General features: G+C 43.1%; 2 long non-coding RNA genes across 2 annotated transcripts in view; both read right to left on the bottom strand.

Moving 5' to 3' along the window:
- The window catches only part of LOC138150803 (uncharacterized), a 28,579-nt gene extending 27,226 nt beyond the window's left edge, over positions 1 to 1,353 (bottom strand). Inside the window, exon 1 of the long non-coding RNA XR_011165656.1 lies at positions 1,105 to 1,353. This is a non-coding gene — a long non-coding RNA (uncharacterized lncRNA). The remainder of the gene's footprint in view (positions 1 to 1,104) is intronic.
- Positions 1,354 to 33,545: 32,192 nt separating this feature from the next.
- Positions 33,546 to 105,341, bottom strand: LOC138150798 (uncharacterized). The gene is made up of 4 exons (XR_011165653.1): positions 105,200 to 105,341; positions 101,954 to 102,048; positions 93,387 to 93,476; positions 33,546 to 34,096 (listed from the first exon to the last, which is right to left on the bottom strand). It is a non-coding gene; the product is annotated as an uncharacterized lncRNA (long non-coding RNA).
- Positions 105,342 to 115,743: the final 10,402 nt, after the last annotated feature.

Here is a 115,743-nt window from a genome sequence, read left to right as displayed (position 1 = left end):
CATACAGAGGGTACCGTAATGTAGCATGTAGCGCAGGGGATCACCTTCACTACAGTAGCAATCTCAATAGGGCTTATTTTCAGGGGAGGGCTTATTTTAGAGGAATCTTACACAGTAAGGGGAGGGCTTATTTTTGGAATAGGTCTTATTATCGGGGAAACACGGTAGTTGTGTGACCTTGGGCAAGTCACTTAACTCCAATTGCCTTGCCTTTTCCCCTCCAAAAAAATTTTTTTAAGCACTTATCACGGTGTGTGATATGTAGTAGGTGCTATATAAATGATTTTTCCTGGCTTCATTCTCAGTTTCAGGTGTTCTCTGTTTCTATATTAGAAAAACATCTGATCTCAGGATCAGGAGACGTGGGTTCCAATCCCATCTCTGTCACTGACTCCCTGGATGATGACAGGTTGGTCCCCCTTTAGCAGAAGCAAAGTCATACAGTGGATAGAATGCTGGGCCTGGAGTCAAGAAAATTTGAGTTCAGATTTAATCTCCAGACACCAGCTGTCTGACCCTGGGCAAGTCATTAACTGCCCTATATGCCTCAGGTCCCTCACCTGTGAAATGGGGATAATAATATCATCTGCCTTCCAGGATAGCTGGGAGGACCAAATGAGAACTATCTGTAAGGCATTGAGTGGGCATTTCATAAATGCTTGTTTCCTTCCTTCTTTCCTTTCCTTCTCTGGACTTCAATTTTCTCTTTTGTAAAATGGAGCAGTTGTACTAGATGACCTCTTCAGGCCCCCCCACTTCAAATCCATACTTTGGGGTGACAGGGCAGTGTACATAGTTATCCCTTCCACATCATGGGGGTAGGGGCTCAGCACCCCTATGATCCAGACAACTACTTTGACAACAACCCTCAATTGATGTTTTCATTGGCTCTCAGTAGGTGGGTGACCTCAGGTTTAAGAGGGGTCCTCACAATATAACACTGTGGGCTGCAAGGGGATCTGCCAGAATAAGCCAACCTTCAAGGAAAGGATTTGTTGGTTTCATAGAATTGGGGCTTGGAAGAGACTATTTCAAAACCATACAGCCCAACCTCCTTATGAAACAGATGAGGAAGTTAAGATTCATAAAAGAGAAGTGACTCACCTAGGGTCTTGCAGCTAGAAGGGACATTATAGAGCAGGGATTCCAACGACTCCTAGTGCAGGGTCCTTCCTCTGAACGTTGGACTTGGAATGCACCACATCCCTTCTCCAAGACTCAACTCCTCAACATAAAATGAAGCAAATAATCCTGGCACCACCTACCTGGTAGGTGGTTTTTTTTAAGAGCACCCTACAGTAGTGTAAGAGACAAAGAGCCCCAAGTTTTGAGTCCAAAGAACTGGAATTGAATCCCAGCTCTGACTAATTCACTCTGTCACATTGTTCAATCACTTCCCTTCTGTATATCTATGAAACTGAGATTGTATCTACATACTATTTGCTCAGAGGATGCTGTGAAGAAAGGGTTTAGTAAAAACTTCATGTCCTATACAAACATGAGCTGAAGATTGGAGCAGGACAAATTCCCAATTAAAAAAAAAAAAGGTGGGGCAGGGGGAGAGATTAGTAATTAGTAAGAGTAAATAATTATAGGCCAGTGGGTTTGACTTCAATTCCTATGGAAAATAAAGAAAGGATAATTAAATACATGGTTAATGAACATCTAAAAATTGAAGTAGGGGTTACAAAGAGCCAGTATGGTTCCATCAGGAACAGGCGAGGCCAGAAAAATTCTGTTTCCTTTTTTGTCAGGCTTTCTAAATGAATAGACCAGAAGAAGGCTGTGGTTATAGTTTAGGTAGACTTTATAAAAAAAAAAACTGATAAAGAACCTCATGCTAGTCTTGCAGAGAAGATAAAAAGATAGGGATTAGAAGATAATAAAATTTCCAAAAATGAATTTGAAATCACTCGAATGGCTGGATTCTAAGAACAGTTATTAATGATTGATTATCAAATTGGTCTCCAGTGGAATGCCTCGGGATCTGGGCTGCTTACCATTTTAAACAATGACCTGGTTAATGACAGTGATGGTATATTCATCAAATTTCCACATAACACAAAGTCAGGAAGGTAAACTAACAGCCTGGATGCCAGAGTGAGGGTCCCAAAGGATCATGACGGTCCAGAGTTTGGGGATGAATTTTAAAAGATGAAATTCAATAAAGATAAATGTAAAGTCTTATATTTGGTTTAAAAAAAACTTTACAAATAGGATGAGGGAGGCATGGTTAGACAATAGTTTTACAAAGATAGGGGAGCAAGCTCACTCTGTGTCAGCAATATGTTATGGTGACCAAAAAAGCTGGTGAAATCCTGGAGTTCATTAAAAGAGGTATAACTTTCAGGACCAAGGAGGTGATAGACAGTTCCTTTATACTCTGCACTCATCACATGTTATTGGGAATATTGTGTACAGTTCTGGAAGCCACAGTCTAAGAAGAACATCGACAAGTTGGAGATAATGTGGAAGAAGGCTACAAAGGTTATTGAAGTGCCTTGGGTCAATAAATCATAAAGATTGGTTGGAGGAACTGGGAATGTTTAGGTTAGAGAAGAGAAGGTTCAGTAGGGCCATGATCATCATCTTCAAGAATCTGAAATCTATCATGTGGAAGAGGGATTGAACTGGTCATCTTTGGTCCCAAAGAGCAAGTCCAGGGGCCATATGTGGAAATTGAAAAGAATGAATTTAGGCTTGATGTCAGAAAAACCAAGCAACCAAATTCCTAATAATTAGAGTTATCCAAACATAGAATAGGCTGCCTCAGAAGGTAACGGCTTCTTCCTTGCTGGAAGTTTTTAAGTAGAAATCACCAGTTGTCAAGACCAGATTGCTGCCAAGGATCATTCCAAGTGTCAAAATCTGTGATTCTGTGGAAAATGAGGACCAGTGATGAATAATAGTGGATTTTTGGCTTGGTATCACCAGTCCTAGAACAATGCCATACATATATTAGGTACTTAAAAAGCATTTATTAAACTGAATTTAATAAATGACAATATAAATGTGAATAATTAATAATAGTGATGATGATAAGCTCTAAAGTACTATGTAAATGTGAGTTACCATTATGAAGTTCTATATAAATGTGAGCTAAGAAATGATAAGATGCAATATAATTGTGATCATATCTGGGGGGCAGGGATTGTGCCTGAACCTGTGATTTAATCCTCACAGTGAGCTCCCAGGTGAGGACATTCTCTTCATTGTTGCAGAGGGGTAACCACTCAACAACTTAGTATTTCCTTTTAGGTACTAAGAACTTCAGACTTGCTCAGGATCACAAAACCAGAATAAATGGGGTCAGATCTGTGGCTCAAAGCTAGGTCTTCTCACAATGAGGCCAGGTCTTAATTTATTTAATTATGAATTATCACTAATTAATGCTAATTATATTATTATTAATTATAATTATTAGTTATGAACATTAATGTTGATATAATTAATACTGATTATTACTAATTAATTGTGGCTTATTACTAATTACTATTATGAATTACTACTAATAATTACTATTATTCATTGCTAATGCTAATTATTACTACTAATAGAATATAAAGTGACATGAACATGTCAACTATTATTAACAAGTTATAAAGTATTAGAAAAGGGCAAATCATTTCATAGAGATTAGGACAGGAGCTGTGATTTCACGAATGCAGGGAATTTCTCAGGTGAGAAAACGCCCTGTACCAATGCAGGCTGGCACTATCTCTGCCACCTAGAGTCTTAGAAAGTTGCCTAGAGTAGTGAGAGGTTGAATGGGTCTCGTGGTCAGCATGTATCAGATGCAGGACCTAAAACCAGGTCTCCTTCATTCTAAGGTCAGCTCCCTAGTCACTATACCATGGCTTCTTATTATTATCATTATAATTGTTGTTGCTTTGTATTATTATTAATAATACTATATAATGTTATGTGTTATATGGGGCAGCTAGTTATATGGTGCAGTGCATAAAGCACTGGGCCTGCAGTCAGGTCAGGAAGACCCAAGTTCAAATCTGGCCTCGGACACTTACTAGCTGTGTGATCCTAGGCAAGTCACTTAACCCTGCTTGCCTCAGTTTCCTCATCTGTAAAATGAGGTGGAGAAGAAAATGGCAAACCACTTCAGTATTTTTGCCAAGAAAACTCCAAATGGGGTCAGGAAGAGTTGGACACAATGAACGACAACAAATAACAACAATATGTGTTATCTAACATTAATAATCTAATTTGTTAATAATCAACTGTAAAACTTGACTATTGTGAAAATGTTTAATGTGAAGGTTATAGGCTGTCTTGGGGGGAGTGAGGGGAGAGAAGGGGGGAATAAAATTTGGAACTCAAATTGTGGAACTGAATGTTGTAAACTAAAAATAAATTTAAAAGGAAAAATGATCAACTGTAAAGTGCCACATAAATGCGAATTATTATTACTCATCAGCTTTAAAGCAGTGGGCAAAAATGAACTATCAATACTTCTCCAGCCGTTTTGCATCTTCTCTGAGTACTTCCACCTCCTCCCTGTTGGTAACCCAGACTCCATCCCAGGGTCCCTATGTTCCAATAGGTCCCCTTTTGCATTATCCTGCAAGGCTCACACCTCCAAGTTTTGCCAGCCTGTCATTGTATCCGAGGCTCCTAGCACTGGTGGCCTGCACACAGCGAGAGACAGTAAATGCTTTATCTATCTTAATTAATTAATAATAAGTGGGAAAGGCTTTGTTCAGGCTATCATTAATAAACTATAAGGCATCATATGAATTGAGTGGTTGATACTATTAATAATCACGTAGGCGATCATTAACATTGATTCCGATAAAGGCAAGCCCAGAAGATTCCCCCAACTCTGCCCTAGGAAATCGGCTCACCCAAGGATTTGATTTACCGAGCTTATCCCAGTGTCCGGCCGTGATCTCTGCGATCGCTCCTACCTGCAGTCACTCACGTTTGGAGGGAAAGTTTTCCATCGCATATTACACACTAGAGCAGGCACTAGATTGCCGTAGATTACCCCGACATCCTGGGCCAGTCTGAGAGCAGTAATATCGTCATGTTGGCTGTCAGGAGCCGTCAACCCCACTGACCAACAGGGAAGGCCAGGCAGCCTGCATTACTCAATCAACTCTAAGTGTTATAAATACTGAGGCCATAAAAAAGTACAATGTAATGATCGCTTAAACAAACCCAATTCATCATCCGCACTGCTCACACATCATTTCCCGCAGGCTGACCGACCAGCCGACCAGCCAACCAGCCAGCAGCTGGGGAACCCGAGACACTTTCCCCCTACATTTTTCTTCATCAATCTGAATTTCGGCCACTGTCCTCCCTCCCCTTCAGAGAGAGGGGTTCTGCCAGCAGGAGAGGGTCAGGGGAATTGCCCTTTCATGTGAATAACCTAATTACAGATGTAGCTGGTCTCTGCAGGCAAAAGAAATTTCTGATTATTCTAGAGGATCATAGATTGTCTGGAAGGGACCTTGGAAGAGAGATCGCAAAGTGAGGGGTAAGAAGGAACCCTAGAACATAGCGAGTCCGGCCTGGGAGGAAGTAGAGAATAGAGGATGTGATCATCTAAAAGGACATTAGAACATAGCTCTAGAGCCAAGTGGGACCTTACAACATAGAACATGGAAGGCCAAAGCTTAGAACGCAGAATGTCAGAGCAGGAAGGGATCTTAGGAAACAGAACACAGACAGACAGACTTTTAAGGGGGCTTGGGAAACAGGAAAGAGCACTAGAAACAGAAGAGACCTGAGAACATGGAACACAGAATCTAGGACCTGGGAGGAATCTCACAACAGCAAGTGTGCTAGGGTTTGAGTCAGAGGACTATGGTGTAAATGTCAATGGTGCCAATGACTCTATGAAATGGGAGGGGAAGAGATAGTGAACGAATACTTAACTCCAACTATGATTTTATGATCCTGGACATTGAATTCTGGCCTATTGCATTCTCAATTGGAGAAGGAGGAGGGGAAGGAGGAGGAAGAGGAAGAGGAGAACCTTGGGTTTCTTTTCCTGGAAAATTGGTTTAGGTTGGGGAGTTGAAGGTGGTGGGCTTGGTGAAAAATAATTAATTTTTACAGATGAGAGATGGAAAGCCAAAGGTCACATAGCAAATGTGTCCCCCCCCGCCACTCAGCTCCTTCAACAAGGAGGACAAACACCCACTGGAAGGGTCCCATCTGCTTCCCCCCAGCTCTGGAGCCAAGAGATTATCTCACTACTGTCCTTCACTAGCTGTTAGATGTGTGGCCTTAGATGACACAGCCTGGCTGGCTGGTTTGCCTGATCTTTTAAAAAGATATGAAAAGATAAAATTCCTCTCACTGAGGGCTTGCTTCAATGACTTCCCCCAAATACAGTCAACACAAATCCAGTTGTTAGGCTGAGATGGGACAGTCACCAACATCAGTAGAGATTAGTGAATTTTTACCAAGTCCACGAGCCTCAACTGCCCAACCTAAGCCAAATCTCCAGAAAAAAAAGGTTCTTTTTTATTATTATTATTTGACAAATGAGAATGCAACAGGCAGGAATTCAATGCTGAGTATCCTAAAATCATAGATTCGAAGCTGGAAGCGACAAGTTTAGAGGTCATTTGTTCACCATCTCCTCGCCTCCCATTTATAGACAAAGGATTGATTATAGAGGAAACCAATCATATTGAAATACATTTAACATTTTTTAAAAATTTATGGGCCCCAGGTTAAGACCCCCTGGAAAAGATGAAGTCTGAAACCCCTTCCAGTTCCAAAATGGTGGGAGTCTATGAACTGCGAGGAACAGCCCCCAGGATCTAGCATAGAGCCTTTCACATAGTAGGGCAGCTAGGTGGTACCTGGAGTCCCAAAGACCCAAGTTCAAATTCGGCCTCACACTTACCAGAAACGTGACTCTGGGCAGTCACTTGAACCCTTTGTCTCTGCTTCCTCATCTATAAAAGGGGGTGGGACAGGTAGGTGGCACAGTGTGATAGAGTGCCAGGCCTGGAGTCAGGAAGATCTAAGTTCAACCTGACCTTAGACACTTACTTGCTGTGTGACCCTGGGCAAATCACTTATTCCTGTGTGCCTCAGTTTCCTCATCTGTAAAATGAGCTGGAGAAGAAAATTGCAAACTACTCCAGGATCTTTTGCCAAGAAAACCCCAAATGGGGTCACAGAGAGTCAGACACGACTGAAAGAAATGAACAACAGAAATGGGGATAACAACACCTACCTCACAGTTTTTTGGGGGAGAATCAAATGAGATGATGTTAGGCTCTATATAAAAGTTAGCTATTATTGTTGTCATTATATTAGTTCTTTAATAAAGTTTTATCAAACTAAAACAGAAACTTCTCTGAATCTCAGTTTCTCCATCTGCAAGTTGGGGACAATACTTTCACTACTTGCTTTTTTGTGCGACAAGCAAAGGTTATGAAATCACAGGACTATAGGAATATAGATCCAGGATGGGAAGGGACCTCAGAGGCCATCTAGTCCGACTCTCTGTATTTACAGAGGAAGAAACTGAGTTCCAAAGAGGTTAAATAATCTGCCTGAGGTCACACTGGTAGGAAGCATCACGGGTGGGTGGACTGTTATTGCTACTGCTGCTTCTGTTGAGAGGGCAGGTAGAGATATCTATCTTAAGAAATGGAAGGAGACAGACACATGGAACTAGGTCTTAGGAGAGAGACTGGGGAGAGCCCCTGGCTATAGAACAGAAGAACCAAACACAGAAAATGACATCAAAGAAGGTCTATAGGAAACCAGAGACAAAGGAAAGAGAGAGCTGTAGTCAGGGAAAGATTAATAATAATGGATGGTTTTTAGATAGTGCCTACTATGTGCCAAGCCCTGTGTTAAGTGCTTAGACTATACAGACAAAAGACAGTCTTCAGTCTGGAGAAGTTCACAGTAATGGCAGACACCATATGCAAACAATTAGGTACTAACAAGCTATCGATGGGATGGACTGGAGTTCCTCTCAGAGAGACACTAAGGTTAAGCAGAATTGGAAAAGCTTCTTGAAGAAGGTGAGATTTTGGATGAGACTTGAAGAAGGCTCAGGAAGCAGAGATGAGGGCATGGGGGACAGTCAGTGAAAATACCCACAGTTAAGAAACTGAGTGATAGGGTGGCTAGGTGGCGCAGTGAATAGAGCACCAGCCCCAGAGTCAGGAGGACCTGAGTTCAAATATAGCCTCAGACACTTAACACAAAAACTAGCCGCATGACCTTGGGCAAGTCACATAACTCCAATTGCCCTCCAAAATGCAAAAAAAAAAAAAAAAAAGAAAGAAACTGAGTGTCTTGTATGAGGAATAGCAAGGGGCTGGGGTGGGGGGAAGGAGGAATTTCATTGAATCCTAGAGTATATGGAGGGGAGGAAGTATGAGAAGACTGGAAAGGTAAGAAATGGGTATTAAGCAGGGGTTTAAAAGCCAAATAGGAGATTTTATATTGATCCTGGAGGTAATAGGGAGCCACTGAAGTTTATTGAATGATGGGGTGACATGTTCAGGCCCGACCTTTAGAAAGATCAATTTGACAGTGAAATAAGTTGTCACTCAGCCTTTGAATGAAGACCTCCAATTAGAAGGAGCTCACTGTTTCTTAAGGTAGCCCACTTGGAAAGCTTTAGCCATTAAGAAGTTTTCCCTTAGAACTCAGCCTATCTTTTGCATCTCTACCTCTTGCTTCCTGGTTCTTCCCTATGGGATCAAGTCTAATCCAACTTCTGGGGGGGGGGGGGAGCCCTTCAAGTACAGGAAAACCACTATCAAATGTCTCTAACTTATCTTTTGTCCAAGCTCCTTTAGCTGATGTTTATAAAGCATGTTTTCCAGTCTTCTCATTTATCTTGGCCACTCCCTTCTGAACATGTTCCAACTTTGTCTATATTTTCTAAAACTTGGTGTCCAAACTTGAACTCTGTACTCCAGGGGCAGCCTGACCAGGATAGAATTTTTATCTTATCTTTGGCCTGGACAAGTGATCTCATCAATGTCAGGAATCATTTCCCCTGCCCCCTTCAACTAAGATAGATCAGCAATTCATCTACAACTTATAGGATTGCAGATTTACATTGGGAAATGACCTTAGAGGCCATTGAGTATGACCTCCTCATTTTATAGATGAGAAAAGTGAGTTTCTTAGAAAGCTCCTTATGTCTTTCTTATAAAGAGGATAAATGATTAACCCAAGATCACACAGTTATTAAGTGGTAGTTAGAATTTGAATTCAGGTCTTCCATTGCCAAATTCAGCATTCTTTCCACTGTACTGAGAATTGCATGAGGTACTAGGAGATTAAGTAGCTTGGCCAGGGTTGCACAGCCAGTGTGTTTCAAAGGAAGAACTTGAACCCAGAGTATTGACAGAACTATTTCCTCTCTCTGTATACTATGTCTCCCTTAATGGAGCTTAAGATAACATCCATTTCTTGAACTGGCATTCCATTTAACAGAGTTGTTGGTGTCCATTTCTTATTTCCCTCAAAAGTATGATAATAGTCCTTCTTTTCAAATGTTACAAAACCTTCTTCACCATGACTTCTTGTGTACTCATCCCCATTTCTCAGAAAAGGAAAGTGAGGTCATAGAGAGGGTTTTGTCCACGGATTCAGTTAATTGATTTGGATAGCAACTTAATCAGCCCCTGGGTAAAGATATCCAATGCATAGGCAGCCATGATTTCTGAAGGCAAACCATTTGTACAGCTCCAATTGGGAGCTATGGAGCATCAGAGCCAAACTTCCTGATTTCACTGTTTGATCGCCTTTCTGTAACATCATACTGCCTAGGGCAAGAGTTCTTAAGCCTTTCTGTGTGTCCTGGACCCTGCTGGCAGCCTGGTTGAGTCTACAGACCATTCTAAGAATCACGTTTATAAATAAATAAAATTCATACAATTACAAAAGAAACAAATTATATAGATTTTTTATTTTTTTTTTACATTCATGGACCTGTTTGGTATTATGCTCATGCACACCTATAATCCCCACTTATGAAAGACTAAGAATGGTGGCTCACTTGAACTCAAGAATTCTGAACTACAATATGGCTAAACCAATCAGGTGTCCACACTAAAAACAGTAGCAATATGGTGGTTCCCTGGGAGTGGAGGTTCCAGGGGGGAGGAACTGCCTAAGAAGGGACAAACCAACCCAGATTAGAAACAGAGTGAATCAAAGCTTCCATGTAGATCAACAGTGGGGCTGAGCCCCTGAAAGGACACTGCACTTCCAGCGTTGGTGAGACGGGAAGAGCCAGTCTTTAAAAAAATAAAGTTCACAGACCCCAGGTTAAGAACCACTGGTCTAGACTTGGAGTTCTGAGTACAAGTCCAGTAATGTCACTCATTTTTTTTTTTTACATCCCCACTCCCACTTCCACATCTTCCCACCCCACAGTGCTGAGCACAGGCCACAGGAAGGAGTAAACACTCATGAAACTGCCGTTAAACAAATGGCAGGAATGTTTTTTCCTGCCCCCTACTGTCAGTTGGCTCCCCCAATCTACCCTTTCCCCCAGTCCAGCAGTGCATTAACAGTCATAGCTCAGGGAATCCCAGGCAAAATTATCTTAATGTCTGCTGTTCAGCTGTATCTTAAAAAAAGAAAAAACCCAACAACATAAAGTTTCAATCAACAGGGAACAAGAGACTGTTATTGGAAATGTGAATTGATTAGGTGCTAAAAAGAGGTGGCTGGACACAGAAATGGGGATTTACAGTCCAAGTATCTCCTACCAAGACCACTTTTATGAGATTGCAGGGGCCTAGTTCTCCTCGGAGGCCAGGCTATTTTTTTCCCAAAAGGTATGTTTGTTCCCTTCCTGAAGACTGAATACCATACTTCCCTTTTATTTAAGTAAGAAATTAACACAGAGTTTGAGGGATTTCTTGGTCTTGCTAAATTAAAAAACATAACACGCCTAGCTGTGGGACCCTAGGCTAGTCATATATCAGCTGATTGCAGGCTTTAAAGCTAATCACCTGTAAGACCTTTGGGAAGCTGCATTACCTGGGAGAGTGACAATACAGTTGCTTTCAGTCAGTATCTGTTTCCCAGCCCCTGACAAGTTTCCTAGCAATTTACAGTGGGAGGGCTGGGTAGGAACAAAATCCATGTACTTGGTGTCCAAAGAACTGGGTTAGAGTCCTGACTTGAGCTAGGGTCCCCCGGGCCCTTGTCCCCAAGCTTCAGTTCCATTTGTAACATGGTAAGATAATTTCTTAAATTGTTTATCTCATGGGGTTGTTGTAAAAAAAAATTGCTTTCTTAACCTTAAAGGGCATAGAAATGTGAGTTAGCATTTGTAGCAATATCCTAGAATGGGGCTAAGGAATGGTTATGAGGATTGGTTGAATGTTTAGCCTGGAGAAAAAGAAGCCCAAGTTTCTGCCTCCTTTGTACCTTCCCTCTACCTCTACCACCCAGAAAACCATCATATGTATGTGTACATATGTATGCATGTACATGTACATATGTGTATGTATATATGTATTGTATACACATAATTTTATTTAATCCTCATAACAACCTTGCAAAGTAAATGCTATAATTTTACAGATACAGAAACAAAGTGAGAAAGATGAAGGGCCTTGCCCAAGGTCACACAGCTAATAGTCTTTCCTGAGGTGAGATTCCAACTCAGGTTTTCCTGACACCAAATCCAGTCCTCTAACCACTGGGCTACCTGGCTGCCTTTCACTGAGACACTTGTGCTTGGATCTGAATAACGTTCTGGGTTCTCCCATCTGCTGCTCCTTCTTTGTTCCCTTTGACAGGTCATCATGCATCTCCTACCTGTAAAGTGTTGGTGGTTCCTAAAATTCTATTCCCAAACCCTATTCTCTATCCCCACAAGAGCCCTCTCTCAATTATTTCATCTGTTCCTGAAGGTTTAATTGTCTGACCCAAAGATTTCTTGCTCACATACCCAACCCAAATCTCCAGCAGCGCCCTTCCCTCTGGCTGCTGGACTTCTCTATCTGGATATTTCTCAGGTAGCTTAGGCTCGGTGCACCCAAAGCAGAACTCATCATCTTGCCCCCTTGCCCCTTGCTTCCTCCAAACGTCTTCATTTCTTGTTCCTGGCCATCACTATTTCTCTAGTAATCCAGATTCACAACACTGGAATCACCTCTGCTTCTTTATTTTCCCCCCACATTCCTGGCTTATAATCCATTGCCAAACCTGCTTCTTCTCCCTCTGTCATACCTATCCTCTTCGCTCCACTTAAGTAGACCCCCTAAGGTAGTTCAGACTTTCATCATCTCTCCCACCCGATGAGTGCAATCACCTGCTAATCAGTTTCCCTTTGCTTTCAGACTCACCTTTCTTTCATCAACCCATCCTGCACACAACTGCCAAATTACTTTTTCTAAGAAACAGGTCTCACTATGCCACTCCCCTGATTAATTTTTTTTAATTGTAACATCTTGTGGCTCCTGGGATAAAATATTAACTCATCTGCCTGGTATTTCAAGCCCAGACAATCTGGCACTCCCCTGCCTTTCCAGATATTTTGCATTACTCCCCTTCACAAACTTTATATGCCAGTCGAACTGCCTTACTAGACACTTCTCACACCTGAAATTCCACCTCCTGGCTCTGTGACTTTCAGTCACCCCCTCTTCTTAGAATCCCTAGCTCACTTCTTGGAATTCCAAGCTCAGTTCCGGTACTTCTCATCATCCCCCCCCCCCCCCCGCTGTCACTGCTACTTCCTTCTTCAAGCTATCTTGTGTCCATTTCCCTGTACTCACTTTATAAAGTACCTCCCCCCACCCCCACCCCAGTGGAAGGGAAGCTCCTTGAGGGCAAGGGTTGTCTTGTTATCTTCTTTTATCCCTAGCATGTAGCACAGTGTCTGGGCCCCAGGGGACACTTGGGAAATCATGAATTCAGTTGAATCATTGAATGTTGCTGAATCTCCCCCTGTCCACCTGCACCATACACCTGCACCGGCCTTCAGAAGCACTGACCCAGGTTGGGCAGAAAACTGGTCCCCTCTACCCTGAAAGCGCCTGGCTCCCCGCTCCATCGCCGCACTGAGAACCACAGAACACAGCCTCCCAGCTCATGCACCATTTATCACCTTTGTCCTTCATCAGCCCCCTGCACTTGTAGCCAGCGGCAAAACCATTCAGATCTGCCTGAGCTGAACAATACAATATTTCTGTTCAGCTGTGAAGTTGATTAATAATTTGGAAATGAAATCAATATGGGCATTGAGTCTCAGCATTACAGCCTCATCCAGCACAGGGCAGGAGTCCCTGTCTAAAGCCAAGAAGTGGAGCATCTCAGAAAAGGAAAGGACCTCCTAGGTTTTCTGACCCAAGCCCTACCTGAGCAGGAATTCCTTATGTGATTATCCCAGCTCCCCTCGAAGACCTCCAGTAATGAGAACTCCCTCCTGAAGAAGATCATTTCACTTTTGGACAACTCTTATCATTAGGAAGATTTTCTTTACACAAGAGAGGAAATAGTCAACCCCTCTGGGACCAAGCAGGTTCAGTGTAATAGCTCTTTCCTCACGACAATCTACCTACAATCAGGTCTCATATAGGTTATCTGTTCTTGAGGCTAAACCTCCTTTTTCTCCCTCTCCCATGAGTCACGCTCTGCTGGGTATTCACCATTTTGTCAATGTTCTTAAAATGCACCCCTAGAATTGGACACGATACGCCAATTATGGTCTGATTCATGTGGAGGATTGGCTCTGAATGTTACAAATCTACAAATACAGTCTGCCATAACACACTGTTGACTTACATTGGGTTTGCATTTTCATAGACACTGTTATCTAACCATGCTTTACTTCTTTTATACTTGTGAAATTGATTTTTTGAACCTGGGTGTAAAATTTTACATTAATATCTTATCTAATCTTATTAGAATCAACCTACTGTCTTAGCCTGTTGGGAGTTTGGGGGTTTTTTTGGATCCTGACTGTCACTCACCATGTTTGCCATCCCTCAAGTTTTGTGTTACCCAGAAACTTGATAAACATTCCATCTCTACTTTCATTCAAAACACAAAAAAAGATTTTTGAATAGCATGGTTTCAAGGTCTATCCCAAGGGTACTCCACCAGAGACTTTCCTCCAGTTCTGTTTGCAGAGAGAAAAACCAATAATCTAGAGAAGTCATACAATTCTTGGGAATAAGAATTAGATCTCATCTCAAAATATATCACCTAATCTAATCTATTCAGTTTTAGTCTTCAATTATCTTCAATAAGACTAATTGTCTGGATACAAGGTGACCCATTTTTTTCCAATTGTGTGACACAGTTTGGCAAAGTCCCTTACAATATCCTTGTGAAAAAGATGGAGAAATGTTGACTGAATGGTACAGTTAGGTGGGTTAAAAGGTAGTCAGACAACATCTAAAGAATAGTGATTAATGAAGTAGGCTAGATCAATCTGGAAGAATATCTCTATAAATTTCTATAGATTTATTTATTTTTTTTTTTTTTGCTTTTTGGAAGGCAATTGGGGTTAAGTGACTTGCCAAAGATCACATGGCTAGTTTTTGTGTTAAGTGTCTGAGGTCGGATTTGAACTCAGGATCTCCTCACTCCAGGGCTGGTGCGCCACCTAGCCGACCCCCAACTCTATAGATCTAGAACTGGGAATGATAACACATAGAAATGAACAAGATGAAATTTAATAATCTCCCTTAGCTCTAGGCTTTTGTGAATGCTATTACCTTTCTCAGAGCAGCTAGGTAGCAAAGTGGATAGAGTACCAAGCCTGGAGTCAGGAAGACTTATTTTCCTGACTTCAAATCTGGCCTCAGACACTAACTAGCTGTGTGACCCTGGGCAAGTCACTTCACCCTGTTTGCCTCAGTTTCCTCATCTGTAAAATAAGCTGAAGAAGGAAATGGCAAACCACTCCAGTATCTTTGCTAAGAAAACCCCAAATGGGGTCACGGAGAATCAGACATGACTGAAATGACTAAACAATAATTTAAAATAATTTAAAAATTTTAAAAATGGGTTTGTGTGGATTACCCAGTTAGATCTTGGCTTAGCTCTATCCTACTAGGAAAACTCACTTTCCTTACATTCCTCACATCACCTCTAACCCAAGGGCATGTTGAATGAAACTTTGGTGATTGAGGTACAATGTTGAATTTGGAGAAAGGGGACCTGGGTTCAAGTTCTAGCTCTGACTTTAATAGCAGTAACCTTAGGTAAGTCTCTTCACCTTTCTGGCAATCATTTTGAGGTTGAATTAGATGGGCTAAATGCGCAAGATGAATCCAGAGGAGGTTCTAAGGTCTCTCCCAGCTCTAAATATATGTTTCCCTGAGAATCATTTTTATAAACAAGAAAAGTGAATGCAACGAAGAAGTCTAGACATAGGTTGAAGCAAAAGCTTTCCCACTTTCTTGGGGCGCCACTTAACAGAGGCATTGTGGAGTGGTGGGTAGAACACTGAATTAGGCAGGCAGGAAACCCCTGGGTTCCAATTCTATCTCAGATTCTGACTAGCTAAGGGACCCTGAGCAAATCGTTTAACAGCCCAGCCTCAATTTCCAAATCTGTAAAAATGGGATAACAAAAGAACCATCCTCACTGAGTGGTTGTAAGGATCAAAAGAGATAAGATTCACTCTGTAAACTTTAAGGCACCATATAAAGTCCGTGGCCCTCATTGTCATTATCTCATTCTTCTCATCTTTTCCAAGAGGGCTAAGATGGAAGCGGTCCAAGGACAATAATCCCATTATCATTCCTTTAAAGTTCTATAGACTATTGCATGGGTCAAGATTACTATCATAATTGCACATATGTAACCTATATCAAATCGCTTATCATTTTAAGAAGAGAGGAGAGGGAGGGAGAAAAATTCGGGATGCAAGTCTTGTAAAAATGAATGCTAAAAATTATCTTTACATCTCATCGGAAAAATACTACTAAAAAGATTATCACAATTACTATTGTTGTTGTTACTATTAATCCTCCTAAGGGTGAGTTGCCTTATCTATAAAATGAGCAGTTTGGCCAAGATGACCTCTGCTACAAGGCCCTCTGACCCCATCATCAATAAAGTCCCCCCTAGCTCTCACATGCCATGTCAATGACTTGGCCAAGGTCATTGATTAATTAGCAGTAAAACTGGGGAGTAGACTTCCAGGCCACAATCCAGCCTGGTTGACCAAAGTATGGGGTGGACTATCATGGCCCTACAGAGAAAGGCGATGAAAGGGTAAGAAGGAGTGATTCCCTCCACCACCAAGCAGTTCAATGTGAAGTCAAAGTTCATTGACACGTTCTCTGTACTTGGTGCGATGATTGCTTTATATTAGCCATTGACGCAGCCCGCATTGATCCTCCAGAATGTATCGCACAAATCATTTTGCACTAAAGTGCCGAATCGATGGAGAAATCTCCTGGAAAATTTATATTAAAAGTCTCTGTTTGCCTAAATGAGTTCTCTGTGCCCATATTGAATATTTGGCTGATGAATTGAATGAGTTTAAATTTGAACATTGCAGACCCATTAAAGAATGAATTCTTAAATCAACTTCTGTCATTTATGATTGAAATGAGATTTCCTCAGCAATAGGTTAGCTGCTGTATAAATCACTTGTGCATTTTATACTGTACCATAAACAAGATATAATTCTTTTAAATACACAACAGGTGCCTTAAATCTTCTGATGCAGCTTGTATTTATCTGATGTGGATTTTACTGTATTTACACCAGGTAACTAACATGGGATTATAATGGAGTCTCCCCAGTGAAGGTGAAAAAAGCCATATTCCTGGGTTCTTCTTGCACTGGACACTGCTGAGAAATCCACAGTCCAGCTGCGCCCAGGGCCTTTTGGCACAGCCGGAACATGGAGCAAACCAGAAACAAATGACCCTGTTCAGCCATTGCATTTACAAAGCTGATGAAGTGAGACTCTGCTTCAGCTCAACACACTTTTCTCCTTTTCCCCACGCTGCCCAAGCTCTGTTCCTCTCTCCTGGAACACAGGTCTCCTAAGATTCATAGAATAAAAAATCTAAGAGCTAGAAGGAACCTCAGAGGGCATGTAGTCCAACCTGTGCCTGAACAGAAACCCCATCTGCACTATTCTTCTCTTTGAAGCCTGCAATAGAAGCCTTTTAGTCAGCTCTAGTCATTAGGAAACTCTTGCTTTGATTGAGCTGAGATCTCTCCACAGCTTCCCCAGAACAACCACCACCTCTCCTTGACTACTAGTTGTGTGGGTGATGACCTCCCCCAACCCAGATCTTCTCTTCTGTGATTCTTACTCTTAAACTCACAATCTGGTAGATAAAACAAGCAAACCATGGCCAGGAACAGCACAAATATAAGATGGAAGGAGGAGGAGGAGAAGGAGGAGGAGGAGGAGGTGGGGGAGAAGGAGAAGGAGGAAGAGGAGGAAGAGGAGGAGGAGGAAGAGAGGGAGGAGGAGGAGAAGCTCATATTTGTTTGGCATGCAAAGATTTGCAAAGCATTTCCCATGTTGTCAAAGTTCATCCTCCCAACAATCTTGAGAAGTAGGTGCTATTCTCTCCATTTCACAGAAAAGTAAACTGAGGCTGAAAGAAGGTAATTTACTTGCCCAGAGTCCCACAGGTAGTAAGTATCCAAGACAGGAATTGAATGCAGGTCTTCCAAGTACAGCACTCTATCCACAACCACCCAATGCCTCATAAAAGAGATACAAACATGCTCCAAAGGGGAGAGAGAGTTCCTAGTTAGAGTTATCTTCAAAGGGCTTCCTAGTGGAGGTGACAATTGGGGTAGTAAATAAAGTGTGCATAGGATTTCAATAGGTAAAGATGGGTTTATGGGAAAGAGAAGAATCATAGGAAGGAGTTTGTGTGGGTTACCCAATTAGATTTTGATTTAGCTATATCCTACTAGGAAAATTCACCTTCCTTACATCCTTAGGTCTTTGCAAGGATGTAAGAGAACAAAGGGTATCTTCATTTCCCAGCATTGCTTCCTCATTATCATCCTGACCACTCCCTTCCCCCAGGATGAGCTCATGGAGATTGCTTCAGCTTTGGTACTCAGACCTCATCAGTAACTTCTGCTGCCTCTGTTCCTCTGACTGAAGGGCTGGAGGGTGGAGCAAAAACTCCTCCCAAAGCTTCCTTTTAAAGAGGGCACAGGTGCTCAGCCACCTCTTCATTCCCTACCAGCCAAACTGTTTGGTTTTGACTCTACCATCATCATTCCCCTTTGTGGTGTACCCTCCACCCAGCCCTGACCTTTTCAGTTTTCTTCTGTGTATTGTCTTCTCTCATTAGATTGTAAGCTCTTTGAGGGCAGGGACTGTCTTTCTTTATTATTAATTGTATCCCCAGCCTGACACATAGTAGGTAATTAATTAAGGTTGATCATAGTTATTGTACTGCCAGACAGCTGGTCACACAGTGGATAGAGTGCTGGAGTCAGGAAGACCAGAGTTCAAATTCAGCCTCAGACATTTACCAGCTGTATGATCCTGGGTAAATCAGTTTCCTCAACTGTAAAATAGGGGTAATAATAGGTCTCTGGGTGTTGTGAGAATCAAGTGAGATTGTATTTGTAAAAATTCTGGCACATAGCGGGTCCTTTACAAATGCTTATTTCCTTCCTTTCCTGGAACCCCCTGGCAGATGGACATAAAATGATAGAACCTTAGAACTTGAAAGGAATTTTCATACTCACAAAGTCCAATTTCTTCTTTTTTTACATACAGAAAGGAAATGAAGCTCTGAAAGCAGAACCATGCTAACACTCACCTGCTATGAAGCAGCATGGCAAGGACACTAAGGTGGCGCCATGATGCACAGAGCACTTGGGAAGAATAGCGTTCCCAAGTTCAAATCTGGTCTCGTTATGTGACCCTAGGCAAGTCACTTAACCCCATTTGCTTCAGTTTCCTCATCTGTAAAATGGGCTGGAGAAAGAAATGGCAAACCACTCTGTGTCTTTGTCAAGAAAACCTCAAATGGGGCTTCGAATAATGGGACAGGACTGAAAATGACTGAACTGAAAGACCCAAGTTCAAATCCCACCTCTAACACTTACTAGTTATGTGATTGTGGGCAGGGCACTTGACACCTCTCAGCCTGTTTCCTCATCTGTAAAATCAAGATAGCAATAGCTGCTCCCTCAGAATAGAACAGAGGCCATCAGAATAGGGTTATTGTAAGGTTCAAATGAGATAATGTAAGTGTTTTACAAACTCTAAATCACTACAGATATTAACTACATTAAATTCTCCTATTAGCCTGAAGTCTCCTTGAGGGACTGTCTTTTGCCTTTCTTTGTATACCATTCAATATAAATATCAGCTATTATGATTTACTATAGAGAAAGACCCTGAGTGGGAGGATGGCACCATGGTACAATGAAAGGATCCCTGAATTTGGAGTCAGAAGACCTAGGTTCAATTCCTGTGTGGCCTCAGGCTGGTGACTTAACCTCTCTGAAACTAGGGGGGTTAGACCTCAGCCTGATGATCTTGTGACTTATCCAAAGACACACACCTGGTAAGCAGCAGAAAGGGAATCCCGCTTCAGGCAGCTTCCTCCCCACCACGCCCCAACCCCCAAGCCATTGGAGGCTCAATCATACAGATCTTGTGTCTACCAGTATTCCCAGAAAAAAACTTTTGCTGCCTTGTCCTGATAGTCAGTGGGAGCTCCCAGGAGCTCTGGACGTAAGAACACCAGTAAATCACCAGCAGCTGGGAGAAGGGCTGAATCGCTCACTTTAACCAGGCTGTAAAAATCTCCCTCCGATGCCCAGTGCTAAGGAATGTTTCATCCGGGGGCGGCTAATACCTTTATGTCTCTGTGGGCCTCTTCGGGCCAAGGACAAACATCAAGGGTTTTATAACTATCTGATCATTGGTGCTGGAGAAGGAGAGGTGGATTTGCTGGGAGATAACAAAGGTGTTATCTCCCCAGGGAGGATGGGAAGGGTATTGGGGAGATAGCATCTAATTGAAGAGTCTATTTTCCCAGCTTGTCAAATTGTTTTGATGACTAATTGATTTACATAAACTCAAATTCATTTATTGTGCAAGAATAGAGAGGAAAGAACACTGGGCTTGGAGAACCAATACCTGAGTTCAAATCCCCGCTCTGCCTGGTAAGACCATAGGAAGTCACTTTCCCTCTAGGAGTCTCAGTTTCTCCATCCCTTAAGTGGGGATAATAATATTTGCATGACCTAACTCACAGGACTGTTGGGAAGAAAGTACAACATGGAACAAGACAACAAAACAGATATTTAGGGTTGCTATTCCTCAACTGGATACAGATATGGGTAAGAAGGTCAGAGAAGACACAGCTCCTACTTCAATGTCAATCCAGCAACTAGAATTTTTTAAGCAGTTACTATGGGCCAAGGGTTTGTGCCAAGTGCTAAAAATGCAAAGAAAATGCAAAACAATTCCTGCCTTCCAAGGAATTTATACCCTAATGGGGAAGGGACAATCTGTGCCTAAATAGGTATGCAAGCACTAAGTACAGAGTTGGAATAACTCACAGTATAATAGTGGTGATGATGGTGGTGGTGAGGGGTGGAGGAAGGAGGAGGAGGAGAAGAAATACATAATCACTAACAAGTATATAGTGCTTCAAGGTTTACAAAGTATTTTACAAATATTAACTCATTTGGTCCTCACAGTGACAACTCTGGTCCCCCTAAGTGTCTGAAGCAAGATTCAAACTCAGTTCTTCTTGACTCAAATCCAGCACTCCAGCCACTGCACCACTCAGCTCATCAATATTAGTGTTAACTACTACAATCTGTAAAACAGGGTTGTTATTGGTTGTTTGGGGGACTTGGGGGGGGGAAGATATGAAAGGAGTCAGTCATCCCTCACCTCCTGACTTTTCAAAATGTTCTCCCATATGAGAGTAAAACCCAAAGAACAAAAGATGTCACTACAGCATTTAAGAAAGAAAAAAAAATGTTCTCCTATACTTGACCCTTGAATTCATGCCTTGGACTGATGATTTCATGGGGCTGTTTTGAAGATAAAAATGAAATCATGGAGGGAAAATTGTCTTGGAACTATTGATTCATTTGACAAATTTATATTACCTGCATATGGAGGGGAGAGAGAGTGGGATGGCTATCCATAGGGAAATCAAAATGAAAAAAGAAAAAATAACAAAATAGGGTTGTTGAAGCATTTTTAAGGCACAGAAGGAAGGTCAGTAGGAAACAGACAAAGCAGAATGGCTTTGAAAAGAGCATGTTGAATTTTTGCATACCTGAAGGGAGAGACAAGCTTTGGAAAGTCACACCCACAACCTGCAGTCCTGTAAAGCCCAGCCCAGATCTCATTCAGGAAGGTCCCCTCTCCCCCATCCACCCCAGCCCACATCAGCTTCTACATTCTCCAAGCATCTATAGAATCTATTGTCTGCCCCACACATGTGATCACAGAATCCCAGAGCAGAAAAGGATTACCAAGGACATCTGATCCATCTATACCTGAGAAGAAATCCCCTCTACAATACTCCTGACAAATAGTCATCCAGTCTCTATTTGAATACTTTCAGTGACAGGGAACTCACCACCTGTTTAGGCAGCTCATGCCACCGCTGGACATCTCTGATTGGAAAAACCTTTACACTGAACTAGGATTTCCCTTCTGCACTTTCCCATGATTGCTCCTAGTTCTTCCCTTTAAGGCCACAATCCAACACCTGTCATGCTAAGATGCTAAATGTAATTTAGCAATAGATTCTGTGTCAGGGTTGGGGGAAGGGGTTCCACTAATTGTTCCCACACACCCTTGCCAGGGAGGCTATGGAAAAGAATCCAGCTCAGGGAAAAGTTAGATTAAATATAAAATGTTTAACAACCAATTCTTCAGGGTAGAGGGGGAGGGGGGGATTGCAGGATACATTTTTAAATTTAATTTACATTATTAACATTTTTTTCCATCACTTTTTTGAGTCTAGACCCAGAGATGGGTAACCCGAAGCCTTGAGGCCACATATGGCTCTCTAGATCCTCAAGTACAGCCCTTTGACTGAATGCAAACTTCATAGAACAAATCCCCTTAATGAAAGGTCTGTAAAATTGGACTCAATCAAGAAGCTGGATCCAAAAACCTAGAAAGGTCACAGATTCCCCACCCCCTGGTCTAGAAATCAATAAAACAATTAATAAAGCCCTGATCTGGAACATTTGCTCATTTCTGAGGTGTAAACACCAATACTGAAACTTTAACAATCAGCTCCCCACAGCCAGCACAGTACTGAGTAGACACACCTGAGACTTCTTCCAATGCCTAGATTCTAAGATCGATTCTCCATGAATTAATCGAGCGTCCTCTGGTCCCAGTAAACTCCCCGAGGACAGGCCCTAAATCTGCTCATTCTCTACCTCCCCTTGGAGTACATCAGAACTCACCAATGGGAGCTCTATATCCTGGGATCGCACCCTTGGAGGATTAATTGCGTTCCACAGTCAACGTGGGAACATCGGGCAGGCCGTTTGGGGAAGGATGTCGGAAGCTGGAAAGGTTCCCTGAGCACCTGCTGCAGAGGGAAACAGAGGGGGAAGATACCTCCCCTGCCCCTCTCCCACCCCGGAGCTCACCCAACAGTAACAGAGACAAGATCCCTATGAGTGAAAAAAGAGCAGCACCAGGCTGATTCTAGCAGCACCACTTGTTTCTACCATCTGCGGAAACCTGCCGAGTCATGAGATTGTGGGATTTATTGACTACCGCTGGAAGGGGCCTTAGAGGTCATCTGGGCTCAACTGCCTTCCTTCACACATGCACCTGCACCTCCCCCTGCCCCAAAGAAGGAGTGAAAGGCAACTGATGATGCATCTTCCAGGTAGAATCGGATGGGACCCACATGCTTGCAGGGTGTCTGTGCTACAGGTCCCAGCTCCCCAGTGGGGAAGGGAATAAGCATTTATAGAGTGCCTACCACGAGCCAGGCACCATGCTAAGTGCTTTATAAATATCCTTTCATTTGCTCCTCAGCTATAATTATCCCCATTTTATAGCTGAAGAAACTAAGGCAGACAGAGATTAAGTAAATGCCTGAGGCTGGATTTTAACTTGGTGAAGGTGAAAAGAACTTGGAGGAGAGCCCTGGTGCCTGGACTACACCTTCTCCCCTATCACTGTTGGCACCAGAGGCTGGCACCTAGCCAGCTGAGGTGGGGTCCGCGCCACCCCCGTTCCCCAGCCTAGTCTCCCCAGCCAGCTCTCTGGTCAGCTTCCGGGTCTTGGTGCTCCCTAGGTCTCTCCTATACTGTCTCGCCCAAGGCTTCCTCAGCCCTTTCCCTGGCCCATGCTTGCCCAGGGCGAAATCGCTAAAGAAATGAGTGGGTGTTCATTTGAAAGACGCTAGGCTGCCCAGTAATAAAAGTCATAGAAGCGCCCCTGGGAAGGACAGGATACAGTCCCTGTTCCTGACCTAACAGCTCTCACTTTACTCCTTCCTCTTCCTCTCCACCCTCTCCCCACCCCCCACCCGCAACAAAAATGAATCTGGACCAATTGAGTCCTCCCTTGCACTGCCAATGGCAGCAAGGGCCTTTAAATCACTCCTCACGTGGCATGTGCAAATGAATGCATGCTTGAAAGACCACACTGGATGCTGGGCAATTCTAGTGGCCACCTCCCGCCAGCATCCCTGGCCAGGCTGGGGCATTTAAATAGTCTTCCTCCTCCCTCTGCCATTTGGCTTTAGCTGTGGGCTCCCTATACACCTAGGGGGCCTCTCTTCCCCTATGGAAGACCAAGCTTATCCCTCAGGGAGAACGTGCCCAGGGTTCAGTTTCCTTAGGAAAGACCCCAAATATTCATACCACCCTTCCCTTAACGCTCCTTGTCTCTTTCCCCTTTAGAGAACACGGGTGTATAATTGGACAGAGGCTTTTAAAATTCACCTTTAAGGTGGGAAAAATACTGTTGAATTGATATGACTTCATTGATTTTAATAAAGCCTCAGAAGATGGGCGAACAAAGAGGTGTATTGGTTCCTTAATTAGGAAAGGATTTATTCAATAAGTTATTGGACAAGTTAATTTACGGGACTTAATTTTGCTATTGAAAGGTTTGCTGGGCTTCCCTCCGAAATCGGGCGGGCCCGGTCCCATACTGCAGAGGTGATGACCTTGAGATAACCTGAGGGCTCCATCAGTCAGTAGGTGTCCTCAGGAGCGCCAGGCCCCCTCCCCCTAATCCCCCTCCCATCTGTGCTAGGCTCCAGCACTCGGAGGCAGCTCATCTGTATTCAAATTACCCTCGGTGAAACAGCAGGCCCAGTCCGGGTAATAACTCACCAGCAGGGAGAGGTGGAGGGAGCGGCGCCCAGACCCTTCATGCAGATTGGACATTATCATACATTTCGGAGGTGTCGGACAGGGCTGCTGGAGAAGGCCGTTAATGAAAATATCAATCAAAGACTTCTCCTGACTTAATGGTCAATTTAAATTAATTAATTGGAAAGAGGAAGAGGGGGAAAAAAGTTGAGAGGGGCGGGCGCTGATGGGTGCTCTTAAAAGGAGTTGGCAGGGGAGGAGGAGAAGACCGAGAGCCCAGTGCCCCTCCACCCCCCAGTAGAGGTAACAAGATCCTTCCAGAGCGAGGCCTTGGGGAGAGAGAAGGGGCTCCCCCTCCACCTTGCAAAATCAACCCAGCTTCCACAATAAGTCCTGTGTCTCTCCCGGCCAGGGCTTCTCACAACGAGAAGAATTCATAGCCTTAAGACTTCTGAAGGGCTTTCCCCAAAGACGTGTAAGATATCCAGTATACTCTATTAATAAGATCATTTTATACAGGAAATAAATAAACCAGATTGGGGAGGTGACCTATCCAGGAACACACAGGCTAGCAAATTTCAGAGTTGGGTCTTAAATTCAGGTCTTCTGACTTCTGTCAGTCAATGAACATTTATTAAGCTCCTACTGTGTACCAGGCACTATATTAAGTGCTCAGGATACAAAAGAAAGGGGAAAGACAGTCCCTACCCTCCAGGAATTCACAATATAACGGGGAGAAAATATGCAAACAAGATAGATTCAGGAAAAATAGGAAATAATGGAGGGAAGGCTCTAGAAAGAAGAGGGATCAGGAAAGGCTTCCTGTAGACTACCTGGGGCTTGAAGCAAGCCAGGAGGCAGAGCAGAGAGATGGAGTGTCTTGTTCATGGAGTAGCCATGAGGCCAGAGTCACTAAATCAAAGAGTACATGATGGGGATTACAGTGTAAGAAAACTGGGAAAGTGGGAAGACTTCATATTGGATCCTGGAGGGGACAGGGAGCCACTGGAGTTCATTAAGTAGGGGAAGCAAGTCAATGACATGGTCAGACCTGCATGTTAGGAAAATCTCTGGGAGAATGGACTTGGAGTGGGGAGAGACTTGTGGCAAGCAGACCCACCAGTGCTTTCTAAACTCTATCCTTGGTAAAGAGACAGGGCACAGTTTTATGTCTCCATCTGAGACCAGGAAACTGGAGCTCAGAAGGGGTAAGGGACTTTGTCAGAGGCTATTCAGTGAGTTAGTGTCAGATGCAGGATGAAAACCCAGGTGTCCTAACTCCCAGTGCACAGCTCGACATCATTTTGCTTCCTTTGTATATCTGAGGTTCAGATGAGGTTCATCTGAGAAGTCACTTTCCGAGGATCCCACAGCTAGTAAACTTCAACACCAGGAACTAAAACAAGGTCTTTTCTTTTCACTAAGCTGCACTATCTCTCTAGGGTCTCAGAGTATTTTTTTCCCCCATCCTCTAAAATGAGGGCAATCATTTTTGTACTACTACTCAGGGCAGCTAGGTGGTGCAAGGGATAGAGTGCTGGGCTTGGAATCAAGGAGACTCATGTTCCTGAGTTCAAATTTGACTTCAGATATTTAGTAGCTGTGTGATCCTGGCTAAGTCACTTAAATCTATTTGCCTCAGTTTCCTCATCTGTAAAATGAACTAGAGAAGGAAATGGCCAATCATTCCGGTGGCTTTGCCAAGAAAACCCCATAACGGGGTCACAAAGAGTCAGACACAACTAAACAACAAAATTCTGATGGGACCACAACACGCTACATCTGATGTTAACTAGAAGGAACCTCAGGGGCCAGGTAGTCCAATTACCTCATTCCACAGTTAAGGAAAAGTTGATCCAGTGAGATTTACCCAACATCACCCAAGGAATAAGCTCCAGTCATGGGAATTAAACTTAGGCCTCCTCTTTCTGTTACAGCATGCTACTTTTGTGGAGCCTCAGTTTCCTCCACTGCAAAATGGGGACAATAATCTTTGCTGCATCATCACCTCTCTCATAGGGCTGCTGCTGGGCAGGAAGTATTTTGTAAACCTCATAAGCTCTACAGAAACCAGAAGCTTTTAGCAGTTCCAGTAAAGTGACATAGGGTCTAGAGCTGGAAGGAACCATACACGTTTATCTCTTCCAGTCTCCCAATTTATAGGATAGAAAATTAAGTCTTAGAGTGAGGTCAAACCTGTCTAGTGTCCTATAGGCAGGAGATATCAGAGCAAGGACTCACCCAACTCTCCTGACTTTGAGCCTTCATCTGAAAGTACTTTAGAAGCAGGAGTTACCATCAAAATTATTATTATCATTTTCCCACTCGAACACAAAACCAAGAGCACTCTGAATTGTGGTTCGCAGGATGCACTTTCAAGTCCCAGATTTCCTGCCTCCTACTTTTGTGACCTTGGGCTAGTCCCTTTCCCTCTCTGGGCCTCAGTTTTTCCATATGCAAAATGAGCAGGTTGAAACAGATGATGTCTTAGGTCCCTTCTAGCTCTGAATCCTGGGGTCTTCTGTCTCTGTGTGCTGGGTGCAGTGGAATGTGTTGCCCCAGAATCACCCTGAAGCATCTTGGATTATCTTGCTTGATGGAGAATCAACCTTCCATGAAGACCAGCACTTTCCTGATTTGCCCCCACCCCTAGTCTATGTGATCACAGGACATGGCAATGAAAATGACAGTTAAACACATAAGAAATAATTAACATATGCACCGTTAACACAATGAACAACAGAACAATTATGTCAAGAGAAGTGACTAACACCTGAGTTCTCTGCAAAAGAGGGAAGTGGTAAGGGCAGAGAAAATCCATCATTCTTGGCTCCAATGTTCCACAGTGAGTGGTACATGAATCGCTTAGAAAACCACTTTCCCATCTTCTTCTCAGATAGAAGCCCGATACCACCTTTCTTAACTGAAAGCATCACACGTTTACCACCAAAAGATGAGAAAAAACAGTGACTTCTATTAATTAAAGTCAATCATGTCTTTATGTACTTTATAAGGAGCATTCACAGCTTATATCACTAAAAATAAAATCCATAAACACAAGAAAATAGTGTGACCATTTGCCAAGAAAACCCCATAATGGGGTCACAAAGAGTCAGACTCAGATAGAGTCAGGAAAAATAGTAAATAATGGAGGGAAGGCTCCAGTGGCTCCCCATCCCCTCCAGGACAGTGATTGAGAAGCAAACAAGGGATGTGCTAACAACTCCCAGGGATAGAAAGAACAACAACATATAGATTTGGTAATTATTGAAAAAGCTGCTCCAAAGTGCCATAATATTTGTAATGGCCGTATTAGCCATTGCAAAACCTTTGACTCAGTTCTGCACTCATGGCCTATTCATGTATTGCAAATATAGAAAATAGACCCACAGAGTGAGAATGAGCTTGAGTACAAGATGGCCACATGGAAACCTGTTTTCTATTGAAAATATGCCACTAACACAAAAATGTCAAAACCAATTGACCTAAAATGTGGCTTTGTCCAGGGAAATAGTTTGAGCTCCATCTTTAAATCCATCTTCATGTTTTCTAAACAGAATTAAGTGTGGTTTCCATATTAAAGAAGGAATCAAACCAAAACACCTCTTCAACCACTTGGCATATGTGGATGGCACCAACCCATATGGCTACCAAAAAGCATATTAAACAGTTCCTTCATCTCATCCAACCTTCCTCAAATGATATCAAAACACCATTTGGACTCAATACTCTAGTAATAATAGTCAATGAGAATAAAATTCTTAATGTATACCAAAGAAAAATCACCTTTGAATGTGGATCCTGATGACAAATGGAACCAATGGACAAAGGTAAGGTAAACACCTTGATCTTATCCAGGCAAGGCACATCAAGCATATTGCTATTAAGGAGAAAACTGCTAAGTCTAATAAGTTGGCATCTAAGTCTAAGTTGGCATTCTAAGTCTGCTAAGTGTAAAAACAGCCTGGCATCCTGAAATCAAAGCTCAATGAGAAGAATCTATTTAAAGCACTTAACACCTATGCATTAGCAGCCTTAATGTAATACTTTCAGAAGAGTAAAATGGACCATAATATATTTGGAAAACAGCCTAACAAAAGCCCATACGATATTAACAAAACATAGAGCCCCCAAGACAGCTATAGAAAAATCAACACTTTCTTGAAAAAAAAAAGATGAAGAGGATTGGTAGGCACTCTCAGTGTATATCAAAAACAGATTAAAAACATACAGAAATACTTTTGGAACAAGCAGACTACTTTACTAGGCTATTAGATGGTGTAGTGGATAGAGCACTGGCCCTGGAGTCAGTAAAACCTGAGTTCCAATCCAGCCCCCAGACACTTACTAGCTGTGTGATCTTGGGCAAGTCACTTAATCTAGTCTGCCTCAGTTTCCTAAACTGTAAAATGGTGATAATAATAGCAGCTACTCCCCAGAATTATTGTAAGGATCAGATGAGATGATATTTATAAAGTGTTTGGCAAGTAGCAGGCACTACATAATTGCTAGCTATTAGTATTATTCATTGTAAAGGTAGAAAATATGTATGTGCCAGAACTATCAAATGTACTCGAAATGTATCACTAGATGGAGCCCACAAAATGGGTAATATTTAAAGAGTGGACTTATAAGAACCTCCCCAGGTGACATGTACATGCCCAATAATATGTCTACAAAGAAGTATCAGATAAATAGCTAAATCAGGAAGATCTGTTTATGGCACCAACGGGACTTATTTTGGCAATTTAGTACCAGGTTAACACCACCAGAAATTGCAGAAGAATTATTATTAAGGAGCCCAGATTTAGCAATCAAATAAAGATTTTGGAAGAAAGTGGAAGAAACACATCATTTGCACGCTCAAATGTTACATACCTACTAAATACCTTCCAAGATCTGACCTGGGGCTAAAATAACACATCAGAAACTTGTTGTCTTTTATGGACTAGCAAAAAGCAATATAGACTACATTACTATTATGATCTAAGTGTGAGCTTATTCCTCCCAATGAATGCTGTGTATATTTGTAGGAAAGAGTGAACCAAGTTTTTAAGAGAACATTTTGTATTAACTGTCTTTACATGTTATCTAAGAGTAGTAGTAGCTGCCCTCTGGGGACCCAGCCTGCCAATTTGAGCAGAAGTTGGGGAGTGCTATTTTTTCTTCTTCTTTTTCTTCATTTCCTTCTCCTCTTCCTCCTCCTCCTTCTTTCATCACATGTAGTCCTCTCCACTTGGGGTGCCATACCCTTATATGTGGGTGCTCTATCCATAGGAATGTAATTTTTGATTGCTTGTGTTTTATAAGATATTTTGGGGTTTGGAGGCTAGATTTTTTTGAATTTTTTTTCAAAAAGCTAGGACAGTTTACTTTTTATCCTGTGCAGTTTTCATTTATGATTTCTTGAAATATAGCTCTGAAAAAACAGGCTTTAAAAAAAAGCCAATTGTGTTTCAAATGGAGCTACTTGACTACACCTTTAAACCCAAATCATTCTGGCTTTCAATGAATGGTCAATAATAGCCCCAATCCAAGCCTCTTGTGACTCAATGTTTAGGTTCTGATGACTTAGAATGAGTGTGAATAGCAACTGTTTTCCATTCTAACCAGACACTCTGAGGGTCTCCCACACACACACACTGACATTTTTGTGATGGTAAATTGAATCATCTTTGGTCTAAATTCTTAACCTAACCCTAAATCATTGAATGGGTGTTGCCTCAGACAAACTGAGACTAGGAAAGACCTTCATTTAAAAAGGCCAAGGACACCCACTGCATCCTGGGTCATCATCGGTTGACGTGACTTTTGTCTTGCCCTTGGACTTCAACAACTCTAGAAGAGAGAGTGAGGCTGATGACGCTGGATGGCTCTGCCTCACTTATATCCAATTCACTCACAAGTCAAGATATCTCCCCACATGATGTCATTGGTCCTCTTTTAGAATAAAGGACAAACAGCAGTAACAATACCGACCTCAAAATATCCTTTAAATTTCAACCCATAATGTCCTGCAACTGAAGCAACTGTGACTGAATTGTTGTCCCCAAATCTCCTGGACATTACAACCACCCATAAAAATTTAAGAACTATGTTTTTGGTAGATGTCACCATGGCAAATAGGCAATAACTTCCAAGGTGTGTGTGAGAGAGAGAAGCTTTCCAAATACAGAGACCTAGAAGAAATCAGAATAATATGGGGACAGGATGAGGTGCATCTTACCCTTCATTATTCAGTCTATCACTGGAGTATACTGAAGATGTTTTCAGTGAGACGAGAGAACATGAGCTTGCAGGCTTATACTTTTATTCAGGAGTGTGCTGGTAAATGTTTAATAACCAGCTCTCTGGAGGGGGAGGGTTAAAAAAATCTATACACAGCCCAATTTTAAGTCTAATCTGCACTATTAACAATTTCTTCATCACTTTCTTATGTCCAGACAATCAACAAAACAATCAGGCTGAGGTTTATAGTCTTTGCTTATTTCTGAGGTGTAAATACTTACATTGAAAATTTAATAATCAGCTTTTGTGAGCTGGCGTGAACTGACTCCACTATGCCCCTGCTTTTATCTAACCAAAAAAAGCAGTTATTTACCCACCTGTGCAATTGTCCATTGGTGATAAAAACCAGCCCCAGGAACAAGTTGAGTGGAATGAGTTTTCCATAATAATCACAATAATTGGTATTTACGTAACACTTTAAGGTTCTCTTCTCATGTGGTCTTTACAATATTCCTGTAAGGCAGGCACTGTTGTGGTTGTTGTCGCTGCTGCTGCTGCTGTTGTTGTTGTTGTTGCTGTTGTTGTTGTTGCTGTTGTTGCTGCTGCCGTTGCTGCTGCTGCCGTTGCTTCTGTTGCAGCTGTTGTTGTTGCTGCTGTTGTTGTTGTTGCTGCTGCCATTGCTGCTGTTGCTGCTGTTGTTGTTGTTGCTGCTGCCATTGCTGCCGTTGCTGCTGTTGTTGCTGCTGCTGCTGCTGTTGCTGAGTCATTTTCAATCACGTCTAACTCTCCATGAGCCCATTTCAGGTTTTTTTGACAAAGATACTGGAGTGGTTTGCCATTTCTTTCTTGGGTTCATTTTATAGATGAGGAAACTAAGGCAACTCTTTGCCTTAGAGACTTGCCCAGAGTCACTGGGCAGTGACTCAGCTAGTGAGTATCTGATAGCTAGTGAGTATCTGAGGTTGGATTTGAACTCAAGAAGATGGCCCATCACTCTATCCACTGCATCATCTAGCTGCCCCAGGTACTATTATTATCTCCATTTAAAGATGAGGATACTAATGCCCACAGAATTTAAGTGACTTACTATGGGATGGATGTAGAAATGCCTTGAAAATAGGAAAATGCTAGGCAAATGAAGGGCAGTGCTATTGTTAAAATTAACATTATTATTATTATGCCAGCCACACCCTTCTCTGTTGCCTTACTGTACTATGGAGGTGACCCCAGGGTTGTTGAAGACCATGGCAATGGAGTAGAGAAGCTAAGGATTCTTATCAAGCTAGAAAGGTTCCAAGTATGGACCATCAATGGACTAAGCTCCAGTCACTTGAGAACCAGTGTGGTATTATGAAAAGAGATTTGGATTTGGAATCAGAAGATCTGGGTTCAAGCACTTCTCCCTTATTGTGTGACTTTGGACAAATCACTTAACCCTATAGGGTCTCAGTTTCCTCATCTATAAAATTATGAAGGTGGACTTGATGGTTTCTGAAGTGTCTTCCAAGGAGCAGGTAGGTGGATAGGGAATGGGTCTGGAATGAGGAAGACCCGAGTTCAAATCCAACCTCAGACATTTACTAGCTGTGTGGCCCTGGGCAAGTCAATTAACCTTGTTTGCCTCATTTCCCTCATGTATAAAATGAGCTGGAGAAAGAAATGGCAAACCACTCCAGTATCTTTGCCAAGAAAATCCCAAATGGGGTCACAAAGAGTTGGACATAACTGAAATGACTGAACAACAACAAAAGTCTCTTCCAACTCTAAATCCTATGGCCCTAAGTCTCAATACTCTTGTCACCTTCCCAAGGTTCTACAGTCAGCCTTTCTAAATAAGGTGAAGTGTCATCAAGTGAAGACTGGTCACATGGCCACAATGACTCATGAAGACCATGTTCTAAAGCACATCAGGACCACTTTCTGTATTGGGGAAGGGAGGGCCCACAGTGATGAAATCAGAGATGCCTGAAATCTTATATTTTACTATTAAGGAAAGCAATAGCTATAAGTAGGATTTAGCATATTTATCTGCAATGACTTTGGGGTGAGAAGTGACCCTCAGGAAATCATTCAGAGTCATGCATTATCAGAAAAGGATGCAGGCCAGTCACATGGTCAGAATGAGAGACAATAGATGAATAGCCCCAAGACTGTAGTGAGATCTATGATATATTAAAAGACCCAGAGAAAGATCTGTGGAACATTGGGAACATCAGTCTCTGAAAGACTGATAGATATGGGCAAGAATCTCCAAGTTGAGATGGCATGGAGAGAATGCCATCTGCTCCACTGGGAGAAGCACAGTTATGGTCACAGGGCTATAAAAGTCTCCCCTAACAGCTATAATAACATCATCATCCCCGTCACCATCACCATCATCTCTCCATCATCTCCTTCCTGAATAGCATTGGTGACCTCCATCCTGAGCTTCCCAGCCTCCAAACCCAGCTTCATTATATAATCCCATCTAGTTCTTCACTAACCTCATTCCAATGAAGACCTATCAAAATAAAGTGATGGGGCATTTACATCAACCCATAACACATCAGTACAGAAAATTTGTCATTTAAATTGATAACAATGAAGTGATTTGGGCCAGTCTACTGACCATTTGCAGCACTGTTTACTAATTAGCCACAGTTTGAAGTACTTAAATAATCATTTCCCCAACACGGCACTGATTGGTGCCTGACCTGATTTTTGCCCCTTTGTTGTCCTTTGAGGTGTCTCTCCTAAAGCCACACAAAAATCTCATTCATTGTAAACTAGACCTTCCTTAGATTTTTCACCCAAAGATTTGAGCTTGGGAAATAATTTTAGATAAGTGTTTTCCCCTCCCAAACCATGATGTTTTATGCCTTCATTTTATAAATAATGCTTAAGTTAAGCAACATATATTAAAAGCTTACCATGTGCCTGGCACTGTGTTCAGAGCTAGGTTGTACAAAGAAAAAAGTGAGACAAACTGCCTACTAAGAATTTTTATTCTACTGTGGGTATAATACATTCAGAGAAAAGGAAACATTTGGCTATATCATTACATACAAAATAAATGCACAGTGTTGAGGTAGGGGGCAGGGAACCTAATAGCTGAGTGCTTAGTCTGGTGCTCAGTTAAGTTGTGAAAGGAGAAGAGGAGCAGCCTCTAGCCCTGCCCTCAGGAAGCTCCCAGACTGGGAAGACATAGGCATTCCCACGTAGCACTCACTCAGACACTTGAGGGGACCACAGGGGATCCAAGTCTCACTTGCACCCAGACAGGCAAAGCTGTGTAAGGTCAGAGCAGACAGACTAGTCACTGTTTACCCAACAGCTCAGGGAAGAAGCCAGCAGAGGGAAGCCCATCGCTCATTAAGAGAATATGGATTTATTTCCTGAAAAACCTAATCCCTTCAAAGTCGAGTAATTAATAACCTATTTTTTTAAACAAATTCCTCCCTGGGCTTCAGGATACACATTTCATCATTGTAATTACCCAGAGGTGGGTAGCAATCAGTCAATCAAGGGCAGAGTGGGATCGATCACACCAGAAGAGCCGGTTCTCAAGATGTCAAGAAGTAGAAAGTCTCCCTTGGGGGAGGGGGAAGGGTTGACGGTGTACCTGGGAAGACAATGAAAAAAATTCAAATTCTTACTCTCCAGGCATGATGCTCATGCCTGATTTGCAAAACCTCTCAGGTCATACATAGCATCACAAGATTATAGGACTTTACATTGGGACATCACTTTAGAGATTCAAACCCAATAGTTCCCAAACTGTGGTCCATGGACTAGGGTGGCAGAGGGGGCATAAGGAGGAGGAGAGACAGAGTTATTGCAAGAGCTCCTTGGGTTCATATTCAAATCCATAAATAAGCCAACAGGCCTTTGTAGACTGAATAAATAACCTCTCACGTGGATATGCATTACTATTTTTCCATTTTTTGAAGATACTACTGTTATAAGTGTACTCAAGAATACCTAGGTTCAAATCTGACCTCTGATAATTTACTTAGTTGGGTGACTCTCAGCAAGTCACTTAACCCTTCTTGGTTTCAGTTTCCTCATCTGTAAAATGGGCACTTACATCACAAAGATTGTTTTTTTTTTTAAAAGCAATTGGGGTTAAGTGACTTGCTCAAAGTTACACAGCCAGGTGTTTCTGGGTGGGTGCTAAGTGTCTGAGCCCAGGATTCGATCTCTAGGTCATCCCAACACTGGAGCCAGTGCTCTTACTTGCTGTGCTACCTGGCTGCCCCTCATCACAAAGATTGTTGTGAGGACTAAATGAGATGTTACAAATTTCAAAGGGCTGTATAATTGTAAGCTATTATTGATATTACAATCATCAATGCAATATCAATTCATTTCAGAGCATCACTGAATTCATAGTAAATTTGGTTACTATGAATTTCCTAAAGCCATAGATTTTAACAATACAACTATTTTCATGCAATGATCTGAGAATTTTTTTTATATTTAAAAAAAAGGTCTTCATACTCACTTTCCATTCCAGTCAAACTAGACTGTTTGCTGTTCATTGTGTAGGAATAACAATAATAACAATAACTAACATTTACATAGCACTTACTACATGCCAGGCACTCTATAATCATTATCTCAATTGGTCCTCACAACAACCCTGACAGAGCTATTAGCATACCCATTTTACAGATGAGACACTGAGGCAAACAGGGACTAAGTGACTTGCCCAGGGTCACACAGCCAATAAGTGCCGAGGCTGGATTTAAACACAATTCTTCTTGACCCCGGGCCTGGCACTCTGTGCACTCCCACCACTGTGCCTTTGTACAGATAATTCTCCATGTCTGGAACATTTTTTTCTATACCTCTTTCCTGGGATTTCCTGTTTCCAAACCTGAGTTTTAATTCAGAACATCAATACTGTATTAACATAACTTTTATTGAAATAAAGACTGCTTATCACAACTTATTAAGTGTGTTTTGTTGTCTTTTTGTTTCTTTTTTTTTAATTATTCTGTTGCTACCTGTATCTTGGCCCACGGCACCCAGAAAGTTAAAACCTGAAACAAACTGTTTTGTTTGTTTTCTAAAACCCATCCCAGCGCTCATCACAAGGACCTCGGCGACTCAGGACTTTGAGTCCTGGGCCTAGAGTCAGAAAGAGCGGTATTCAAATCCAGTCGGAGACACTTACTAGATGTGTGACCCTGGAGATATCCCTTCAGTATGGAGCTCCTTTACATGGCCTACACTGATACCCTGTTTTTAATGCTCTCTACTGCTTAAAATCACTTTGAATGATTTTATATTTATATATATACACTTTATTACATAGTAAATAGAATTATATATTTACATATTATATATGTATAAAACATACATATGTATATATTCTGTGTATATGTTCATATATGTATTGTGTTTGTGTATTATGTGTATGTGTGTATATGCACACACATACACACACACTGGCATACCCAGGATGGCTGCTAGCTGTTCAAGGAGCCAATAATCTTTTTTTAATTATATTCACTAGTTCAGGGGAAAAGTCAGCACCCTGAACTTCAGAGAAAATACAAGCAGAGAAATAAAGACCAACAGACAGGGCTCTGATCACCTGAATCAATTATATACTTTACATACATATCTGAGCAGTCAGGAAAGCTCTGAACATACGGCCACTCAGAATCTCGACCAGGGAATCACAAGATCCTTCTCATAAGCAAGCCCCCAAAGCAAAATACCAATTCAGAGTATATATACACTTCTCAGAGTCAGAAGGCATCACAACTCTCCTCAGTGCCTAATTAGAAATTAGCAAAGGGTGTGAAAGCCTTCCTATAAGCAAGCCTCCCCTCCCTTAATGGGCTCCACCTGAGGCCTTCTAATGGGCAGGGAAGATTTTAAATTACATACATTATACTTACATCAAGTGTACCCAGAGCCCCACTCCCATTGGAAGAAGACTTATTAAGAATTCACTGGGGGCAGCTAGGTGGCACAGTGAATGGAGCACCAGCCCTGGAGTCAGGAGGACCTGAGTTCAAATCTGCCTTCAGACACTTAACACAAAAAACTAGCCATGTGACCTTGGGCAAGTCACAACTCCAATTGCCCTCCAAAAAAGAAAAATAATTCACTGATATTCCCAATTCCTGGCATAGTGACTGGTACACACTGTAGGTGATTAGTGAATAGAAAAAGCATTGACTTTAGAGTAAGAGGAGCTGGGTTTGAATTCAAAGTCTGCTTCTTAGCTGTGTGATATTGGGTTAATTCTTTCCCCTCTCTGGGTTACACATTCCTCAGTGAGCTTTTGAGATTCTTTTTCCATCTGGCAAATTCGGCTTTTTAAGGCATTCTTCCCCTCATTGGCTTTTTGAGCCTCTTTTGCCATTTGAGTCAGTCTATTTTTTAAGGTGTTATTTTCTTCAGTCAGGTTATTGACTCTCATTTCACAATTTTCTTGCATCATTCTTATTTCTCTTACCAATTTTTCCTCCATTTCTCTTATTTGGTTTTCAAAATCCTTCTTAAGCTCCTCTATGGCCTGTAAGCAGCTTATTCTTTTCTTGGAAGCTTCTGGTGAAGGAGTTCTGACTTTACTGTCTTCCTCCTGTTACATTCCCTGATCCTTTTTGTCCCCAAAAAAGGAATCCAAAGTTGGACCACTGCAATTGACTTGCTTCCCTTGTTTACTCATTTTGCCACTCAATTACTTGACTTTTGAGCTTTTTGCTGCAGTAGAAGTCTACTATCAGAACAGGGAGCTTTGTCCCAAATTGCTGGGGTTTTCTCAGCTGCTGGATCTATTAGTAGGGTGCCCTCTCTGAAGCCTCCACATGCTCTGGCACACAGGTCATGTACCCCAGGACCTCCACCTCAGACAGTGATCCAGATCCAAGCAAGTTAAAGCAAGCGTGATTACCCCTCAAACTGGTTGCTTGGTCTCCCTAAAGTCTGCAGGACCAGAGTTCTGAAGCAGCCACGTGGCAGTGGCTGCATGGCTGCCATGCCTCAGCTGCTTCTCATCCTGGGGGCAAAGGACGGACAGCACTCCAGAACTCCCAGGTCCCAAAGTCTACACTGCACTGACTCTTACTTTGTCCATAGCATCTATGGGTTGTTAAATCTGGAAACTGCCACAGCTACTGGTGATCCACTCTCCTGAAGTCCCTCCAGCTGGAGGCTGGTTGTGGCCACCCTGAAGCTAAAACCTCAGGCTCTTGCAGGGCTGGGCTTGTCTCCCAACACACTGTGCTGGCCACTTCCTGCCAGCCTGCCGGGCTGTCTTTAGCAGGAGGTTAGCTTCTCTGTGTCATTTTGGGGGTTCTGTAGCTCCAAAGTTTTTTAGAGTCATTTTTTTACATGAGTTGGAGGAGGTGAGAGCCAGAGCCTTGAGGAAGTCCTGTTTCTACTCCACCATATTGACTCCACCCCCTTGGGTTACACATTCCTAATTTGCAAATGAAGGGGATGAATTGGGAGCTGCTGACCTAGCCAAACTCCTTCATTTACAAATGGTGAAATGAGGGCCAGTCAGGAAGCAGAACCAGGTAAAGTGCCTATATAGGTACAGAGGTACTCAGGAATCATCACCATGCTCCCCACCCTGCCTCTCCACCCCCATCCTTTCCAGATGCCTGCTTACATAGTGGAAAGAGCCCTGGACTTGTGGTCAGAAGTGATCTGGGTCCACATCCTGACCATTTCCTAACCTTGGGAAAATGATTTCCCCTTTATGTTCACCTTAATTTCTTCTTCTGTAAAATGGACATAATAATCAATAAACCTTATTAAGTGCCTTCTATATTCCAGACACTCTGCTAAGTTTTGAGCAGACAGAAACCAAGTATGAAGCAACCCCTACTCTGAAAGGGGATAGAGGAGGGAAGAAAATAAGCATTTATTAAACACCCACTACATCTGGGTGCTGTACTGAGTGCTTTACAAATATCTTATTTGATCCTCACAACTCTGTGAGGCAGGTGATATGATGATCCCCATTTTATAGTTAAGGAAACTGAGGCAGAAAGAACTAAGTGAATTGCCCAGGGTCACACAGCTAATAAGTGTCTAAAGCTAGTTTTGAACCTGCTCTTCCCAACTCCAGGCCCAGCTTTCTATGCACTAAGCCAACTAGCTGCCTTTAAAATGTGAAACATTTACATCCTAGGAGAGGAGACAACAAGGACATATGTAAAAAATAAAGAGAGAGACTATATGTAAAAAGAATAAATACAAAGTTAACTATGAGATAATTTGGGAGAGAGGACATTAGCAGTTGGTGTTCAGGTGTCCAACTCTTTGTGACAAAAGTCCATGGGGATTTCTTGGTAAAGATCCTGGGGTGGTTTGCCATTTCCTTCTCCATGGATTAAGACAAACAGAGATTAAGTGATTTAGCCAGCTAGTAAATGTCTGAAGCTGGATTCGTACTTGGGTCTTCTTGACTCCTGGCCCAGTGCTCTGTCCACTGCACCACCCACCTATCTGCCCCTTGGAAGAGACTTTAGAGACCACCAAGTCTACCTTCATCATTGTATAGATGAGGAAACTGAGGCCCTATAGGGTTAAGTGATTTGTCCAAGGTAACACAATAAGGGAGAAGTGCTTGAACCCAGATCTTCTGATCCCAAATCAGGGCCTCTTTTTATAATACCACACTGGTCCTCAAATGACTGGCTTTCCTGTGTCCAGGCCCAGAGCTCTATTCACTGAGCCATCCAGCTGCCTATTAGCAGCTGGGGGAACAGGAATGTCTTCATGTAGAATTATGTCTTGAGGACATCTAGAGTGCATTCCAGGCATGTGAGGGAGCTAGTACAAAGGATGGAGATGGGAGATGGTGTGTCATGTGAGAAGGACAGAGAGGCCATTTGGGCTGGATCTGAGTGAATAGGAGAGAGAGTAATGTACAATAAGGATGAAAAGATAGCTTGGGACCAGGCTGTAATAAGCTTAAACAAAAGCTCTAAACAAAAAAGCTTATATTTTGTCCTACAGGCAATAAGAAGTTGTTAAAATTTAATGTGAAGGTGAGTGACATGGTTAGCTCTGCATTTAAGAAAAATCAGAGGAAGTAGCTAGGTGGCACAGTGGATAGAGCACCAGTCCTGGAGTCAGGAGGACCTGAGTTCAAATCCAGCCTTGAACACTGACTAGCTGTGTGACCTTAGGCAAGTCACTTAACTCTGACTGCCTCAAAAAATCAATTTGGCAGCAGTATGGAGGATGAAGAATCTCAAGTCAGAAAGCCCAATTAGGAAGCTATTGTGAAAGGTGTTGAGACTCTGAACTAAGACTCTGAGGAGTGAGAAGATGGGAGAGATGCTGTAGAGATAGAAACATTAAGATTTGGCAACCGATTGAATAAGTGGAGTTGAGAAAGAGGAAGGGCTGAGTCTAACAGGCAAGGTAGGAGTCTGGGGGGTTAGAAGAATGGTGATGCCTTCAACAGAAATAGGGAAGTTTGGGAGAGGGGTAAGTTTCAGGGAAAACATTTTGTTTTAGAAGTGGTGAGTTTGAAATGTCTCCAGGACATACATTTTGAAATGTCCAGTTAGCAGTTGGTGAAGTAAGATTAAAGAAAATGGGAAACACTGGGACAAGATACCTAGATATGAGTCCCCTGAATAAAGATAATGGTTAAACCTGGGGGAACTGATGAGGTCACCAAGGGAAAGAATGCAGAGAGCAAAGAGAAAAGGGATCAGTTATACTAGCTAGCTTCAGACTTGTGGCAAGGATCATTATTAAACTTATTTAAGTTAAATTTATATTAAAATTTAAAAGCATATAACATTATTAAAATGTTAGCTGTCATTATTGATCTAACAAATACCTGTTAATTTCTTGTTCTGTTGGAAGATCCCATGATTGGTTGAGACGAGATGCAGATAAATGCAAAACAGATTCCCTTAAGGAACTTAATAGTCTAATGGAGAGGAAGGATGGGAGAGAAAGGGACACAAATAATCATAAGGGAAAGTGAGATGACTGAAAAAGAGAGACCCAGGCACAGTGCTTTGGGATCTGCTTTGATCTCAATGAAATCAAAGAAGAAAAAGATCCTTATGTACAAAGATAGTTATAGTAGCTCTTTACAGAGTGGCAAAGAATTGAAAACTAGGAGGGGACTCCATCATTTGGGAAACGACTGGACAAATTATGATATATGAATATAAGGCAATACCAGTTTGCTATAAGAAACGAAGAAAGGGTTGGTTTCAGAGAAATCTAGGAAGACTTGTACGAACTGATGCAGAATGAATTGAACAGAACCAAGGGAGCAACTTATACAATAACAACATTGTAAAGACAAATAACTTTGAAAGACTTAGGAATGCTAATAAATTCAATGACCATCCATGACATCCAGACTCCATGTCTGATGATGAAGCATGCTACCCACCTCTTGAAATAAATGTGTATTCAATGATAAATGTTGGAGAAGATGTGGGAAAATTGGGACACAAATGCACTGTTGGTGGAGTTGTGAACTGATCCAACCATTCTGGAGAGCCATTTGGAACTATGCCCAAAGGGCAACCAAACTATGTGTAATAATAGCAATATTGCTATTAGGTCTGGATACCAAAGAGATCTTTAAAAAGGGAAAAGAACTTACATGCACAAAAATATTTATAACAGCCCTTTCCATGGTGGCAAAATATTGGAAACTGAGAGGATGCCCTCCATCAGAAAATAGCTAAACAAGTGGTGGATATGAATGTAATGGAATACTATTGTGCGATAAGAAATGATGAACATGAAGATTTCAGAAAAACCTGGAAAGACTCATACAAACTGATGCAAAGTGAAATGATCAGAACCAGGAAAACATTGTACACAGTATCAGCAACACTATGTGATGGTCAACTATGAATGACTCAGCTCTTCTCAGCAACACAATGATCCAAAACAAGTACAAAGTACTCGTGAAAGAAAATTCCATCCATATCAAAAATAAAGAAGTGATGGACTCTGAATACAGACTGAAGCATATTTTTTCACTTACTTCATTCTTTTGCATGATTTTTTTCTTTTGATCTGTTTCTTCTTTCACAACTCTAACTAATGTGGTAATATTTTTACATAATAGCATATGAACAAACTATATCAAACTGCCTCCCATTTTCAAAAGAGGGGAGGGAGGGAAGGAGGGAGAAAAATTTTAAAGTCAAAATCTTGTAAAAATGAAAGCTAAAAATTTTCTTGACATGTCATTGGGGGGGAAATAAAATACTATTATGCTTGAAAAAATATGGATTCAAGATGAAGAATGAGACATTTTCCAACATCAATAAAATGGGAATTTGTTTTGCTCGATTATGTTATCTTTTACAAGGTTTTCATGTTTCTTTTAAGTTGTGGAGGAAGAGAAAAATAAATACTTGTTAATTGCAAAATAAAATATTTGAATCTGAAAATAAAATCTCCACTGATAGGGAACTTATTACCTCCTAACAAATCCCATTCCATCACTTAGTAGAATCCTAAATAAAATGAAGATTAAAGATGAATGCCTGTCCTAGCTACTTCTAAATGATGTTGTAAGTTTAAAATGCTATAATGGATGCAAAAATAGTTTGAAAATTTTAAACTGTTCTCTAAATGTATGGTGTTGTTATTAAAAAGGAGATATACTTAGGACCCCTGTCTTATGAATCTCTAGGAATGAGTTGCCCCTCCAATGAATGATCGGAGCCATTAAACTTAATGAGAGTCAGCTTGGACTCTGGACCTCTTTTGTTCTGTGAACTGTCCTCAGATTTCAGCCTCACATCCTTGAGTTCTTCTTACTTGGATAGTCTCTTATTCTGCTCTCATGTTAATGGACTTTTAGAGTTGAAAAATACCTCAGAGATCAGTGGAACAACTCCTTCATTTTAGAGATGGGGAAACCAGGGCCAAGGCAGGAGAAGGAACCTGCCTGTGGTCACAAGTAAATAAAAGGGCTGGGATAAGACCCTCCAGATTCCAAGTGCTCTCCCGACTAAAGCAGACAACAGCCTAGAGACAGTTCCAAGAAATGAGCTATTATTGGACCATAAAATATTGAAACTGGATTGCCCAACCCTTTAATTTTCCAAAGGGGGAAACCAAGGCCTATTAAGGTGAAAGAACTTGCCCAGGGTCAAATAAGTAGTGTGAGGCATAGTGCCAGAGTTGAAAATGTCTCATGCATCCCAAAACATCAGCAAACTATCTTTCTGTTACACCCATAGATGGTGGCTAATTTTCCAGTTGTAGCTATCTTTCTATCAAGGAGACTCCTGTGTCAAGGTGGAGCTAGGAATCCCCACTGAGCACCACTCCTGGGCCCAAAGGAAACCTCTCTCCATGTCCTCTTCTGGGGAGAGCCCTTGGATTTTCTCATATGGACACAAATCAATTTTATCCCTAATTGGAAGTGGAGTTGTCCTTCTCTGTCTCCAATAATGTGTCCAAGCTAAAAATAGTCTCATTTCAGCCAACTCTTAAGCCCACCTTTAATTATCCTATTCATTCCGAATGACCCCATCCAATGTAAACCAAGCTGAGTCAGAATCGGGAAATCCTAGGAGCATAGATTTAAACTAGCAGGAAGGGACCTTAGAGGTGATCTGGGCCATTCCCTTCATTTTACAGAAAAAGAAAAGAGAAGCCTAGAGAATGTAAGTGACTTGTTCAATGTCACATAGGTAAATGGCAAAGCCAAAATTAAAGTTCAGATCCCCTGGCTAATTAATAATAATCACTAGCATTTATATAGCACTTTAAGGTTTGCAAAATGCTTTGAAAATAATATCTCATTTCATCCTCACAACCATCCCTAGAACATAGGTGCTATTATTATCCCTATTTTACAGATGAGGAAACTGAGGCAGACAGAAATTAAGTGACTTACCCTGGGTCACACAGGTATCAATACCGAAAAAAATCATTGATGATAGAATCAAAGAAGTACTGGGGCTAGGAATTGAGACTTGGTTTACCATTAATGTGCGAGACCAGGGCTTCATTTTACTCAAATGCAAAATGTATGATTTAACTAGGTAATCTCTGACATTCATTCTATGTTCCCTTATTTTCAAAGGACCTGTTCTATGTTCTAAGGGTCTTTCTAACTCTAACATTTCCTATTCTCTGTTCTAAAGTCCTTCCCAGCTCTGACCTTTTATGTTCTGTATTCTAAGGTTCCTTATAGTTCTGACATTCTACATTCTAAAGTCCTTTCCAGTTCTCACCTTCAATGTTCTGTGTTCTAAGGTCCCCTCCAGTTCTGATGTTCTATGATCTAAAGACCTTTCCAATTCTGACTTGGTTTACCCTGTGTTCCAAGGGCCCTTCCATCTTGGGCTTTATGTGACACTCTGTGGTCCTAATACTCCTGGACTCTGTGACAGTAGGTGCCAAAAAGGAAGGTGTTCAGTGTCCCAGAAGTTGCCTTTTGTCCATAAAAGTGTGTCAGCTCCATAAACATGCTGGGGAGAAGAATAGGCCTGTCTGTAAAAAATATTCTTCTCTGTAAAACACACGCGCGCGCACACACACACACACACACACACACACACACACACACACACACACACACACACACCATCAAATTATGTCCTAGAGGTACAGACCAGGACCATTCAAAGGGACTTCCTTGATTTTTTCCCATATGAATGGACTTTGAAAACAGAAAACATGGCCCCTGGCACTCCATGGCTACCTTAAAATATTAGCACACATTTCTATGCAGCATTCACACATCATTTTCCTCAAAAAAAAAATCCTTTAATGTAAGCAGGATAAAGATTATTATATCTACTTTACAGACACGGAAACTGAGGCTCAGACGTTGAGTGGCTCACCCAGTCACATAGCTAGTGAGTGTTGAAGCCTGTCTTTGAATTCCATAACATGTTTCCATTGCTGGACGTACTGGGGACTTGTGGGCACAGTCAGTGTCTTCAATCTTTGATCAACTGTGACTGTTGGCTGACATTCATTCTTTAGTCAATTATTCAACAAACACTTATTAGACACTTCTCCTGCTGGATTCTGGGCCCTGTCCTCCATGCTGGGTACACAGAGATGATTAACAAGAAAGCTTCTGCCCTCAAAGGGTTTCCAGTCTACAGGGAAGAGGAGGGAGACGTGCCATATACACAAGCTGGATGAAAACTCGAAGGGGCCATTGGCAGGAGACAGCCAGACAAAGCACTCTCCTAGGAAAATGTGTGGAAGGAGACACAATACCTTTTCTCATTATTTCTTTTGAGAGCAAACTTGGAAAGAGAAGGAAGGGGAGGACAATCACAGAGGAAGGTCTACGGTCCATAGAGAAGATACTTAGCGGCCACAGAAAGTCTAGGTCAAGCCTCCAATCTTCCATGAGCCCCCACCCTCACCTGTGCCCAGCTGCATATCCCACCTTCTCCAGGAAGCCTTTCTCCATCCCCCTTAATTCTGCTGCCTCCCCTCTGTTGATTATTTCCAATTTATCCTGTATAAACCATGTCCATACACAGATGTTGTCTCCCCATCAGACTCCTTAAGAGTACGGACTGCCTTTTGCTTTTTTTTTTTTTGTATCCTCAGAATTTAGCACAATGCCTGGCCTGTAGCACATGCTTTAATAAGTATTTACTGATGGACTGACTGACTAATCTGCCTATAGGAATTTTACAGTCTGTAGTTGATGGAAAAGAAATAAACTTGGACCAAGACCACAAACTAGAAGAAACAAAGGGGGAGCAGCAAGCCTAAATTCACCAATGAAAGGAATTTAATCCAATCAAGTCCTACAAACATTTATTCAGCACCTAATATATGCAAGGCCCAAAGTTAGGCCCCGGGGCTACAAAGATAAAATGAAAAAGAGTCCCTATTCTCAAGTAACTTACTTTCTAATGGGAGAATACAACATGGGGAGAAAAAAAGCATTTACTTGATCATGGCAGGAAAACTCAAATGCTAACGACTAAGGGGATCAGGAAAGGCTTCCTGTAAAGACTGGGGAGGAGGGGGCACATAAGGTGGGCCTTGAAGGCAGCTAGGGATTCTGAAGAGGCCAGGGTAAGGAGACTCTACATGCCAGTAATAGGGGGCAGCCTTTGAAAAGATGGGAAATGAAATGCTGTAGCAGCAAGCACCCCAAGCTTCCTCAGGGTTTGCAGCTACCACAGGTTCTTGGATCTGCTTTGTTAAAGGAAAGCAACTCAAAATGGGTTAACAAGCTTACTTTAATCAGTCAGACATATATCATTTACCTAGTTCAGGGGAAAGAGGTCAGCACCCTGAACCTCAAAGTATACAGGCATAATTATCAAGACAGAAACATCAAGTAGACAGATTTCCAAACTGTCCAACCATTACATCCATACCCAGTCAACATCTGGGTTTCCACATTCTGGGTTTTTTAAAGCCGGGGGACTCTCAACAACGGCTTCCCAGAATTCAGATCAAATCACAGAACACTTCTCAAAGTGAGTCCCAAAACAAAGCTACACATCAGGGCTTATATAGCCTTCTCCTGGCTCAGAGAATGTAACAACCTTTTGGACCCACTGGCCAATCAAAAAGTATCTACTGAAAAACAAGCCTCCCCCACCCCAGGCTTCAGGTGCACATTAGCCTAGGGGCAGGGAAGATCTTTAAATTTGCATTTCCATTACAAATGCCAAGTTCTGGGGAGGGAAAGTAGGCCAGCTTGGTTCTAATATAAATTTTTGAAGGGGAGTAATGTCCCCAAATCCTAGATAAATAAGCTGGAGTCAGTTGTGAAGGTTTTGGGTTTGTTTTTTTTTAAAAGCTCAGCATTGGCGTTAATATTTGATCCTGGAGATAATGGGAAGACAAGATTCATATCATTCAAACTCACAGAAAGTTAACTGATAGTTCCAATGCCCTTTCCTTCTAAAAGGCTTCTCTGTTCCTCTCAAGACAAAGTGATCTTTTCCCCCAAATCCTCAAAGAGCTCTTTACTTTTCCTTTCATTCCCTTATAGGATTATAAGGTCCTGGGCCCTTAGATACCATCCAGTCCAGGGGTGGGGAACTTGTGGTCTGGTGGTCACATGTGTTCTTCTAGGTCCTCAAGTGTGGCCCTTTGACTGAATCCAAACTTCACAAATAGTTTGAATTCAGTCAAAAGGCTGCACTTGAGGGCCTAGAGGGCCACATGTGGCCTCAGGGCCACAGGCTCCCCACTCCAGATCAAGCCCAATTTCTTCAAGCTATGCATAAGGAAACCGGGACCCAGAGAAAACAGTAATCTGCTCAAAGTTACACAGTTAACTTTGAACTTGAACCGGGGCCTGCTCACTTCAGATCCTGTGCTCTTCTTTCCACAGTTCCACACTTATGCCCAGGCTAGATTATGAACCCCAAGAGGAAAGGATCATGTCTTATCTAGGCTTGTCTCTCCCATAATTCTGAGAACAAGGTTTTACCCATTAAGTCTATAATTATTATTAATGGAATTGGATCTAAGGCAATGGGTGGTGCAGCCTAAACTGAGTATGTCAAGTAGTAGAGGTTTTGAGAGTTGAGAGGGCAGAGAAGCACAGTGGGCTGGAGCTGAGGGGCCTGTGGGTAAGCACTCCCCCAAGCCCCTCAAGCCCTCCCACAGCAGTTCACCCTGTGAAAAGCCTTAGCCTGGTGAAGTGAGACATGCGCTCAGTCACAAGACCCACATGGAGCCCCAGCCTCCCAATTCACTAGCTGTGAGACCTTGAGTGAGTCCCATACCCTCTCTGAGCTGGAGTTTCCTCATTTGTAAAATGAACAGGCTAGATTAGCACCCTCTGGCTCTGTCAGTCTATGATTTCTGTGACTAGCCTTCAGGAGACCAGAGACATCCCAACAGGAGTGTTCACCTGGATGGGAACTTGATAGGAGCCTCAGAGAGAGAACGGATGCCAGCAGCTTCCAGTGGAATGTCCCAGGAATTCATGGCCCTGTGCTCTTTCCCATTTCTGTCAATGCCTGGACAAAGGGTTTATCAAATTTGCAGATGACGTGAAGGTCAAAGAGATTTCCAGCTAATCTGATGACAGTGTCAGGATACAAAAAGATCTTGACAAACACTAAGTTGAATCCAAGGAAGTGATAGTAAATGATCCCTGCACTTTTAATTCAATTCAACTAATATTTATCAGGTGCCTTCTATGTGCAAAAAGGGCAGCTAGATGCTGTAATGGAGAGAGTGCAGGCGGGGCCTAGAGTTAGGAAGACCTGAGTTCAAATCCAGCCTCAAACACTTACTAGCAGTGTGACCCTGGGCAAGTCATTTAATCCTGCTTGCCTTGCTTTCCTCATCTGTAAAAGGAGCTGGAGAATGAAATGGCAAACCACTCCAGTGTCTTTGCTAAGAAGACCCCAAATGGGTCCCAAAGAGGCAGACACAAGTGAAATGACTGAATGGCTATGTGCAAAGGTACTAGGTTTGTAAAGACAGCTTCACAAATATGGGCTAGAAGGTACACAGGAGGATGACAGCTGTCACCACACAAGAGATGGAGGGGTGGGGACTGGAAGTGGTTTTGGTGGGCTACAAGCTCACTGGGAGTCAGCAGGGCAATATGGCAGCCACGTCATCAGGACTAGAATCTATAAACCCTAAAATGCTACATGACAGTGAGGTGTGACTTGAGGGCAGGAGGGGTGGCCTCTGTGATCTCTTTGGTGTAGAGGGTTCCCAGTCAGGAAACTCCTTAAAATGGAGTTCAGCCCCTACTGGGTAACTTCTAGTCTTAGCAGGCTATCTGGAGGCAGTCACTGAGCAATTAACTGAAGGACACAGCCAATCAATGTCAGAGGGAGGGCTTGAACCCAGGAGGTCTTGACTCTGAGACCAGCTCTCAGAACACTGGCCTAATTGAGTTATGTCCATCATTATTCCTATTAAAAAAATCTAATGTGGAAAAACAACCCTAATACAAACTTTTCAATTTTGATAGGCATATCAGATCCATGATGTTTATGATAAGATAGAGGGCCAGCCTTGGAGTCAGGATGAGCTCAGTTCAAGTCCTGACTTGGATACAGACTAGCTGAATGACCTCTCGATGCCCCAGTGAGCTAAGACTATTAACTGCAGGCATGTTGCCCATCAGTTTGGGTGGATGGAGTTTACACACTGAGATATCTCTACAACCAAAAAAATAATAGGCCTGGGTCAAGAGAATGCAAGTTTATATTTCAATATTTAAAGGACCTATGATTTCATCAATATGGGAGTCCTCCCTGCTATTGATAGGAATCGGGACTTCTCTGCATCTTAATAGATAATCACAGGTTCACAGAGAATGAATCACAGTGTCCATTCTAGATCTAGGAAAGACCTCAGAGGTCATCTAGTCCAGCCTCTTTATTTTGTAAAGGGAAACTGAGAGCCAGGTAAAATAAATGACTTATCCAAGGTCACATAGGTAGCCAGTGTCAGAGGCAGGATTTGAACCCTGGTCCCTTAACTCCAGAACCAGTGAGTACTCTTTCTACTGTACCATAGTGGCACTTTAAACATTGAAAGTTACTGTAAGTTGGGGCGGCTGGGTGGCACAGTAAATAAAGCACCAGCCCTGGAGTCAGGAGGACCTGAGTTCAAATCCAGCCTCAGACATTTAACATTTACCAGCTGTGTGACCTTGGGCAAGTCACTTAACCCCAATTGCTCTGCCTTCCCCCCTCCAAAAAGCAAAAAAAAGAAGAAAGAAAGAAAGAAAGAAAGGTACTGTAAGTTGCCCATGTCTAACTGGGTAATTGGTTTCTCCAAACTCAGCTTAACTATCCCTCAGATGACAGACAGATAATTGCCTGTCTTCAGGGTCATCATTAAAGCCAGCATGTGCATACCACTGGTCCAGCCTCCAAGAGCCCAGGCCCATCTCCAGACCAGTGCTGATGAAGGAATGCAACATGAGGCTACTTTACTAGAAGCCTGGTGTCCAGAACAAGGGAAGTGACCCTCTCAATTCCAGCCCCTCACCCCAGTCAGGCCAGACCTCAGTTGGCTATTGTGTCCAGTTGGGGGGGGGGGGAGGGGGAGAACGACATCTTTTAGGCAGGATACCAACAGCTGGGACACAGCCAAAGGATGGTGACCAGGTGGGGAGTGATGCTCAGGTCATATGAGGACCAGATGAAAAATCTGGAGATATTTAGCCTGAAAAAAGACTTTGGGAGAGAGGGAACTGGGAGGAAGGGCAGAAGGTCAGAATCATCGTCTTTAAATCACTGAGGAATTGTGATGTAGGAAAAGGATTTAGATTCCTGTAAGGACTAGGGAGCAGGGGGACATAAGGGGAGACTTGAAGGCACAGGGTTAATGGGGGGGGGAGTTACAAGAAAACAAATTCTACCTCTGAAGAAAGAAGAATTTCTGAACTATTAGAGTTATCTCAAAGTGAAATGGGCTGTTTTGGAAGGTAGTGATCTCCCCATCACTGGGAGCCTCTAAGAGGAGACTGAATGATCCCCTGATGTAGGTGGTGTATAGAATGGATTCCTGCTCAGTTACAGATTAGATCAAATGACCTCCAAGGCCCTTTGAGTTCTAGGGATCTAAGGTGTAAAAAGTGGATAGCCCTGCCAGCCACAAAATAATATCCAATTGAATGACAGGAATGTTCTTTTGAGGTCTCCTTTTCCTCCTTCCTCAGATGTTAAAAGGTTTCCTGAGACATGAGGCAATTGAACTCCCTTGACAGGGTGGGTCATCTGGGGAGAATTTCTGGAATGAAAAGGAAATATCTTTCCGGAGATCAAAGGCTATAGCCAAGTGTCTCTCCAGGCCAGCACCATGGAAAGCAATCTTCTTTTCCCTGAGACTGTGAGGGGAGCTTGTGTCTCACACTGCTCCCTGTGACAAGGCAGGAGGCTTGGAGCTGATCAGAACTGAGACAGAGTTTTGACTTAAGGTTGTGTGATTAATTCCCAAAGAAGTTTGGTCTGCCAAACTCTGAGGAACTGACAGAGGAACATGGATTCCCTGAAAGTACAACCACTGGTTCTGAGATTGAGATACCACTAAGTCCAACCATGTCCTTTACAGATGAGGAAACTGAGGCTCATATAGGACAAGTAATCTGCCCAAGGACACACAATAAAGAGCAGCCTTCAAGCTCAAGCTCTCAGACTCCTCCAAATCCCATTGTTTGGTTTGGTTTGGTTTGGTTTGGTTTTCTCACTATACCAAGGAGATTTCATCCCTCACATTGCTTTTAGAGTTTTCAAAGCATATTTCAGAAAGACATCTTGTGAGAAAGGAAATGCAGATATTATGATCTCCATTTTACAGATGGGGAAACTGAGGCCTAGGAAGGTGAAATGACATGAGTGTGGGCCCACAGCTAGGACATGTCAGAGCAAGGATGTAAACCTAGGCCTCCAACACTCTTTCCACCATTGGAGAGTCAATATGGTAAAGGGGAAAAGATGCTGGGAAAGTCTTTTAAATTCTCCTAGCCTCCATTTCCTCATCAAGTAAAGTCAACTAGTATTTTTAAGTATCTTCTATGTGCTAAGCTCTGGGGATACAAAGAAAAGAGGGGGAACCCCTCTGCCCTCAAGGAGTTCCCAATCTAATGGGGTAGACGACATGCAACCTCCACGTATAGACAAGAGGCAGACAGAATGAATTGGAAGTAGTCTCAGAGGGAAGGTGAAAATATGGGTCAGAAAAGGCTTTTTGTAGAGGGTGAGATCTTAGCTAAGAAGTAAAGAAAGCTTGGGAAGCCAGGAGCAGAGGTGGGGAGGAAAAGTATTCCAGGTATGGGAACAGCTAGTGAAGATGAGAGTGGGAGGGAAGGAAGGAAGGAAAGAAGGAAGGGAGGGAGGGAAGAGAGGAAAGGGTGACTGGGAGAATGATTGTGACTTCAACAGTAATAGGGAAGCTCCAAAGGGAGTAGGGTTTGGGTGAAAATGCAGTTAAGTTCAGTTTTTGGACATTGAATTTAAGATGTCTATGGGACATCCAATTCAAGATGACCAATAGGTAATTGGAGATTTAAAATGGCGGAAGAGAGGTTTTGGCTAGATAAATGATCTGAGAATCATCCCCATAGAGAGATCATTGAACTCATGGGAGCTGATGAAGTCACCAAGAGAAACAGATATGACAGACATATCAGAATAGATAGAAATAGATAACTGATTGCTTTTCATGGATGCTATAGAGGGGATTCCTGTATAGACTGACCTTGATGCCCCCTGAGGTGCCTTCTAACCCTGAGTATTTGTAATTCTAATTGGAAAGGAAAGAGGATGGAGGTGAGGGTGTGGTGAGGTAGAAAGAGGACCACACTTGATTAATCAGAGGCCCTGGATTCACAGCCCTACTGCCTACTCACCTGTGTGACCTTGGGCAGGTCATTTGGCCTCTGTCATCTGTAAAAATGAGAAGGTAGACTCAAACAACCTTGGGAGTCCCTTCTAGCTCCACAGGGACAATTCTCTTACTGTATTCCCCCCAAGACTCCTTCTGACTGAGATGCTATGTTGCGTACTGACCTTCCTCTCCACATCCCCCTCTAGGCAGGCTCCAAGAAATGGGCCCTGACCATGACGTTGCTGCCCTCCTGGACTCTGGAGCAGAGCCGAGGTTGACCTTGTAGATCCTGACTCTGAGCTGCCTGTCTGCTCGGGCCTGGCTGACTGTAGCCCAGGAAGATAACATGCCTTTGAGGCTGTTCTCAGACTAATTCCGGCTAATGTCATGCATGACGAGTTAACCTCGATTTGATCTGTCCTTTAGAGATTTATCCATCAATAAAGGCATTATTACCCCTCTGATGATAGTTAGTATCATTTATGGGAATTGTCTATTGATGGACACACTTAGAGGAGGATGTTTATGTGCTGAACAATCACAAAGCTTACTTCTCCAATAATCATGGGATCAATTTCAGGGGGATAATCCAGTAGAAGGACTTTTTTTTTAAAGATGGTGTCCTCCCTCTAAAATGCCCTCAACAGCTGATCCTTGCACCAAACTTCTCAGCCTTTCTTGATTGCTATGGGAACTCACGAGTGCCAGAGGTCAATTAGGACCGGCATGCACAGGGCAAGCTTCCTGGAGGAAGTGGGGTCTGGGCTACTCTATCTACAAGGAGACTGGGATGAGGAGTTTTCCTTCATTAGTTCCCCTGCTAAAGCACTAATTTCCCTTGACTATGCCCTTTAAAGTCAGGGACTATGTTTTAGTCACCTTTGCAACTACTCCAACATCAAGTTATAGACTTTACCCAATACACAACAGAGGCATAATAAATTTTTGTTAAATTGAATTTGTTTCATCCAACAATAGTTTAATTGAACACACATTTGTTAGGACTTTATTATGTGCAAGGGACTGTATTCAGGGCTGGGGGTGTTGAGGTCAAAACACCACAAAGCCTGCCCTCAAGGAGTTTTCAATCTAGCTCACAATGTTCAGTATGTGAAGGACACCCACAGAAGAATGAAGTCCATCCTGTCTTCTTTCAGCTACAAAGGAATCAGAGAAATGCCACGCTGGTTGGGGCCACTTAGCTGTGATTTCTAGAGAGTTTCAAGTATCCTTCACATCAGAGTAGGACCACCTTCACACTTACAGCCATTCAGGGTAGCCTGAGAAGAAATCTTAGATAGAATTTTGTAAATCTCCTCATCAATGTAGATCTGGGTTCTGTGAGGTAATGTTGACCTGGGAAATGGTGGTGAGGAAATGTCTTGACATATTAGGGATTTAAGGACTGGCAAGGACTTTACTCCCATGCCTCATTTTATACCTAAGGAAATGAAGAGCAAGAATAGTAAAATTATTTGCCCAAGGTCACACAGGCAGTAAGATTTTAACCAAGAGCCACTGAATGAAAATCTAGTACGCCTTTTGTCCATTGTACCAGATGCATCTGAGCCATGGTCTACTTTGGTGAGGAGAGCACAGGATTTGGAGTCTGTAGCTTGCAAGCCCAACTCCATTGTACACTATCTATGTGATCATGGGCAAGAAATCCAGCACTCTATATCATGGAAGGCAGTGTGGCATAATAGACTGAACTGACCTTCAGAGCCAGGGAGATCTGGATTCAATTTCTTCCTCTAACACTTACCGTCTACATGATTCTAAGCAAACCGCTTCCCCTCTTACTGCTCTAGACAACTCTCTATGACGATGTTTCAGAGAAGGTAGTAACTTGCATTGGTAGAGGGAATTTCCTCACCTGGGAGTTTCTTATACCAATGAAAGCTCAGGGGTCAGTCCTATTCTTATTATTATTCTATCTTTGTGGCCTTGAACACTGTCAAATGTCAATGTTTATGGGAAAATGGGAACAAGGAAGGGAACAAAGAAGGAAAAGAAGAAGGCATCCCTCCATGGCAGATCTCTACACAACACTACTGAATGAACAGAGAGAAAAGGGTGGTGGCGTGAATAAGCTTTCACAACCCTGCTCTGGATAGAGATAGGGCAGGGATTAACCATGTATCTTACATGGGACCAAAAGAAAGAAGGTATCATGCCCAAGGTCCCACATGGAGTCAGGAGCGGAACCAGGACTCAAATCCTGACTCTTACCCTGGATTCAAAGTCAAAGAACCTGGGTTTGAATCTTGGCTCTCATTATTGGCTATGGAACAAGAATGTTAGCCACTTGAAGGCAGGAACTGGCATTTTTGTTTTGTCTTTGTATTTCCGGTGCCTAACACAATGGTTTACATATAGTTGGTGTTTAATAAATGCTTATTGAATGAAGCCGTCAATCATTGTTTTGATCTTGGGCAAGATCCTTCCTCTCTCTGGGCCTCAGCTTGACAGTAAGATGATAGGGTGTGGCTAGATGACTTCTAAGAACATTTCAAGCTCTAAATCCTATGACATCCTATGACCCCCTGACCCTAAAAAAGCCACATAACTACTCCAAACCTCTATTCCCAACCCTATAAAATGGGGATGATCTGTGCTGGGAAGAAAATGCTTTGTCAGCTTTAAAGTGCTATGGAAATAAAGCCATTATCATTACTGCCATAGCTGTTATTTTTGGGTCTCTCTTTGGAAAGACCCTAGTCCCTGGGGCACTCTGTCCAGGAGCTTGTTCCAGCAATGCTCAGGTAAGGCATCCACTGTCCCCAGGCCAGATGATCTCCTTCAGACCTCAAATGCTCTAATGTCTGACCCTTCCGGGGACCCTTCAAAGTCAAGAGCTATCATCTAACAGTCCTATGTAAAGCCTCTGAAAAGGCTGAAATGTTTGAGCCCCATTTTTAAAGCTAGAAACTGGTCATTGGATCTGTTAAGGATGGAAGGATGGAAGGATCCTAGGAGATCATTGGTTTCAACCTCCTCATTTTCCAGAAGGGGAAATAGGGGTGCAGAATGGTAACATGATTTACCCAATGTTGCCAGACAAGAGGCAGGAATCTGAAGCAGGATTTGAATCCAGGCCCTCTGACTCCAAAGACTTTGATCATTCCATGATCCTGTTATGTAGATACCCAAAGATGCCCTCCTTCCTGAGGATGTTGCCCTCCTCACTCACAGGTTCTCTCTGCTGACGTTGCAGGCTTTCTCATTTCTACATTTTACTAGATGATTAGACAAAAATAAGCCTGGTGATTTCTAGGTCTCTGGGTTCCATAAAATCTCCCTACTCTCCCTGGAAATTGTTCTCCGAGTGGACGTCCTTAGGAGAACTGAAGGCTTAAACCAGGGTGCATTAAACAAATGAATTAAGTACCTATTATGTGCAAAGCATCATGTCTTTTCCTGGAGAAGAGAAAACACTCATCTGAGGCACAATTCCTACTCTCATGGACTTCACAGTCTAGGATGGGAAAAGATACAAATGTGGATAACTACAATATAAATTAAAATTTTCTAAGTGTTCAAGAGAGCAAAGCATCAACCTTCCTGGGCCCTGATGTTCTCATCCGTAAAATGGAGGTGATAACCCCATTGCTGCCTTCCTCATGGGGCAGTTGGAGAGAACAAATGAAAGAGTATGAAGGCACTTTAAGATGCAATGTCAGCTAATAAACACAGTGCATGGAGCATGGTAGAATGGAATCAGGAAGACCTGAGTTCAAATCCTGCCGCAGACTCTTAGTAACTGTGTGACTCTGGGCAAGTCACTTAACTTCTATATGCATTGGTTTCCTAAAATGGGAGTAATAATAGCACCTATTTCCCTGGGTGGCTGTGAGGGTCACATGAGGGTCATATGTCAAGCCCTTTATGGGGCATCTCAGTGGTATAGAGGATAGAGTGCTGGGGCTGGAGTGGGGAAGATCTGAGTTCAAATGCGGCCTCAGACACTTATTCGCTACGTGACCCTAGGCAAGTCACTTAACCCCTATTTGCCTCAATTCCTTATCTGTAAAATGGGGACACACTGGAGAAGGAATTTGCAAACCAATCCAGTATCTTTGTCAAGAAAACCCCATGGGCTTGGTCATGAAGAGCTGAACACACAAAGGGCTTTGCAAATCTTGACACACTATAAATGCTCAATGTTCAAATCTCATAGAAGTGGGAGGGATTGTTTTTCTGAGATAAAAAGAGGCGCCTGCATCATCAGCCCCTGAAAGAAAAGCTCTTTTCTCTTGGCACCTTCACGGTGGGACAGGAGGGTCCCTTCTTGAGCTCCATTCAGGAAAGCCCCCCATGCCACACTGCTTAAAGGTGACCAGGACAGTCCTTACCCCCATAATTTACAATTGCCCCCCCTCCATGCCAACCTCCATCATCTCACTGCAGTGGGCGGGGGGGGGGGAGCTGCTGCAGTGCAAGTCCTGAAAGGCAATGCCAATGGAGGACAGACTCTGCCAGGCTAACAGAAAGCGTGGCTATTGTCCCAGAGCCAGCCTCAGGGCAAGAAGATTCCTCACCAGTCAACCAACAAGCATTTATTAAGCATTTACTGTATGCTAAGGACTGGACATGCAAAAAAGGCAAAGAGTGTACCTTTTAACACACAAGACAACGGGTATGCATAGCACAAGTAAATAAATAGTAACCTTAGGGGTGGAGATTCTTAGCCTCAGCAACTCATGATAACTGTCTCATGAGGCCTAGAGGGTCTACACATTGTGCCAAGGGATATACAACAGTAACAGCTCCCATCCCTACTAGGACTTATGGTTTACATAGAGTTTTTCTCATAACTAACCTGTGAATCAGGGAGTAAAAGTAATATTATCTCCATTTTACAGGTGTCAGACTAAGGCAAGAGAGGGGAAGTGGCTTAACCAGGATCCAATAATAAATAATCATCAGGTTTCAAACCAAGGTTGTCTCCTTCCAAGCACAATCCCACTACACCTGCTGCCTTTGAAATCACAAGTCCTGGACATACTGAGGAAAGGAAGACAAAAAACCTTTAGTGCTTATTCTGCAGGGAAACATAACCCCTAAAGGAATGCTTTTTAACTGGATACCAGCGAGTTTCTATAGCCTGTGTCCTCCTCCTCCCCTGTCTCCACCCTGGAACATGTGCTCTGTGTTCCTGCCAGGCTAGCCTTCTTACTATGTCCAACCCCCAAGCCTTGCCTTTGCTCAAGCCATTCCCCCTACCCCTTTCAACTTGATACAAATTCTATACCTTCAGCCAGGAATGGCTCAAGTCCCTCTTCCTCCAGGAAGCCCCTTTTACTACTCCAAATCATACCGATCTCTCCTTTCCCAGAATTCCATTGCACATGATTTGAACCTTGGTTCTATTACCTAGGTTATTGTTCCCTGGTTACAGCTCAGCCTGGAGCTGGAAACACAGCTCAGAGGGGCCAGGTCCAGGGCCCTCTGAAGCTGGGGTTGGGGCTGGAGTTGCTCATGGGGATGCAGCCTTGGAGATGGGAGCCTTGGTCAGCCGTGACATTCACCTCCAACTGCTGGAGAAGGGACTGAGACATCCACAGCCACGCTTTGTATTCTGTGACTATTGGAGAGCTTAGTTCTCTCTGAAGCTAAACTAGGGAGCTGAACATAGCTGTTTCCTTCTATTAATCCATTCTCCTGCAATTTCCTTCCATTGGGGTTGACTGGGGTGTGTGGAGTCAGCAAACAGGCTAAAGGATGAGAGGCTTCAGACAGAACTCACAGAAAAAGGGGACCAGGGAGTCAGGTCATGGAGTCTCTGAAAGAGATTACCTGTGTGACCCTGGGCAAGTCATTAACCTTTCTGGGCCTCAGTTTCTTCATATGTAAATGGGAGTGGACCCAATGTCCTTTAAGGTCCCTCCCAGTTCTAAATTTATGATATTTTGACCAGACAGGGAATCAGGAGCCTGGGGGTCCTTGGGTAAATCACTTACCTCCCTTGGCCTTAACTTCCTCATCTGCATAATGGAAATAATCCTCCCCCTCCCTCTACCATGCACCACCCATCAGTGTTATAAGGGTAAAATCAATCAAATATAATGTATTCATTGAATGCCTACTGTATGCTGACTCTGTCAGACACTGTAGGAGACCCTCCCTCCCAAAATGAAATTGGGCTATAATAATGTATGTAAGCTTTAAGAAGTTACATTCCAACAAATAAATGTCAGTACATGGCAGGTGATGAAGAAAATGTTGCTTAATTCTAACATTATTATTACACAGGAAAACACAAAACCTTCCTGGTGGTTATGAGCACTATCTTATGGAATTCTTGGACTTAAAGCTAAAAGGCATCTTAGAAATAATTTGGTCCAATTTCCTCATTTTACAGGTAGAGAAACTGAGGCCCTAGGAGATCACATACTTTGGCCTTAGTTCGTCTCTGCATCACCTGTGCTAAGCATGGTTCTTGCACACTACAGGGGCCCATTCTGAAGTTCAAGAGCATCGCTGCAGAAAATTCCAATGAGAGTCAAACCAAAGTGATAGACTGGGGATAGAGCTCTTTGCACATAGTAGGTTCTTAACCAGTAATTTACTAAGTAACTAGACCACATTCTTAAAATGCTTCACAATATGGGGCAAGGGCCAAGCCTCTGTTTGTACCCCGCAGAGCCTAGCCTGGTTATCACAGTAGCTGCTTAATAAATGTTGAGTGGAATGCATACAATGTAGAGAAAGTGCTGTCATTGGGTTTGGAATCAACAGTCCTGTGTTCGGTTCCTAGCTCTGCCTTGGACAGGCCCCTTCCCCTCTCTGGGCCTCAGTTTCCCTCTATAAAAAATGAAGGGTTTGAATGAAATGAGCCCTAAGGTTCCTTTCCAGTTCTAAAACCCAAGGACCCTAGCTAACATTGCCCCAGCCACAATGCTGAAAACCAGGGTTGTTGAGTGAACTTTGGTGCCCCCATGTGGCCATGATGAGAATGGCAGAATTCTTAGCTGCTCAATCTTGCTGGAGCTGTTTGCCTAAGGAAGTTCTGAAGGGGCAGAAAGAGGCCTGTGGTCTCTAGCAAACAGCACAGAGTGTGGCTGCCCCCTTGTGGCAGATTGGGGTCTGCACAAGTCATGCTGTTCTTGGGTTCACAGTCCCAGGTTTTTAAAGTAATCTCTGGCTGCATGTGAGCCTGGAGAAACTTTGGTGGGAAGTGGGTGAGGTGAGATGGGAAAGGCAAGTCAACTCCTACTATGTTCCTTCCCCTCCCTCTCTATCTCATAAAGCTAGAACTAGAAAGGGCCGAAGACCCTTCTTAGCATGTCAGAGTAAGAGGGAACTTTGGGTCATAAAACAAAACAAGGGGTCCAGGGAGACCTCAGAGGCCATCAAGTCCAACTCTCACTTCACAAGTGAGGAAACTGAGGCCCAGAGAGGCTCTGCGGACGCACACACAGCAACACTCCTTCCCAATAATTAAGGAGCAGATTCCCACCTGTAGCTAGTATTAGCTAAAGAGCCTGGGGAATCTTCTGGCCAAAAAGGTCAGCTTCCCATGGGAGTACCCCAGCCCAGCAGGATGGGAAGCAAGGACAGGATGTAGCTGATAGGATCTTGAAAATGGAGGGCAGAATGCATGGGAAGCAGTATAAGGAAATCCTGAATTTGGAGCCTAGAGCCTTGGGCTTATATCCCTGACCTGCCACTATCTAGTTGGGTGACCTTGGGCAATGCTCAGACCCTCAGTTTTTTCAACTATTAGATGGGGACAACAATATAAATTTGCAAGTCCTTTGTCTGAAAAATGATTACATTAGCTCTGCTTAGCCCCGGGGGACAGAATGAGGAAAGAGGCAGAACTAAATGCAGGTTCTGTGAAAGAAGAAGCAACAGCTTCCAAAACAGTAAAAGTTGTCCCAAAGTGGAAGGAAAGAAGGTAGCGGGCTCTCCACAGCCTTAAGGAAGCCTCTGAGTGAAAGTAGCCATCTGACAAGAGCTGGTATTCGAGGGAGGAAGAAACTCTTGGGGATACAAATGGGAGCCTCCAAGGCGATTTCTTTCCCAGAAGAATGGAATGAATGAGTGGAAGCCCAGAGTTCAAAATGAGAAAGGTGGCCATCCCACTGTCCCCTGCCCTGGCCAGATCATGTCTAGAGTACTGTATTGACTCTTGGGCACCCTATCTTAAGGAAGACATAGATACCTATGCAAAGTTTTAAGTCTTATGCCATTGGAGAATCAGTTGAAGGAAATGGGGATGTTCACCTCAGAGAAGAGAAGACTCACACAGGCCATGATGGCTGTCTCTAAATGTCTAAGGGACTGTCACATGGAAGAAAGATTGGACTTGGCAGAATCACCGAATTTATCATTGGGAGGGTCCTCAGTGGCTTAGGAACCCCAACCTCTGAAGAAAGCCCCACTCAAATATGTCCAACGAGCCAACTGCTCCCCATTCTGCCCTCTGGGACCAGACAGAAGTATCTAGTCCTCATTCCCTCCACTTGAATACTGATGAGAGCCTTTCAATTATTTGAAGTCGGCTCTTTTATCTTCCCCAGGTCTTATCTTCTCCAGGCTAAACTCTAGTTCTTTCAGCTGGCTTTTATGCGACATGGACGTCTGGCCCTTCACCCTCTTGCCTCCTCTGGACACTCTCCAGCTGAGATACGTTTTAATAGACTGAATGCAACACTCTAGCTGTGGTTTGACCAGGTCAGAAAACAGCAGCACTCTCATCACTCTACTTCTGAAAGCTATGCCCCTCATGAGCAGCTAGGTGGCACAGTAGACAGAGTGCTGGGCCTGGAAGACTCATCTCCCAGAGTTCAAATCTGATCTTGGACACTTAGTAGCCATGTGACCCTGAGCAAGTCACTTAACCCTGTTTGCTTCAGTTTCTTCATCTGTAAAATATGCTGGAGAAAGAAATGGCAAATCACTCAAGGATCTTTGTCAAAAAGGAAAAAAAAACAAACAGGGCGATGAAGAGTCAGATGCAACTGAAAACAACAAAAACATGCCCTTCTTAAAGCAATCCAAGATCACATTGGCTTTTCTGGCTGCTACATCCCACTGCTGTCTCATGTTAAGCTTGCAATTCACTAAAACCCCCAGATCATTTTCAGACAAAGGCTTGTCTAACCATGCCTCCCCGTCTTGGACTTACAAAGTTGACTTTTTGAAACCAAGAGGAAAACTTTGCATTCACACCTATTTGGATTTCATCTGGTTTAATTCAGCTCAATGCTTCAGCCTAGGCTGAATTATTTTTTTTTCCAGCTTAGTCCCAGAGGACAGAGCCACAAGCAATAAGCAGAAGCCACAAAGATGCAGATTTCCACCCCTCAGCTATGAAGTTTGGGATTTTAAACATGGACCAGTCCCAGTCACCTACATGCAGTGCATCTGGTACTAGGAATTCTGGGAATACTGTGCCTTACAGGGCAGAGTAACATTAAAAATAACTTTTATTTTGTTTTTATATCAGTTATTTCTGGAAGGAAAAAAAACTTCCTTCCTCCCCATGCACAGACACACAGACACGCATATAGACATGAATTCAATAGAAGTTAAAAGGTCTGTCGTCTCAGAAGCAGATTTTATGATTCTAAGGGAAGGAAAGGGCATGAACTCCTCTCAAAGGGTGGCTGTGTGTATGTGTGTGTGTGTGTGTGTGTGTGTGTGTGTATGTGTGTGTGTGTGTGTGCTGTGTCTAAAGCCTTTCCTAGTCTGAATATTCTGGCTTTCCCATTTAAGAATCACAAAACCTGGCCTTCATATGGTACCTTCTACTTTCCAGAGTTCAGAGGCCCACAGGAAGTGGCCAAGGTGGCATCTCAGTGACCATCACATGCAATCCTCCTCTTTTTAAAAATAAGGAAATTAAAACAAGGAAATTAAATTGACTTGCCCAAGGTCACACAGCTACTAGGTGTCAGAGCCAGGATTTTAACCTAGTTCCTCTGGCTCTTTCCTGATAGTACTACCTTACATGGCCTTTTCATGGGGAAACAGTTATGGTGCCCATTTTAGAGATGAAGAAAGAAACACAGAACTTCAGCCGCTTTCCCAAGGCACCGCTGTTAGTTCAGCCACTGAGCCAGGACTCAAATCCAAGACTGTGGGCTTCTCTTTACTCTATTCATTGCACCAGATTATCCCTTATCTCATCAGGTCTGTCTCATATCAGCACAGGGTACGGAAAAAGACTTAGATTTAGAGATAAGGCTGGATCTGCCTGTGTGTCCTTGGGCAAGTCAGTTAACTTCTGTGGGCCTCAGTTTCCTCATCTGTAAAATGAAGACACTGGAATTAAAGATATGGTCTCGTGGGCTGTATAATGCTTCCTGGTTTGGAGATTCACCATACACAGAGTACCCCCCCCCCAGGCCCTCACACCACGACTCAGCTGGGCACCATCTGGCTCCACCTTTCCCTTCCAAGTGCATTGCACATTCTCCTTCATAAGCTCTCCCCTCCAGCCTGGCTGACCTCCTTGTCGCTCCCTGGACACAATCCCCAATGGCTAAGCCTGGACATCAGGCATCCCCCAGGCCTCCACTTCATAGAAACCCTTAGCTTCCATCAAGGCTCAGCCCGAGCCCCTCCTCTCAGGACAGGCCCCTCCTCAGCTCCTCTCCACCCCCCCCCCTCAGCTTCCTCCTTTGTTACTCTGGAGTAATGTTGTGTCCATTTATCTCTATAGTTTGCTTCCTGTCAGCAGAAAGTGAGCTCCTTGGGGCAGGGATGGATTCCTTTTTTTTGGTCTTCATATCCCAAGTACTTAGTACAGAGGCAGCTGGTAGCCCAGTGGACGGAGTGGTAGGCCTGGAGTAAGGAGGCCCTGAGTTCAAATTCAGCCTCAGGCTCATACATGAACTATGTGACCCTGGACAATTCACTTCACCTCAGTCTGTCCCAATTTTGTCAACTATAAAATGAGACATAATATAAGCTGACCTCTTGGGGTTGCTGTAAAGGTCCAATGAAATAATATTTATAAAAAAGCTCTCAGCACAGTGCCTGATACATAGCAGGTTTCTATATAAGTGTTTGTTCCCTCCCTTTATTCCCTCCCTTGGCCCATAGGCTTGCTGAACAAATGAGGAAGCTACTATCATCCCCACTCCAAAGATTGGAAAATGAAGGCCCAGAAAGGTTCCCACCATCAGCATCTGCAGGGCCATTGTTCAATGCTCCTTCTCCTGTACCTCTACAGAGCTCACAGTCCAGGGGGAGGATAAGAAGCCAAGCCCAACATCTGCTACGATGACAATATTTCCAAGCCCCCTGGATGAAACAATCAGTCAGTCAGTCAAGCAGCATTTATTACTCTCCTGTGTACCCAGCACAGTGCTAAGCTAGAGTTGCAGGGGTGCAGGCAATGTGACAACCGAAGTGACTTGGCCCATGAGAATCCATGTTGCATGTTTCAGATCCTAGAACCTGAGGATCTGGGGTTGAACGGGGTGTCAAAGGGCATACAGTCCTCCCCATGCCTAAGCAGGAATCCTTTCTGCCTTCTCTCCTCTACAGCCCAGCCTCCTGATGGAAGACCTTCAGGGCTGAGGGACGCACAGCCTTCCCGGGGCTTGTTTCTACATTCAGAAGGCACTAATAGTGAAGAAGTCTCTCCTTCCATAGAGACTAGATCTGCCCTTAGTCATTTCCCCTTCTTGTCCTAGGTCAGGCTTCTGGAGCCGTGCTGAACAAGCTCATTCCTCTTCCACATGGTTAGACACATAAAGACTCAGAATCTCCCTCTATCTGCCTTTATTCCCCCATTCCTTCATCCAGGTCTCACAGGCCATGGCTTCCTGCCCTATTCCCTTCCTACTCATTCTTTGGTGTTTTTTTTTTGGGAGGGGGAGGGGAGGCAATGGGGGTTAAATGACTTGCCCAGGGTCACACAGCTAGTGTCTGAGGAACATTTGAACTCAGATCCTCCTGACTCCAGGGCCAGTGCTCTGGCCACTGCACTGCCTAGCTGCCCCCCTCCTACTCATTCTCCTCTAGACTTGCTCCAGTTCATGCTTTTTATTTTGGGGTCCTGATCTTTGATTTCAGCAAGGCAAGAAACTCCTTCCATAGACACAAAGCTTGTAGTGTTACTTGGGAGCAATGAGAAGCTAAGGGACTTCCCTACACTCAAGGAGCTTCTCTGTGTCAGAGGCAAGACTCAAACCCTGGCCTTCCTGACTCTGAGGCTAGCAGCCCTCACTGCCAGTCTGTCTGGATCCTTCTTAAAACTGAGAGGTCAGCGGTGCTCTATGTACACCTTTCAAGCCTGAGGGCAGCCATCACCAGACAACCCAAGGTGTTTTCTCCAAGCTATATATCCCCAATCCCTCCTGCTGTCTGCCACAATGCTATATCCTCATGCACCAGGTACAGTCACGTCTCTTTGTGCCTAGGTCTGGAACATCTCTGCTTGCCCAACAGGAGCCGTATTTTCCTCCATCGTCTTTGCCTTCTTCTGGCACTAGCCTATGGTGGGGGGGGAGGGGAGAGGAGAAGGGCCCCCTTGGGAGCCCTGTCCCAGGGCAGCATGGGGCTGGCTGGCGGAGGGCCAAGCCTAAACGACTGTCATTAAGAGAAAATTGCCTCTTTGTGGCTTTCACTTCCTTGACCCCAGCAGGTGCCCTCATTGGGTGGTAGAACCAACCCGAGCGCAGCTGTCCCAGCTGTTCCCCTGGTATTGGCACGGAAGCCTAGCTAAAACTCAGTAAGACCATTGGGCTTGGAAAGAATAAACACTCCTCAATGGGTCCTGGGCTTGTCTCATACCAGAGCTGTTCATGGAAAGCAGAAAAGGATTTTACTTGTAAATACCATGCAGGGAAATTAGCCACACCACCCTCTTGCCAGCTTTTCTTACCCACATCGAGGGGCCAGGCAGGGGGAGCGGATGCCATGCATGGGCTGGGTCTGCTCAAGAGTCACAGGGACCATTGATAACAGCTAGGAATGTGGGTAATTGGAAGCCAGCTGAGAGTCATTGGATGGAGGGCTGGAAGGGGCCTTAGAAATCCTGGCACCCAAACCCTACTTGGAGCATGAGTATAACCCCAAGACACCCACCCCCTTCAGCTTCCCTGACAACTTGCCATCCTGCTCCTACCCAAAGAACACTAATGGTGGGCAGCAGTTACCTGCCAAGGAAACCCATTTCAATGGAGAAGGACTCTGATGGTCAGCGAGGTGGCATAATGGTTGGAGCACAGGGCCCAGAAAGACCTGAGTTCAAATCCAGCCTCAGACACTCACTAGCTGTGTGACCCTGAGCAAATCACTTAAATTCTGTCTGCCTCAATTTCCTCATCTAGAAAATGGAGAGAATTAGAGCACTTACCTCCTAGGGTTCTTGGGAGGATAAAATGAGATCATATTTAAAAAGCACTTAGCACAATGCATAAATATTGGCCATAATATTATCAGCCTTTTCCTTAAATTCCATGGCTAGAATGCTCTCCCTCCGCACTGGAGTCACTTGGAAATCCCTGATTTCCTTCAACGCTCATCTTCTCCATGGAAACTTCCCCGATGACCTCAATTACTAGTATGTTCCCCCTAAAATTATACTGTATTATGTTTTTATTTTGTTTATATTATACATATGCATGATGTTTCCCTGATAAATGTAAGCTCCTTGGCTTCCTCTTTGTCTTGGTATCCCCAATGCCTGGCACATAGTAAGTACTTACTTAATTCTTTTTTATAAAATAAGTTTTTTATTGATATTTCCCGTTTCTCGTATCAGCATGGTATCCCATGCATCCCTCCCCTCCCCCTTCTAGAGAGCCATTCCATATGACAAACAGTATTGGGCGGGGGGGAGGACTCAGCACAATTGACACTGACAAAGTCTGAGAACACACCCAACATGCATCACCTATGGACCACCCATCTCCACAAAGGGTGTCCCTCCTATCTCTTCATTTGAGTCCCACTTGATGTTTATAATTTCGCTGCATTCACTTTTGATTTTCTGGTGTGATGGCCTTTCCATTTACATTCATGTGGTTATTGTGTGTGTTGTTTTCTCAGTTCCTCTTGCTTCACTGCATCAGTTAGGGTTAGGGTTAGGGTTAGAAATCTTTCTATGCTTCTCTGTAGTCATCACACAAATCATTTCCTACAGTACAGTCATATACTCATCCTTGTGCCACATTTTGTTTAGCCAATCCCAGTTGATGGTCATTTATTTTGTTTCTCATTCTTAGCTACAACAAAAAGTGCCACTATAAATATTCTGTAGTACACTGGAAATTTTCTTATCAACGGTATCCTTGGGATATAAACCCAAATAGAGTTTCTAGCTCAAAGATCCATATTGGGTAGAGACTTTATTGGAATAATTCCAAATTGCTTTCCAAAGTGGTTGTACCATATCACAGTTCCAACAATATATTAGTATAATTAATACTTTTTTAAAACTGGGTCTCCCTATCTTGGCCACGTTGGAAGGATAGGAGTTTCTCATAGGTCTGATCCCACCACTGAATGGCATAAGAATTTTTAACCTGCTCCATATCTGACCTAGGCTAGTTCACCCCTCCTCAGGCAACTTGGTATCCCTCCCCACACCCAAGGGCTCCCCAATATTGATGTCAATGTTCATGAAGACACCTGATCAGCTTAGCCCACTGTGGCTCAGAATTCTCCAACTTAAGCTATCTGCCAGTCTTAGCCTCTAAGGTGGCAGGGACCAAAGGTATATGCCACCATGCCTAGAAGTCACCCGGTCCAGCTCCTAACTGGGCAGGAAACTCTTCCTTGACACTTCTAACCTGGGGTCATCCAGTACATTCCAGAAGAGGGGCAGCCTACTCATTTCTTCAAAAGCTACATTTCCTCAGCATTACCAGTGTATTTACTGCAACCCTGTACACCCAATAAAAACAGAGCTCTATGTTTGAGCAGAAATTAAAGTGTGAAGTTTATTAGACACAGCCTGTCAAGACATGCTGCTCCTAGTTACCAAAAACTCTTGGAGTTTCATGGTCTAGCTCAGCTGGAGAAACTCAGAGACACCTTCATTAATAGTTTTAGTATAGAGTATGAGAGAGTCCTGGGTAGACTATGGATAGCCCAGAAAACACAGGGTTCCAGAATGGGGAAGGGATTAGAGACCCAGCCACCCAAAGAACTATTTTTGGGTCTTTTGAAGAAAATTATGAACTGATCCAGTCATTCTAGAAAGCAATTTGGAACTGTGGCCCAAAGCTATTTAATTGTACATACCCTCTGACTCAGCAATACCACCACTAGGTCTGTACCCCTCAAGGAGATCAAAGAAAGAGAAACATATGTACCCATGTGCATAGAAATATTTACAGCAGCTCTTTTGTGGTGGCAAAGAATTGGAAATTGAGGGGGGTGCCCATCAACTGGGGAATGGCTGAGCAAGCCATGTTATATAAGTGTAATGAAATACTATTGTTCTGTAAGAAATGACAAAGGAGATGGTTTCAGACAAACATGGGAAGACAGGCATGAAGTGATACAGAATGAGGTAAGCAGACCCAGGAGAAGGATTTATACAAAAATAATAATAATATTGTAAATACTAGCACCTTGGAAAGACTTAGGCATTCTGATCAACGCAATGACCAACCACAACCTCACAGGACGCAAGATGAATCATGTCAGCCACCTTCAAGACAGAGTCCTGGCAGATTGGGGCATGTCTTTTGAGCGATGGCCAATGCAGGGTTTGTTTCCCTGGACTGTGCACGTTTGTAACAGGCATTTTATTTCTCTTGCTTTCTCAGGGGAAGAGAGAATGTGGATCCAAAAGTAAAATAAAATTGATTTTTAAAAAAAAAAAAGAAAGAAAAACTAAGAAGGGACACAATTGTTGTCTTCAGATATCTTAGGGACCATCAATCAATCAGCAAGCATATATAAAGCATTTATAATGATGCAATCACTGTATGAAACACTAGGGAAACAAAGAGAAAGTGAAGACTGCCCCTACCTTCAGTGAGTTTCTATTTGAATGAGGTGGGGGATGATATGTGCATATAGAATAACAACAATAATTGGGATTTATATAGCACTTCGAGGCTTAAAAAGCACATTATAACTATTATATCCTTTTATCCTCACAACCACCCTAAGAGGCAGGGGATATTATTGCGCCCATTTTACAGATGAGGAAACTGAGGCAGATAAAGGTGAGGTGACTCACCCAAGGTCACATAGATAGTAAGTGTCTGAGGTCACATTTGAACTCAGGTCTTCCTAACTCAATGCACTAGACCACCTAGTTGTCACTAATATGTAGACAAGTATGCAAAATATGGATGTGTATAGTAGTCATACATAGGTGTAGTAGACACAAGGTAAGAAAAGGTATTAGCAGCTGGGGGAACCATGAAAGTCCTCTGCTAAAAATTCCACTTGAGCTGAAACTCAAAGGAAACCAGGGAGTCTAAGAAATGGAGATGAGGAAGGAGGGAGTTACAGGTATAGGGGACAACTAGGGTAAAGACATGGAGGTGGGAGATGGAGTACCCTATGTGAGGAATAACAAGTAGGTCAGTGTGGCTAGATTGTAGAGTGTGTGGAGTAATGTGTTAAGAAAACTGGGGGGTGGCTGGGTGGCTCAGTGAATAGAGCACCGGCCCTGGAGTCAGGAGGACCTGAGTTCAAATCCTGCCTCAGACACAGCACAAAAACTAGCCGTGTGACCTTGGGCAAGTCACTTAACCCCAATTGCCCTCCAAGAAAAAGCAAAAAAAAAAAAACTGGAAAGATAAGGAAGGGGTCACATCATGAAGAACTTTAAATGCAAAACAGAGATTATACTTGAACATAGAGGTAATAGGGATCCAGTAGAGTTTATTAGGGAGTGGATGTGAAGCAGTGGAGGTGACCTGCACTTTAGGAAAATCACCTTCAGCCTGGACTTGGGAGGACCTGAGTTCAAATCCAGCCTCAGACACTTACTAGCTGTGTGACCCTGGGCAAGTCACTTGGCCCTGATTGCCTCCAAAAAAGAAAAGAAAAGAAAATCACTTGGGCATCTGAGTGGAGGCAGATCACATCTGGGTAAAGACTTGAAGCAATCATGGGGATCCCATGATGGAAAGAGTTGTTCTGCCTAAGACTTGAAGGTTAGAACCAAAACCGATGAGAGATCATAGATTGGAAGCCAGAAGGGGCCTCAGAGATCCTCTAATCCAATCCTTTCTCCTTTTTTTACCTATAACTGAGACCCAGAGAGAATTTAAGCAATATTGCTCAAGATCACAAACACCAGGTCTGGGATTTGAACCTATATCCTTAGTCTCCAAAACCACCACTCTCTCCTTTTTGCTAGGTTGCTTCGGGGGGGGGGGGGGAAGATTGTGATTTGAAATAAGGAAGAGCTTCCCAATAAATGAAGGGTTAACTCAAGAGTCTGACCATCACTAGAGGTCTTCTCATAGACTGGGAAGGACCACGAGGCAGAAAGGATGTGGGAGAGATTTATCTAGCTGTCAGGAGGTGGAGCCGGATGGCCTTTGACAAGGTCCTTTCCAAACTTAGAATAGAAGATTCTTACTCATCTCTGGACAAAGACCCAAGATGGAGAACAAGATATATATTTTTGGATATGGTTTGGCCATGTGTATTTCATATAAAGTTTTATTTTTCTCTTTTTTTGTCAATGGTGGGATGTAGGAGGGTAAGGGGGGGGGGATTGAGGAGCAAAAAGAATGAGGTATCTTAAAGGGAGAGAGAGAGGGAGAAGGGGAGGGAGAGAACCAGAGAGAGAGAGATAGAGAGAGGGAGGGAGAGAAGGAGGGAAAGAGGGAGAGGAAGAGGGAGAAGAAGAGGGAGATAGGAAGAGAGAGAGAGAGAGAGAGATCAGAAGGAAGGCCAGAAAGAAGTACAGACAAGCAAGACAGCTTTGAAAGATACAGGTTGAATATGTTATATACTTAAATGTAAAAGCAAGCTATATATAACAGATTTGCAATTTGATATATAATCTTCTTATTCTATTTTAACATGTGTGATATATATATATACAAATACACATATACATAACATACACACATACATACATATGGAAATACCTGTCCTATTTGGTGTTCGTTAAATTCAGATTGAAAATATATATTTTAGGAATGGCTAGGTGGCACAGTGAATAGAGTACTGGCCCTGGAGTCAGGAGGACCTGAGTTCAAATCCAGCCTCAGACACTTAACTAGCCATGTGACCTTGGGCAAGTCACTTAACCCCAATTTCCCTGCCTTCCCCCCTCCAAATAGCATATGTGTGTATGTATATATTTTAAAGGAGGAAAAAAATAATGGAAGTTCTTTAAGAGTTGGGATAGCTTCATTCTTTGCATACACAGTGACTAGTATATGGCAGGTACTTAAGACAGTAAATGCTTCTTGATCAATTTAGGAGGCTATGATTTTGGTTTCTGTTTTTAGCTACTAAGGAGATATGGGACCCTGTTCAAGTCCCTTCAATTCCCTGAAACTCAGTTTCCTTGTCTGTCCGATAGGCATACAAAATAACCCCTGCCCTGACTCCATCACATGGCCATTATCAGGGTCAAAGGAGAGAATGTCTGTGCAAGCCCCCAGGAAGCTGCAATGCTGTCTGTGAGCACATGGGAGGTGATTATTCAATCCACAGGGACGAGGCTGATGACGATGCCTAAAATGAACTGTGTATGGGATGGGGCATCCTCATGCCAAACAACAAGGGGAAAACATGTGTTTTCTTTCCCCCACATGAGGAAACTCAGATTTCACAAACTCAGGAAAGTCATACATAATGGAGAGGGAGCAAAATAAATAAATAAATAAATTTCATTTGGAGTCACTCTGAAATCTGATAACTGAACGTCTCCCTCCCCTTGGCAAGTACTCAAGGCTGCTTTCACAGAAGGCTGGCTTTGGAACAAGTTTCCCAATGTGCTAGACACAAATGCTCTTTTCTTCCCCACCAGGCATTCATGGGCCCTGGGGCCACCTGTCTTGCTTTCCTGAGCGGCTCTCCAATATGCTTGACTTCATCTTGGTGTCTTAGCTCAGACCCAGAACAACCCAGATCCTGTTCCAAGTTCATGCCCTTCCCCCACCTTAGAGAATCAGCTGGAGCCCTTCCTTCAGCCCTCCTGGGAAACCAGCTGCCTTCACCCTATGCATGGAACCCTACACTCTGGGATCTGTGAAAGACATCTGAGGAAATCTTGTCCAGCCTGGGAATGAAGCAGGAATCTCCTCTACTCCAGGGAGATCCCTGCTACCTACACCAGCCCATTTCCCTGTGGGGAAGCTCAAATAATAAAATGAAGAAGTCTGTCTTACCTTGAGGCCAAAACCGTCACCTTGTAACTGCATCTCCTGCCCTAGGGGCCTGAGTACAAGAAGTCTAGGACAACCCTTCAGATATTTGAAGGCAGCCATCTTGTCCCCACTAATTCTTACCTTCTTCTATCTAAACTCCATTTCCTTCCATTGAGTCTCATTTGGTCCTGCCTCTGGTCTTCCTTCCCATCCTGTTTGTTACCAAAACAGCTCCTATACTGTCACAGCTGCTCATGTTCAACATCAGAAACAATGATGATGTTGTTAATGACAACGATGGTGGTGATGGTGATGATGGTGGTGGTGATGATGATGGCAGGGGTGGTGGTGGTGATAATGATGGTGATGATGATGGTGGTGATGATGGTGGTGGTGATGATGGTGATGGTGATGGTGGTGATGATGATGGTGGTGATGATAATGGTGGTGATGATGATGATGATGATGGTGATTATGGTGGTGTTGATGGTGATGATGATGGTGGTAGTGATGATGATGGTAGTGGTGGTGATAATTATGGTGATGGTGATGGTGATGATGATGGTGGTGGTGGTGGTGATAATGATGGTGATGATGATGGTAGTGGTGATGATGGTGGTGGTGATGATGATGGTAGTGATAATGATGGTGATGATGATGATGGTGGTGGTGATGGTGATAATGATGGTAATGATGATGGTGGTGGTGGTGGTGAAGATGATGATGGTAGCGGTGATGATGGTGGTAGTGATGGTGAAGATGATGGTGGTGATGGTGGTGATGAAATTATAACATTTCTATAGTACTAGAAACTTTGCATAGTATAATGATAATATAAATAATATAAATATAAATAATATAATATAAATAAATAATATAAACAAGAAATAGTTAATATTCATAAGCATTGTAAGGTTTGCCAAGTGTTTCAGCATGTTATCCCATTTGATCCTCACAATTCTGGTGCTATTACCCATATTACATATACCCATTTTACAGATAAGGAAACTGAGGCTGAGAAAGTATGTGTCAGAAGAAGGATTTTAATTCAGGGCTCCCTGACTCCCAGTTCAGTATTCAACCCTCTATACATCCTCGGGTATTATGGTTTCAAGACATCACTCCATGATGATCAGTCCTCTTAAAAAATGAAAGATGAACAACATTAGGGTTTAAAATGTCTCTACAATACTAGTCATTTTACCAAAAAAAGAGTCAATTAATCTGATTTATCTACTGCCATGTTCTGTGGGCCCCTAATATTTTTTGCCAAGTAGAGATGATAGACCCTAGAATCACAGGAGATCAGAAGGCTGAGGTCTTAGTTTATTCTGAGCAGGAATTTCCTCTATAACATCCCATACAGATGGTCTTCTAGCCTCTGTTGAATTATCTGTAGCATGATGAAGGACTCATTACCATCTAAGGCAGCCCATTCCACCTTGGGGCAACTTACAGCTTAGGAAACACTTAGGAAATATTTGTCTAGTAGTTGAAATTATTCCCTAAATCAGATCTAAATCTGCTTCCTTCTACCTTACACCTATTGTTCCTCATTCTGCCCTCGAGGTTAAACAAAACTGGTGTATCCTTCTTCCACATGACAATCTTTCAAATACTTGAGGCCAGTGATCATACCCTACCCCCCACTCCAAGTCTTCCCTTTTCCAACCAGTTCTTGTGTATCATGGTATCTGGGCCTCTCTCCACCCTGGTCAACCCTCCTCTAAATTGTCAGAGCCCTGATTCAAATATAATGCCAAGAGCCCAATACCATGTGCCATCTTGGTCCAGGAGTCCACAATGAAAGCTGAGGTCCCAAAAGAATTTCCAATTTTTTCCATTATATTTTCCTTTTGAGAGCATCCTTTGTTCCATTGAAGAGGAATATGGACAATGGGTAGGTGTCTAGTGTAGAGAGTGAATAAAGTGATGGTCCTGTTGCCCTCTGCCCTGGTCCCATTTTGGATTGTCAAAAAATAGAATAGGCTACTTCTGGAGGTAGGAAATTCCTTGTCACCCAGAAGTGTTCAAGCAGAAACCAAATGGTTTGAATTGTGGTAAAAGATATTCCTGCTTCAGATTGGATTTGTCCACTGAGGTCCCTTCTAGCTCTGAGATTTGGGGAAGTATAGGATTATGAGATTCTATATTCTAATATACAGGGTGTCCCAAAAGTCTTGGTGCAGTTTTAAACTTTATAAAGCTTTAAAAAAAATTATGGGGGGAGGGGAACAGCCTTTATTTCTCAGCCATTAAATAATATCACCCTTCATCCCAGCAGGAAAAACTCTAACATGAGCAAGGTTGAGTTTCCTCCTGGGAAGTACAAGGTTGTCTCTGCCAACGGTGATATCAGATCCACAGTCCTCGAACTCAGGCTATGGATGAAATCCTCAGGCAGATGGAAACTTCAGTAACCTTGGACATATCCAAGCCCTTATTGACTGTCACACTTGAAGCCTCCAAACTAGTGTTTTTCCCTCCAGCCTCTCCCTGCTCTGATACCTTGCCAAATTAACCTACCTAATGATTCACTTTTATTATATCCCTCTGGTACTCAGTTTCCACATTTGTAAAACGGTGGCAGTAATATTGACATTGCTTTCCTTGGAGGGTCTTGTGGGGACAAAGCTTGGTGAATCTTAATGGGCTATAGAAATTAGAGTTGCTATCACTTTCCTCTGCTTTAAAATGAGGGAATGAATGTATCATGTCCTTGTGAAAGATCCAGGGCTCATAACACTCGGAATGAAGATTTAGTGCTCAGATAATAGTTCCCTTTTCTACATTCCTCCCAATAATCCGACAAATTAGTTTGGAGAAGGATTATTATCCCCATTTTACAGAAGGAGAAACTGGGGCTCAGGGAGCTGAAATCCTCCCATGGGGTGGAGCCAGGGTTGGGATCCAGGTCCTCTGACTCACGTTCCACGGCCTTTTTGCACAACCCTGATTCCCCCTCAGCTCTTGAGGAAGAGAGGACTCTTGGATCAGAGCTTCAGTTTCTCTAAAAGAGCCAAAGTTGGCACTCTCTTTTCCAAATGCATTCCAATGTTTTTCCATCTAACCCTAGTCCATTCCAGGCTGCCCAGTAGGGAGGGCCCTTGGGAAGGGTGAGGATTTCCGCTCCACAGCTGTTAACAGCTGTCCCTGCAAAGCTAATAAAAGAATTGACTTTATCAGGGACGTTGAACAAAGCTGTCTTTCTATTCTCAGCCTGTGAGCCAAGCAAGCCCAGGGGGGAATGCCAGGCTGAGTGCCCTCACCCTCCTTGCCACCTCTCCAACTCTGCACCATCCTAATTCAAATCCCATCTCTTCCTAAAAACCTTCCCTTACTGCATCAGCCCACACTGAGAGTCTGGACCACGGACCAGCATTGGATTGTTCTATAATTGCTGCATGCAGTTATATTTCATTTTCCAGTTAAGCTGAGTTCCCCAAGAGCAGGACTCAGTCCTATCCTCCTCCCTTGCTTCCCCTAGACAATTTCTTTTGTCTGGGAGCAATCCTAGGACACTTTCTGGAAGAAGCATCCCTTGAGCTGGGCCTTGGAAGACGGGGAATTTCAGGAAGGGGAGATAAGGGGGAGGGCATTGCAGGTAGAGGGGAAGGAGTGAGCCAAGGCACAGAGACGGAAATGTTTGACAAATGACATGTTGTCTAGTCCACCTGGAATTCAGAGTACATGGGAGTGAGAAGGCTGGAAAAAGGATGTCAGGGTCAGATAATGGAGAGGTCAGAGTGCCAAGATGAACAAAGTGGACTTAATTACTAAGCAAAGGGGAACCACAAGTTTAGAACAGAGATGAGACATGGCCAGAGCTGTGCTTTAGGAAAATTACTGTGGGAATGAAGTGGAGGAAGAAAAGACCGGTTTGGGCAGGAAAAGGACTGAATCAGGAGGCAAAGGACCAACTTTGTTACTTTCTTCCCACGTGGCCACTGGCAGCTCACTTCCTCTTTAAAATGCTGGGGTGGGGCTGAATAATATTTCAGGTGCCTTTCAGGTCTAAACTCTGTGATCTGATGGCCTTGGGCAGGTCTCTGAGACTCAACTTCCCCCTCTGTCCAACGGGAATGACAATCCTAGCACTCCAGGCACCTCTGTAAATGTTAACGGGTATTTATAAATATTCACGATTTTTTAAAAAAGTGTCCCATAACTTCTGATCCAGAAATTCCCCTGCCAGGCACATATTCTGTACAAGACAAAAAGAAAAGTCCCATGTGCACCAACACATCCATCATGATCCTTTTTTTTTTATTTTTCTAGTAGCAAAAAATTATAAACAATGAATTTACATAAATGGGATGTTGCTGTGCACATGTAAGAAACAACCAATCAGTACAAAGAATTCCAAGAAACCTGGGAAGGTTCATTGGAATTGATGTAGGGTGAAGTCAACCCAGACAATGGTGTACACAGAGGTAGGAGGGCCCTCATTGTACTGAGGAAGAAACTATGATCCAGTGAGTCAGTCGGTCAGTCAGCTGGCATGTATTAAGTGCCTACTGTATACCAGGAACTTCCCTAAAGTGCTAAGGATACAAAGAGACTTAACTAACTAGGGATGGGGAGCCTTTGGTCTCTAGGCCACAGGAGGCCCTCTGGATCCTCAAGTGTGGGACTAATCAGTTAAAATCACCCCTGCACCAAACCAATCCCTTCTCCCAGGGGCTCAGAGCTAATGAAGAAGATGGCATGGAAGCAACTACGTACAAACAAGAGACAGGATAAATTATAGAGAGCCCTAGAGGGAAGGAACAACGGAGGACTGGCCAAGGCTTGTGTGACTTGGCCAAAGTCACACAGCTATAATCGGTCAACGAGCAAAATTTATTAAGCACCTACTGTGTGACACATACTATGTGCTAGTGCTGAGGATATAAAGAAAGGTTAAAAAAAACCAGTCCCTGTTTTCAAGGAGCTTATAGTCTAAAGGGGGAGACAACAAGCAGTTACATTCAAATAAGATACAGAAAGAATAATGGGGAGGTATTCCAAAGAGGGGGGAAGTAGCATTAATAGGGATCAAGAATGGATTTTACCTACCAAGGTGGGATGGAAGATGGAAAGGAGGAGGATGGACTATGAAGGGGCATTGTATTGTGTCCAAGGAAGAGCAAAGAGGTCAATGTCCCTGAATCCCAGGGTATGGGGATTAATGTGTGAGAATACCAAGAAGGTAGAAGGGGGCCAGGTTATGGTGGGCTTTGAATGCCAAAATGAATATTTTTGTATTTGAGCCTGGAGGGGCTAGAACAATGTAAATAGAAAGAATTTTTTAAAAAAGAAAAAAGCCTGCATTCATCATAGTTAGAATGCCCCCAGAAGAGTGGCCCTGGAGAAGACCTAAGGAAATGTACCTACCTACCTGCCACCATGTTGGTTGGCCCTAAAGACTTGTAGGGCTTTTTCTCTTTCTTTTTTTCACTGTTTGGTATAAGGAATGGTTCCCTGGGTTGGGTTGGTGGGGTTATATTTAGAAATGAAAGTGATAGAAAACCAAAAGATGTCCTTTAGAAACATAAAGGTTGTCCATCTTCTGTGGAAATGGAAAGTGATGTTATTCCACTTTTGAATTGTGAGCAAAATACCTCAGTGCTGTATAAATGTGATATGAGCCAGCCTGGCTGTGAGCTTGACTCACTGAGCTAATGAGGACAGTTCTCCAGCTCTCACCTGGCTGGGGCTATTCTAACGGGGTGGGTTCTTTGGCTGTATCCTAGGGATGGGGTGAATTCTGGTTTGTTTTTCAGCAAGGGAGAGGGTCCCTGGACCCATGCATGGTAGGAAGAATACTGTTTGTCTGCTTTTTATCCTGCCCAGTTTTGTCACTAACTTGCTATGTCAAATTGGACACATCCCAAGCCACCTGATGTGGGCTTCAGCTTCTCCACCTGTCAAAGAGGGCTTAGATGATCTCTGGGGTCCTTAACACTTTTTGGCCTAGGTAATTCTGGCTAGAAAGCTTAGGAGTCACCCGGTCTGGGCCAGGGGAGTTTCCTTTCACCCACACAGCTAATGACCTTCCTCTGTTGTCTTATTTCTCAATCTCTTTCCTCTCTTGTCCCTCGTGAATGAACCCTCAGGAACAGGCTCATGTGGCCAAGAGGGTGTGGTGGCAAGGTAGAGAATTACCATAATAACTGACATTCATATTGTACTTTTAGGTTCACAAAGTCCTTCGCCCACATTATCTCATTCTAACCTCACAACAACCCTGTGAGGTGGATCCTTCAGTCTCTATTTTACAGAGGAGGAAACTGAGGCTTCCAAAGTTGGAGTGCCTTGACTTACTGAAAGTGAGTATCAGATGGGATTTGAGACCAGATCTCCCAGACTTCCAATCCAACATTCTATCCGCCGTAAGCTTAATGCCTCATCAGCCTCCTTCTGGATTCTTGTGCCCTGCTGGAAGGCTTGGGGAGGGAGCCCAAGGTGGACAGATGCAGCCAGCAGCAGAGAGCTACACAGATGTCTTGGATCTCAAGGCTGTCAGGCCTGGCCAATTAAACACAGCGTGCATGATGCCTATTTCCTGCCTACACTGCAGAGAGCTGGGGACTTGAAAATACAACAGGTTTCATAGAAAGAGTTCTAACCCACAGGATTAAGAGAATAAACTCTGGCCAGATACTTAACAAACAGCTGTTCCCTTGCAAAAACTGACCTGGGTCATCTGAGTGCTGGATTCAAGAACCAGAGGCTGGTTATTTTTTTTTTTGGGGGGGGGTGTCTTTTAAATGTTTTTTATTTGGCAGCCCTGGGCCCCTTCTCAGCACTTTTCAAAACCCCTTTCCCTGCCCCTCCACTGTCACACCCCTTAGATGGGCTTTTGCTGCTTGGAAAGTGGCCTTGATATGGATTGGGAGAAAGCCAGCATTTGGACTGAGGGGTTCATAAAATAATAATATAATTGACATCGATATGATACTTTCTATACATTTCTCATTTGAGCCTCATAATGGTGTCATGAGAGACATCCTAGAGCTGTGATTATCCCCATTTTGCAGATAAGGAAATTGAGGCACAGAGAAATTGAGTGACTTATCAATGGTCACAGCCAGTCTACATCACATGGCATCTAGGTGGTGCCATAGTGCCCAGAGAGCCAGGGCCTGGAGCCTCATCTTCCAGAGTTCAAGTCTGGCTTCAGACACCTACTAGCTGTGTGACCCTGGACAAGTCACTTACCCCTGTTTGCTTCAGTATCCTCATCTGTAAAATGAGCTGGAGGAAGAAATGGCAAACTGCTCCCATATCTCTGCCAAATGGGGCCACGAACAGTCAGACACAATTGAAAATAACTGAACAACAATAGTTTACATCCGAGGTAATATTTAAGTCTGAGGCTTCTGGATTCTAAATCCAGTACTCAACTCACTATGGCCGGCACACTGGTGTGGCAGAGTGGGACCCCCACTGGAGGAGGGACCCAGGGGGTAGCCTGGAGAGAAGGCGGACTATGGACCCTCCCGAAGAAAGCAGAAAGATTCAGGAGGGGACCCACACAAAGCCACTCGTCCCTCCCTTGTTCCATTTAAAACACATATATATTTCTTTTAAGATAAACTGTAGATAACAAGCTCATGATTTCTTAGGCAATCCTCTTTTTTTGTCTTTTGAAATATTTGTGCTTGTTTACTTAAAAAAAAGAAATTTTTCTTAAAAGAGTTGAGGGGATATACATGTAATCAACAGGATGGAGCCTAGGCAGGGACTCTCCTGAGTTCTTCCAAATTGTCCTCCAAACAACATTAAAATACCACCTCAAAACAAATTCTGGAGCGGGAGAACCAGCAAAAGGAAGGGGTGAAACAATTTTCCAGCCCAATACAACTTAGAAGGTTGGGAGGAAGGGTCTGTCCCACCCGAGGGAGAGAGGAACCAGCAGCCAGCCTTGGGGGTGACTGAAGCAGCGGGTGAGACTGCCAGAGCGCCCAGCCCAAGGACAGAAAAGAGGTCGGACAAGTGGGAGTGGGAAGAGGGAGATTGCAGGGGACCCTCAGAGGTGCTGGGAGTAGGACCCTGCTGCATTGCTGGTTCCTGGTCACAGTCCCAGGGCAAGGAGAGCCAGCAGGAGCAGATACCCTGCTCACCGCTCCGGGTTAGAAAAGAGTGCTTGTGGTCCCTCGCAGACCTGAGCACAGGCCAGGAGAGCTGTGGCCAAACCTTGCCTAGTTCATACTGCCTTGGAAGAGCTGGAAATTTACCCCCCCCACCCAGGTGTTTCCCTGCAGACCTTTCCTGACCACCTTCTAGGCTGTCCTGGGCTGGAAAATCGTTTCACTCCATCCCTTTGCTGGCCCTCCTGCTTCAGAACTTGTTCTGAGGTGTTGTTTTAACATTGTTTGGGGGCAATTTGGAAGAGCTCAGGAGAGTCCCTGCCCTTACTCCACCATCTTGGCTCCATGTGCTGCCCACCTCCCCCCTCCCAACTCTTTTAAGAAAAAAAATCTTTTTTTTTTAATAAACAAATATTTCAAAAGACAAAAATAAAGGAGGATTGCCTGAGAAATAGTGAGCTTGTTATCTACAGTTTATTTTAAAAGAAATGTGTATACATTTTAAATGGAACAAGGGGAGGGACAAGTGGTTTTGTTTGTGCTGAAAACAGCAACACGAAAAAACCTGACTCCTGGGACAGACAGTGCTCCCTTCCACCTTGAATCCACGGCCCTCTTGTGCAGAATTCTAACATTCTCTCTACTGAACCCTGGCCCGGGCTGAGCTGGATTCTTTTCTGTCTCCAGGTCTGGCTTCCCCGAGAGGGATCTCTGGAGACATAAGAGGAGGCAGGCATTGCCCAAGGACCAGAATTAGCCATGCAGCTCTGTGGAAATGAAGGAACAGGAGAGATCCATTATAGAAGCATGTTCTTAAAAAGATCCTGGGGGCAGCTAGGTGGCACAGTGAATAGAGTACCAGCCCTGGAGTCAGGAGGACCTGAGTTCAAATCCAGACTCAGACACTTAACACTTACTAGCTGTGTGACCTTGGGCAAGTCACTTAACTCCAAATGCCCTGCCTTCCCCCCTCCAAAAAAAAAAAAGAACCTGGATTTCAAGTAAGCTTTATGGTGATGCAGAAGCCCCAAAGCCCACATGGTCTTGGCTTACATTCAGACAAACATGTTGTTGCTGTTTTTCAATAATTTTTTCATTCATGTCCAACTTTTTGTGACCCCATTTGGGGTTTTCTTGGCAAATATACTAGAATGGTTTGCCATTTTCTTCTCCAGTTCATTTTACAGATAAGGAAACTGAGGTCAAACAGGGTCACACAGCTACTGACTGTCTAAGGCTAGATTTGAACTCATGAAGATGAGTCTTCCTGAAGCCAGGCCTTGGCGCTTTCTGCACTATGGCGCCACCTAGCTACCCTAAGAGCAGTATACCTTTGAGGAATAGGGAAGAGAGACTTCACCTGGGCTACTGTACGCACTCACTGCTGGGGTCCACCATCGAAGAAGGATCTTGATAAGTAAGCTGCAGGTGTCCAGAGAAGGCAAGGGAGGATGGTGAAGGGTCTGAGAGCTAGTTGAAGAGGAATGGGAAACGGTATTAGGGAAAGAACACAGGATTCGAAATCAGAAGACCAAGGTTCAAATCCCAAAATCTACTATTTACCATAGAAGCTACATCGCCCTGGCCAAGTCACTCCCCTCCTCTAGGCCTCAGTTTCCTCCTTTATAAAATGAAGGCTTGAAATAGATTAATACCAAGGTCACTTCAGTTCCAAAAGTCAATCAGTCAATAGGCATTTATTCACCACCTATTAGTGTTGGGCATAAAGGAGTGAGACAGAAGATCCCCGAGATTAAAATTGGAAGTGGATTTATTACCACGGAACTGCTGGGGTCACATACCCAAATCAGACAATAAATTGGCATGAACAGTATGCCAGCTTTTAAAGAGATTACAATAGTCAGCTTACGTAAGCTGAAACTACAATCAGTGATTGGTCAGTGTATATTTGAATTTTCCCATGCCAGCGAAGTTTTTTTTTTTTCTAGGCTGAGGGACAGGGAACCCAGAATGGGTAGAGATGGGGAATACCTGGTAGGAGGTGGGGGGGGCAGCAGAAGGGAAATAATGGAGCAGGGATTGAAAAACAGCAACAACATGTTTCTCTGAATGTAAACCAAGACCACGTGGGCTTTGGGGCTTCTGCATCACCATAAAGCTTACTTGAAATCCAGGTTCTTTTTTTTTGGAGGGGGGAAGGCAGGGCATTTGGGGTTAAGTGACTTGCCCAAGGTCACACAGCTAGTTTAGGGATTTTAGGCTGAAACCCCCACAAAGGATCAATTAGGAGAGGGAAGGGTGAAGTTTGTGCTGAAATTTCTGTTTACAGATCAATTAGGGGAAGAGAAGGGTGGAGTTATGCTAAAATACCTGCTTACAGATCAATTAAGGGAATGGAAGGTGGGGTTTCGCTCAACACTAGTATGCCATTTCTCTCATTTGATGGCACAGCGGATACAGGCAGACTCCTGCATTCAAATCTGGCCTCATACACTTACTAGCTGTGTGACCCTGGGTAAGTCACTTAACACTCTTTGCCAAGAAAGTCACAAATGGGGTCACAGGTTGGACACTAGTGAAACCACTGAACAACAATAACAAGCACCTACTATGTGCCAGGTTCTCTACTACACACTGGGAATACATAGAAAAGGCAAAAGATAGCCCTCCTTCCAAAGAACTTAGTCTAAAGGGGGAGACAAAACACAGACAACTATATAAAAACAAGAAAAATACAGGATCGGGGCAGCTAGGTGGTGCAGTGAAGAGAGCACCGGCCCTGGAGTCAGGAGGACCTGGGTTTGGATCAGGCCTCAGACACTTAATACAAAAACTAGCCATGTGACCCTGGGCAAGTCACTTAATCCCCATTGCCCTCCAAAAAGCAAAAAAAAAAAAAAATACAGGATTAATTGGAGGTCACAACAGAGAAAGGAGCACTTGCATTGAGGAGTTTGGGGAAGGGATTCCCATCAAAGATGGGATTTTGTCCGAGACTTGAAGGAAGCCAGGAAAGAAATGAAGGGGAAGAATATTCTAGGCACAGAAGACAACCAGTGAAAAGGCTGAGTTGGGAAATTAAATGTCTTGTACAAGAAACAAAACCAGAATCCTGACCCCTCTGTCCTACCAAACCATTAAAAAAAAAAAAAACCTTCTGTAGCTCCCCATTGCCTACTAAATAGAGATCTTAGCCTAGTGTTCAAAGCCTTCCACAGCTTGCCACCAACCCACCTTTCTAGCCCAGGTGAGCCCTGCATCCTAGTGAAAGGGAGGTAGCTGGGAAATCTACCCTTGTTCTCTAGTCAGTGAGGCCTCAGAGAAGATTCCTTCATCCAGAGCAGGAGAAGACTAGATGTTTTCCATTCCTTCTCCCTATCAACTGGCTCCTTTCCTGACTCTTACAAATATGCCACAAATCTCCCAAACTTTCACCTAACCCAGCTGTCCCCTCAATCAATCACTCTCAATCACGCCTCCATTTCCTTGCCAAATTCTTAGAAAGAATTGTCTTTTCTCTACAGAACTTCCTGGCCTCCCCACTCTCCTCCTCAACTTCTTGTACTCTGGCTTCTGACCCCACCACCCTGCTGAAATTCCTCTCTCCAAGGTCACCAATGGATTTTGTATCTGAGAAATCCATCCTCCTTGACCTCTCTGACATTTTTGGCACTGTCTCTCCTAAATAGTCTCCTCCTTCCTTGACACTCACTTTCCTGGTTCTCCTTCTCCCTGCCAGACAGCTCCCTCCCTCCAAGCTGGGCGTTCAGCCCCCTTTTCTTTTCCTTCTGCCTTCTTTCCCACAGTGACCTCATTAGCTCCCAAGGGCCCAGTTATCATCTCTGCACAGACGACTTCCAGACCCACATAGCCAGCCCTAATCTTTCTATTGCTCCTTTTAAGACATCTCACCCAGATATTCTATCAGCATATTCAAAACACAACTGATTATTCCCTGCTGCTTCCTAAACCAGCCCCTCCTCCAAAATTCCCTGTTTCTATTGCAAAAATCAATTTCCCAAACCACCCAGTTACCTATTTTTGCCATTTCAGAGTCAACCCTGACTCTTCCCTCTAACTTCCAATCAATTTTCAAGTCCTGCTTGTTGATTCAACATCTACCATATGGCTTACAGTGGTCCTTTCCTTAACACTCCCATGGGCACTGACTTAGTTCAGGCCCTCCCATTCCCCCCTACCCAAATTATTGTAATAGCCTCCCAGACACTCATCTTGTCCATTAGGGGAATTTGATTCAATTTAACACATCCATTGAATACAAGAGGAAGAAATACATGTTAATAATAATTCATAAAAGTAAGCACATTTATAAAGTACTTCTTGCATGCCAGGCACTAGGGATAGAGAGAAAGGCAGAAACCAAGAAATCTCCCAAGAAAGCTCACAGTCTGATGGGGGAGACAACGTGCAAGCCACTATGGACAAACAAAGTCTATATACACAGAGTAAATTGAAGATCGCCTCAAGGGGAAGTCAATAAGACCAGGCTGAACTAGGAAGGGCTTCTTACAGGTGGGACTTTCAGCTGAGACTCGGAGGAAGCCAAGGGGTCAGAGATGAAGAGCAAGAAGTTCTGGGCATGGGGGGAGAGGAAATGAAAATGGTCCGTGTTGGGAGATGGAGCATCTTCAACAAGGAGCAGCCAGGAGGCCAGTGTCGCTGGATCCAACAGGAAGGCATAAGCAGACTGGAAAGGTGAGCTGGGACCAGGTTATGAAGGGTCTTTGTAAGCCAAACAGAGGGTTTCACATCTGATCCTGGAGGTGACCGGGAGCTGCTGGAGTTGACTGAAGTGATCAGACCTGCATTTTAAGAAGATGAATTTGATGGCTCAGTGGAGGGTGGACTGGAGCAGGGAGATACCTGAGGCAGGCAGACACACCCATTGCTATTGCAACTGACCAAATCCCAGTTTCTCCCAGGATAAGATGACCATGAGGTCCCGAGGGCCTGCACCAGACTGGTGGCAGTGTCAGCAGAGAGGAGGGCAGCATGTTTGAGAGACGCGTCAAAGGTAGAAATGGCAGGACTTGGCCATTGGTTATACATGGGGGGTGACAGAGTCAAGAGCCCTCAACAGTCATGGGGACTTATGAAAGGGAGGTTTGCGGTCATTGCTGGGTTGGTTTGGGGTTTTTGGATGGGGGATAAGGAAGAGAATGAGTTTGGTTTGAATTTAAGATGAAATCAATTCAATGAGGGGTAGGGCAGGGTGCAAGGAGGCTAAATGGAAGCACCACCCAAGGTATCCCTAAAGGATGGGAAGGATCTCCGTAGGCAGTGGTTGGGGCTAGGGTCAGGATGGGGAGGCAGGGTCAGGAGAAAGCAGATTTCCTGAAAGAAACAATGCCGAGAGAAGCGAGACAGTGATTTTCATGAAGTCCCAGTGGATGGAGGTGGGTTTCTGGATGGGGTACGTCAGGACTTGGGTTGAATGGGGAGAAGCTTGTTCATAAAAGGGTCGGTGACACACCAAAAACCACATTCATGGACTTCCTGGCACTTTTTTTAATAGAAATTCCCCGAGAAAGATTCATTGCTCCAGAAGTCAGCAAGGAGGGGCAATAATGGCTCTTGTTGCCCTTTTAGGTTTACAAAGAAAGTGTAAGAAAGAAACTCTGTAAGGTAGATAATGCAAATATTATGAACCATTTTACTTAAGAGGCAGCTAGGTGGTGCAGTGGATAGAGCACCAGACCTGAAGTCAGGAGCTTGAGTTCAAATCCAGCCTCAGACATTTGACACTTACTAGCTGTGTGACCCTGGGCAAGTCATTTAACCCCAACTGCCTCATCAAAAAAAAAGGAGGAAACTGATGCTCAGAGAGGTTAAGCAACTTTCTTGTGGTCACACAGCTCATAAGTTTTGGAGCTGATCTCAGACCACCCAGATCTCCCTCTAATTACAGTCCGTACCTCCCTGACTTTAATGAGTCCAAGGGTGGGGAACCTGGGGCCTCAAGGCCAAGATAGTTCAATCCCATCTCCCACTTTACAGATAAGAAAATCTGTAGCCCAGAGAGGAGCAGGGACTTGCCCAAGGTCACACAGCAAGTTAGCTACAGAGCTAAAAGGGACCAGGGCCTCTGGCGGCACTGGGATCATCCCCGAGGGCTAAGCAGCCCCTCAGACCCTGGCCTGAACTCTCCCTCCCTCGTGGCATTGGGCCTGGGATTCTGTGCCCCCATGCCCCTTTCCTCAGAAACAAATCCCGTTTCCCACGCCTCTGGGAGAGAGCTGGCTGCCTTCATCCCGGCTCAAGCTGCTCAGACCTTGCTTTGGCTGCATCCGGTTTGGACTGAACCAAAATATCTTTTTTGCCTTAAGCGTTTCCCCTGTCAGTTTATCGATTTAATCCCTGCTCAAAATTCCCCCGTGGATTTCAAGGGAAATCTAATCCTTATGTTTCAGATTCATTCTCGGTGAACTCATCAAACTTGTCCTCTTTTCACAAATCGCTCGATGGCCGAAAAGACATCCAAGGCCTCTTTAACGTCTCCAGGACTTTTTTTTTCCTTTCCCAGCTCATTCTTAGAAGCAGGAAGTCACGCTTTGTCAAACCCAAACACTCAAACCCCAAAGGTCTGGCTCCCAACCATGGAATTCGCCTGGATTCTAAACCTTTGGAAACAGTCTCTCCGGCTCCTAAAGAGTGGTGACTGTTTCTGTTTCTGAGATTAAAGTCGGACTTGGAGAAGAAGGAACTCCCAGCTAACCTCAAGGCACAGCTGGGGCCAAGTGACCTTCCTTCAGACCTTGGGCTCATCTCCCTGGAAAAGGGAAATCATTTCGGGGAGCCAGAGCCACACAAATGGAACAAAGAAACAATTTCTTGACACTTACTAGCTGAGACTTTTAGGCAGCCATTCCCTTCCCTGAGTCTCAGTTTCCTAATTTGTAAAGTGAGGATAGTAACCTTTACAATGGGGTCTCTAGGAACAACCTGATTCTGGGATGCTCCCCACCCCTCCACCACTTCGAAAGTTCCTGGTACTCTCTTGGATCAGAATCTATTCATATCCACAGTTCTAAGCCCCCATTCCAATAAATCTCTATCCAGATCAGACCCAATAGTACACCAATTTAAAGCAAAAAGGCATATAATTAAAACAGAATAGCAGAGAAGATAACTGAATTGAATCAGGAAACAAGTATTCTTATCCCTCATGCCAAATGGCTTCAAGCTGCTCTGCTCAATCAACTGCCTCCCAATTTTCACACTGGAGTCTAGGCTGCCTTGGTGGTCTAGTGACTTCACTGCCACCCTCAACACTCCCATTCTCTTTTAAACTGGGCACACTGGAAGCAAACCTCCTCAACCAGCATCCATGCCACGAAGGATGCCAGATTGTGTTGCTCACACACCGAGAGCCCTCTGTGGAAGGGTCTACAGAATGGATTTTCCTAGTGAACAAGGCTCTCTCTCTTGTCTCCAAGCAACAAAGAAACATGGAGTCCACAAAGATAACCCTTTACACACTCTCTATGTCATGGTGTTCTTATGATGAGAAAACATTGTGAACCTTAACACTTTAAAACTGGAAGTGGGAATTTGTTTATCCTTGACTGCATAGGCAGTGAGGGGCTGCTGAAGGTTTCCTGGGGGGAAAGTACACGGTATGCATCACTCATCCTACCAACACCCCAGTTCAACCTCACCATCCAAAGGAAGTGGGCAGTGAGAGAAAGAGCACCAAACCAGGAGCCGGAGACCGGCGTCTTAGTCCTAGTTCTACCTTGACTCGAGAAAACTTGGACAAATCATTTCCATTCTGTGCCTCAGTTTCCCCATTGGTACAAAGAGGGAATCTGACTCAATGGTAACTAAGTCCCTTCTAAACTCTAAAATAAATGTTTGGTGAATTGGAAATATATTCTGTGGCTCTGTTACTCTCCATGATTGCCGCTTGGGAGGAAGTATGGTGGGTGGTAAAGGCAACTTCACTCAGTGCTTTTATCCAAGCCTTCAATTGCATTCAAGAAAGGTGATGTGTCTATCGCTGCTTCATAATGGAAATGCAAAGATGAACAGCACAGCCCATGGCTGAAGGCTCTTACAGCTGAACAGAAGGCTATGATGCATACACAAATAAACACGGTACAAGGTAGGAGGCGACAAGGACAAAGGAGGGACCAAGAAAAAAACGTGTGCCATCAGGGAATAGCCAAATAAATTGTGATATGTGAATGAAATCTAATATTGTTATACCTTAAGAAACTATGACTATAAAGAATTCAGAAAAACATCTAAACAGATAGAAGGTAAAGAAACCAGAACCAAGAAAAAACATACACAATGATCACGGTAATATGAAAGAAAATAACGCTTTGGTGGTTTGGTGGTCATGTTAAAGGCAATATCAAATATCGGTTCCAGAAAACAAAGGAGGACACTTACCTATCTCCTCTCAGTAGAGAGAGGTAAAGGACTGTGGGTCACGGGGGACTCTTTCCTGGGGGAGAGGTGACGGTAAGGAATATTTGTGATACTTTTTTAAATTGGTATTGATAAAAATGGGGCTTTTTTGTTTGTTTGGAGTGTTTTCCTGAAGAGCTCTAGGACATTTTGAAGAGGAAGCAATCTCTTTCAATTGGGGTAGTCACAGAAAGTTTCATGGAGGTTCTATTACCTGACAGACAGTCACTTTCTAGTCTATCTTAAGAACTCTACCTGTACCATTTTCCTGCTCAAGAGTCTTCTATAACTCCCAATTGTTTCCAGGGTAAAATACAAATCCTTTGGTTTGATGGTCGGTCAATCATTCAGCATTTATTACAAGCCTCCAGCCCTCATCCCCAGAATGGCTTCTTCACATTGCTTCCCTTTGCTCACTCTATCCCAGCCAAAGTGGCCTGATTGTTCTCCATACTCTGCATTCCATCCTTGGCTCGTTGACTGATCGGGTGGGTGACTGCTCGCCTCTGTGCCTTTGTACAAATCGTCCCCCATGACTGGAATGTATCCCCTCCTTATCTCCACCTGCTGGAATCCAAAGCTTCCTTCAAGGCTCAGCTCAGGTGGAACCTTGGGCTGTCAGGCTTTTCCTGATCTCTCTATCTGTGAGTGCCAACCCCCCTTTCTCAAGTTACCTTGTATTTATTTATCTACAGCAGTGTTGGCCGCTGAAGCAGAGTATGAACTTTTAGGGGCAGAAACTGGCTTTTGTTTGTATCTTTGCATCGCCAACTCCTAATACAGTGCTTTGCACTTAGCAAATTTTTGTTGAACTTAATTGAACTGGGCTGGATTGAACTGAACTGGTTTGAGTAGAATTGAATTGAATGTGAGCAGGGTTGTGGCCAGGTCAGACCTGGACATTAGGATGATTACTCTGATAGCAGATGAAGAAAGGATTTTATAATCAACTTGAGTATGGAAGAGGAATTATTTGTCAAAATATAAGCATAAATGTACAAAGTACAAATGTACTTTCTGGGATGTAGGCCTAATTTAGAAAGATTATTTGGGTTGGGTTCAATCCACTTTCCTGATAGTCAGGAATGAATAAACACATGGACCTCAATTATGGAATCAGAGAAGTGATTTACCAGTCACCAAACATAGAACATGGAAAATAAAAACCACAAGGGATTTTAAAGGCCACTTAACCCAACCCCTTCATTTGACAGTGGAGAAAACTGAAGCCAAGATAGGAAGGAGAATTTTCTATGGAGAAAAATATAATATTTGCTGAGAAAAAAAATTAAATTAATAGGAAGTAGAATTGCTTGGGGTAAAAACATGAAGGGGGTGTCATGGAAGGGAGTCTTCATGCCAAAAATCATTGAATCCAACATCTTATAGGAATGGGAACCACAAAGAGGAAGTAATTTAGTCAAATAAGAAGAGTCAGAGCCAGGATTTGAACCTGGTCTTCTGACTCCAAATTCCATGCTCTCTCTTTCCAATGACTTATGATCTATGGGACCCAGAAGTATAATTCAGAGCTGTTATTTGATAGACCTTGCCCAGGCTTTGAAGAAGCACAGAACTTGACCAAGCTCTGACAAAGAGAATTCAAATACCACACAGGGGCCCCTGACCCAGTGCCCTTCCCATTGGGGAAAAAAAGGGGCAGGGACAGAAGCCAGGCACCACCTGCCTACAACAAAACAAAAGAGAATGTGAAAGAGTCCTGTGCCACAAGAGCAAAGCAATCGTTTCCGTTCCTGTGGGATCCACCTGGCTCCATACTCCTGTAGTCCATAAACCACATGGTGAATATTACCAAAGATGAGCCAGTTTGACATGTGGAAATGAGTTCTGTTCTCCAGGACTGATCTCATCTAAATACTCTATAAGAATTGCATCTCCCCAGATATGTTCCTCCTCCAAGTCATTCAACCTCCCTGAGTCTCTGTTTCCCCATGGATAAATTAAAGGTTTTGGACCAGATGGTCTCTGAAGTCCCTTCCAGCTCTAAATGTATGAAACTATGATCTGAGGACCACAACCACTATCACCCCTCCATGCTCAGCAATGATGATTTAGCCTACTAAAGAGAATCTGCTCTCTCTCTCTCTCTCTCTCTCTCTCTCACATATATATATGGATGTATATGCACACATACATAAACACACAATATAATCTCCATGTAAACACATATATAGTCTATATGTTGTCACTGTTTACTTGTTTCTAAGTTATGTCCAACTCTTTATGACCCCATTTGGGGTTTTCTTGGTAAATATAGTGGAGTGCTTTGCCATTTTCCTCTCTAGGTCATTTTATAGATGAGGAAACTAAGACAAACAGATTAAGTGACTTGCCCAGGGTCACACAGCTAGGAAGTATCTGAGGCCAGATTTGAACTCAGGAAGTCTTCCTTATTGCAGACCAGGCACTCTATCTATCTATAACCCAACACTCTAGTGTCACCTAACTGTCCCATAGTCAGTCCATCTATCTATCTGTCTATCTACCTATCTATCTATATACACACATATGCATATACACATACATATATAGTCTATATGTAAGAATGGTTTATATATATGAATGGCTACTAATTTACATATACATGTATGCAAATATGTATATATGCATATATGTGTTACAAATCATTCTTATATAGGAATTCTCAAAGCTTTCTATCAGCCACATACATAATAAAGACAGAAGTGTAGGTCAGGTGGGTGAAGGACAATGACCTTGAACAAGCTTTTGTTTTGGTTCAAACTTATTTGTATACTCAGTCAAACAAGGGTTTAGGAATTTCTAACCTGAAATTAGATAGCTGTCTGGTACAAAGGTTCATCCCCAGAGTCATCCCAGATACACAACATGCAAAAGTCAGATGACTTTTAGCCTAGAAACACCCTCTCTAGTTTTGGGGTCTTTGATGGGTGTGTTGGCTCATGGTCTTAACTTCGACTGAAGAATTTTAAGCCCACCTTTATCTAGGAGGGGCTTTCCTGTCACTGCCCTGGGAATTTAAATAAACAGGAACACCAGAGAGATGAGGCTCACAAGCTGGTTGCAGAGAGGAGTTTGGTAGTCCTTGGAAGACCAATGGACAAATGCAACCACAAGATTAGTGGATCACCATCAGCTCCAACCACATGAAATCAGCAGCAGGTGAGAAATCTCCAGCAAAGACTATACTATACTGCACTGTACTGTACTATACTATATTATACTATATTATTACTATACTATACTAATGCTATACTATACTATTACTATACTAATGCTATACGATACTGTACTGTACTATGCTGTATTATACTATACTAATTCTATACTGCACTATACTATATTATACTATACTAATGCTATATTGTACTGTACTATACTACATTATACTATACTATTACTATACTATACTAATGCTATACTATACCATACCATACCATACCATGCCATACCACGCCATACCATACCATACCATACTATACCATACCATACCATACTATACTCTACTATACTATACTAATGCTATACTGTACTGTACTATACTATACTAATGCTATACTATACCATACCATACCATACTATACCATACCATACCATACCATACCATACCATACCATACTAGACTAGACTATACTTCCATTCCAACTCTTCGTGGAGAAGAAGGATGACATCATCAGGAGATATCTCTGGCCCTGCTGAATGCAGAGCATGAGTAGCTTCTGAGCCTTGGCCACATGTGGACCCAGTGTGTTTGTCCTTCCATGTGTTTTTCTTAGACGTGACCGTTCTTCCCAATGATGATATGTTTATTTGCAGGAGAATGTGTTCCAAGTTTATGAGGGAAATGTTCTCTTGAAACTCTCCTTACTGGGGTATTTCACATTCAAATACCTTTGCCTCGAACTATTTGTATCTTCTGGCTGACTAATAAAAGTGAATACAGTCCTGGAAGCACATGAGCTAAGTTTTTTTGAGTGGATGCAGGTCCAGTCAGTACCTTGAACCTGGAGTTTCTTTTTCTGGAGGCCCACCCCCCCACACATGTAAAAGGAGTCAGCTTATAGCTCCAGATGGATGTTTATCCACTCAGTAAAGTTGATCCCCAAAAGACCTCTATCAGACAACAAGAATGGGAGGTTTATTGAGGAGAAGAAATGGGTCTATGATTTTAATTATATCAGGAATTCCCTGGATGAGGAAATTCCCTCTACTAATATGATTTGATGTTTTCTTTGAAACTTATAGACTTAGAGAAATTCCTCAGAGAACCCAGAGACTAAGTGACTTCCCCAAGGTCACATGGCTAGTATGTGTCAGAGGTGGGATGTGAACCCAGTCTTTCTCATTTGGAGACCAGCTCTTCATTCACTATGTCAAATATGAGACCCATGCCACAGGCAACATCCACAGAGCTGCTGCAACCAGATTAAAACAGAATTGGGAAATGTTTAACAAAATAAATAAAAACACAATAGAACATTAGTGATGTTAACATGTGGTATCCTAAGTCAATATGCACCCACAAAAATACTTATAAGGTTTATTTTTTGTTTGGTCATGTCTGACTCTTTGTGAACCATTTGAAGTTTTCTTGGCAGAGATCCTGAAGTGGTTTGCGATTTCCTTCTCCAGCTCATTTTACAGATGAGGAAACTGAGGCAAACAGGATGAAGTGACTTGCCCAGGGTCACACTGCTAGAAATTATTTGAGGCCTGATTTGAACTGATGAAGATGAATCTTCCCAATTCCAAACCTGGCACTTTATCCGCTGCACATAAGGTATAGTAACCCCTTTCCTATTTAAATTCGACATCACTGCATTACACTCCCTGCTGCCTCACTTAGGTTAAAGTAATAAAACTGTTATTCTTTTAAAATATTTTATAATTCAGACAGATCTGTTTCTCTCCTCCCTCTTTCATTCTCTCCATCTCTCAGTATTTATCTCTCTGCATCTCTCTCTGTCTCTGGCTTTTTCCTTCCTCTCACTCTCAGCATGGCTTTCTCTCTCTCTCTCTCTCTCTCTCTCTCTCTCTCTCTCCCCCTTCATCTCTCCATCTGTCTCTTTATACCATAATCTGTCCAGCAGCAGACACAGGAAGGCAGAGGCAGAGAAGAATCTGGACATTTATGAAAACAGAGTTGCTGAGGAAACTTCTTCTGGAACCCATTATCCCAGACTTGTGGCTCATCTGCTCTCCCACACAGTCAGTTGGCCGGACAATGCTACTTGCACATGTGAGCCCTTTGTCTGCAATGACCAGGGCACTAACCAGCAGGGACTGTGAACTACAAGCTTCTCTGTGCCGTTCAGATTCTCACCTAGAGAAGTAGGTAACCCTGTAACTCCCTGCTGGAATTTCTGACTCAGTGACTCCAGGTCAGACCTCAGGCTTCTGTAGTCATGATAAGCTGCACTTCTCCTCTCCTCTTCTGGCCTCTTCTTTCTTCTTTCTCTATCTCTTCCCCCCCCCACACACACACACACACATGTGTACCTAACATTCCATTAACAAGCATTTACTAAGTACCTACTACATACCAGGCACTTTGCTACTCACTAGGGATATAAAAACAAAAGTGGGATCATTCCTGCCCTCAAGGACTTACATCCTCTTGAACTATATTATGTATCTCAGAATATGTGACATTTATATATGTTTCTATTCTTATCCATTATAAGACTAGCTATCTTTAAATCCAGAGGGGATAGAAATAAAGAATATAATAATAGCTACTATTATATAGCCTTTTAAGCTTAGCAAAATAGTTTACATGTTATCTCATTTGATCCACTGCAACGACCCTGAATGGTGAGTGCTATTACTGTCATCCCCATTTTATAGATAAGAAACTAAGGTATAGAGAGGTTAAGTGACTTACCCAGGGTCATACAGCTAATAAGTATGAGTCTATATTCAAACCCAGATCCTCCTGGTTCCAAGTCCAACCTCTATCCACTAGCGAGTCCACCTAGAAGAGGAAGAGAAGGAAGAAGAGGAGGAAGAAAAGGGGGAGACAGAAGAGTCAGTACACCCCTGGCAATTAAAATATCAAAGGAAATCTGGTTCTTGGGGGCTTAGTTCCTTGAGAAAGGGAATTGTGTTCAATGAAGAACCAGCTCTTAGGATTTTCTCTCTATTTTTACTACTCCTATCCCAAGGGGAAACATAATGGAAAGAGCCCTGGTCTGGGAGTCAAGAGGCCTGGATTTTTGTCAGAACTCTGTCACCAACTTGTTGGGACTTTGGACAAATCATGACAGGTCAGGCTTTCTGAGTCGGAGTTTTGCTTCATTGAAAAGGAGGAGCTAGAACTCTAACATTTCATGTTCTATGTTCTAAGTTCTTTCATTGCTATGAAATTCTATGACAAGGTAAAAATTCCCTTTTAAGACTTCAATATGTTGTTTATTCATTCCATCTCACTGGTATCCCTTTTAGGAGGTTGTTTAGCTTAATAGCTTTTCTATAGTTGTTATTAGAGATAGTGACCTGTTTGCTTGATATGCTTTGTAAATTCTTTGTTCTTGAGGGTTAGCATATTTAATTAAACCCTGGTGAAGTTGTTGCCAGCCACATTTACAAGATGGGCTCTACCCACCAAAATCATTTATCTAATTCTTGTTTGTGCCTCTACCCACACATTCACTTACATAGCAAGATCCAAAGAATTTTGGGAGGCTAAAAATATAATGCCCCAGGTTCACCCAGATCCTTTGGGATTTCATTGGCAAAGCTCCATGAATGATTTCAGGATCGCAGAATCACCATCAGGGTATTAAACAGAATTTAGAAGGACTTTCTAACCCTAAGTCAGATAGAGGCTTGGAAAAGAAATATCAATCTTACTAGGAAGATGAAGTTGCAAAAATGAACTAAATAGTTTCAAGCTCTAATAATCTGGCTAGCTAGTTTGTAATTCAAAGGAGCTTAAACCCTAGAATTTAAGGCTTTGAGATCTGAACTTCCCCATACCTGTAGAGTGAAAAAAATGCTGATTGTGTGAAGGCTATACCTTCCTAAAACATTTGAAGTTTAGCCTCTGGATGCTAAGCTAAAGGATAAGTGATCAAACTGAAAAAAAAGAGTCATACAGAGAAGAAATAGTAAGAACCTCATGTAAAGACAAGCTAAAGCCTAGTAACAGTAACCCAACACAATATCTGATAGGAAAAGCTGGGAGCAACAATGATGTGGTGCTCAGTAGGAATCAGTCCAAATATGACCAGCAGACATCAGTAGCCCTGGAACCTCAGAGCCATGGCTTCATATATGTGCCCTGGCCATCTCTGCTCTCTCTGTGTACGTCCCTTTCCGTTTCTGTTGGCCACACATGTTCCATGAATGTGTGCCCTCTCATACACAATTCCTATGTGTGTCTACTCCTTCCTCTGATGGGAAGGGTAATTGTGTGAGAGTGTACTCCAGGCTTATGAAGGGAATGGTCTATTACAACTTTTCTTACTTTGCTATTTCATTAAATTCCTTTGCTATGAACTAATTGTGGCATCTGGCTAACTAGTAAAAGTAAACACATTGGTGGGGGCTTGTGAGCAGGGTTTTGAGTGAATGCAGACGACAAAGTACCTTAAAAGTCGGCAGGTTTGGGGGTTCAGGGATTATAACAGGGGTTCATGGATTTGTTAAATCTATTAGTATCATTATGTCTTGTTTCTGTAAACATGAATTCCCATATGGTAGGGTTTCTTTAATCCCAGTACATCTGTATATCTGTTTATGACTCTTTGAGTTGAGCTTTGTCCTTTCTAAGCCAGGAAATGATTAGAAGTTGGCGGTGGAAAATCTGTTCTGTATTTCATATGTGCTGTGCCCAGAATATTGGTTTGGAAGACAGGACTAAAGAAATGTTTTATTTGTTTCATGTCAGAAACATGGCCTTAGGTTCCTTCATGAGTAGAAACTGGGTCCATATGCAAATTTATGCCCCCAAAAACCCATAGTATCTTTTTGTCTCAAGAAAACTCAAATGAGGGATTTGGGCAATTATCTTGTCAGTTTGGGCTTTTAAATATGCTTCCACATTAAATACTCAGGTGAATATTTCAATTCACCTATATGACCATAATGAGTTTTGTGATTGGCAGCTGTGATGGGAAATAGAGAAGGTCCAGATTCAGCTTCATGAGGCTCAGGATCTGAAAAAAGACAAGAGATCTCATTCTCAGGGAGCTCAGAGTCATGGGGTAAGACAGGCTCACCCAAAGGGAACTGAGAAGTAACACTTGTAGGCTCCTACCTCATCTGGGGCATTTAGCCATTAGGCAATGGCTCCTGGCCCAGGTAGAAGTCTCTCCGTCTCCCTCCATTAACATGGCAGACACCAAACATCTGTTTCAGCAGTCCAGATTGTCTAGCATTTCCTTTCCAGAATGGCTGGTCATTCTCTGCATCGTCAGTTAGGAGAGGGACAAAAGTGTAAAGATGTGACCTCTTTCACTGGCTGGCTGAGGTGACAATCAATTATCAAGCCAAGCAATGACAGAGGCCTAAGAACTAATACAAACTGATTTAGCTCATGAAGGTTCCATTCCAAGCTGTGACATTTACAATCTATAGATCACAGAGAAGTCACTTCGTTTTTTTTTTGCTTTGAGGGGAGGGGCAATTGGGGTTAAGTGACTTGCCCAAGGTCACATGGCTAGTTTTTGTGTTAAGTGTATGAGGCTGTAATGGGAATGCAAATTTGGAAGATCTTCCCTGCCCCTAGGCTAAAGTGCACCTGAAGCCTGGGGTGGGAGGCTTGTTTTTCAGTAGATACTTTTTGATTGGCCAGTGGGTCAATAAGGTTGTTACATTCTCTGAGCCAGGAGAAGGCTATATAAGCCCTGATGTGAAGCTTTGTTTTGGGGGCTCACTTTGAGAAGTGTTCTGTGATTTGATCTGTATTCTGGGAAGCTGTTGTCCAGGGCCCCTCCGGCTTTGAAAAACCCAGATGTTGATTTGGTATGGATATAATGGTTGGACAGTTTGGAAAGCTGTCTACTTGATCTGTTTCTGTCTTGATAATTCTGCCTGTATACTTTGAAGTTTGGGGTGCTGACCTTTTCCCCTGAACAAGGTAAACGATATATGTCTGACTGATTAAAGTAAGCTTGTTAACCCATTTTGAGTTGCTTTCCTTTAACAAAGCAGATCCAAGAACCTGTGGTAGCAGCAAACCCTGAGGACGCCGGGGTGCTTGCTGCTACAGAGGCCAGATTTGAACTCCAGTCCTCCTGACTCCAGGGCCGGTGCTCTATTCACGGCACCACCTAGCCGCTCCAAGTCACTTCGTTTATATGCCTCAGTCTTCCTTTCTGTAAAATGGGGATAATTTGGACTAATTCTTATGAGTAAAGCTCTTTGTAAACCTGAAATGTGTTATTAATATTACTATTTTAACACTATTACCCTACACTCCATTGTCAAGTATTTCCTCACATCTTTCTCCTGGATAACATTTATAATTTCAAAAGAGCAAATGATTTAGAGGAAGAAGGGACCTTAATCTAGATAGGGTCCTGTAGTTGTGTCATCTTCTTCTATCTGGGGGTCCGATTCTTGACCTGGAAACCCAGAGGTGTGGGCCTAATGGTCTCTCAGTCCTTTCCAGGTTAGAGAGACTTTGGTTCAAAAAAATTAGAAATAGCATTCAGAGTGACAACCCAGAGTTCTTACAGGACCCTGAAGTGCCCTCTGAAGAGCTAGAGGTCAGTGTTAGGACCCGTCATCAAAGATAGTAAAGAGCACTCTAAGAAGAGATCCAAATGAGAAGATTCATGATTATTGCTTCAGAGAAGATCGTTTTAAAGCAGATTTAATAGCTATGAAAAATTGGCTGTCAACAGTATCCCTCTGTTCACTGGAATCCCCATAGCCTAACTGAGCTGTGACTGTGGAATCCGTAGGAAGAATTACATAATAACAGAATTTTAGAGCTGGAAGCCATCCCAGAGGACATTTTGCCCAAGCCACCCATGGGTAGGGGCACGCAAACACATCCAACAAGTGGTTGTCCTTCCTCTGCTTGGAGGTCTCCAGAGAGGGAGATCCATCTACCACTTCTCTGGGGGGGCCCATTCCATTTTTCCCCAGCTGTGACTGTTAGGGAGTTGGCATCTAGGCAATGTCTACTCATTGTTCCTCAGTCCTGCTCTTGGGGCAGTGCACAACAAATTCACTTGACAGCCCTTCAAATACTTGAATACAGCTATCATACCTTCTCCCCCAATTCCCAGTCTTCAATTTTCCAGGTCAAATAGGGCCAGTTCCTTTAAATAATCATCACGTTACATGGCTTCAAGGCCCTCTACCATCCCGGCTGCCCACCTTTGAACATTCTCCCAGTTTATCAATGTCTTTCTTAACTCTTAAGGCCAAAATCGAACACAATAACTCCAGGTGAAATCTGAGGACAGTATCATTTTCCACATTCCTGAAAACTATGCAAGATTATATTCACTTTTTGGCTGCCACATCCCACTACTGACTCACATGGAGCTTGCTGTCCACTAAAACCTCTAGATCTTTCTCAGAACAACTTCCAACTAACCAGAAGGGTGCTGGAGCCAGCTCCAATGGTCTTGACAGACTATTGTTAAATTATCAGTGTGAGCATTCACACTTTAGACATTGGCAGACCACAAACCAGAGCTTGATTTTTTTTTATTTTGTGGATTGTCTAGACTTAAGAAAGTTGTGGAGAAAATGTTAATAATCCATATTAAACTGAAAAGTTTAAAAGGTACTTTTTGTGACAGCAAAAAATTGGAAAGAAAGTAGATATCATTTGGGAAATGCCTAAACAAATAAATGAATGTAATGGAATAGTACTGTGCTATAAGAAAAGATGAATATGATAAATACAGAGAAACATGAAAAGATCTGTATGAACTGATACAGAATGAAGCCAAGAAAACAACATATACAATGACTACAACATCAACAGGAAGAACAATCACAAGAAAATCAAAAGTGAATTTTACAAAATCACAAGGAACAAGCATGGCGTCAAAGAAAAGAGATGAGAAGATACTCCCATCCCACCTCGTTGCAGAGATGGGAGGTCCACAAGTGTGGTACGCTGCACCTATTTTCAGATTTTTTTTCCTATATGCTGATCAGTTTTTATGGGTTTTTTTCCTTTAAAAAATTATTTTCTTAGGGAAAGCTAGGTGGCAAAGGGGATAGAGCCCCAGCCCTGGAGTCAGGAGGGCCTGAATTCAAATCTGACCTCAGACACTTACTAGCCATGTGACTCGACCCCGATTGCCTATTGATATAGATATATAGATTTAGATATAGATACATGCATATATACATATGTGTGTGCATATGTACAAATATATGTATATAGGTATAGGGGTGTGGGGGTGTGTGTTGTGTGTGTGTGTGTGTGCACGCACACATGTATTATATGGGATGGCTCTCCAGGAAGCAGGACAGCTAGGAATTTGGGGGGAAATTTTGGTGGCATAAAAAAAGATATCAATAAAATTTTATTTAAAATAAAAAAAGGAAATGAGCTTAGTCTGACATGACATGTTCTTGAGGAAACCCTTTATAATCCATAATTCCCTTCCTAGGTGTTTGCCAGCCATTTCTTTAATGACCTCTTTCGAATTTTTTCAAAAGTCAATTTCATTGGCATATAGTTTGCAGACTCTTTCCCACACACACTTTTTTTCCCCTTTTTTTGGAAAATTGGAGTATCTGCCCTTCTCCAGTCTTGTGATGCCGCTCATGTTCTCCGTGATCTTTCAAATATCTCCAACAGAGACTCAACAATTGCACCTGCAAGTTGTTTCGATGCCCAAGAATGGGTTTGATCTGGATTTGAATTCATCCAGGGCAGCCAGGGGCTCTCTTCCTGTCTCTTCCCTCTTCTTGGGTACCAGCCCTCTCAGTTCTGCTCAGAAAAGAAATTAAAAGCCAGGCTCTGGAATTGAGCCTCTCTCTCTCTCTCTCTCTCTCTCTCTCTGTGTCTCTCTGTGTCTCCCTCTCTGTCTCTCTCTCTGTCTCTCTCTGTCTTTCTCTCTGTCTCTCTCTCTTCTTCTCTCTCTGTCACTCTTTCTGTTTGTCTCTCTCTCTCTGTCTGTCTCTGTCTCTCTGTGTCTGTGTCTGTCTCTCCCCCTCCCTCTCTCTCTCTCCCATCAGTCATCATTCCCTCCACCCCAAGCAAAGGTTTTACCCCTTCTTTGATTCTACCTTGTCTTCTGAGAGCTTTGGAAAACTTCACAGGGTCTTTTGTTGTTTAGGTTTCTATGTCTATCTTTTTTGTTTAGGTTCACAGAGGAAGAAGAGGAAGCCAAGAGAAGGGAGGAAACTTCTTTCAAAGACACACAGTCAGTTAATGAGAGGCAGGATAAGAGCCCAGCATGTCTACGCCTACACCAGGCTTCCCCCAGTCCACGGAGATCCCAAGGAGTGGCTGGTTGAGGCCCTTTCTTCTAGGAGCTCAGAGTCTGGAAGAGCCAGTCCTAGGCCCTGCCCTCGGGGAGCTCCCAGTCTTGGGGAGACAGAAGAAGGGCAGGGCCTACCCTAAAGAAGTTCATAATCTCCCCTGAGAGGGGACTCTCATACAGGGATTACAGAACACATAATCCAAACAGTTTTACCAGCCAACAGTGAGGCTGCCTGAGGATAGAATTGGAAACTGGAGTTTTCCTTTGGGGTATATGAGCCTCAGCTGGACTCTGGATCCCCTGAAGATCTCAGTGGCGGTTCAAATATTTCCCCAAATAGATTTTCTCGGGCACTGTTCCCTTGGCTATCCCCAGGGGCCTGGAGGGATGGAAGCCACATGTGCTCTTGCCCTTAAACCTAAATCCTGCAGATTTCTTGAGAATGAAGCATGACTTGTGCCGTCTTTGGGCTCAACATCTCAGAGCCCTGCTTTAAGAAGGGTTTGTCCCTGGACACCAAAATAAATAGAAGACATCAGTTGAACTGAATGATCTCTGGGTCCCTCCCAAATTTGAGATGCTGTGACTCTTCCCATGGGACCCCAAGTTCCATTTTTTCCCCCTTTGAGGCCTTATCATCTGCAGTCTCTCCATCCTGCCCCACATCAATGGTGGCTAGGCTAGGAGGCATGGTGGGCACTGCAGCTATGATGTCGTAACAGGAGCACTGGAGGGGGAGGCAAAAGACCACAGTTCAAATCTCAGCTCTGCCCACAAGACTTTGAGCAAGACATTGAACTTCTCGTGGATTTCATTTCCTCTTCTCTAAAATGTAGAATAGATATTTCTTAAGGATGGGATGATGAGTCAAACAATGTCGCCACAAAAAAAGTGGGGACCTGAGGACCAGCCTAAGTGATGAGTGGAGAAGCTTAGCACCAGAGGGCTCACCACAGGAAAGAGGTAGGGGTGGGGATGGGCATGGAGTTTGTTGTGGTCATTCTGTTTTGGGGAAGGATGGTGATGTTCAGTCAGGGTCCACTCTTCATGACCCCATTTGGGGTTTTCTTAGCAAAGTTACTGGAGTGGTTTGCCATGCTCATTTTACAGATGAGGAAACTGAGGGAAACAGAGTTAAGTGACTTGCCCAGGGTCACACAGCTACGAAGTATCTGAGGCCAGATTTGAACTCAGAAACATGAGTCTTCCTGACTCCAGGCCCAGCACTCTGTGCACTGTGGCACCACCACCTAGCTGGTGTTCTAGGGCCACAGCAATTCATGGAAGACCATTTATTAGATTTGAAGGGACTCAGATCCAAGTCAGGGGAAAGAGTGGAGAAGGAAGGGAGGGTCACAGGCAGCAGAGGAAATCCTGGATGCCTTAAGCATTGGATAATAATAGCTGACATTTAAATAACTCTTTGTGGTCCAAAAAAGATGCTTTACATACATGAGTTCATTTAGTTGAAGTCATTAAGAATCACATCTACTGGGGTGGCTAGGTGGCACAGTGAGTAGAGTGCCAGCCCCAGAGTCTGGAGGACCTGAGTTCAGATCCAGCCCCAGACACTTAACACACACACACACACACACACACACACACACAAAACTTAGCCATGTGACTTTGGGCAAGTTACTTAACCCCAATTGCCCTCCAAAAAAAAGAAGCACATCTACCAAGTCGTTGATTTTTAGCTTTTGCTATTGGGGGTGAGGGGAGGATAAATTAGGTTTTATGCTACAGAGGTAGCCTGGTAGATAAGACCACACATGGGCTAGAAGTCAGGAATGCAAATCCCTCATTTAATACCTACTAGCTGTAGGACCCTAAGCAAGTCACTTAACCTTTATGTGCCCCAAAGCTGCTAAGTCATAGATGAACCCATAGAGAACTCTCCTTTGGCAGGAAGAGTTCACTCATAAGCAGTTCCTCCACACTGACAAAATCAAAGCTTTTTCAGGTTTTGTGTAATAGCTACCTAGGTAATACCAGATAAAACATGTGTGCCTACATATATACACATATATTCGGACATACATACATCTGGCCATGGGTACGCTGGAGCCAACCCGAAGAATCTCCCAAAAGACAATTGATAAATCTTCATCGTATTGATACCTCAGAAATCAGCAAACCCTACAAACAAAGGATTGATTTATTGTTTGTCTGGACTTAAGAAAATGTTAGAGAAAATGCTGATGATTCAGATTAAACTCAGAAGTGTGAACATTATTTTTGGAGAGCTGGTTGTTAAACATTTACCAATAAATATACACATATATTTGGATGAATGTTATTTGAGACGGCACCATAGTGCACAGAGTACTGGGTCTGGAGTCAGGAATAATCATTCTCATGAGTTCAAATTCACCCTCAGACACTTACTAGCTATGTGACCCTGGGCAAGTCACTCAACTTGTTTGCCCCAGTCTCCTCATCTGTAAAAGGAACTAGAGGAAGAAATGGCAAACCACTCCAGTGTCTTTGTCAAGAAAATCCCAAATGGGGTCAGGGAGAGTAGGACACAACTAATTACTAAATAACCATAGCAAATATTCTATAGTTACACATATAACACCTGTGTATGTATGTGTGTGTGTATACACAGGTCCTGTACTCTGTTTCACATATGAAATATAGTGATATTTAGATGTAGATCTCATATGTGGTAAACATCCATTCTATCCATTCATCTATACATAAACATGTTAATATAGATATAATATGTGGTGGATAGAGCATTGGGCCTGGAGTCAGGAAAATTTAAGTTCAAATCCATCCTCAAACATTTGCTAACTGTGTGACCCTAGTCAAGTCACTTAATCTCATCTGTTTCACTTTCCTCATCTGTAAAATAGAGTTAATAATAGCTCCTACCTCCCAGGGCTGTTGCGAGGATTAACAGAGATAATCTATGTAAAGCCCCTCCTTCCAGTGTGGTTGTGCATCTCTCTGCCTCACAATCTGGCCAAACAAACTTGGTTGCTGCTCCCCTAGGTCCCCCAGGCTTGAAGGGCCTCCCTCCTCCTTCTACTTCTAGAAATCCTTAGCTCCCCAGGGCTCACTTCAACCATCACTTCCCACAAAAGACCTTTCCCGACTGCCCCCAGTTCTTAGTAAACCCCACTCCCAATTAATTTATATTTATTTTGTACATTTACTTATCTCTGATAATTTTCCCATAAAATATAAGCTCCTTGAGGGCAGGACCTGACTCACTTCTGTATGTTTCCTCCATACTAGATATAGTGCATGATTAATGATCTATGCTGAACAAATGTTTACTGACTGATTGGTTGTTCCCTTTGTACCCTTTGGAAGCTGGGGGCTGGGTCGCAGGTTCCTCATTCAATGGTTGGTGTCCTGGTACCCACACTAACGCCCTGTGTGCCCTTGGGCACGTTAGTCAGCCTCTCTGACTCTCTGGTCCATATTTAAAAGACAGAGAAAATAAGTCAGACACTATAAACACCAAAGCATCCTTATAAGGATCAAAAGATCCAGGGAATAAAAATCCCAACAAAAATGTGAGCTATAAAGCATTATGGCACCGTGAGTAACATAATTCTTCAATACTTCAATTTGTCAGTCATCCCATCAATGTGCTCACCCCCTCCTGGGGTACAGATCACAACTCATCACTGGCTTCTCCTTCTGGACAATTCTTGTCTAGCTCCTCCCTTGAAGGCTCTGGAGATTATTTGCTAGTGCACTATAGGCTGGCTGACCTCTGGACCTTGGAACATCTGTGGAGACCAGGGCCACCTTCAGGCCACCCACCTATATCCCTTGATAATGGGAATTGCCAGACCTTACTTGACTGGCTTCCCTCCTTTTCCAATCTTATATTTCCTAGGTATCTTTTTAATCTCGTTTTATACATAATCCATCATTGCTAACACCTTCCAGCCCACTGGTACCCACCACATACAGAGCTTCCCTGATTTATACCTCATTTGATATTAAGCTGAAAGACCACTAATCAAGGCCATCTTCTTTGTTATCACATCTATTCATAGATCTTATGTGAGCTTAGCTCACAGATGTGTAGCACCCCTTCTGGGGCTATTTCCCCAATCTGCACTGGAACTCATAATCCGGGGTCTCCAGTGGGGTGGTCACAATTACTCTCAAGGTTCTCAGGGTAATCCTGAGGGAATATGTTTCTAGCACTATTGCCCCAAAGTCTCTAAGTGTTCCCCATAATCAATTTGCCACAAAACTTAGTTAACTTTTGGAAAAGGTATTTATGGAGAAGGTATAGTATAAGCCTATGGTACAAGGTGTCTCCCCACCCAAACCTGGTCTATAGTGTCCCACCTAATACACACAGCCTCCATGGAGAAATGGGCTCTGAGAATACAACTATAAGAGGAACATGTGTCCAGATATGTGTGGCTAAGAGGCACCATCCGACTTTTAGTCTTGGGAGACTTTTTTTTTTCTTTTTCTTTTGTGGCATCCTCAGGTTCCCCTTAGGTGGTCCTCTGCTAGGCAGGCCACTCAGACAGGCTCCCAGGAGATAAGCTATTCTGGAGCTCATAGCTGGCACTGCTCTCCTCCTGGAGAGGTCACACACTCTGAAGTTGCCGCTTCATGCATCTGTCTGTAGCTGATTACACGGCCCATCAACCATCTGCTGAGCAGTGGGCCTGGCTACCCATTCTTGTGGGCATTGTTACTGCTTCCATTCTTCACTGACTCATGATAACACCATCTGGCAGGACCTCCAAGTCTCCCAAACTTAAATGATCACCTGGACACTTCTATCTCAGAACAGTCATTCTCCTAAGATCAAGAGCAAGGAAACACAAAAAGACAAGAGTGACCTCAGGCTCCCAAGGGCCGTGGCTTGGTGGGTGATGAGGCAGCCACCCTTCCCTTCTTCCCTGGTTCTTGGAGAAGCATCCCAAAGTATCCCTCCACCTTTAGAACCAAGAGGCTGAGAAAGAGATGGCTGGGTCACTCTTCCTCTAGGGACACTGGGTTCCAGGTCAGCAGCCCCCAAGTCTTCAGTTTTCCAGCTCTGCAGTCAATTAGCAAACTGTTCACCATCACATAGCACAGCCCCCTCAGTCACTCATGGATTGAAATGGGTTCCCTAAGCTTTTCACACAGTTTCTTGGTCCAGAACCAAGTAGGGATTATCTTCACATGCTTGAAGAAAAGTTGTTCATTTGAACTGTGCACATGTGACAGAGAAAGACGAGCCTTTGAAAGTGCAAAGCTGGTCTTTGACAGCTGTTTTTGCTATTTTAGCTGTGCTACAGATGGGACACAGACTCACCTTGCTGCAGGAGATCCTCTGAGACTGCAATTTGCTCCATCAACTCAAACGATGTTTTTCAAAAATAATAATAATAACATACAAACAAAAAGATAGGGATCGTGTATTTCCTCCATAATCTCAGTCAGTTGTGTGACTGTGAACATGTGGTCTGCTGTAGAAAATTGTTTAGGGGAAGCCTCCCAGTTCTCTCTTTCTATTTTCATGAAGGAGATGCTGGATACATATGTGAACCATTTACATAAAGATTTTGTAGAGATGAGAAAGTAGGCATATGGGTCAGTGCTTGCTGAGGTCATCTCAGTTCCTTTGGTTTTCTTTGTTTTTGGTTTTTGGTAAGAATCCTGTGTTAGTACAAAAAGCAGCAAGTTGGTGCCTTGGGCCATGTCTGAATTTGGGTCTTCCTGATTCCAGAACTTAGCTCTAACCAGCGTACCACATAGTTGTCTCTGAGCACTGAAGGCTTGATTTTTAAGAAAGCTGAAAGAACAGAAGATACCAAATGATTGGGGGTGAAGGGATCACATATGGCACCTCTGCCTTTATTCTGGAACTATTCATAATTTATAGACTTGAGAATTTTTGGCCTTCTTCATTTCTGATTCTCAAAGCATATTTTCCAAAATACTTTTCACCATCTTCCCCTACAGGTTCATATTAAAGTCCTTAAGGTTCAAAGTAGTCATTGACTTAGTCTGGAGGATTGTTTTAAGTTCTTCATTGAATTTTCCAATTTCATCTTCCTTAACAGGTATCAGCACATAAGCAACTGTGGTCTTTGTGATGGTCTTCTGGCTTGTGTTCTTTTTGAGTCTCAGAAGTCAAGATAACCAAATTCCCTACAAAACGCACTCCTCACAAGTGCTTGAGGAGACCAGTTTCACTAGCGTCAATGTTTGCCTTGCCTCCAGTGGAACCTGTAAGTTGTTGCCCCACTAAGTCACAACTTCCCCACTCCTGGTTTCATTTACAGATAGAATATCAAGATGAATGTGACTCAGTTCCTCCAGTAGTACATTGGCCCACTGATTGTTGTATATATGTCTCATGGTTAAAGTACTGACATGTAACTTAGGGCTTACACTTGGTCTAAAGACCATTGCCTTCAAACCCTATGGTCTTTTTGTTACCACTTGGCCACCATCACTGTGTAAGTGAAAGAAGACTGAACACAACTAAGAATTATATTTTTATTCCTTTCTTTTTTTTTCAAGGTTGCTGTGGTCAAAGCACTCAACAACTTTGGGCCATGCTACCTACCATAGACCATGAATGAACCTCTCTGCCCTTACCTGCATTGGTTCTCAGACAATAGCCAGCGTGTGGCCTGGGCCCTACTTGAACCCTTCCCAATAGAACAGAACTTGCCAGAGCTTGTGCTTCTTGGGCCTGGCTTTCAAAAGGCCCAGGTCACCTCCATGCCAGGATGAGGCATCAAATGAGGAGGGCTTTTGTGGAAATGTGAGCTGTTATTAGTCTTATTAGATGGAGTCTGCCTAAATGGCTTTAATAGCTGACATTTATGTGATGCTTTGGGGGTTTATCAAGCATGTTACATTATCTCATTTGCTCCTCACAACAACCATGTGAGGGAAGGACAGAGGGAGGGCAGAAGCCATCTTTTTATTTTTTTCTTTATTAATCTGTTTGTTTACTTTGAGTTTACAAGATTCAGTTCCCCAGTTCTTTGAGTTTCAAATTTTCTCCCCCTCCCTCCCCTTCCCCCCCCCCATGGCAGCATACAATCAGGTATAAGACCTGCAGATACTTCCACATTAGAAATTGGTCAGGTTATAAAGAAGGATTGTAATGGATGGAATGAACGATGGGAAAGAAATAAACCAAATCAAACAAGAAAAAGAAAGAGAGCAGGTAACTTGCTTCAATCTGCATTCAAACTCTGTTCTTTCTAGTTCTTTCTCTGAACGTAGATACTTCTCTCCATCATGAGTCTTTTGGAGTTTACTCGTAGCCCTGCATTTCTGAGAAGAGTCCAGTCTATCAAAGTTGGCCATCACACATATGTTGTGTCTGTAAACAATTACAGATTTCTCCTAGTTCTGCTCTTCTCACTCAGTATCAGTTAGTATAAGCCTCTCCAGGTAAATATGAAATCCATCTGCTCCTCATTTCTTATAGCACAATACTATTCCATTCCATGCATATACCACAACTTGTTCAGCCATTCCCCAATTGATGGGCATCCCCTTAATTTCCAATTCTTTGCCACCACAAAAAGAGCTGCTATAAATATTTTTGTACATATGTATCTTCCTCCAGCTTCTATGATCTCTTTGGGATACAACCCTAGAAGTGGTATTGCTGGGTCAAAGGACATAAAATTACTTATAGCCCTTTGGGCATAGTTCCAGATTGCTCTCCAGAATGGTTGGATCAGTTCACAACTCCACTAGCAAGGCATTAGTGTTCCAATTTTTCCACATCCTCTACAGCATTTATCATTTTCCTGTTTTGTCATCTTAGCCAATCTCACCAGTGAGATGTGGTACCTCAGAGTTGTTTTGATTTGCATTTCTCTAATCAGTAGTGATTTAGAGCATTTTTTCATATGCTTATGGATGTCTTTAATTTCTTCCTCTGAGAACTGGGCAGGAGCCATCTTTATCATCATTCCATACTCACCCTCAACAGGGATGAAGAAGCCCAAGATCACACAGCTAATACAATCCATGGTAGAGCTCAGACTCAAACCCAGATTCTCCAACTAAAAGATCAGTGCCCTTTCTGCTGTACCATGATGCTCTCTCCATCTCTAAGAAGTATCAGCCCTAAAATATGCTAAGAAACAGACACTATTTTTCTCCCTTTTTGCACAGGTGGAGGACTGTGGGTACAGAACATCACAGACTCATTTGATGTATTTGACTAGTCTTGCTCAAATAATGTTTTTCTCTCTTTTTTTTCTTCGTTATGAAGAATGACTGGGGAGAGGAGAGGGAGACATATATTTGGAAATGAAGAGTATGTAAAAGTGAAAACTATCAGTGAAATTTAAGAAGGAACAAATACTACTGTCCACTACTAGATTAGTTTAACACAGTATTTCCACTTCGAAACCCTTCTACAGATGGGTAAAATGCCTATATTTTCTTCTTTATCAGGCTCAGTCTTGGAGTGTTTAGGCTCAGTGCATCAAGACTAGAAGCTGGAGAGAGGGAGGAAGAATGAAAAATAGTCCCATATCAGAACTGTCTACACAAGGGTCATATTCCCATACTAGAAGGTCTGCTCCATGAGGGATGGGAGGAGCAAGATACAGGGAGAAGGTCAAGTTAAGCTGCTTTCTGTATTTTTTACATTTAGAAGTGTCAAGAAGCCAGGATCTTTGAGAACTGGAAAAATTTTCCTCAGACCAGAGTGGTGAAGAAACACTCATTCAGTAACAATAACCCATATTTCCATAATGCCTTAAGGGTGGCAAGAATTATAAGAAAGCAACTCTTCATAAAAGCCCTGTGAGAATCTTCTTCCTTTTTTACAAATGTGGAAACTGAGGCTTTAAGAGGTTAGTTGAGTAGAACGGAAAAGGCCACTAGAAGTCAAAAGACAGATGTCTATATTGGCTCTATCACTCACTAGGTCTTGGGGCAAATACTAGATATCTCTGGGCCTTTCCCATCCTTTGCTAAAGTGATGGGGGTAGATTAGACAATTAGGCCATCTTGAAAGGTGATCTTTTTCCAGTTCTAACTATGCCCATTGTCGCATAGCTAATAAAATCTTTGAGCCTGGGCTGGAGCTCCAGGCCCGTTGGACTTCCCACACTGCCATCCTGCCCTCTCTGACATCCTAACAAGCTGTGAGAGCGTCACCCAACCATCTACTCTGGCTCCAAGCTGACCTGCAGGGGTTTGGGTCAGCAGTGCCAGACACCACTTTTAGCATTTTTCATAAGCTTAAAATTCCTCAGGAATTGTTAGGAAGTCATTCTAATCCAATTTTGCAAGTTGACTTCTGAATTAAGGCAAGTTCATAGAGAGGACTGTGTCCTTGTCTTTCCCTTGGGCTAGGAAGGCGGCTTCTGTGTGACAAGGTCCAGAGAAAGCCAAGTTCTTAAAGGGGTACCAGGGGTCAGGAGGGGATCAGGGACAGAGGCCCACAGAGAAAAACAGTCATAAGATGTTAGAACTCAGAGGGAAATTTGAGATCAGCTCTACTAAAGCTTCTTCTCACCCTCTCTCTAATTTTACAAATGAGGAAATTGAGGCTCAGAGAGATTCATAGAATGAAGATCGAAAGAACCTTGAAATCATGCAGTCTAGTCTCTGTAATTTATAAGATGAGGAAAATTAGGCCCAGAACAGGGAAGAGACTTGCCCAAGATCACACCCTATGAGCAAATATTCAATATTTTTACAGGACCACCTGACCTGGCTTCCAGCCACCTTCTGGGATTTTATGTAGCTATTCATTACTCACTTTGCATTCCAATAGGGTGGAGTGTGCCCATTCATCAGATATCAGAATAAAGGCACAGAAAAGTAAAGTATTTGTTAAAGGTAACACAGCAAGTCTGTACCAGTAAAGGCAGCGGCTAAGGCAGCTCTCCCATAACCCACAGTCTGTGGCCTCAAGGGCCCTTCTCCTGAGCAGGCATGTGCTCACCTCTCCCCAGAGCTTATGGGACACTGAATGAACGGTGCCTTGGAAATCTACTAGGCAGCTCTCAGAAAAAAAATGCTATTTATCAGCTCAGCTAAAGGAGTACATCTAATACTTGCTGTCCAGAGGGAGAATGCGGACCTCGCCACTCAAAGAGTTCTAATGGAGATTGGATAATAATAACAAATCATTTTCCATCACTCTGTGAGGTTTACAAAGCGCTTTCTTTGAAACCCACTTTTCAAAGAAGTACTATAGGTATTTTATCCCCACTTTACAGAAAAGGAGACAGAGATTCAGAGGTTGCATGACCTGTCAATAGCAAAACTCACAGGACTTCAGAGCCGGCAGGGACCTTGGACATCCCCTGGTCCAATTCCCTTGTTTTACAGATGAAGAAACTGAAGCCCAGGGAGAAAAAGTATCTTGTTCAAGGCCACACCGCCAGCAAGTATCAAAGCCAGAATTTAAATCCACCTCCTATCTCCATGCTGAATGCTATTTCCAAGGTGTGAGGGCTGCTGGAGAAAACATGCCTACTCACAGTCTACTGAACTAGGGACCTTTGAGGCCAAGTCCAGCTAGCACATCTTTCACCTGAGGCAAAAACAGTTTGCTGAGAAGGGATCCAGCCAAAGACCAGTTCTATGGAGGAGGGGGGAGGAAGCAGGCTTTACATCATTAGTATTATTGGGACAAAATGTCGCTTATTGTATGGTATTGCTATTATTATGAAAAGTGGTACAAAGGACAATTCAACACAGGTATAGCTAGAGAGAGAGAGAGAGAAGAGCCTATCCTTGGCTATGGCCCCTTGAGAGCCCAACCCAAGTATCTTCAGGGTTGGAAAGGAATGCCTCAGTGATTGGATCCTGGAGGCCAGACAAGGGAACTAACTGGGCCGTACCACACCAGGCCAGTGAAGGACTAGTAACATACACACACACACACACACACACACACACACACACACACACACATTTCCTAATGCCAGCACTCTAGAAGGAAATTCCTCATTTCACTTTTTGCTTTGGACATCCCTCCCAACTCTGGGATGCTGGGATTCTAATGACACCAATAGCAAGTGTGGACCCTTCTAGGCACTGAACCCCATCATGGGAGGGACGATGTCATATTATCCGCAGTTTTTCACCTCCCTTGACAACCCCTACCTAGAGGACCCTATGATGCACCTGGGTAGGTGTTTCTCCCTGCTAGACTGCGGGTCTTGTGAATTTTGTGTCTCCCCATCCCCACCCCAAGAAATGAGCACAGTGAGCATGTCCTCAATGTCATTGACAGCAACGGCGGCTAGATGGCCAGCCTGGAAGTCAAAAAGAGTTGGTTCAAATCTTACCACTGCTACATACTCTGGCTTCCTTACCTTGAGCAAATCACTTACCTCTAAGTGCCCTCAGGAGACTCTTTGAGACTATAAATTGCAGATCAGTTGCTAATCTCTATTGGCGAAGGAAGTTTTCTCACTGAGAGTTTCCTATATCAATGAAATCCTACATCTAGAGGCAGAGATGTTACAGTGGATGAAGGACTGGTCTTGGAATCAGAGAAAACTAAGTTTTGAACACTGCCATAGACACCAGCTGTATGACCCTGTGCAGGCCACAACCACTATCTGCCTCAGTTTCCACATTGGCAAAATGGGGATAATAATGCCACCTATTTCCCAAGGTCATTATGAGGATCAAAGGAGATAACGTTTGTAAACCTTGAAGGATTTTAGAAATGGTAGCTCTCATTAATAAACCCACAGTTATTATTTTTTAATGCTCAGAAAATATTTGTTGAATGAAACTGAATTGAATTACAGGCTTTATCCCCAATTCTTCTCTTCCCAAACACCATCACAGATGCACTTGATGCCTGAATACATTCCCTAATTTCTGGCCTTGGCATCTTTGCTCACCCCATCTCTCATGTCTAGAATTCTCTCCCTTCACTTCTCCCCTTTGGCCTGGTGAATCCTACTCATCTCCCAAGGCTCAGCTCAGGCACTTGAAATTAGAGAATTCAAATCTGGAAGGGGCTTTAGAAATTGGGTAGATTTTTTTTTTTTTTTACTGATGATGAAACTAAGGGCAGAGAAGGGAAGGGTTCCAGATCATATAAGCAATAAAGAACTGGGCAGCCCACATCTCTTGACTCCAAATTCAATGTTCTTTCCTCTGTGCCAGGCTGACTCCTCCAGGAAGCCTTCCTGGATTGCTGTCCCCTTCCCCCAATCCACAACAGGAAGTGCTATGTCCCCCCACCCCAGCAGCTAGAGCCCTTTGTTTATCTAGCTTCTTTTGCCCTTGTCTCCAGGCTCCCAATGGGCTTGACTGATTAGCCTGATGAGATCATTCTCTCGACCATGACCTTGGTCTAAAGATAGGGCCCAAAGAGTGCCCGGGGCTGCTTCCTGACCATTGTACAGGACTCTCCACCCCTTGGCCCAGATGCCTGGCATCCTTCCTCACCCCACCAGCGCCACAGGGTTCCTGATCTGGAAAAGACAGATCGCTTCCTGCTCCCCAGTTCCTGTTTTTCTGAGAGGCCACAGGACTGTGCTCAGTCAGAGCTGGGTGAGACCAGGCCAGGCTGGCCGGGGAGGGCTGGGGCTGCATCTCCTGTGGCCACAAACACACGATCTATGTGTCCTCAAGAGACCCCAGGCTCTCCCTGAAAAACAATGCCCCCAAAGGCTTGAGCAAGGCCACTGGCTTCACAGAGGGTTCTTGCTAAAGAAAGGCAGCCTTGCATCATGGAAAAGACCTGGCCTGTGAACCTAGAGGACCTGGGTCCTGTAACCCTGCAGCTCAGTGATGATGTGATGATCTTGGTTGAGTTTTTTCTTCTCTGGCCTATAATACGAGACAGTTGGACTAGAATGTTATCTAAGGACCCTTTCACCTCTAACATTCTATGTTCTAAGGTCTCATGCATCCCTGATTTTCTATGTTTTAAGTTCTATGTTCTAAGGTTCCTTCTACTCCAACATTCTAGGTTCTAGGTTCCAAGGTCTCTCTCAGCTCTGAGATTCTAAGGTCTATGTTCTAAGGTCCCTCCCAGCTCCAATATTTTATGTTCTTGGTCCTTCTCGGCTGAAAATCCCTGTCATCCCTCTTTGTAGTTCACTTTCCTCATCTGTAAAAGGAACTAGATGTCTGGTCCTAATTTCCCTTCCAGTTCCATCTACAGAGGACCAATTCAACAAACATTTATTGAGCACCTGCTGTGTACAGAACCCTATTGTTTGAACTGAAGTAGACACCAAGTTTGAATAATGCCCTCAGTACTTACATTTAAGTAGCAGATAAGGTGGTTGTTGTTCAGTCATTTCAATTGTGTCCAGCTCTTTGTGACCCCATGTGGGATTTTCTTGGCAGAGATACTGAAGGGTTTTGCCATATCCTTCTCCAGTTCATTTTACAGCTGAGGAAACTGAGGCAGACAGGGTTAAGTGACTTGCCCAGGGTGATACAGCTAATGAATGTCTGAGGCTGAATTTAAGATAAGACATGAATTCAAAAAAATAGGCACACTAATGAGAAGTGATCTTTTATACAGGATGTCCCAAAAGTCTTAATTTAAATTTAAGCTATGATAACTTCAGAATTATAAATGGTACATACTTACCAAAAAAATTTTTAAAGGTTAATTATTTAAATCTTTAAAATACTGATATATGCCTCGCTGAAATTCAACATAACTATAGTTGTGTACTATATGTCTTTCTAGTCAATTTTTGAACTTTGCAAAAATGTTCATTAGTTACTGCTTAGTAACTGAAAGGATTACATTTCTAATCCTAGCTTTACAGCCATCCAAAGAATGAGGTTCTAATACACATGAGACAGTTTTCATGTAATCCAACAAGAAAAGCCTAATGGAGATCAAGTGACCATAGTGACCAAGCAAGAGGACCTCCTCTGCCTATATCTCGATCTGAGAAAAGGTCATTTAGAAACTGCTGCCTAATAACAGGATGCCCCACCTTGTTAAAAACAAAATAAAAAGTTTCTTCAAAATTCACAAAACAAAATAGGTACAAAAGAAATATAAATAGCTAACCTTTCAAATTGCACTTTTTAAGCTTGCAGCATTTATATTTCTGAAGTTATTTAAACCCTAAGCCGCACTAAGACTTTTGGGACACACTGGATAACATTTTAAGATTTACAAAGAAAGGGCTTTCCATGGAATCTCCCTTAGCATTGAGTATTATTATCCCTGTTTTAAAGCTGAGTAACCTGAGACTCAAAGAGGAGATGTGAGTTGCCCAACTAAAAAGTTCAGAAAGGTTTCTTGGAAGAGGTGGCTTTGGAATTGGGCTCAGAAGGATGGGTAGGAATTCAACAGGCAGGAAAATGAATGAACAGTCTCCTGATTAGGGATTTGAGGGAATAACTAAAAAGCTGCTGTAATACTCCTGGCAATGAAATTAATTCAGACATTAATTAAATTAAGTTTAAGTTGTTTGTATTGATTTTTAGGGTTAAGTTTGTGTCATGATCCTCTTCGACGACGAAGGACCAACCGCAAGCTGGGATCCAGATCTATGACTGCATCAGTGTAGGGAACTCCCCACATGGAGATTTTCTCCACTCGTTCTGATCAGTTCTCTTCCATAATTCACAGTCTTTGCTTGTTGCCAGGGCACTGAGATGAAGTGATCGGCCCATGGTGCCCCAGCTAGTGTGGGTTAGAGGTAAGACATGAAACCAGGTCTTCCTGATCCCAAACAGCCCCCCAGCCCCCATGCCATGCTGCCTCTTGGGCTTTTATGAAAATATTGCTTTATTAAAGTTTATCAGTATTTCACTAACAGTCTTAATCATTAAGAAGAAGAAAAAGGAAATCCAACTCGCATGGCTCTGCTTTGATTTGGTTTAGGGGTTTTTGAGGGGATACAGTAGCTAAGTCTAGGAACAGAACATAGTATGGAGATGAGAAAGCAATAGTAGCTTCAATAACAATAACTGTTGTTCAGTCATTTTGGTCATGTCCAAGTTTTCTTGACCCCTTTTAGGGTTTTCTTGGCAAAGACACTGGAGTAGTCTGGCTTTCCTTCCCCAGCTTGTTTTACAGATAAGGAAACTGAGGCAAACAGGGTTTAAGTGACTTGCCCAGGGTCACACAGCCAGTAAGTGTCTAAGTCCATATTTGAACTCAGGGCTTCTTGACTATAAGCCCTAGACTCTATCTACTTCACCACTAGCTGCCCCTAGACACTGTGTAAAGATTATTATCTCATTTGATCTTCCCAACAACCCTGGGAGGTAGGTACTATTATTATCGTCCCCATTTTACAGATGAGAAAATTGAAGGAAATAGAAGTTAAGTGACTTGCCCAAGGTCACACACCTAGTAAGTAAGGTCAGGTTTAAAGTCAGGAAGATGAGTCTTCCTGACTCCAGGCCTGGTGTCCTATCTGCTGTGCCACCTAGCTGCCCAATAACAACCATAACTAGTATTTACATAATGGTTTGAAGTTTACAGAGCATTTTACATATAGTATCGGATTGGAGCCTCACAAGGACCTATAAATGGTCCCTTAGCTATTATTTCCCTAGTTTGTAAACTAGGAAACCGGGGCTCAGAGAAAGTAAGTGACTTGTGAAGGGCCACAAACACCAGTAAGTGCCAGAGGCAGGATTTCAACCCTTGTCTTCCTGAGAGTCCAGAACTCTATGTACCAAGTCAGGCTACAAGATACGTTGGCAGAGGGGGAGGACAAATAGCCCCCAATTTTACTGACTTGTAGAATGCATAAAGGGAATGATATTAAATTGGAATAAATAAACAAATAAATGAATCAGTGAATGAATAATTAAATAGATAAATAAGTAAATAAATGAATGGATAGATAGATAGATAGATAGATAGATAGATAGATAGATAGATAGATAGATAGATAGATA

Source organism: Petaurus breviceps, unplaced genomic scaffold (genome assembly GCF_028583685.1).
Source record: "Petaurus breviceps papuanus isolate PSGF00001 unplaced genomic scaffold, PetGlider_PUasm1.0 140, whole genome shotgun sequence".
NCBI classification, from domain to species: domain Eukaryota; kingdom Metazoa; phylum Chordata; class Mammalia; order Diprotodontia; family Petauridae; genus Petaurus; species Petaurus breviceps.
This window is presented reverse-complemented; position numbering and strand designations above follow the sequence as displayed.